At 40.2% G+C, this 123,288-nt stretch overlaps 6 protein-coding genes across 11 annotated transcripts; 1 reads left to right on the plus strand and 5 right to left on the minus strand.

Moving 5' to 3' along the window:
• Positions 1-314: 314 nt before the first annotated feature.
• Positions 315-27,618, minus strand: LOC118826332 (gastrula zinc finger protein XlCGF26.1-like). 2 transcript variants are annotated; one of them, XM_036597277.1, is made up of 4 exons: positions 27,541-27,618; positions 25,527-26,527; positions 21,225-22,233; positions 315-2,924 (listed from the first exon to the last, which is right to left on the minus strand). In XM_036597277.1, exons 2-4 carry the CDS (start codon positions 26,381-26,383, stop codon positions 2,307-2,309), a joined length of 2,484 nt encoding a protein of 827 aa, XP_036453170.1. In that variant the 5' UTR covers positions 26,384-26,527; positions 27,541-27,618; the 3' UTR covers positions 315-2,306. The 2 variants fall into 2 exon arrangements, with proteins under 2 accessions (XP_036453170.1, XP_036453169.1); XM_036597276.1 differs by lacking the exons at positions 315-2,924; positions 25,527-26,527; positions 27,541-27,618 and adding an exon at positions 23,060-23,181 and having other exon boundaries at positions 20,602-22,450.
• A 6,121-nt stretch (positions 27,619-33,739) lies between these two features.
• Positions 33,740-60,971, minus strand: LOC118826357 (zinc finger protein 239-like). 4 transcript variants are annotated; one of them, XM_036597310.1, is made up of 4 exons: positions 60,865-60,971; positions 58,822-58,902; positions 40,508-40,593; positions 33,740-36,535 (listed from the first exon to the last, which is right to left on the minus strand). In XM_036597310.1, exon 4 carries the CDS (start codon positions 36,453-36,455, stop codon positions 35,574-35,576), a length of 882 nt encoding a protein of 293 aa, XP_036453203.1. In that variant the 5' UTR covers positions 36,456-36,535; positions 40,508-40,593; positions 58,822-58,902; positions 60,865-60,971; the 3' UTR covers positions 33,740-35,573. The 4 variants fall into 4 exon arrangements, 3 of the variants coding, with proteins under 3 accessions (XP_036453203.1, XP_036453205.1, XP_036453204.1); XM_036597312.1 differs by lacking the exons at positions 33,740-36,535; positions 40,508-40,593 and adding exons at positions 47,520-49,663; positions 54,638-54,709; XR_005008739.1 differs by lacking the exons at positions 33,740-36,535; positions 40,508-40,593 and adding an exon at positions 43,824-44,031.
• A 1,857-nt stretch (positions 60,972-62,828) lies between these two features.
• Positions 62,829-65,455, minus strand: LOC118826361 (gastrula zinc finger protein XlCGF7.1-like). Its single transcript, XM_036597320.1, has 2 exons — positions 65,412-65,455; positions 62,829-63,869 (listed from the first exon to the last, which is right to left on the minus strand). Exon 2 carries the CDS (start codon positions 63,852-63,854, stop codon positions 63,003-63,005), a length of 852 nt encoding a protein of 283 aa, XP_036453213.1. The 5' UTR covers positions 63,855-63,869; positions 65,412-65,455; the 3' UTR covers positions 62,829-63,002.
• A 4,709-nt stretch (positions 65,456-70,164) lies between these two features.
• LOC118826328 (zinc finger protein 665-like) lies at positions 70,165-77,176 on the minus strand. Of its 2 annotated transcripts, XM_036597269.1 has the most exons (4): positions 77,009-77,176; positions 76,230-76,254; positions 75,506-75,635; positions 70,166-71,698 (listed from the first exon to the last, which is right to left on the minus strand). In XM_036597269.1, exons 3-4 carry the CDS (start codon positions 75,606-75,608, stop codon positions 70,500-70,502), a joined length of 1,302 nt encoding a protein of 433 aa, XP_036453162.1. In that variant the 5' UTR covers positions 75,609-75,635; positions 76,230-76,254; positions 77,009-77,176; the 3' UTR covers positions 70,166-70,499. The 2 variants fall into 2 exon arrangements, with proteins under 2 accessions (XP_036453163.1, XP_036453162.1); XM_036597270.1 differs by lacking the exon at positions 76,230-76,254 and having other exon boundaries at positions 70,165-71,698.
• Positions 77,177-78,965: 1,789 nt separating this feature from the next.
• On the plus strand, positions 78,966-87,128 carry LOC118825782 (mitochondrial ubiquitin ligase activator of nfkb 1-A). Its single transcript, XM_036596597.1, has 6 exons — positions 78,966-79,119; positions 79,252-79,371; positions 82,129-82,216; positions 83,534-83,651; positions 84,524-84,667; positions 86,218-87,128. The coding sequence occupies exons 2-6, from the start codon at positions 79,255-79,257 to the stop codon at positions 86,561-86,563; spliced, it is 813 nt and encodes a 270-aa protein (XP_036452490.1). The 5' UTR covers positions 78,966-79,119; positions 79,252-79,254; the 3' UTR covers positions 86,564-87,128.
• Positions 87,129-91,193: 4,065 nt separating this feature from the next.
• eif2b5 (eukaryotic translation initiation factor 2B, subunit 5 epsilon) lies at positions 91,194-110,392 on the minus strand. Its single transcript, XM_036597439.1, has 16 exons — positions 110,209-110,392; positions 107,588-107,712; positions 107,312-107,497; positions 105,638-105,815; positions 104,319-104,399; positions 104,155-104,232; positions 102,921-103,233; positions 102,689-102,834; positions 100,062-100,206; positions 99,834-99,935; positions 97,911-98,018; positions 95,814-95,904; positions 95,171-95,294; positions 93,709-93,834; positions 92,888-92,998; positions 91,194-91,697 (listed from the first exon to the last, which is right to left on the minus strand). Exons 1-16 carry the CDS (start codon positions 110,344-110,346, stop codon positions 91,638-91,640), a joined length of 2,112 nt encoding a protein of 703 aa, XP_036453332.1. The 5' UTR covers positions 110,347-110,392; the 3' UTR covers positions 91,194-91,637.
• Positions 110,393-123,288: the final 12,896 nt, after the last annotated feature.

A 123,288-nucleotide genomic window follows, 5' to 3' on the forward strand; every position in this document is an offset into this window, starting at 1 on the left:
ATAGTTTCAGATCAGCTGGCTGCACCAGAAAAGTCATCAGAAAGGTGTACGATGCTTAGTTTGCTTTGCTTCATTAGGAACTAGTCAGTCCTACTGAAGGTGAAGACTAAACATGGAGAAGCAGCTTTTAGGTACTATGCTGCTCGTAAATGGAAAAGTTGACCAGAAAACGTTCCAATTTGAGCAACTTTCAGTATAATAGGTGAGAAAAAAGGCTGCTTCTGCTGTTTAATCTGCTCTTCTCTGTTAATCACATGATTTTTCAGTACAGTTGTTGCACATACTGGATATGTAAAGAACACCATCTACCAAAGTAAAAAATTCTGAGACTTTTATTCAGTTTGCGTCACAAACTTTTTTAACAAGAAAACATGAATGCAAATAAAGGTCACACATCAGTCACGCTTTAATTACTCTGAATAAACAAAACAATAATAATAAAGTCCAACAAGAAAGGAAGCCTCACTCGTCTTTTATACAGGAAACACAGTAGCATACAGAGAACTCTGCTTCTAAACTGTGAAATTGATACAAATGTTACTGCTCCCAACAGGGACACGAACATAACACCTCCATCGGCAAAGTAGAGTTTTTTCATGTTTTCATGTTGTGCTTAACAGTCAACAGGTGTCCTTAGCTTATTTTCTCTGTTTCAAGTGTGAATGAGTGGGGTACCAAAATTACTTCTAAGACTTCAGGAGGAGATCTTTTCATGACATTACATACCATGACCATTAGAACACCAGCAGCGAGCTGGCATTTCGTCAGCAAGAAGGTGAACATAAAAAATATTTAAACTTTAGAAAACTGGAAAGACGTTCTATACGTTATATTTATCTGCTTATACACTCAGATTTTAGGAGAGTACCTATATGACAACCAACCTTCTAAATTTCTTGGTTTTCCTCAATTCACAAAAGCTTTTCTAACTGTTGTGGTCCATATTTGAAGCCTATGACATGTCCAAATAACCGTGAACTAACTTGCAAACATTCCATAGAGGAGGGTTGCCCGATACCACAGTTATAACTTTCCAGGCATAACTTTAGGACCGCTGCGCCGACTGGTCGTAAACTACATTTTCACTAAGACTGGTGACTTTTAAGCCTATTTGGAAGCAGCCATAATCTCAAACTGCAGACCTTTTCTAGGCCTTCTTGGCCACCTAAACAAGCTAGTTCTTTGCTTGTAAAGCGCTGCTGTACATTGTGCCAGTTGCTGCTTGAGTTATTGGCACAGCATGCAGCAGCGATTAAAAAGCTAACTTCAATAACTACTAACTTGTGTATCAACAGTACATGATTAGCTGTGCTGCCAAATGTGCAAAAATAGAGACACATTGCTTCGTTCATACTAAGTTTAGAAAGAGCTGTCAGATGTCTGCAAGTACCTTTTACCCCATTTTCTTGTGTGCGTTTGGTAGCCATCTTGTGCTAAAGTTCTCGCCTTGCACATACTACGATTAAAAGCAGATCTTCCAGAGCTTAAGTCCCGTCTCTCACGCAGAGAAATGGGAAGAGCTGTGGTGTTTCAGGGTTGTCATGGTCAAGGTGGAGGGGTTCAAAACCCCCAAAATAAGTAATAGGATGGTCGCGGTTCAAAACGATGCTGTCCTACCAAACCACCTCATGTTAATCTTTTTAACAGGATGTTTATCTATCAGCGTGATACTATAACTTGATCAACAGGCAAGTGTCATTGTTGGAGAAATTATTCCTGGTGTTGCAAGTAGCAGGTATTGGCACGCGAAAGTTTTTACTTAGTAACCTAGGTTGCTTACATATGTTTATACGTGAATTCAAACCACCAAAACCAGTCTCATTTGCACCGGTTGGTTGGTGCGATGGGCGTAAAGTTCTCTCTACAACCGACTTAGCAGTTAAGATCATCCTTATTAAGACCTGTTGGTGCAACTGGCCCCAAAAGCATCTGAATATTAGAGCCAGGTGTGCTGGATCTGAACTCTACAGGGTGGTAGATCACCAGGACCAGGAATGGGCAACCCTACTTTAGAGGAACATGGTACCAGATCTCAGCACAATGTTTTATAACATTCACTGCTTTGGGAGGTATGGTGCTATGGTTGATATGTGCTAAAACCATAGATGACATGGACCTGAAGATACCGAGCCTAAACTTGTAGATTGTAAGGCATAATAATCACACAATCACAATATCATGTAGGCATACAAATCACACAAGAGAAAGCAGGAACCTTCTCTTTTACAGCATTAACAACCGCCATCATTACAAGCTATTTAAGCATCATTAAGGCTAGCCTAAAAAACTGATAATGAAAACATTTATTAAATTGACACACAAATTTCATAGATTTCTGCCTCCTTTTTAATGCATTTGTGTCTCTGTAACGAATTTGAATGCCTGAAGTTCTTCCCGCACTCTGAGCAGTAATACGGCTTCTCCCCAGTGTGAATGCGCTGGTGTTTTTTGAGAGTACTTGTATCTCTAAAACTGTTCCCACATTCTAAGCAGTGATACGGTTTCTCTCCAGTGTGAATGCGCTGGTGTCTCTGGAGATGACCCTGTAGTGTAAAGCTCTTCCCACACTCTGAGCAGTGATACAACTTTTCCACTGTGTGAATGCGCTGATGCAGCTGGAGACTAACCTTCTGATTGAAACTCTTTCCACACTCAGAGCAATGATACGGTTTCTCTCCAGTGTGGATGCGCTGGTGTGCTTTGAGATTACTCTGTTGAGTAAAGCTCTTCCCGCACTCTGAACAGCGATACGGCTTCTCTCCCGTGTGAACGCGCTGGTGTCGCTGGAGACGTGTCTGTTGATAAAAACGCTTTCCACACTCTGAGCAGTGATGTGGTTTCACTCCTGTGTGAATACGCTGGTGTCTGTTGAGATTACTCTGTTGAGTAAAACTTTTCCCGCACTCTGAGCAGTGGTGGTTTCTCTCAATGATTTTATTTGTTTGTGTTTCACTTTGAGATGCACTGTTGCATAGATTATCAGAGGATGTTTGCTGAATACTTGAGCCATTTAATGGTTGGATGGATTCCATTTATTGAATTCAGCAGTGAGGCGTATTCCTCTTGTTGAGATCTCCTGATGCGCTTGTGGAAGCGAACTTAAACCATGTTGGAAGGTAGACGTGTTGAGCAGAAGATGACTTGCACCAGGACATCATTCATTTCTAGAGGAGAAAAAGAAAAATAATATTTAAAACTCAGTGTGAAATGCAACAGCATGACAATATTCAGCCAGTTTTGACCCAAAAAATATTTTGTAATATTAAGCTACTAGCTAAATAAAAAGAAAGATTTGTACCTTTAATAAGAAACAAAACCTTCAAAATCCTTATTCAAGTAACTGCTGACAGGTAGAGTTGTTATTAAAAAAAAAAAAACAATAATAAAAGGCTCAAGTAGGTATATAGCTACCTCACAGTTAGTCTCACTAGGCCAGACGTAAACTCATAAACTGGGGACAACTTGTTAACATTTTCGTGCTGGCACAATGTGCTGCTAACAAGAGTACACCATCACTAGAACTTACCCCTTAGTCCATGCTCTTTTAACGTCCAGAGTACAATCAATAACACAGGAAACAAGCTTGATGTAATATCTAGTAGAAAAAACAGCATAGACTGTGGGCAGCGTCCTGTGACCACTGATGAAGGACTAGAGGATGACCAACACAAACTGTGTAGCAGCAGATGAGCTATCGTCTCTGACTTTACATCTACAAGGTGGACTGACAAGGTAGGAGTGTCTAATAGAGTGGACAGTGAGTGGACACAGTGTTTAAAAACTCCAGCATATATATATATATATATATATATATATACACCTTTACTAAAGAACCTTTGAAGAACCCTCATTTAAGTGTGTAAGTTGGTTGGTTAGTTGTGACATTTCTTTGAAAAGACGCAAAAAGCGAGAATCTCACGTCAGAAGTGACAGATGACAACCCCAGACTTACCTTCAGCACACAGAAAGAAAGACAAGCCTATGGTACCAACTTGGTACAGGCTGCAAATACCTGCTGATACAGGGTGTTAAATCTCCACCAGACAGGAGCATAAAATTACAGATTCCTGGTAAACAAATCTACCAAACGAAAACACAGGCTAAATAGCCAGCATTAGCCTCAACCAGACGAGGATGAAGTCGGCTACTTGTTCGCCAGCTTTTATATTAGAATGTTTCCGTTCCACCTTAAACGGTGCAGCAGTTCCATTCTGGCGCCTCAGGCGTTATAATAATAACTGAGGCACCATTTAAGGTGGGACGGGAAAATTCCAACTTCAGCGGCTGCTCCTCTGCTAGCTGCCCCGTTTTCCTCTTTGACAACAATGTAGATTTTCCAGAGAACCTCCTCACTAATTCTCCAAAGCTGGATGATAAACATATGGAGAAATGATTAAGATCTCCTTACTTTCAGCAGTTCAGCTTGTTTTTCTCTCTCAGATAAACACGGATACGTGGAAGGCTGTTCGCATCTGCTTCTCCTCTTTACCATGGTTGGAGGACCACAGTTAAAGGGTTAGCGCCCCCTCCTGGCCTAAACACTGGAACAACATGATCTCGAAGACGGGCGGAGTCGGGAACGGTATTTTTAATTCTACCCGTATTGCGGCACAAACGCTTCCTGCGCTACGATTGGCTGGGAGCTCACACGAGCAGCCCTCTGATTGGCCAGTCTAGAAGTCGTTCACATCACCGTAGCAACCACAGAACGCAGTGGAACCTGAGCAGAGACTCCACAGCGGTTAGAAACTGACAGAAATCAGGGGCGTATCTAGAACTTACGGATAGTTTTCTGACCCAAAGGGAAGAGAAGATTACTATATCATCAGGTTGCCCAGTTAGCAGGCCACATCCTTGCTTTGTTCTGGCCCAGAATACGGCTTGGTCCCCGGCCCAGATCTGGCCCACACACTGTAAAGTGAGTAGAACTAAAGCATATGGCCCAAATCTGGTCCCAGTCTGGCCCAACTACCTTGTTGGTCCACAATATTCACGCCAGAATTGTCCCACAAATGTAGGCATGAGGCAAAACTGTGTGAAGGTGTCCAGGATGTGGCCCTATTCTGGCCCGCATGCCTGAGATCTACCCGGGTATCAACCCATCGTAGGAGTGCCAGAATCGGCCCAAAACTGTCTGCTATCTGGTTAGAGAGTCACAGATCCAGTTTTGTTTTAATGTTTTAAACCTACCCACGATCTAAAACCCACCTTATTTAACTTACATTAAACAATTCTTCTGTACATTCGTCTTTATTTACAGTCGAAGACCGTTAGCTTTCTGTTCAAACGGACTGTTTCGCTTCGGCGGTTGCTATGGTGACGCGAACGTCCAATCACGGACCGCTAGGTGACACTCCGAGCCAATCGTAGCGCAGGAGACATAAAAACGTCCTTTGTGGTTCCGCTGTGATCCATGGTCGCTATGGTGACGGTTTAACGGATGAACCGCTCACGATAGCAGATGAATAAATGATTTAATGTTTTTTTCAGTGTTTTCCTCTCTGTTTATAACCGCCGCGGAGTCTCCAAGGCTGCGGATTCCACTGCAGTCTGTGGTTGCTACGGTGATGTGAACGGCTTCTCAACTGGCCAATCAGAGGCCTGCGCATGTGACCCACCAGCCAATCGTCGCGCAGGAGGCGTTCTGGAATGACGTGATCGCGGTGTGACGCCCCTGCAGCCCGAGAGGGGGCGCTAACTCTATCAAGATCAGCCGTTAGGCCTCTTCCGCCTTGTTGGGGTGAGAGACAGAGCTTCACTGTTCACAGTAAGACGATGTTCATCTGTTTGTGTTGTTTACAGGGTGTTTTCGTTGTTGGCCCGTGGAGAAGCGTTTGGGAAGCAGTCTGCACTTCTAAAATCGTCAAAAATACTTGTGATCCAAACACAGAAGAAGCCTTCGGCCAAACCTGGCTGAGGCCAATGCTAGCTTAGCCTAGCCTAGCTCTCCCAGTGTTTATGTTTGTTTGCCAAGTTGGCTTAATATAGACACTTGGAAAAAAAATGCTTCTTTAGTGAAGGCAATGGTTTTATTTAGAATCATGAACACTCATAGAACCATCTGCATGCTTAAATGGTTCTTTTCATGGTGAACTCGTTCTTGACATTGATGGAGAGTGTTGAATTTTTTTTTATATAGCACCAACAAAAGGGTTCTGCTGTTGCTACGATGTCAAGCTTGTAACAGAAAAAATAACCCTTTTTGAGCAACACATTCTCCATCAATCTTAAGAACCTCTTTGCATGGTGAAATGGTTCTTCAGGATGGAGAATGTGTTGTATACGGATCTACATAGAACCTTTTTTGAAAATGGCTCCATATAGCACAAAAAGGGTTCTTTTATTGTTACAAGCTTGACATCGTAACAATAGCAGAACTCTTTTTGGTGCTATACAGGACCATTTTCAGCACGCTCTAAATAGAACCGTTGCCTTTACTAAAGAAAGAAATCTTGAAGAACCATAGTGTGTAGGCTAGTCCTTTTTGGGTGTTGTCAGGCTACCCTGTAAAGACTTTTCTGATACTATATGTATGACATGAAAGATCAGTCTGTCGTCTTATCACTAGTCATGAATTAACATGGAACATAATGTAGTATTTGAGAAGGGCGTTTCCAAATACTGTTTTACTGATAACATTTTCATTGTATTGCTTTCAAATGGGTTTCAACTTGAACAAAAATTGCATCACACAGGAACATGTCCAGACAGTGCTTGGGCCAGACAGTTCTGCAGAAAAACTGTCAAGAAATAGTTCTCCGTCTATAATTGCATATCAAGTAGTTACTGGCCAAGTATTTTGATATTTGTCAATTATGTTTAGCTTCCCTCATCTAAATGTTTTATAGGCTAGAATGTAAATAATCGATTCCATGTCAAATTGCGTGTAATAATAATTCTGGTAGTGAAATATAGGTTTAAACTTTTACGAAGGTAAAAGGATACAAAGAAAATATGGTGTTCATTTATCTTTAGTTAAGATTGTATTAATAATTGATTTGTTTGGGAGACTGAGATCCCATTTACACCGGGTCACTTCATGTGTCTTATGTATCAGAACCCTTAATTCAGAAATTTTATCTTACAGCATCTTATCTCAAGTTAGGAAATCTTGAACTACTTGATCGAAGTTGACAATCATCATGTCTGTTCCCTAGCAACTGACCACATGTGCACAGCTGAAACGTAAACAGTTTCAGTTTCCATTTCCCAAACGCTTCAGCCGAGCGTTCAGCTCCGTCTCTTCATTATTCACCACCATCACTGTAATATTTCATCATCAACTTTAACACACAAAGGTAATCAGAGGGGCGGTGGAGATCGAGTCTGCAGCGTCTGAGATCTTTAAAACGCAGAGTTAGAAAAGAAAATCATCTCACAGTGAAAGCAGCGTTTTACAGTAGAAATAAATGGAGCTCATTATGCTGGTAGTGAACTATGCTGCCTGACTCAGCTGCCTAAAAACCATAGAAACGGGCCTTAAACAGAAGTTAGGACCCTGTTGGGGTTCATCCTAAAGTTAGGACAGTATTTAGGAGGTTTAGTCTAGTTAGGATGTTTGCGTAATACTGTTTTCTTATCTGGAGTTAATGATGAGATTATGAAGTTAGGAACTGTTAATCTATAATAGATACTGTCCTAAATTCAGTCCCAACTGAAGTCGTCATGGAGACTAAACATATACGATTTCAGAGTTAGGATGTTTTGTTATACGGCCACCTGGATTATATCTGGATGAGGCCAAGACGCATAAAAATGTGAGTGTAAACGCACAAAAGACACATTAAAAAAAGGACACAAATCCAATCACTTAAACCACTTCAGGAGGTGGACTAAGATGCATTTGAGCCACGTTATAGCAGCGTAAACACATCTGTCTCTCCTAGACACCGAAAGTCCTCCCCATGCAGTGCATCACTGAGCTTGTGATTCATGTCTGCAAGGAAGATAATCATGGAGATCACATGGTTGAGAACCAGATGACACAAAATGCTTAATAGCAATATGGACAGACACCACTTTGCAAAACAAAATGCAGACAAAGTGGCTGAATAGATCAACAGTTGGTAATTGGTTACAACATAATTATCGGATTTGCATAGTTCCTCCTACACAGCAATCGAATTGCAGTCTGACTAACCAGAGCCACATTTGACTACCAAGTGTAAATGCATGTGGCTAAAATCTTATCAGGATACAATCCAGATACTAGACACATGGAGTGACCAAGTGTAAACACAGTTGCAGATTCAAAAGGTTAAGGTCATGTTTTTAAAAGTCTGTTGGATAAAACTTGCTATAGTTTACTCAATGTCTGTTAAACCGTTTTGTAAACCCCGCAAGCTCAGAAACTTCAGCTCTTTTCTTTTGATTACTTTGGTCTCTGACTAAACTGTAGTGCAGAAATCTTGACAGCAGGTACTGAATAAAATTCACAATTTTGATAATTCTTTCAATCTTTCATTTTCTTTTGAATCATAATATTTGTCTTTTTATTTGAACATAAGTAAATCTAATTAAGCATGCTCATTTGGTTGTAAGTTTTGTTTATTGTTTTTTTTTCTCTTCTTCAGAACTGAATGACGTCCTGGTACAAGACGACTTCTGCGTCCTGTGTGTTCCTTTATTTATCCCCACAAACATATTAGGAGCCAACAAGAGGCGTCCACCACAATGATGACATCAGGAGAGATAAAATACGAGAATACGGAGTCCATAAGAAGCTCATGTACCCAGCAAACATCCTCTGATATTTCCCACGCTAACACATCTCACAGACAAACGCAGAAAAATGAAAGCGGCGAAAGAGTTCACCACTGCTCACAGTGCGGGAAGAGTTTTAATCAGATGAGTAATCTCCAGCTGCACCTGCGCATCCATACAGGAGAGAAACCGTATCACTGCTCAGAGTGTGGCAAGAGTTTTAATCAGCACAGTAATCTCAAAGCACACCAGCGCATTCACACAGGAGAGAAGCCGTACTACTGTTCAGAATGTGGGACGAGTTTTACTCTCCTGAGTAACCTCCAGACCCACCAGCGCATCCACACAGGAGAGAAGCCGTATCAGTGCTCAGAGTGCGGGAAGAGTTTTAACCAGAAGATTAGTCTTCAAACACACCAGCGCATTCACACTGGAGAGAAACCGTTTCAGTGCTCAGAGTGTGGGATGAGTTTTAACCAACAGGGTAACCTCCAGCTACACCAGCGCATTCACACCGGAGAGAAGCCGTACTACTGCTCGGAGTGTGGGAAGAGCTTCAGGCATTCGAGTACTTTAAAGAGACACAAATGCATTAAGAGGGAACCAGAAATCTATGATATCTGTGTGTCAGTTTTATAAGCATGACTTTTATGGTCAGATATTTTAGAGTTATTTTACTTTGTTTCACCTTTTAACACATTAAAATGTATCAAATATATCGCTGTTTTCGGAAGAAAACCTTCCAAAATGGTAACTTTACAGGAGAAGGAAAAAACCTACTTTACTTTTAATGTAAGTCAATGGAACCAGACTTTTTTCTAAAGTGATTTTGGGTCATTTCTTTTAGTCCATTCATCATGAAATTTACACACAATATAAAGGCCAACAGGCATTTTCAAATTATGTCAAAAACTGAAAAAACAACCAAAAGTGGAGATACAAGGTTTTTTCAGATAGCAGCGATGTGTAGTAGCTATTGTCATGTGAACTTTTCAAAGATTTTTATGTTTGTCATTATTCAGAATACCATGTGAGAAGACTGTCCAACTGTGTGGACTTTTGCAGTTTTACTTCGCCACTGCTGAGCAAAACTGCAAAGCATTTGTAGTTCTGTAATAAATTTACTAACAAAAGTACCTGGCACAACCATTAAGAAAAAATGTATTCCTTCATTTTGAGAATTTTAGATTGAAATTGATTGTGCATGATGCCAGCCCCAGCACTCCTGGAAATATCCAGGTTTGTGTTTGGAATGGTTCACTTGTTAACTTATTCATTATTCACTACCATAGCTGATTGACTGGAGAATGACTGTTGATTTTGACCAACGCTACAAAAGGCTGACACACTATATAGTGCACTGTTTCTCAAATATGGAGTGATTTTGCATGCAGATTCTGTCAAATTGTCGAACATTTAAATTTTTAAAGTACTGCTTTGTAATTGCGACAAATGGATGTAATGGTATGACTTCAAGAAAACAATGAAAATTAAATTGTATCTGTAAATCATGTTTTAATGTAAATTTTATTTTAAACTTTTGTGAGAAAAACTACCTGTTTTGCTAAGATTGGCAATTCTGTACTTGGTACATTTGGTTGATATCTTGCATTGGTTATTGCTGTGTTTTTGTTATCAGATGTATAAACGTACCAATATTTATTACAGTTTTATTTGGCACACTTTTTTTCTGTTTCTTTTTTTCCCTGTGTTCTGACATTTTCAATTTTTTGTATAATTTCATAAAGCCAATCTATCAACTTCATAGATTTTTAAATGTATTAACCCTATTGTATTTCCTAGATGCTGCTTAATAGCAGAGAGAAAACTGCACGCCCTGAACAGTGGATTCATTCTGATACTACAGCAGAAGCTTCATAGACGAAAAGAAAGCTATTGTTTTTTTCCATTGTTACAGGGTGGATTGGATTTGGATTTATATTATGACATTTTCAAAAAGAAAATAAAAATCATGTGTATTTCATGATTTGTGATTAATTTGAATCTTACTTTTTTGAGTAGATCAAAGAAATGAAGAATATATTGAATAAATTCAGATTAGCGATTAGCGGCATTAGCATATACTAACATGTTTCACGGCCAAAATCCTGTCAGCAACATTACTGAACGACACCACATACACTGTACTTGATAAAATTATGGACAGAAATGGTTTCATGCAAGAGTGGAAATTCTCAAAAAGCAAACAAAAGAGATGTAAAATGTGTCTGTATCATGAAAGTGTTCTGATATGTGGCCATACATGCCTGAAAAACGTGCATATATGTAAGTATCAAATATTTGACATATACACAATATATGGATTGTACATATATGTGTGATATATGAGTGAACATGCACATAATCTATGGATCATACATATACTGTGTGTCTGATGCATTGATTATACATATATCTCTGATACAAACATTAAAAGACTTTTTAAAAGCAAAAAATCTGCTGAAACTGAAATGCACCAGAAGCTCAGTGAGATGAAATGTATATTGCATAAAGCTACTATATTGCATAAAGCTAGTATATATAAATGTTTCATCCATATGTAAATAATGTTTTCTATCATGTTTTTAAAGATATGTGTTACACATGTATGTTTGTAAAAGCTAATATATGGCTGAGATGTATGTCCCATATTTGAAAATAAGGTGGCATCTACACCGATCAGGCATATGACCCCCTCCTTGTTTCTGCGCTCATTGTCCATTTTATCAGCTCCGCTTACTATATAGGTGCACTTTGTAGTTCTACAGTTACAGACTGTAGTCCATCTGTTTCTCTGCATACTTTGTTAGCCCCCTTTTATCCTGTTCTTCAGTGGTCAGGATCCCCATGGACCCTCACAGAGCAGGTACTATTTGGGTGGTGGATCATTCTCAGCACTGCAGTAACACTGATGATCAACATTACATATAGGTTCACTGGTGGTTTTGAATAGTAAATAAAATGTTTATGTTTGTGTTATAGTCATGGCGACCCCTGGTTCCTATCAGAAATCTGAGTCTCTACAATCAACCATTTGTTGATCTGTGGAATTCCCCTTTAATCATCTGAAACATCCAATACAATGCCAATGTCCAGTCTTCTTACAAATATCTCCACATTGACTTGAAACACTTATGTATACACTGATAAAACAAATGGATGCATGTTTCCTTTTTTAAACTACAAAAAGTTACAGGAAAAGTTTCAATAATAATCTTAAAATCTCCAAAAGGTTTTTAACTGACTACCTCAAGCATTCCTGCAGTGCAAAGCCACTGCAGACCAGGAGGTGGCACTCATGCTGTAACTGTGGGCCTTTAACGCCAGTAAAATAGAGAAGAAGATCTGGTCACACAGTGTTGTTGGAGAGAGAAAAACAGAAGGCTGACCTGCTGAAAGTAAGATGTTCTACACTTAAATTTTGTTTTTCATTGATCTTTAGAGAAGTGGTTGGAAAGCAGAATGTTGAAAATATTCATTTTTGGAAAACGTGTGAGCCTACAAAGAAGTACACTCTTAAAAAGCCCTGAAAGATGGTGGACCTTGATCACTCATTCAATCTCCAAATGACAAGGGTTCTGTAGTAAAGACAGTGATTCTATATAGAACCATGAACACCCACAGAACAGTTTGCATGCTTAAATGGTTCTTTGCATGGTAAAATGGTTCATAGGATTGGTGGAGAATATGTTGTATACTGTTCTATAGAGAACTAAACAGGATTCTTCTGTTGTTACAAAGTCTAGCTTGTAACAATAGAAGAACCCTTTTTGGTGCTATATAGAACCATTTTAAAAAAGGTATAATAAAAGGGATAATATTGGCTCTGCCGCCTGTGTTCTTAATTTGTTTGGTAGAAATATTTCCGAGGAACCCAGTAATACATTCTCAAGTGGAGATTTAAAGTGCTGTATTGCTTCTGAGAAAATCAACACTGAGTGTGTTTACATGCACTTAATAATCTGATAACTTAAACGTAACGTAAAACTCAAACTTCATGCCGCAACTTTTTTTAAAACATTGCGCCACTTTACTTGAAAATATGAACATAGTTCATCTAGAACATTAAGAATATTTAGCTTCTTCATTTCGTCGAGAATGTTCAGGGTTGCTTAAAGTGTTTTGCTGTGTCTCGTGGCGATGCTGCTCGCTTATTTCTGGTCCCCCAGTCTATTTCTCGCATGTGCGCAGACTGAGAAATCCGAAAGAAAAAGAGTAAAAAGTAAAGAGTAAAAGTTTACATGCACTGAGAAACATGATTACTGAGCTAAAATCCAGCTCTCGGATTTCTAGATCGGAGTATGGTGTTTACATGACCATTTGAATAATCAGGTAACTGCAGAAATCTGATTATGATTGGATTATTGAGTGCATGTAAACGCACTCATTGAGTTGGCCCAAATGAGTAGTGAGAGCTGTGCAGGATGGCCTGGTGGCTCAATTGGTTCAGTCTACCCTGGAAGAGGGTTGCCCTTGATCACACTTTCACTCTCCAAATGGCATTAGTGTAAGGAGATTATGAGGGTATATGGGGTCCTTTGTGACAAGATGAGCCTTCTTACAGATTTTCTTGGTGTATATGTTTCAGTGGAAGGAGGTCCAGGCCTCACAGTGCATTTGAATACATTGGTTGCATAGTCCTATTGTCAGCGATTTAAAAATGCAGGCATACGTTGGGTCTCACCTACCCAAAATAGTCCATCACCAGTCACTTCTCACTTATCATGAGAAGGTTTAAGTAGAGAAGCTAGAGTCAAGAGAGGGCAAAGGAAGTGAGGGCGACTATGGCATGTGGGTCATGGATAGTTGTTCATGCAGCAGTTAAGGTTTAATGAACAATTCTTTTCAGTAAGACTCTACACAGGTAAACAGGGCTAAGAAATGAAATGAAAATCAAATACATTTGCTCTTAGTAGAACCAGCATGTTAACATTTCTGTTCTTCCTTTCGAGCTATCCTTTTGGCTTAAGAGATTTTAATAAATGCAGTGAGATGCTGAAGTACACAAATTGTTGCCAAGTGGATTCTAATACAGTTTTTTGAGCGCTGATAAAATCTGTACCCTCTCAGTCGTTGTACATTTTTAACAAATACTTATCTCGAGCAGTTGGTATGATAGAAAATTAAGTCTCTCTATTCCTGCCTGAACAGAGAAATGAACCTTGCTATTGTCCTGCAGAGCGACAATGTTATTCACTGTGCGTAACTGACAGCGTCTTCAAGAAACTCAATTGCACACCTAAAATGCACATAATGAGCCACATTAAGATCATGGTGTAATCTAATTTTGTCTTTTCAAAAGCAAAACAAAAAAGAAATTCTACAGTGTATCATAATATAAATACACAATATATCACCCTGCCCTACCAGGACTTATGCTACAACAGAAACCAGTTGTGTAAAATAAAGTTTCTGCTAACTATTACACAGAAATCAAAAGTCGGTACTGTTGATAAACATCGATTTTATTTTGAAGCTGTTCACCAAGACTGATTTAAGGATATAAAATCTTGAGAATTGAATCAAATTTTATCATTTATTTCCTTTCTTTTATGTTTTCAGTTTTTTCCTCTTTTCCAGAAATGAGAGGTGTCCTGGTACAAGAAGATCTCTGCTGTATGTGTCTTCCTTCACGCCCGGTTTAAGCTTACCTGGACAAACATGAGACACTAACAAAAATTAAAGACAACTCTGCTGAAATCAGGAGATATGAGTTTGTTATGAGACTATGGCATCCCGAAGACGCTCAAGTTCTCAGCAAACATCCTCTGGTACTCACCTGTCTCACAGACCGACACAGAAAAATAAAAGCAATGAGAGAATCCACCACTGCTCTGAGTGTGGAAGGAGTTTTAAACTACAGAGACATCTCCAGCGACACCAGCGCATTCACACAGGAGAGAAGCCGCACCGCTGCTCAGAATGTGGGACGAGTTTTAGAGAAAAATGCACTCTGAAAAAACACCAGCGCATTCACACAGGAGAGAAACCGTATCACTGCTCTGAGTGCGGGAAGAACTTTACTAGACAGTGTAATCTACAAACACACCAGCGCATTCACACAGGAGAGAAGCCATACCGCTGCTCAGAGTGTGGGAAGAGGTTTAATCGACATGGTCATCTCCAAAAACATCGGCGGATTCACACGGGCGAGAAACCATATCACTGCTCAGAGTGTGGGAGGAGCTTCACTGAACAGAGCAATCTCCAAAAACATCAGCGAATTCACACAGGAGAGAAGCCATACTACTGCTCAGAGTGTGAGAAGAGCTTCAGGCATTCGAGTACTTTACAGAGACACAAATGCGTTAAGAAGGAGGCACAAACTTATGACACATGTCAATTTAATAAATATGGTTTTTGTTCAGTTTATTTAGGTTAAAATGAATTATGTTATTTGTGTTTTTCATATTTCTGTTTTAATAACAACAGCAGTTGTTAATGGGTCATTCTACAGAAACGTCAATTTTTCTATCTCTCAATAGGAGTCACTGATGTTACTGATCCTTATTGGTGTTACACATAATAAAGGTAACACCAGAGACATTTTTAATGAACAATGCATTTTACAAAATGGCTGCTACAGAGCATCAAACCACATGTTGTGAATCATGGAATATCCACTAAAATATGTAATTTAATCCATTTGGATTCTATTTTTTCACAATTACCTCAGAATAAAGTCGGTCACACCAGTGACGTCAACTAAAAGCTTCATAAGAAATCAGGAGCTCAACAAGAAAATTTCTGAAAAGTGAAAAGACACAGTGGGCTTACCTTATGTCATTTAAATCATATATCTCATAGTCGTGTATAGATTATTGCAGTTAAAATAGCAGAAAAAATGTTTGTTTTTTTTTACTGCAAAATATGGCTTCACCCTTTACACATGACTGTGGGGACGAGCTCTTCTGTGGTGCTTGGAATTCTAGACAATTGATTTAAAAAACAATATTGCTAAATTGATGATTGATGAAGGTTTAATTGTTAAAATAACATTATTTTATTTTAAAATGCAAATAAATTATAACCCTAACATGTTTTTCAAGTGTAATATATGTGTAAACGCTAGGGACACAAAAATGGACATTTCTGTAGAATGACCCTAATACTGTCAGAAAAACATTCTAACTTCATCTTGTGTAGTTTGTGTGTCTTTACTGTTGTGATTATGTATATATGATTGTTATCATTATGTCTTATTGGCTGCAAGTGGTCATGGGCTATGCGACAGGTACTGTGGTAACAGCACCCAGAACCACCTGTTTAAAAAAACGTCATTTGTTGATTTATGTCATGTCCACCATAGCAAGACACTCATGTTTCTACACATGAACATGGCTGAACTGTTTAAACATGTTAAGTGATGTGATGACCTACATGAATAGCATTTTTTGTTATATGTAACGTTAATGAGATGAGCATGGCTGTTAAGCTGCACTGGTTGAACATACACAGTGCTTGAGGCAGATATCATGCCTATGCAAAAAAGTTATTTTTTAAAATAGGTTTATTACATTTTTGTGGCCAAAACAAAGATGACAAACTACAACTTGCACTGGACTGTGATATTATGCTCTTTTATTTGGCAAAGTTTAAACCTCAACAATCCTGCTTCAGAGTTAGGGACTATCTGAAATTCACTAAAAAAGTGTTGATATTATAATTATCACTATTATTATCTCTGTAATTAGGAGGATTCTGTTACCAGCAACTGCATGGCACAGGCAATTTTGATCCTATCCTTGCAAAAACAAGAGACAATGTCCAATAAACATACATATATATATATATAAATAAAATTTATTTACACACACACATATAAATAATGAACTTATATAATACGTCTGAAATAGTATTTTAAATTAATTATAAGGTGGAATTACTATCCAGGTGACCTTTGCGTGACCGTAGCAACCACAGAATACAGTGGAATTGTGCTACGAATAAAAATTTGAAACAATAATACAATTAAATTAAAACAATAATAATAAATGAAAAACAAATATATACAGAAGACAAAATAATATCAATTATATATTTGTATTCCTTATATATTGTTATTTATTAATCATTCTATAATATTTCCAAAAATTAAAAGACTAATAATCCTAATATGATAACTATAGTCATTAAATGATGCCTGCCCCTCTTAGGCGATTTAAAATAAATGATGTTTGTAGCTGAACAGTGAGCTAACTGCTAACCTGAGGAGAGAGAAACTGAGGAAAAAGAGAACGAGTGTAAAAATACAGTGAGCTAACCGCTAACCTGAGGAAGAAGAGAACGAGCTTAAAATAAACAGTGAGCTAAGCGCTAACCTGAGGAGAGAGAAGCTGAGGGGGAAAAGAGCGTGTTTTAAAACACAGCGAGCTAACTGCTAACCTGAGGAGAGACAAGCGGAGGGGAAAAGAGAACGAGTTTAAAATACACAGTAAGCTAACCGCTATCCTGAGGAGAGAGAAGCTGAGGAAAAAGAGAACGAGTGTAAAAATACAGTGAGCTAACCGCTAACCTGAGGAGAGAGAAACTGAGGAAAAAGAGAACGAGTGTAAAAATACATCGAGCTAACCGCTAACCTGAGGAGATGGAAACTGAGGAAAAAGAGAACGAGCTTAAAATAAACAGTAAGCTAACCGCTAACCTGAGGAGAGCTGAGGGAAAAAGAGAACGAGCGTAAAAATACAGCGAGCTAACCTGAGGAGAGAGAAGCTGAGGTAACGAGCGAGTGTAAAAACGCAGCAAGCTAGCCGCTAACAAAACACACCGAGCTAACCGCTAAGCTGAGGGGAAAAAGAGCGAGTTTAAAAACACAGCGAGCTAACCGCTAACCTGAGGAGACAGAAGCTGAGGGGAAAAGAGAGGGGGGTTAAAACCACTAAATATCTCACTAATGAGCTGAATTAAAGTATTATTATAAATAACTGTCGTCTGTGTGACGATTTAAATGAGAAACACCTGGAAAACACAAGGAAAACTGTGTGGTGAGTTTTTATTTATTTTGTAGCTAGCTTCGTTAGCTTTTGCTAGCTAAATTGTCCAACTGATAAGTAAAGGATTTAACTTGTTCTTTAACTGAAAGAGACAAACGTAGTTTGTAGTGATAAAAAACATGACTTTATATTTTGTATTGTACTGGCTAAAGTTAGTTTCCTATTCATCACTTAACATTACACATGTACATTTTCCATTCCACCTTAAATGGTGCAGCAGCTAACTACATTGTGTAACTACAGTGCCTGGTTGCATAAAACCCCTTAAGTTGAAGTATTGCTTAAGGTTATTGCTTAAGGTTAAAATCGTCACAATGCTAAACATTTTAACTTAACTTTTGAAATTTCTTTAAGTATTCTGTCAAAAAACGCAGGCAGCAGATTGTTCTGGGCCAATTCTGCCTTACATCTGCAGGTGTTGGTTGACTTCTGCATAGATATTAGGTATGTGGGCCAGAATTGAGCCAGATGCTGGACAGCTGTGTAAGGTTTTGAGTCATATTTATGTCGAAGGGCCAATTCAATGGCTTGAATGTTGTGGTCCAAAAGTGGGGATGAAGGAGGAGGACCACATGTTTATGCTGTGGCATATCGGTGCTCGGTTGATTTGCGCCTCAGTACTTTTGGCCCAAGTCTGGCATGTCACAAGTTACCCATTACTGATGTGACAGAAACAACCAACGCTCGTCGTTTAAGGATTAAAACCCCGAATTTTCTCACCCAAGTTCATTATTTTCAAATGAACAAGCCAGCAGCCAGGTTTGAAGAGAAGACAAATGGAAGAGGGCATTAAGAAGGTAAATAATATATTTTAAAAAGCACACTTACTTTAACGTTAACATGATTTGTGATGTGAAGTTTAGTTTAGTGAGCTTAACTATTTCAAATTATAAGGTTCCAGTACGGAAAACTAAAGTTATAACTATAGCTAACAATGCCATTACGGCATAACACATGAAAAGCACAGGCTTGATAGGTTAAAAGTGAAATGGTTGTTAGTTCAAGGTTTGGTTACGTTACCCTTAATTTGCTAATTCGTTTTCAACAATGTTAAGTTATTCCTTTTAAATGTTCAGAGTAGTTAGCCAATGTTATCTCGCGGTTAGTGCGTTAGCTCAGAGCTAACGCACTAGCTCCAAGCTAAAGTGCTAACGGTAGCTAACTACTCTGAGCATTTAAATGGAATAGCCTGTGCTTTTCAAGTATTTAACCATCATGATACAGCGCATTTAGCAGCAATGTTACAGCGCGCAGTTAGCACATTAGCTTGCTAGCGCGTTGTCTTGTGACAGCAGTGTAAAGCGGGTGCTGTGGTTGTTAAACTGAGGCAATATTTCTTGGTTCATATGAGGGTCCACTATCAGGAGTGCTTTACATTATTTAGACTTTTAAGTAGTTGCATTTTGATTATGGGTTTATTAATGTTTGTTAGAACAAAAACATTCTTGTTCTTGTACTCCTACAGATGTTGCAGTTGTGGAGTTCTTGCCTCATTATTCAGTTTCTAGAGTAAAACTCATCCATCGCAGACAAGCTGTTATTGGAGTTCTGTGACTGCTTACAGAGGAACAACTTCCAAAGTGACAGAGCTCTTTCGGTCTACAGAGGGATCTGATGGAAATGCTGATTGTGGTGTTATTCCAGATTGTCAGGTAAAGGGGTTTGTTGTACAGTTTGACACAAAAACTGAAACTGGAAATCAGTTAAAGAAATAAATTATAGCTGAATATATTTCCTCTTTCCTCAGACATCAGGAGGTGGACAAGTTTTGATTAATGTTTTGTTATTATTATTGTCACTGAATAATTGTCACTATCCAGTATTTCGGTTAGATCTTTGAAAAACAAATTACTTCAAACTATTTGAAAAGAAGTTACTACAAATTTGAAGCCCTTGCTTCTAATTTTTTGGTAAAAAAACTGCTTGTTTTAACTTGTGTAGTTACTAGGTGTTGTAGGAGATTCATCTACAGTAGACCAAAACATTATTGTTTTGTGTATTTGCTTTCGTGCAATTTTTCTAATTTTAAAATGTTAATAATTGTGGTGCACCATAAACAGTCTGATCACTAGACTACTCTGAATGTTTTCGCTTTTTGTTTTGTTCAAGGGATTCTGCACTGGTGAAAATCCATGTATGCAAAGCAAAGCTATACGATCATAATATACATACATAAGCTCATGATGGAAACAGTTAAAAGTGTCTGTATAGCTTATGTCTTACTCACACCATAGGTGGGTTTACAAACTGAGTCGGTTTACAAGCTGAAGTGGGATCCAATGCACATCCCAGCAAGGGCCCATGTTTAACATAATATAGGAAAAACCATATATTTTAAATCATTAGCAAAACAGCAGTTTATCCAGTTTTGTATTTGTTGACTGTGAAAAAAATACTTTAGTACTCATAGTAATTATCGCATACAGAATCAGAAAATGTAGCTGTTTATCAAGTAAAATTGCCAAACAGTGTATCACAGTTGGCTTGATCTCATGTATGCACGTAGACCGATTAGGCATAACATTATGACCACTTCTTTGTTTCTACGCTCATTGTCTATTTTATCAGCTCCACTTACTATATAGGTGCACTTTGTAGTTCTACAAATACAGACTGTAGTCCATCTGTTTCTCTGCATACTTTGTTAGCCCCCTTTTACCCTGTTCTTCAGTGGTCAGGACCCCCATGGACCCTCACAGAGCAGGTACTATTTGGGTGGTGGATCATTCTCAGCACTGCAGTAACACTGACGTAGTGGAGGTGTGTTAGTGTGTGTTGTGCTGGTGCGAGTGGATCAGACACAGCGTTAGCTACAATAAAGACTAGACTCAGCTCGTTATTTTAGCCACACTGTTTAGTCTGCCTCCTTGGTTTTTGGAGAGTGAAGTAAACTGTTCATGCCTGTCCCTTTTTCCCCTACAACAAAGTGATCCTACTTTTACAGCGTTGCCTCAAGATGGCTGATGAGACCACAGGGTCACTGTGCCTTGTGAAGTGTAGATGAGTGCTGTACAAGAATTCTTGGTCTTACGCTTTTCACAAAAGCTAGTTTTGCTCTTCTAGGGTATATTTAACCCATAACCTGTGTCCTGATATCCAGGAGGTATCTTAAAAGTATTCCCCACGGTCAATCCTGACTTGATACTGATTTGATTAGCCTGAATTACATCACATTTACCACCAACACTTTGACCACCTCTGTAACATGCTTTAATTTGAACTCATAAAGAGCTAAAGATACAGCAGTAAAAATGAAAACCTTAAAAATTAGGGTTGTTAACAGTTATGTATGTGTACAAATCAGGATGTTTTATCTTACAATATTAATTGGCTTCATTAGAGGTTAGAACATAAATATGAAAAATTAAATGTAACATTATACATGTTCATTTAAAAAAACACACTAAAAACTATGTTTATTAAACTGACACACAAGTGTCAGGTTTCTGCCTCCTTCTTAATGCATTTGTGTCTCCGTAAACTTGTCAAATGCTTGAAACTCTTCTCGCAGTCAGAACAGTAACACACTGTCTCTCCTGTGTGAACACGCTGGTGTTTTTGGAGATAATTCTGTAGAGTGAAACTCTTCCCACACTGTGAACAGTTAAACGGTTTCTGTCCTGTGTGAATGCGTTGATGTTTTCGGAGATAATTCTGTAGAGTGAAACTCTTCCCACACTCTGAACAGTTATATGGTTTCTCTCCTGTGTGAATGCGCTGGTGGGTTTGGAGATTACTCTGTAGAGTAAAACTCTTCCCACATTCTGAGCAGTGATATGGTTTCTCTCCTGTGTGAATGCGCTGGTGCTTTTGTAGATTAATCTTCTGATTAAAACTCTTCCCACACTCTGAGCACTGAAACGGTTTCTCTCCTGTGTGAATGCGCTGGTGCTTTTGTAGATTAATCTTCTGATTAAAACTCTTCCCGCATTCTGAGCACTGATACGGTTTCTCTCCTGTGTGAACGCGCTGGTGTTTTTGGAGAGTACTGTGTAGAGTATAACTTTTCCCACATTTAGAGCAGTAATACGGTTTCTCTCCTGTGTGAATGCGCTGGTGGTTTTGGAGATGGCTCTGTTGAGTAAAACTCTTCCCGCATTCTGAACAGTGATATGGTTTTTCTCCTGTGTGAACGTGCTGGTGTAGTTGGAGAAGCTTCTTGGCAGTAAAAGTTTTCCCACACTCTAAACAGAGATACGGCTTCTCTCCTGTGTGAACGCGCTGGTGGGTTTGGAAATGACTCCGCTGAGTGAAACTCTTCCTGCACTCTGAGCACTGATATGGCTTCTTTCCTGTGTGAATGTACTGGTGTAGTTGGAGAAGCCTCTTGACAGGAAAACGTTTCCCACACTCTGAACAGTGATACGGTTTCTCTCCCGTGTGAACGCGCTGGTGCGTTTGGAGATGACCCTGTTGAGTAAAACGTTTCCCACACTCTGAGCAGCGATAAGGCTTCTCTCCTGTGTGAATGCGCTGGTGTTGCTGGAGATTACACAGCTGATTAAAACTCTTTCCACACTCTGAGCAGATATGAGTTCTCACATTGTTTTTAGTTTTCTTTGTCTGTTTGTGAGATATGTTGGTGTGGAGAGTACTGGAGGATGTTCGCTGAGCACTGGAGCTTCTTTTGGATGCCATACTCTCCTGGTTTCAACAGTATGGTGTATTTCCTTTTGGTGGCTCCTCCTTAGATGTTTGTGAAGGTAAAGTTAAACACGTAGAGGAGAAGATCTACATTGGTAGGTCATTTATTTCTGAAGGAGTAAAAAAAGAAAACAATATTCAAAACAATGTTAAACATAGTGATCTCTTGGGCTATGATAGAAAAAAACATGATTAAAGAGAAAATGAAGAAAAGAGTAACTCAACAGTGTTCACTTCATGTGAGTATGAATCTATTTCTAGATCTAAGTCAAAAAACATATAGGTTTGTTCCATATAGGTTTAGTCAGTAATGGCAACCCTACTAGAAAAACCATCTCAGACCAGCATGGCTAGTCACCAGCAAAAACAACATGTGTTTTGTATGCTGGTCAACCATCGTGACCAGCTAAAGCAGAACCTGACCCAGACCAGTTTAGATCAGCATGAAATGCATTCTGGTCGTTGCTGGCTTTTTCAGTAGTTAAATTTATGGCCTAAATGTTTTTTATATGCAGTTAATGCAAAAAGAAAGAAAAAATCCTGCTTGTTATGAATCGTTTTCAATCCATATTAGCAAAACATTTTTACTGCATTAACCCTTACTTCTCTGCTAGTTCACACTCTTCCCTATTTTCCCTAAATGTACTGTTTGCAGCGTCTTCTCAGCTTCTTCTTTAACGAAAAAAACAATAACAACAAAGTAAAGAACGTTTCCTTACCTTCAGTAATGCAGCTTGTTTATTTCCAGCGATGCAGGACCTGGAGGGGTGGAAACGCTGCAGATCTTCTTCCTTTTGGTTAGACAATCACAGTTTACTAATCAGCGCCACCTCCTGGACTGCAGGGGCTTCGCACTACACCCACGTTATCACGGAGCATGGCAGAGAAGAGGCGTTATTTTTAATCCCACCTGTATTCGGACAAACTACGCTCTTACAAAAGGTGGTTCTTCAAGGGTTTTCCAATAAAGACAATGGTTCTGTATTGAACCATTTCTAGGATAATATAGAACACAGAACAATCAACACTCAAAGAATCATTTGAATGCTTAATTGGTTCTTTGCATGGTGAAATCGTTCTTCAGATGGAGAATGTGTTGTATGTGGTTCTATACAGCAGCACTTCTGTTGTTATAATGTCAAACTTATAATAACATCCATCTTTTTTTAAAGTGTACATCTGTACTTGCAGGGTCTCGGTCCTTCAAGCAAATTTGGGACTTAATTAAAATCTCTTCCAACAAAGTGTTAACCAAGTCAAATACTGACACCCCTTGGATGGTTAGTTTCATGACTGAACAAGATCTTATTACCCCACTTAGGGCACTGTAATTGTTGGTTGTCATTACCGATGGACTTTACTTAAACGGGTAAACATCTCTTTCTACGTTTTGCAAAACAAAAAAAAATATTTTGTTAAATTGAGAATCCCTGAGCATTAAGTGAGTAACATGAAAAATTAGATAAGAACTTCAAGAGTGTGTAACATTCTGTAAATAATCAGAAAGTTTAAACATAAACATGCACAACACAGCTGTCCTGGAAATATCCTCCATTTAATAAACCTGAAAAGTTCTATTGAAGAAATGTAGAGGAGTGGGAACAAGATGTTCCCATCTAAGACTGGAGGAGGACATTGCGTTCCATGGCCACCAGAACAGCAGGGGTGAGCTGGCATTTGGACCGTAAAGACAGATTACAATCTGAAACAGATTGCAACTTTCTGATTTTCTAATCTTGATATTACAAAAAAAGTCTTGGGTTGCGTTCAAAAAAGCATATTGTGTTTTGTATATTGCACACATGCTACTCTCCAGTATGAGTATCTCACTACAGGGCAAGGGCGAGACAAGATTGCCATCATCAAAGACTAAGACTGTCAGGCCAGTCTCAACACACCTTCCCCATTTTCCTTAGCCCTCCAGTCAGTGCTTAGCAACCACTGTTAACCATTTTCAGCTCTTTACTAGCATGTGTGGATGTATTTTGGTCCAGATATGTGCCTGAGTGACTTTTAAAAGATACTCCGTACCGCTATAGTGTGGAGGGTTTTGTTTTCTACCAGTTTCCAAACAGTGTCAGCTCTGGATTAGTCTGTGTGGTCATTTCTTTTTTTATTACGCTCATAGTTGGTCAAATGAGCTAGTTTGAATGAATAATAAGAAGCTTGACTTCACACCAGCAGAGAAATTTGGCTTCAGTCTTGCACTAAATGCAGTAGCAGGGCAAGTTATTTTCTTTCATGTCATTTACGTATCCACACTAGGCTGACACAAGGGCTACTAAATTGATTATAGATTAGTTACATCAGTAGTAACGTCCTACTGAAATTACCATGTTGCATTTTTGCATGCAGTGTATTACAGAGATAGAGAATTCTAGCTGCATACTGTCTGCATAAGTCTTGACCAGAGCAGAATGTCATCCAAGTATCTTTGACGTACTGGGGAAATTTGGAAAAATCCTGTGTGGTCACATACTGCATACTGCATAACACTTCACAGCACATTCAGTATGTGAGCAGTATGCAGTAGGCTATTTTGAACACAGGCTTGGTTTTTCACATTGGACCAAAGCTTGCCTGACTCTTCTAGGCTGTATTTGGTCTAAAATATGTAAAGAACTTGAAAGTTACAGTCATTCCTGACTTAATGCCAGATTACAACAGCCTGAATAACATCACATTTTCATTTTGGCCATTTTATTACATGACTAATCATAAATCATAAGGAATTAAAGATAAATAACTAAAACTTGTAGTCATTGAGACACATTAACAATTGAACAGGTGTACAGATCACACAAGTAAAGGCCTCAGCATACTTCTTGCGGAGACGACGTTCGCCTGGCTTCATCCTTCATGGAGCATCCGCGACAGGCAACACGAAACCGCAGAAAGTATGCGAGATCATAAGCTCGCGAAGGTGTTTTCGGCCCTGGAGAATTTGGTTTCACAAGAAGTATGCTGAGGCCTTAAGTCTTTTGTGTTAAAATATTAACTCTCTTGATTAGAAGTTAGCAAAAACAGGCAGTATCATAAATATTAACCTATAAAACTGATACTGAAAACTATACTTTTTAAACTGACACACAAATGTTATAGATTTCTGCCTCCTTCTTAATGCATCTGTGTCTCCGTAAACTACTCAAATGCTTGAAACTCTTCCCACAGTCAGAACAGTAACACAATGTATCTCTGTGATTGCGCTGGTGTTTTCGGAGATAATTCCGTAGAGTAAAGCTTTTCCCACATTCTGAGCAGTAAAACGGTTTCTCTCCTGTGTGAATGCGCTGGTGTGACAGGAGATTACCCTGTAGAGTAAAACTCTTCCCACACTCTGAGCAGCGATATGGCTTCTCTCCTGTATGAATGCGCTGGTGGGTTTGTAGATTACTTTTCTGATTAAAAGTTCTCCCACACTCTGAGCACTGATACGGTTTCTCTCCTGTGTGAATGCGCTGGTGGGTTTGTAGATTAATTTTCTGATTAAAACTCTTCCCACAAATTGAGCACTGATACGGTTTCTCTCCTGTGTGAACGCGCTGGTGTTTTTGGAGAGTACTGTGTAGAGTATAACTTTTCCCACATTCCGAGCAGTAATAAGGTTTGATTCCTGTGTGAACGCGCTGGTGTGTTTGCAGATGACTCTGTTGAGTAAAACTCTTTCCACACTCTGAGCACTGATACGGTTTCTCTCCTGTGTGAATGTGCTGGTGTAGTTGGAGAAGCCTCTTCACAGTAAAACTTTTTCCACACTCTGAGCAGAGAAATGGCTTCTCTCCTGTGTGAACGCGCTGGTGTGTTTGGAGACTACTCTTTTGAATAAAATTCTTTCCACAGTCTGAGCAGTGATGAGGCTTCTCTCCAGTGTGAATGCGCTCGTGGTGTTGGAGAGTACGCAGCTGATTAAAACTCTTTCCACACTCCAAGCAGATGTGAATTCTCTCATTGTCTTTAGTTTTCTTTGTTCGTTTGTGAGTTCTCTTAGTGTGGAGAGTACTTATGGACATTTGCCGAGTACTAGAGCCTCTTTTGGATGCCATACTCTCATATATACTGTCCTGATTTCAGCAGTATGGTGTATTCATTTTGGTGGCTCCTCCTGGGGTGTATGCTGAGGTAAATTTAAACAGTGTGTGAAGATGAACACACAGAGGAGAAGATCCACACCAGGAGGTTGTTCATTTCTGAAGGAAAAAAAATAATAATATTCAAAACTTAATGTAAAACACAATGCAGTGTGCGAAATACCCCCTGGTATTCTGGGGGGGGGGTCCTAAATTGGCTGGCTGCTAACTCACTTGCGGTGCTGACGCATGGTTCAATTGCAACAAAATGTGTGGCTCAACAATTCTTCTTCTAGAAATCCTCTTTTCTAGTTTGATTATGCGCTTTTCCAGACATTAATTGAGATCTTACATATCTCTTTTGTCTTCTATAGCAGTTGTTTCCACCAGTCTCTTGGGAAACTGGGCAAGTTTTCAGATTTACAAATAGGCAAAAAAAGATTGTTGTGGTGGTTTCCTGGGCATAGTTACAGTTACTAGGCTATGAAGCACCAACTAGGTGAACCAATTTGCTATAGCACCACCATGAGGCAGACCTTTGCTGCATCTCTAATTACTTAAAAATGCCAAAGACAGAAGGTCACTGATTGTGGGTGAAACAACTAAACAATGACCTTTCCCTAAATTTGTATTTGAGCGTCTGTTTTCCCTAACAGACAGCATAATATAATAATAATTTGATTTCCAGATATCTTTCACTAGTCAAATGATTCTGAGACATTCAGGGGGTTTAAGCGGTTAACTGGGAGGGTCCCACACCTGTATTTTGCACCTTGATACAATGTTCAGTTGATCTATGAAAAAAAATGGTTTAAAAGAAAATGAAAAAAATTAACTCAGCAGTGATCCATATAGAACTATTTTCAAAAAGGTTCTATATCCATATCAAACTATATCCAACATTCTCCATCAATCTGAAGAACCATTTTACCATGCAAAGAACCCTTTAAGCATGAAATGGTTCTACATAGAACTCATGGTTCTAAATAGAACCACTGCCTTTACTAAATAACCCTTGAAGAACCATTTTTAAAGAGTGTATTTTTCCAAAATGCACAGTGTACATTTTGCAGACATCTTCTCAGCCTTTTCACTAATGAAAAAGGAAGTTACGAATGTAAAGAACATCTTACCTGCAGTAATGCAGCTCCTGTTCCTCTTTAACAGTGCGAAGCCTGGAAGAGTCAACACGCTGATCAGATCTTCTTCTTCTTGGTTAGAGAACCACAGTTACAGAGTTTGCGCCACCTCCTGGAGTGCAGGGGCGTCACACTGCAGCCACGTGATCACGGAGCCTTGCAGCGCTCTTTTTAATCCCACCTATATTCGGACAAACCACGCCTCCATCCAAGACTCCACAGCGGTAAGAAACTGGAGGTCTATATGACAAGATACTGAAAAAGTGTTTATATTTATTTAATTTTTCACTCCTTAAACCATCTCTATCCTTCTTTCATTAGTTTGATAGTGTGATGGTCCTTCCATATATATATATATATATATATATATATATATATATATATACATATGCAAATGGTTGTTAGTGTTAACCATTATCTTTACTGAAGAACCATCTTTTTAAGCATGTAGTTCATCTTTCAAATTTAAAAAGAAGGTAATGAACTGCTTTAAACGCAATAGAATCATCTTAAAAAGAAGGAGCAGGATGTAGTAAATGTGAAATATTCCCAGCCTTTAAAAGCAGAGTTCTCACAAAAATACAAAGGTTTCTCTGCAAAGATCTTCCTGGCTGTATCTAATTTTGGATTCCATTGACAAAGGACATGTCTGAACATTTAATATTTTTTAGTATTAATAGCAAGTCTGGAAAACATAACAACACAAGACTCAGAAACATCTTAGATTAGGTGTAAATTAGCATTTACAGCTGTACCTGGATGGTGCCTATCCCTATTTTGGGCATCATTCTTTCAATAATAACAGAAAAAGAAACATGGCCAAGTTAGTACAACTATATCAATAATATACGTTATGTTACGTTATAGTAATATTCTGGATATGAGGAAATGCACTTGCACAAGAAAAGGGAAGGTCAAAGGAAAGTAAGTTGCGGAAAGGTGTTTCAAAGCTACAGAAAAAAGGGGACTCCTAACAACCACCTGGAAGACCTGGTAGACACCAAAACTGTCCCCATCAGATAAACAGCACTTAAATCTTTCATCTGTGAGAGAGGTGTGTCTGCAGATTTCTTTGAGGAACTGAAAGCGAGTCTCCTGAAAAAAAGCTTTAATAAAGGTGAAGAGTGACACACTGAACACTCAGACATCTGATATTAGATTTAGTTGTTGAGGCTTCTAGGTAAATTTTCTGTTAAATGTGTGTTTTCTGTGTTTTTGACAAAATAACTTTCACTTAACAGTAAGTTTGACTGGAAATAAATGAAAGGATAATTAGTTTCTTATCTTGCAAATATTCCTCACATGGACATGATACTACAAAACAATTACATAAATTACAGAATTCTTTGCCACCCCACTTTGGGAATATGGTGCCACCTCAGTTAAATAAACCATATGCAACTGAAGATACAGACAGAAGTTGCAGCTATTAAGGCATAATAATTACAGTCACATAATCATAATCACACATTTATAGACATACAAAAATCACACAAAAAGACATTTTATGGCAAAAATGACATTTTAGGACGTTTTATGATAAACATCTGCCTTCATTGAAAGCCATTTAAACATGAATATGAAAAAAACACACTGTCATTCATGATAAACAGATTAAATTGATTCACAGATGTCATAGCGTTCTGCCTGCTTCTTGATCCATTTGTGTCAAACTTTTCCCACAGTCTGAGCAGTAATACGGTTTCTCTTCCGTGTGGATGTGCTGGTGTTTTGTAAGAGTACTTTTTTCTCCAAAGCTTTTTCCACACTCTGAGCAGTGATATGGTTTCACTCCTGTGTGAACGCACTGATGTGCTTAGAAATTATTCAGTCTGCTGAAGCTCTTCCTGCACTCTGAGCAGTGATGTGATTTCTCTCCTGTATGAATGTGCTGGTGTAGCTGCAGACTTCTCGGTCTGGTAAAACAGAAAAACAAGTGAGATCTTGTTGCACACCAAATAAATGGATGAAGGCCGACCTCTGCACTCTTAAAACAGTTCTTTAAGACAGTGGTTCTACATAGAACCATGAACATTCAAAGAACCATTTGCATGCTTTAATGGTTCTTTGAAGGCAGAAATGGTTCTTTAGATTGATGTAGATTGTGTCGTATCAGGTTCTATATAGAACCATTTTAAATAAGGTTCTATAAAGAACCAAATACAACACTTTCTCCATCAATCTGAATAACCATTTCACCATGCAAAAAAAACATTTAAGCATGAAAGGGTTCTACACAGAACATTCCCATTACTCAAAAAACCTTGACAAACCATGTTTTAAGAATGCACTGCTGTTCTTCTGTTGACATAGTTTTCAGAAATAACACATTCTGCAGACTACTTTCTAAGCACTTCTCTACGGGTTGATGATACAGAATATAAACAATGTAAACAAGTGTATAAGATTACTTTCAGCAGAGCAGCTGCTGTTCCTCTCCCTCCAACAGCACTGTGTGAGCACAGAGGTGTGGACTGCTGATCTTCTGCTTCTCTGTTGGTTTGAGGACTACAGAATTTGCACCACCTCCTGGGCTGGGGTGTTATTTTTAATCCCACCTGTATTATGACAAACCACGCATCCTACGCTACCGTTGGTTGACAGTTCACATAAGCAGTCCTCTGGCCAGTCATGTCACTGTAGCAACCACAGAAACCAGTGGAGATTCAGCAGCATAGCGGATTGGAAGAAGGTCTTGGCTCATGTGTTTCTCCTGAATGTTCGGAATGAGTTTTACGGCAGGTGCACACTGGGTTTTGATCTTAAGCCCACTTCTTCGACATAAGTTTTAAATTAATGAGCTGCAAGCCATTTGCAAGGATTCCACTCAAAGGTTGGGTTGAAGTACCTTCAAATTCTGGATGTCTTGCTCATCAAGACACAAACTACTCGCAACACACATGAGGTGCTGAGTGTTTTATTGGCTGCAGTTATGGCAATCATGAATGCCAGGCCTTTGGTGCCAGTGTCTACTGTTCCAGACATTGCTAAAGTCCTTACACCAACAGTGCTTCTTACAGAGAAGGACAAACCTCATTACAGCCACTTCAGGGATTTGACACCACCAATCTTCATGATAAACAGCCGAAGCAAGTTACATGGCTGATGCATCCTGGAAGCAGTGAAGAGAACAATACCTGTCTACCTTACAGAGTCAAAGAAAATGGGCAGACGAGAATCCGGACATTACTTGTGAAGATGACAAGGTCTGCAAGATCCAAGTCCAGATTGCCAAAGCAGGAAATGTAAAAGTTTCCAGTAAAAGAACAACGATGCAGACCATTTGGGGGGCCCTGAGGACTGATTTGAGAACCACTGATGTGTGCATGTAGTTCTAAATTGTTGGTATTGCACATGTTAAAAAGAAAGGTCTAGAACAGTGGTTTCTGAACTGTGGTGTGCAGACCCCCGGGGGTATGTCGAATTACATAAAGCGTACATCAAAAAATTCTGACATTAATCTTTATTTAATTTAATTTAATCAGCTAATCGCACAATTAACCACTTCCCTGATGTGAGCACCACAAACAGTCTGTCTAGTTTTTAGTCTCCCCTAACAGATTTTAAATACAGTTAGCCTTTTATTTTTGAAAATAAACTAAGATAAATATTACAGACAACTGAGAGAAAAAAAATGCCAAGGTCTAATATAAAATTATTTTATAGAAAGTGTTGCTGACACTGTGCTAAGTTAAAATCCTTTACTAAACTAATTTACAAGGTATAACTAAAGAAAAGACTTAAGGAAAAATAAGTAAATTGGACTGTGAGTGGAAAATGAACGATCATAAGTGGAATTTTGTCTATTACTCTGCTTAAATACCAGTGGGCTGCCCAGAAAACGCTGAGCAAAACGCCAGTGGACAGCCAGCTTTGCTATCAGTGGGCCAACAGAGGTCCACTATCCTCTTGCTATCAGGGTAGAAGCAGCAGAAGGTCTAATGAACCCAGTGAAAACTTCAGGAAAACTATTGCATAACAGTGGTAGAAATCTTTTATAAATTTCCCCTGATTAAGCCATCTCTGTCTTTCATTTCATCAACCACAATGAGTTTGCAGCAATGGAAATTGATATGCTGATCACCACCAAAACCATCGTATGTTGTGTTTTGATGCTGGTTAATCAGCATGGCCAGGCCAGCACAGACCAGCATGAAGTGCTTGCTAATCTGCACTGTTTTTTAAAATGACATTTCATTTTCATTGTCGTAATGATCTGAATCTGACACATTTAAAAAAAGGAATAACAGTTGCCCATTTGCAATTGCATTTCCTCATTGTCATAGTCTATCCCTGCCCAGATTAACATGTATTTGCAACCCTGTTTACAGTTGGATTTTCACTGTCAGTGAGGCACTCCTGTCAACCAAATGCTGTGGGTGGAACATCAGGAGTTAGTGCCAGGCAGGTTTTAAAGAGAAAGTGATGAAAGAGTCTAAATTTTGGTGCTACTTCAGCATTAGTGACATTTTAACACTCGCCAACTAGGCCAAAACTAAATTACTGGTTAAATAAATGCAGAAATTCACCACGAAATTCATCACCACTACTGATCGACATGCTGCCCCTTAAAAAATTACACTCCCTTTCATTGCCTGACTGATTTCTTAACCTTAAAAGTAATAAACACATCATATCTTACACCATATTTTGGTTTTCAAAAAGGAGGACAGCACTGGGCAGACTGTAAAAGGAAATGAGAACATGAAAGCCAAGTCAAATTTCTGACATTTTAGACAATTCAGAAATCCTGGTCAGACGTGTTTCTTAGGTCCTGAAAGGAGAACATCCTAGAAGACAAGGACGTATGCTCACCCACTTGGTGACAGCATGACTGGTGAATGGAGTTTGGGTTGGGTAGTGTAGTGGCTTATAGGAGCCATAGATTTTTTTTTTCTAAACAAAGTTGATATCAGATTTAAAGCGCCTCATGTAATCTCATTGTGAGTTCCTTAGCTGATTAAAATCAATTAAAAACAAATGTGGAATTACTCAACAATAAACAAAATGTCGCTCATAGTTGCCAAAAACAAAAAAGGTAGCTAATGTTAGATAGTACACCAAACTATGTATTCACTCCAAAACCACATCACATCTTTGATAAAACAAGTGAATCCCTGATTTCAAATTGATTTATTCAAGAAAAGTTTTATCAGCGATTTACAAAACAGCATATTAAAATAGAAGAAAAAGTGTGGGGAAAGAAAAACATTCAGTTTAACTAAAACATTGCAAAAAGATCAATAATTATTTCAGTTCCAGCCTTTCCTCTCTACTGATTTTTTGTAGCTGTACTAAGAAATAAAGAACTCTCAGACTCTGCTAGTAGTCCCAGTCATGGTGCTCCAGCTGTGTACTTGGAGTTTGGAGATTGAAGTAATGTGTACATGTCTGGCCCTGTCCTGCAACTCAACTTTTCCAACTGCTCCAAAATGAGTAATATCTTTTATCTTTTTTATCTTACATCTTTTGTACCACCCCATTACCCAAAACGTTGAGATGGTGTGCAGAATGTAAATAAAAACAGAATGCAATGATGTGCAAATTATGTAAACGCTATATTTAATTGAGACCACTAAAAAAGACAACACATCAAATGTTGAAAGTCAGAAATGTTATTTGAAAAATAAATGCCCATTTTGAATTTGAGAAGGTGGTGGCATTTCTGGATCCTGTTTCTATATGGTTTCATCTTTGCATGGTAGAGTTTTAACTTGCATTTATGGATGCAGAGATGAATTGTGTTAACAGACAGTGGTTTTCAGAAGTGTTTCTGAGCCCATGCAGTGATTTCCTCTACAGAATCATGTCTGTTTTTAATGTAGTGTCACCTGAGGGCTCAAAGATCATGGCCAGTCAATATTGGTTTTCGGCCAATGTTGACTACATTATTGACAAACGTTATTTTTGAATTGCACTATTTGCCCATGCAGTCTTTCACAGAGTGATGAACCCCTCCCCATCTTTACTTCTGAAAGACTCTCTGGGATGATCTTTTTATACTCAATCATGTTACTGACCTGTTGCCAATTAACCTAATTAGTTATAACATGTTCCACCAGGTGTTTTTTTTTTAGCATTACACAACTTTAACAGCATTTTGTTGCCCCTGTCCCAACTTTTTTGAAACATGTTGCTTGCATCAAATTCAAAATGGGCATAATTTTTTCCAAAAACAATACAATTTCTCAGTTTCAACATTTTATATGTTAGCTTTGTACTATTTTCATATATAGGGTTTAAAGGATTTGCACATCACTACATTTGTATTTACATTTTGCATAGCAAAATCACAGCTTATTTGGAACAGGGCTGTATTATGGACTGTCCTCCAAGTACAAATTCTAAATTCTCTATAGATATCATAACCATATTAGACTGAGACAGTATGTACTTTTTTGGTCTACTTTGCTGATACCAATGTCTCTTGCGGTGAGGCCACAAGATGTTTGGTGAGATCTCAGGATCACCGTGCTTTATAAAGAATAAAACAATGTTTTTAGATACACTATATGGACAAAAGTATTGGGACACACCTCTTATTCATTGAGTTCAGGTGTTTCATTCAGTCCTGTCACAAGTGTATAAAATCAAGCACCTAGCCATGCAATCTGCCTTTACAAACATTTGTGAAAGAATGGGTCGTTCTAAAGAGCTCTACTGTAGAGTACTGTAATAGGATGCCATTGTTGTAACAAGTCAGTTCATGAAATTTCTTCCCTCCTAGATATTCCATGATCAACTGTGAGTGGTGTCATTGAAAAGTGGAAGCATTTAGGAACCACAGCCATGAAGTGTCAGACCACGTAAAGTTACAAAGCAGGGTCGCTGAGTGCTGAGGCACATAATGCATAGTGCATAAAAGAACTCTCAATGACTGCAGAGTTCTAAACCTCCTCTGGCATCAACATCAGCACAAAAACCGTGCGCCGGGAGCTTCATGGCATGCAAGCCTTACATCACCAAGCACAATGCCAAGCGTCGGATGGAGTGGTGTAAAGCGTCGCCACTGGACTCTGGAGCAGTGGAAACTAATTATGTGGAAAGAGGCAGTAGGATGGATGAGTCTGGGTTTGGCGAATGCCGGGAAAATGTTACTTACCTGACTACATTGTGCTAAGTTTGGTGGAGGAGGGATAATGCTATGGGGGTGTTTTTCAGGGGTTGGCTTAGGCCCCTTAATGCTTAATGCTTCAGCAGACCAAGACATTTTGGACAATTGTACTCTTCCAACGTTGTGGGAACAGTTTGGGGAAGAGCCATTTCTGTTCCAGCATGACTGAGCCCCAGTGCACAAAGCAAGGTCCATAAAGGCCTGGCTGGGTGAGTTTGGTTTGGGAGAACTTGACTAGCCCATTAACTCAACCCCATTAAACACCTTTGGCATGAAGTAGAATGGAGATTGCAAGCCAGGCCCTCACAAATGCTCTTCTGGGTGAATGGGCAAAAATTCCCACGGATTACAAAATCTTGTAGGAAGCATCCCAGAAGAGTGGAACATGTTAGCGCTGCAAAGGGGGGGGGCTACTCCATATTAATGCCTACGGATTTAGGATGGGATGTCATAAAAGTTCCTGTAGATGTAACGTGTATGTGTCCCAATGCTTTTGTTCATGTAGTGTATTTGGAGCCAGAAAGACATGAAGTATCCATAGCCCAGAGGTCACCAGCCCTCCTCCTGGATATCTACCTTCCTACAGAGTTTAGTTCCAAGCTACATTTAACTACATGACTTCTGAAGATAATTAGCTGGAGCAGACATAGCAGATTGTGTTTGGAACCAGACTCCGCAGCAAGGTAGCTTTCCAGGACCAGGGTTGGTGACCACTGCCATTATTTACTTTGTCTATTACTACTGTAGAAGGGTACAGAAATTCCTGAGACTGTAGGATAGTGGACACCATCCTGCATCTACGATTCTTCCCCCTTTTTCTGTAAATATTAACAACTGCCTTCATTTAAACATAAATATAAAAAAACAGTTTACATCATTCACATTAACTTAAATAAACAGATGAAACTGTTTATTAAATTGACACACAAATTTCATGGGATTCTGTCTCTGTCTTAATGCATTTGTGTCTCTGTAAAGAACTTGAATGCCTGTAGCTCTTCCCGCACTCTGAGCAGTAATGTGGTTTCTCTCCTGTGTGAATTCGCTGGTGTAGGTGGAGATGAATCTGCTGACTAAAATTCGTCCCACACTCTGAGCAGTGATACGGCTTCTCTCCTGTGTGAATGCGCTGGTGTTTCTTGAGAGTACTTGGATCTCTAAAGCTCTTTCCACACTCTGAGCAGTAATACGGTTTCACACCTGTGTGAATGCGCTGGTGTGTTTGGAGATTATTTTGACGAGTAAAACTCCTCCCACACTCCAAACAGTGATAGGGCTTCTCCCCTGTGTGAATGCGCCGGTGTATTTGGACACTACTCTGTCTAGTAAAACCTTTCCCACATTCAGAACACCGATATGGTTTCTCTCCTGTGTGAATGCGCTGGTGGGCTTGGAGATTATTGTGTGTAGTAAAACTCTTCTCACACTCAGAGCAGTCGTACAACTCCTTTTCTCTGTTCTGATGATTTTTGAGATTATTTTTTCCTCTGGAATATGGCTGGACTTCTATAATAATGCACCGGTGTTTCTGTAGGTTATGCTGTAGAATAAAACTTCTCCCACAGTCTGAGCAGTGATACGGTTTCTCTCCTCTGTGAATGCACTGGTGTCGTTGGAGATCACGCTGTTCTTTAAAACTCTTTCCACACTCAGAGCAGTGGTAAATTCTCTCATTGTTTTCATTTGTCTGTGTTTGAGATGTACCAGGTGATGTTGGCTGCGAACCGGAGCTGATTAAGGATTCCATATTCTCACATTTAATCTCTTCTGATTTTAGCTCTGAAGCATATTCCATTTTTTGGCATCTGATGTGTTTGCAGAGGTAAAAGTACTGATGTGTGCAGAAGACAACTTGCACCAGGATGTCATATGTTTCTGGAGAAAGAAAAGAAATATAATATTTAGTACAATATTCAAAACAAACAAACTAAATCAGTGGTATCCTTTTGTGAGGTACCCCGCATTACAAAGTGTAGTTAGTAATGAAAATAAACATGTAGAAAAATCTGATCTGTTTTTCTCAGTTGAGTGAAAGTGGTTTTACAGACCAAGATGAGGCCTAAGTATCGCAATATCGTATACAGTCCCCTGTGGGCTCCCTGAATCTATATCTGAGCAAAAGCAGCAACTTCTTTTGTAAAATACATGAAAATTTGTGTAACACTCTAAAACAGCTGCATCTAAAAGTGTATGGGTCTAATAACAAAATTCAGTATTCAGTTTAATAGTGTCTCGATACAGCAAAAATAAGGTGTGCCAGAACACGTGTTCATATGTTAATACTTGCGCACCATGAACACAGGACAGATGCATACACACTAGAGATGTAGTGATGCGCATATTTTAAGGTTTGATGGTTTCAGAAGACTGAATCTAGTTCTCAGTTGACGTTTTTGAAAAAGTTTGGCTGATGCACAGGCAGTAACACTGTGTGGGCTACTCCTGTACATTCACAGGACATTTGCCAGCCTGTGTTGCACTGTTATCATAGTATTTTGTCCTTCTTCACTCAGAACTTACTTCAACAATGCTGATTTCACTGTTTGCACTGACTTTTTGGCAGCACCATTGGATGCAGGGTGGTAAGCAGGCAGGAAAGTCTAATTAATATCATTATTTTGCAGAAAATTTCTGAACTTCCACACTTTCTGAATTTCTGAACATAAACTGTAGTCTGTTATCAGATACAGTCTCTTCTGGAAGTCCATAAGCAGCAAAGATTTTCCACAACAGCTTTGCTGTCTTGGCTGCCATGGTAGTGGTCATACGGATAATGTCCAGTTAGAATGGCTATCCACCAGTACTAAGAAGTACTGTCCATTTTTCTCAGCAAAATGTATGTGTATTCTCTGCCATGCACGAGTTGGCCATGGTCAGCAGTGCAGTGGTGCCAGTGCTGGCAGTTTTCTTACTGCTTGACAAGAGTTACAGTGCTGTACTGCTTTCTCAATGTCACTGTCTAGATTTAGCCACCACATAGCTAAGAACTCCATCCTACAAATGCCCAGGTGCCCTTGGTTTAGGACATTCAAAAGTCTTTGCTGCTGTGTTGGAGGTATAATGACTCTGAGCCCCCACAGAATACATCCTTGTTCTACAGATGGTTCCAAGTGTCGGTTGAAAAAGAGCTACAGAGTTTCATCTTGTAGGTAATTTGGCCACCCTCTCAAGGAAAACTCCATGACTTTGCAGATAACTGTATCCTTTCGGGTGCTCTGAGCTACACTATATGGACGAAAGTATTGAGACACACATCTTAATCACTGAATTCAGGTGTTTCATTCAGTCCCATTGCCACAGGTGTATAAAATCAACCACCTAGCCACGCAGTCTACTTTTGCAAACATTTGTGAAAAAATGGGTCATTCAAAAGAGCTAAATTCGAAAGTGGTACTGTAATACGATGCCACCGCTGCAACAAGTCAGTTCCAAAATGAGCATAGCTCAGTAACATTGGATGGCCTGGGCACATTCACAATGGCTGCAACTTGTGTCCCAGTAGGGTGAAGCCTCTCTCTTTCTATCAGATGCCCAAGGTACTACTTTATCTTGAATAAATTGGCATTTGGCTCTCTTCACCCTCACTCTACACCACTCTAACCGACTCAGCACCTTCTCTAGCTTCTTCTCTCCTCTCATTTTTGCATTCATCAGAACGTCATCCAGAAAGGAGGTTACCTTCTCAAGGCCCTGGAGTATCTGATCCATGACACTGGGAAAACAGCAGGAGCTGTGGGCACCCCATAAGAAAACTAGTAATATACATACAATCCATGATGAGTATTAATAGTCAAGTACTTTTCAGAATCTTTCTGTAGCTCAAGCTGCTGGTATGTATGCGATTAATCCAGCTTCGTAAAGAGGGCGCCACCTGTTAGTGTTGCAAACAGATTCTCCATGTTATGCATGGGGTATGTTTTGTCCTCAGCACTCTGGTTCACTGTCACCTTATAATCACCACAGATGCAACTTGATTTATCTCCCTTTGTACAACCACTGTAGGTGCAGACCATTTCGATGATTGAGATGATGCCCAGTTTGAACTCACAGCTTTGTGCCGCTGTATATCCGCATCCACTACATCACTGGCTATTAAAAAATTGCTTGTCCAGTTCAGCTTTAAGTGAGTTAACCAGTTGTCAAGTTACTGTGAGTTGGCCTAGAAAGGGAATGTTCTCAGCTGAAAAAGCAGACAGCTGCGTTTTGTTATTTTCCAGAGGCAAGTGAGAGTTCCCTTATATACCATCTCAGACACAAGGGTCACAGGTGCTCCGGTATCCAGCTGCATGCTGACAGTCATTCCCTCAATATCCACATCTTCCATGATGTCTTTTTAACCAGTGCAGGCTGACACTGAAAGTGAAAGTGAAAATGTAGGAGGCAACATCACAAAACGATGCCAACAGATAATCGCTTACAAAGCCAGTGAAAGTGGTGGGTCACTGACCAGCCTGGACCATCCAGTGTGTTTTATGGGTGTTTGCCCAGGGGCCTTATCGTTGTGCCCATATGTAAAACCTGTTTTTTCTGTCTTTTCTTATAAGAAGAAAGGGAGATCGTGGAGTCATTTTCTAGTGCACATGTGCCTACTAGCAGTCAGCTGTAAAATAAGAAAAGTATTTGGTTTCTGGCAGTTTTGATGTTGTGCAAGACAGTCAGTAAACTTTGCTGAAGAATATTCTCTTAGTCTCTCAATACCTCCAACCTGTTCCAAAAAGTGCAATAGAGGAGACTTAATCTGTTCCCTCAAAACCTGGTCAACTTTTACCACTGTGCCATCAAGGGTATTCTGACTGCATCACAGTGTGGGAAGGCAGCTGCACTGTCTTTGACTGGTGCTCCGCTTTACTTTACTTTAACACCCCACATCTTACACACTACAATGTACATATAAACTGCATGACACAATTAAGCAATTAACACCCTTTCATGCTCAAGACAAAAGCAAGCAAAAGGAAAAGATCTAAGTGATTTTGAAAGAAGGTTCATTATTGGGAGTGTCTCTACTTTAAACCCTATCAGACCATTAATAAAGATATAATAATACCTTATACTTATAAAATATAGTAATAAGGTATACAAGTAACTTATACACTTAATACCTTTTAGTATTATAAATAATAATAATATCTATGTAAAAATAAAAATACTATGGTGGTGGTCTATGGTGGTGGTCCTGTGGGGGGTCCTGACCATTGAAGAACAGGGTAACAAAGTATGCAGAGAAACAGATGGACTACAGTCTGTGACTGTAGAACTACAAAGTGCTCCTATATAGTAAGTGGAGCTGATAAAATGGACACTGAGTGTAGAAACAAGGTGGTTTTAATGTTATCGGTGTAAAACACACGAGAGAGATAATCATAATATGTTTTCTTTAATCTTAATTGCTGGAGAAACAACAATCTGTGCCCCAACTGACATGGCCACCTTCATGGTTTCACATTTTCACAGTATGATAGCATAGTCATTAAATATTACTTTCGTAGTATGTTACACGTTTTCATTTTAACACGTTACTGGCAAATACTGGCAATATCTTTGAACATTAGTTTTAGGTGCTTTATATCTTTTGAACATATTTTGTATTTTAATTTCTTGTACATCCCTGTGTATGCAGTAGACCCAAATCAAAAGGAAACAAAGATTTAATCTTACGCCACTGGAAGACAGACATCACAAAACTCATCTGTGATAAAGAAAAGGGAGACTCATCCCATCACCAACACAGAGCACCACACCCAAAGACTGGATAAAGTGATTTGTACAGCCTGTATAAGGACACAGGAGCTCTAAAGACATATTTAAAAATATGTATGGTACACTGTTAAGAGTGTGCATACTCACCAGGAGTGTCTACAGGAATCACTTTCTGGAGGACAGACGGATCCACAACAATCCCAGAAGCGTGCTGCAGGGTGACTTGATGTAACCTATAAATAAAAAAAGTATTGTTAAGTAAAAGTTCAAGAACATAATTACCAATAAGAACACATGGTAGGTAAATTCAGAAAAACGTAACATTATATAGCAAATGCTTTGGTAATGGATTAATGGTAGAAGCCAGACCCTGAGCACACGTGCAAGTTTTTTTTTCCATTCTTATTGCCGTGTGCAAAGTCTATTTGGCAGATACTGCAAGTACAGCGTGAGAAAACAGATTAGCTGCAGGGTAAACGAAGTCATCTGAAACAGTGTACTAATAAAATGTAATATAGGACAGTATATTATAATATAATATAAAGGACAGTAAATGATGTGCTTTAAAATCACCTCAACAAGCACTAGTCACCTAAACACATCCTGGTGGCATGTGCAGACATTACATGCCAAACTCACTCTCCCATGCACGTTTGGAGAGCGAGTAAGATATCAAGAACAATCATCTTCCAAGATAGAGTGAACCACCAGGCCATAAGTAGGGTGTGCTCCAAACATCAATATAGCAATATATCACAGATGAGCTTGTGGCGAGACACATATCAATACAATAACAGCTCCATAAGTATTTATAAATTTAGTTCAAGTATATCTCATTATTTATTATTATTTACATAAAAAGCTCCCGTCTGATGTCACGTTCTGGAAAAACAGAGCAAGTTTGTTCATTAGTTTGTCTGATGAGTGCATGAATAAAGTGAGAGTCGTTTACTAGCTTTTGTAAAGGCCTGTTTAATCAGTTGTATACTCGGGCTAGTTTTACTTTTGCAAACGTGGTCCAGTTTGCGGTTGTCTTCTATTTTGGCCCTGACTGAGTCGACAAGCTGCCCCTAGAAAAACTACAGACTGTTTCATGGCCTGAATTAATGATTTTCACCCCTTTGAACAAACTTCCCCTCATACTTAAAAAAAAACACACATCATATCTTATAGAGAAATTGTGGTGGATGCTGGTAGCTGATAGTGAACACTTCAGGCTTTCTAATGCCAAACCACTCAGTTAAGATTTCCATGGTAACAGTGTTAACTCCGACTGGTGAATGGATTTAGGGTAGTGTAGTGAAAACAAAGTTGAAATCAGACAGACATGCAGCTATAACATTGTATCTTGTTGCAAGTATGCATTGGCCAATTAAAATGAACTAAAAACCAAATGGAGGAGCTGCTCCTCAGTAAACAGAATGTTGTTTGTCGTTCACAGTTGCAAAAAAAAGACAAACTATTTAACTATCTAATGTTAGCTAGTTTACCGAACTATGCATTCCCTCTAAAACCCTGTCATATCTTTATTGACAAATGTCAGTCCTTGATTCCAAAATGCATCAGATTTATTCAGTGAAGTTTGATAATTACAGTAATTGATGATTTAGAAACATCAAAACAGTAGAAAAATGGGGAACAAAAATATTTCATTAACACATTTCATAACACTGCAAAAGATATATATTGGTTAAAGCTGGTTTATCTCCATTTCAACCTTTACTCTCAACCGCTTTCTGCTAGCTGTTACTCTTAAAAAGAGATGGTTCTTCAGGGGTTCTTCAGTCATGACAACGGTTCTACAAAGAACCATGAACACTCAAAGAAACATTTGCATGCCTAAATCATTCTTTGCATGCTGAAATCGTTCTTCAGACTGATGGAAATTGTGTTATATATTTTGTTGTTTTATGTATTTACACACATTTTTTGGAAAAGGGTTCTATGTGGTACCAAAAGGATTCTTCTATTGTTAAGAACCCTTTTCGAAAAAGTTCTATATAGAACCATATATAACACATCTCCATCAATCTGAATAACCATTTCATCATGCAAAGAACTGTTTAAGCATTGCAAATGGCTCTTTGAGTGTTCATGGTTTCATAAAGAACAACTATGTTTACTCAAGAACCCTCGAAGAACCCCCTTTTTTATTTTCATTTTTCTAAATGAAAAAGTCTAAGGCTCTGCTAATGGCTTTAGCCATGTTTCTCCATCTGTGTACAGATCTGATGCCCCACAGTGATGCCCCAAGATGATGCCTCAGTGACCTCAGGGTCACTGTTCTTTGAAAAGAATAAAACACAGCATTTCTAGACATTTGGCTTCATTATCTCTCAGATCTGCCAGGCCCGAAGGGAAGGGAGAAAATGGTCAAACCCAGGAAAATGGAACAAAGTGGTTTATTCATTAACACACTAAGTAGACTAACTATTAAATATTTTACACAGTCATTCCTGACTTGATACGAGATTAACAGGCTGAAATCCATCAAATTCACCCCCACCATCACTTTGGAGGTACTGCGCCTCTGTTTTATACTAAATTCAGAAATCGCACATAACTACAAATGCAGAACTAAAACGTACAGCCATTTAGGTATAATTATTACAATCACATACATGCTAAATCACACAATCACTTTCATTTAGGCATAGAAATCACAGTTTACATCACTCGCCTAAATGAACAGAAATTGTTTACTAAGTTGAAACACAAACATCTTAGGTTTCTGCCTCTGTCTTAATGCATTTGTGTCTCTGTAATGAACAAGAGTGTCTGTAGCTCTTTCCACACTCTGAGCAGTAATGTGGTTTCTCTCCTGTGTGAATGCGCTGGTGTATTTGGAGATTACTCTGTTGATTAAAACTCTTCCCACACTCTGAGCAGCGATATGGCTTCTCTCCTGTGTGAATGCGCTGGTGTGTTTTGAGAGTACTTGGATCTCTAAAGCTCTTCCCACACTCTGGGCAGTAGCATGGTTTCGCTCCTGTGTGAATGCGCTGGTGTGTTTGAAGTCTGTTTTGACGATTAAAACTCTTCCCGCACTCTGAACACTGATACGGCTTCTCTCCTGTATGAATCCGCTGATGTGCTTGGAGACTCCCTTGACGAGTAAAACTCTTCCCACACTCTGAGCACCGATAGGGTTTCTCTCCTGTATGAACGCGCCAATGGGATTTGAGATTACAGTGTTTAGTAAAACTCTTCCCACACTCAGAGCAGCAGTACAGCCGCTTCTCCCTGTTCTGGTGTTTTTTGAGATTATTTCTTACTCTGGAAAAGGGTTCGATTTCTATAATAATACAACAGTGTTTCTGTAGATTACGCTGTAGAATAAAACTTCTCCCGCAATCTGAGCAGCGAAACGGTTTCTCTCCTGTGTGAATACACTGGTGTCGTTGGAGATCACGCTGTTCATTAAACCTCTTTCCACAGTCAGAGCAGTGGTGAATTCCCTCATTGCTTTCATTTGTCTCCGTTTGAGATGTACTAAATGTTGACTGAGAACCAGAGCTGATTATAGATTCCGTATTCTCACATTTAATCTCTTCTGACAGATCTGCAGCGTACTCCATTTGTGGCATCTGATGTGTTTGTGAGGGTAAATGTAAACTGTATAGGAAGATGGACACGTAGAGCAGAAGACGACTTGCACCAGAATGTCATTTCTGGAGAAAAAAAAAAAGAAAAACAAAACTCAATGTGAAATACAAAGAACCGAACAAAAACTGTGATTCTAATTCAGTGGTTCTCAGTATGTTTTCTGAGGAATCCCTGCACTACACAGTTTAGACAATGCGTGTCCACTTTTAATTTGGCTGTGAGTTTGGAAAACTGTCTTAGACAAAACATAAAGCATAATTATCGCAAACCTTCAAACAATTCACTGCTGAAAATATCTTCTGAGTACCAGCCCCAAATACAAAAAGATCTCTCAAAAAGTAGCAACATTTTTATACTACATACACAAAAATGTGTATAACAGTGCACAGTAGCTTCAGTCAATAGCAGGGATGAGAACTGGGATTGTTGGTCAGTCAAAGTCTCCCAGTGATCCCTCAAGAAGCTGGAACATTACTCCGATAACAACCTGCCTCTCGATATCTAAAGCAGAGGTATTTAATTAAAATTGAATAAGCTTAGTTAAGGAAAATTTCCTCAAGCAAAGGTCCGGAACATCATAATGTCTAACTTGCATTATGCCTCAGTGCCATATACTGTTTACTGAAGTAGCCTATTAGGTATATCAACATCTCATACAGTCAACAACAGAATGTCAAATCAAATAAAATACAATTCAGTCATATTTCAACAACATTTATTGTCAGTTTTCTCTTTTAGAGCACAGCATGTGAAATAACTTCCCTCTGACTCACTTTCTTCTCTGACTGCTGTGTCTCGCCTCATCCCTTCCCTGTGTGTGCGTCACTCGCTCAAGTCTCAGTGCTCATCGTAATGCACAGATCTGATTGGCTGAGTAGCATCACGTGTGATATGTACACTGCATGCGATTGGTCTGCGAGTCTCCCAGGCCGCTAAAGCGGTACCATAAAGTCTAGAAAAGTTACGGTGATTAAAATAGAACCAGCCTGTCGAAATTAAATAAATCTCCATATTTTGTCAGTTATAGGTCCAGGACTCGGATCGCGGTAAACCTATTAGTGACCTCTGAGCTAGAGGTTCACTTGTTTAAACCTGATATTTAATTGTAAATAGTACAAGATAACATCACATTTTGAAACTGAGAAATTTTATTGTTTTTTGAAAAACATATGCCCATTTTGAATTGGACACCAACGTTTCAAAAAAGTTGGCATAGGGCAACAAAAAATAGTAAATTGTGTAATGAGAAAAAAAAAAAAAATATGAAATTCACAACTAATTAGGTAAATTAGCAACAGGTAACATAATTAGGCCTGAGAAAAACATCTCAGAAATACTGAGTCATTAAGAGGTTAAAATGGGGAGTGTAATAATTCAAAAGTAACGTTTTCAACATAAAACAGGGGAGTTCATTATCTACAGTACATAATATCATTAAAAGCTTAATAGAATCTGGAGAAATATTTGCATGCAGAGAACAAAACCAAAAAATAAATAAATAAATAAAACAATATTGGATGGCCATGATCTTCAGGCCCTCAGGCAGCACTGCGTTAAAAACAGACACAATTATGTAGCCGAAATCACTGCATGTGGACACAGTTTATCACTGCTTCCACAAATACAAGTTAAACACTACCATGCAAAAAAGAAACCATATTTAAACAGGTCCAGAAACGCCGCCACCTTCTCAGGGCCTGAGCTCATTTAAGATGGGAAAAGTGTCCTGTGGTCCGACAAATAAAATTTTTTAATTCTTTTTGGAAATTATGGACACTGTGTCTTTCGGGGGAAAAGAGGAGAGGGACCATCTGGCTTCTTATCAGTGCATAGCATCCGTGATGCTATCAGGGTGCATTAGTGCATATGGCATGGGTAACTTGCACATCTGTGAAGGCTCCATTAATGCTGAACAATATATAGATTTTGCTGTAAGACTTATTTGTGTATGCTTAAAAGTTTACATGATTCAAATGTGCACGTTGACATCACCACAAATTGTGTTGATGTGACATTTCAGTGCGTGGAATTGATATTCACACTTGAATAATGTAAAATCATTATTTTCAGTGAAGGAAAATGAATAAAAAGCAGACACTGTAATTATCTAAACATTCAGTATTTTTCATAGATTTGAAATATACTATGATGCTGTGGCATACCCAGGGGCCTGGGGGGGTCATTTACAAGTATTAATAACACCTAACATTTATTTACAAATATGGCATGGTTTATCTGCACCTCTGAATTTCCTTGGTTTCCTAAAGAACCATTACAGTACAAAAAAATCATGTGCAGACACAAAATGATCCCTTTCCAACCTGTTTCTCATGTCAGTTTTGCCCTTAAATACAAATACTTGGCTTTCCCATATTAAAGCATTGTTAAACACTGCTCACACTAAAGAATTATGATTTCAATATGTTTTCTGAGACTTTTTGCTCCAGAAAGTCACACTACAGCCTAACAGAGGGTCTTTTTAAAAAGCATGTTTTGTCCTCTGGCAAAGGAATAAGTGAATCATGAAAAGAAAAGAATATTTTTTTTGTACTTGGAGAAAGAAAATTGAAAGTTTAGTTGGTTCTGTTATTATATAGTCAAAAAGAAAAAGTTACCAAATAATTTCTGAATAGGCTGAAAAATACTTGGGTGTTGCGTGGGAAACACTGGCAACCTGCTCTCACAGAGTACAATAAATGCACCAACAAACACTGGTCCGAAATATTGGTTAAATCTAAACATTTGTCTGATTTTTTTTTTAAGCAAATATTGGCCAATATAATTCTGATATAGTTGGGCATCCCTATCAACATCAAGAAGACCACAGACCTCACTGCAGGTCATAGGAAATGTAAAGGCTGGCAGGAGAACACATTTAGCTTCAAATACCAAACACCTCTGATGACTTCTCTTGGTCCATCCTGGTCAAAAAAGCACAATAGAAGAAAGTTCTTATATCCTCCCTAAACCTGATCAGCTTTTACTGCTGTGCCATCAAGAGTATTCTGACCAACTCACAGTGTGGTACGACGGCTGCTCCATCTCTGACCAGAAGGCCCTGCAGTGGGCAACGAAAGCCACCCAGTGCATTATCACTGTTCAGTTTCCTGTTATCGAGGACCTCTAGTGCAAGCTCTATGAAACGGTTGAATGATCTGACCTCAATTTTGGACTTTGAAACAGAGTTCACTATTGGGAGTGTGTGCTTTAAACCTTAGCAGAATGTTCGTTAGACCAGTGATAATGTGATCACAATGTTCTGTATCACACACAGCTTCTAAGCCACTTATCCTTCTGGGTCGCGGGGATAGCTGGAGCCTATCCCAGCAGTCATTGGGTGGAAAGCAGGGCAGGCAGACAGACGAAACCTACGCAGACACGGGGAGAGCATGCAAACTCCACACAGAAAGGACCCTGTTCGCCCAGTCGGGGAATCGAACCCAGGACCTTCTTGCTGTGAGACGACAGCGCTACCCACTGCGCCACCATGCTGCCAAAACAAACAATGCCTTCTATTTTGTATACTAAATCCACAGCATGAAAATGCCGCTTACCTTGCAATTTATATTTTATTGACACTGTAGACAGACAAGCTCCTCAAGTGGCATTTATGACCATAATATTATAGCCAGCATTAAAGACTTTACACTGCAAACGCAACACGGATAAATGACACAAAAACATGAAATATTCTGAGCATTTAATTTTGACAGACAGAATATCTATCAGTAGGTTCTTTGCTTCTCACAAAACAGGTGAACTGTGACACTGTGCAGGATGCAGGATGGTCAACAATCAAGAGATGTACCACAAGTTGCAAACACTGGCAAACCCAAAAAACAGATCAGACTAGTTTGCGTGTGACCAAGGAGCAAAAATCACAAAACCCAGAGTGGAGCGATTAAAGAAATGCTTTGAATGAGAAGTGTAAATGTCTGCCACTCCACTCCACTCACATACTCTGCTCTAGATGTTTGATGGGACAGTAATTAGCTGTCCATACCCTATTTTGTCTGCTACACGTGTTGAGAAGTGGGTTACAGAAGTTCCTTCTAAGACTGTAGGACAGTAGCCACCCTTACATGCAATTAGATTAACTGCTCAAATGAAATAGAATACGTCCATGTAAACACCTCAATCAGAATAGTCTAGTGCGATTGAGGCCATTCGGAATACAATTTCTATCCAATTAAACGAGGTGAGTAATCCTGTAAATAATCTGTTAAATAGAAGAATAATTGCCATGAAAATGCCTGTATCCGATTACATTTCCAATCAGAACATGTAAGTACGTGTGCATAGCGAAATGTGCGCATTTTCGTCACGTCACAGTGAAAGTTCGTAATGTTCAACATGGCGGGAGCAGAAACTGGTCTGCAGAGGAGACAAAGTTTATGCTCAGATCTTTAAAAGACGGCGGTGGGACGGACGTCCAGCTTATGTGTCTCAGAACACGACGTCTTCCTCTTGGCCTTCTTTAATAAGGACATAATCAAGGTATATATTTTTTTAAGTAATTAAAAAACAAGCATCACCAGAAAACTCATCTCTCTCTGACTGGACCTCACGTGATGTTCGCTGTCATGGTAACATTTACTCTAAGTGGTTCTCCACGCGTGCACGTCATTTTGGATCGGATTACTTGTAGTGAGCATGTAAACAGAGATTTTCTATCAGATTGTTGAGTAGAGTGAGCATAAACACCTAAATCTTAATCTGTAAACGGAATGTATTCAATCGGATTGGCAAAAATCTTTGCATGTAAACACAGCCAGTGTTCACCAAGCCTTTAACTGGAGATTTGCATCCAGCAAAGATACAGTTTACACTATTGATGTTCACCTACATAATCAGATAATGAAAAATAATAATTAAACTGATGCAAAAATTTCATAATCTTCCGCCTCTGTTTTACTGCATTTGTGTCTCTGTAAAGAACTAGCATGCCTGTAGCTATTTCCACACTCTGGGCAGTAATGTGGTTTCTCTCCAGTGTGAATGCGCTGGTGTGTTTGGAGATTACTCTGTTGACTAAAACTCATCCCACAATCTGAGCACCGATATGGCTTCTCTCCTGTGTGAACGCGCTGGTGTTTTTTCAGAGCACTTGTATCTCTAAAACCCTTCCCACACTCTGAACAGTGATGTGGTTTTTCTCCTGTGTGAATGCGCTGGTGTTTTTTGAGATTACTTGGGTCTCTAAAACTCTTTCCACACTTGGAGCAATAATGTGGTGTCACTCCGGCGTGAATTCGCTGGTGTTTCTCAAGTCTACTTGGACGAGTAAAACTCTTCCCACATTCTGAGCAGTGATACAGTTTCTCTCCTGTCTGAATGCACTGGTGGGCTTGAAGATTACGCTGTAGAATGAAACTTCTCCCACACTCTGAGCAGTGATACGGCTTCTCTCCTGTGTGAATGCGCTGGTGTCGCTGGAGATCACACTGCTGATTTCCACATTCAGAGCAGTGGTGAATTCTCTCATTGCATTCATCTGTCTGCATTTGAAATGTACTAGATGATGTTGGCTGAGAACCAGAGCTGATTAAGGATTCCATGTTCTCACATTTAATTTCTTCTGACTTCAGCTCTGTAGTGTAATCCATTTGTGGCGTCTGATGTGTTTGCAGAAGTAAATTGTATAGGAAAATGGACACGTAGAGCAGAAGACGACTTGCACCAGGATTTCATGTATTTCTGAAGGAAAAAAAGAAAAACAAAACTCAATGTGAAATGCAAACACAAACAAACATACAAACAGTGAGTTCAGTGCTTCTCAGTTACTTTTGTGGGAGATCTCTGTACTGCTCAGTTTAGGCAATCATGAGAATAAAGAGTGAACAAACACACTTTTTTTGGCTGTGAGTACAAAGCAGCTTTACAGACAAACATGTGATGAAATTCACTGTTAAAAAGATTGCATCCCTGAATCTGCGTCGGAGCACCAGCCAAAAATAAACCTCTCAAAAGTAACAGGTTTTCATATAGCATATGTTATAAGTAAGGGATGTAAGAATAAGTAAAATTCAATACTTGATTTGATTCATGTATCTTTATATGAATGTGCACCTGAATTTGTGCTCATTTACAGGATGTGCCCATATGCCTAGTTATCACGGACAATGATTTTCATGAAATTTTCAAAGGTCTCTCATTTATGAGATGGAGAAATTTAAATTTCGATACAGTTTCATATTTACATATAACTGTACTGACAGTTGGCTGTGCTCATAGGCGGGTTTTGAGGTGGAGCAGTGAGTGCACTGCTCCCCCCAACTAACCAAACTTTACAGTGTTAAAATTATGATGACTGGAAAGAATAAAATGTGAAATAGGCCAAAACAAATATTTAATCACTTACATTTTGTACATTACACGATACATACGTTGAATATATGAACATATAATTTGAGATCTGCGGCAAGGTTCTTATTCTCCAGTTTGACACGTGATTGACAATTTGCGCAACTATTTTTGCAAGGCAGTGGGATTTTACTGTTAGTTGCGCTTTGTTACAGATCTCTCCAGGTAAAAGCCAGCGTAGTGAGTGAGCCTCTTCTGCGATCATTTGTATAGTGTGCATACTGCCATGTTGACAAACTGGTTGCAAGCATTAAATGTTGTCTAGTGTAAGCAGTACAGTGATTGAGACTGAAAGTTGTGTAGTATCCGCATGACCTTACTGTACCAAGTTATTTGTACAGCACTGCATTTACTTTCTGACATATGCACAACTATATTTCACTGTTCTAATCCAATTAATCTATAAGCTGCAGCATATATATACAGATAATAAACAATTTTGATCACCACTATTGTCGGCTATATAATTTCTTGACTATTAACACGGTCTTTGCCTTGACACTCTTCAGATTTCTGTAGTGTGGGTTATTTGTAGGGCTTCAAACCAGAACGAATGTCTCAATGGCCTGTAAAGAACCCAGTTTACAATATTTGGCACAATAAACATGTGAAGGACAATAGTATAGCTAGAAAATGTAGAAAATTGTGTGGCGTAGATTCCAAGAGTCAATTCATCGACTCCAACATGTCAGGGTTTGACACTTCGCCAGTGACTCAAATGAATCAATAAGTCAAAAAAAAGCATGACATCACTGTGATCAGCTACTCTAAACTGTGTAAACTATCAACAGCTCTGGCACCATCAGTTGAAATTAAGTGGAGTCAAAGAGTCAGTGCCAGCAGCAGAAGTCTAGAGTTGAATTTGACTCCAGAAAACCCGGAGTGCATCACTTCACAACAGAGTTGGGTTACTGGAGCAAGTTACGCTATTGTTGCCCTATACGTACAATCAAAAAACAGTCCTCAAGTTAAATGAAAAGCCAAACTAGTCAAATATCAAGTGTTTATCAGAAATAAAACTTAAGTTAAACCTTTTAACCAAAAAGCACTGGTCAAACGTGTGTGTGTGTGTCAGGAGTTAACAGTTAAATCAATAACATCCCTAGTATCATGGTATTATGCAAAAAATTAAAATCACGCAAAAAACTGGTGAAAATGAAAGGAAATGTATATTTACGAATATGAGCATTACCATTCACGCATGCTTTTACTGTAACATCTCAATCCCCTACCAAACATACACTGTTACTATAAGGGGGACGTGCACATGCACAAGCTAGTTGCCATCCTTAAATCTCCATTCCTCACTGCATTTCATAATTTCCCTAACCCAATCTGCTTGAAGGTTTTTTGAGAACATTTCAGAGAGGCTTCTTGATGACATGCAGGGCCATTTCTCACAACGCTGCACCCAAACCTAACAGAAATCATTCCACTCCCATTTTCTCATTGTTCAATTTCCTCTTTTAAGTAGCATCCTGTTACTGCCTTTCATTTATCGCCCTCTTTGTCCTCTAGGCAACTTTATAGATGAGTTAGACATTCTTTTGGAATCTCTTCCCCATCACTTGAACCCCGCTCATTCTCCTTGGTGACTTCAACCTTCCATCGGACACCACTGTTATAATCCTTTAACCTCACCCTCAACCAGTCTCCCAACACATATCATGCAGTGTTCTGGATTTGATCTTCAGCAGACCTTTGCCAGCACTGGATATCGCCGTAACTCTCATTTCTGCTCAGATCATTATGTCCTTTCACACTTTTTCTGTCCAAGTCACCCCTTCATGTTCTTTCTTCACTCAGCACAACCTGCACCCCATCCTTCTCTCATCTCTTGCTTCAACTATCCTAACTACCCTACCTGACTCATTTTCTTCTCTCTCCCTGAATACAGCTACGTCCCGTTCTTCACTCATCTCCAATGACCCTTCTGTGTCCTCTCTCCTCCAGGCCAGTAAGCTCCTCCCCATCAGCCCACTAGCTGACAGGTGTCCTGAGCAACCAAAGAGAACTAAGAAAGGCTGAGAGAAGGTGGTGGAAATCCCTTCACTTTTACCAATTTCTCCTTTCCAAGCTATTAACTGAAGTATCTGCTGCACAGTCATCTCTCTACAGAGGGAAACTGAAAGCATCAGCATCTGATCACACAAGCTATTCAGCATTTTCTCTTTTTTCTTCAAGCCTCCTTCTCCTCCACCACCCTCCTCTCTTACCTCAGAGGATTTTGACTCCTTCTTTGAGAAAGTAAATAGAATCCCATTTTTTCATCTGTCTCCATTTCCTCCATTAGGCCTTGTCCTCTTCATTCCCTACCCTGTTCTTTCTTCTCTTTCCACAGACGACATCGCACAGCTACTCAAATCAAGCAATCCAAGCACCTGCCCACTGGATCCCATCCTCTCCGCACAGCTCCAGCCAATCTCCATGAACCTGCTGTCCTTTATCACTCTTATAATAATTTGATGACAAGGAGCAGTTTATGTTCAATCAGCATCCAAGACTGCCAGGCTGGCTCCCATCTTGAAGCTCACACTTGACAACTATGATGTCAGCAGCTACTGACCAGTATCACTCCTTTTTTCCACTCTCAAAAATTCTTGAATTTGCAGTCTACAATCAGTTGTCTCTCACACTCAGGACCAGGTCCGTGACTCCAGCCAATCTGGCTTCAAACCAACAATGGCTGATCCTGCTGTGTGAAGCTTCTGAGTCAAACTGTCATCAGTTCTTATCCTTCACAACCTCTCTGCAGCCTTCGATACAGTCAACCACAAGATCCAGCTGTCTGTCCTCAACAACCTTGGAATCACATGCTTTGCATGAAGGTTGTTTGAGTCCTATCTGGTGGGGCACTCTTATCAGGTAACATGGAGAGAGGATCTATATTTGCTTCATGCAGACTTTCTACTGGTGCCACTCAAGGCTCAGTGCTGGGTCCTCTTCTCTTTTTACTCTGCACTTATTCTCTTGGTGATGTAATATTCACTAATAGCTTCTCTTACTACTGCCATGCTGATGACATCCAGCTAACCATTTCTACCTTCTGATACTGATACTGATTCTGATTTCCAGTTGCATCTCGGCATGTCTGGCCAGATAGAATGATCACCACCTGAAGCTCAGTCTTAGCAAGACTGAGCTGCTTTTGATCCCTGGAACTACAGGTAATCACCATGATCTTGCCATACCATTTGAGAACTCCATGGTCGTTCCATCTGAAGATGCAAGAAGTCTTGGTGTGATTCTGGATAACCAGTTATTGTTCTCAGCTCATACTGTTAACCTGAATCAGTCATGCAGGCTTCTCCTCTGCAACTTCTGGAAGATTCAACTCCTTCTCTCTAGGGAAACCACCCTGATCCTTGTTCAGTCTCATCATCTCAAAGCTTGACTACTACAACACGCTAGGCCGGTCTTCCTACGTGGCCATTAGGCCCTTGTAACTGATACAGAATGCAGCAGCATGGCTTGTCTTCAGTCTTCCTAAGCCTCCTTAATACTTGCCTGCAAAGCCAGAAATGGACCAGCCCCTTCCCAACTGACTGCAGTGGTCAAAATTCAGTTTGTACTTTGAGCCCTTCGAGCTTCAAGTACAGCTTGGCTTGACCTGCCAAGATGCATGGAAGATAAGCATCAAGACTCTTCTCTGTCCTGGCACCCAGGTGGTGGAACGAACTTCCTCTGGCTGTCCCAACAGCAGACTCCCTTGCGGTCTTCAAATGTAAACTGAAGACTCATCTCTTTGTGAAGCACTTATCTAAGCACTTACTGAAATGCACTGTACTGCCCTCACACTACATTCTACATCTTTCTTTCTCGGTATTGGCACTGGCTTTTGTTTCTGGCAGTGTCTGAACTCAAGGGTAGTTTTGCATTCTCTGAGAGGACAACAAAGCACTTTTGAAAGTCGTTTTGGATAAGAGCATCTAAGAGCAAGAATACATGTATATGTACAAATGTAGAAATACCAAATCACTCTGCTCAACTACATATAAACAAGGAAAAGGGCAAGATGGCCACAAACACTACTAGTCCCACAGACAATTCAAGAAGTATCAGACAAAACTGTTACTATACTAGAGAAAAAACTCAATCAAGCAGTCAACTCAGTCGACAGCCTCAATTAGCTGCAGGTAGCTAATTTCTCTAAAAAAAAGTTTGAGAAACTGAGGCTTGGATAAGCTCAATCGAAGATCAGGAAGTGGTACAGAAGTGATGGCTGCAAAGCCATGCTTGAACTCCAAGAAAAATTTGACAACTTGGAAAACAGAGGCAGACAGAAAAACATCAAAATTATTAGCCTACCTGAAAAGTGTGAGGGGAGATCACCCGTCGACTTCCTCCAGAAACGGATTCCAAAAGTGTTTGCCATCTGGGCTGAAGAAGGCACCATCAAGATTGAATAAGTCCATTGCACACCAGGAGAGCATGGCCGTAACTAGCTATAGGACATTGATGTCCGGATCTCTGTAGTTTCAAAAGGCTTTTTGTCAATCTCCATTCCTAAGATTAAATGTAGAAAAAGTGCCAATCTGATAATGTGTTGGCCTTCTCAGGGGCACGGCCATGGGTATCACAGAACCACCTAAACAAATCCATTTACTGCCCACCATGTTTACCTCTGTATGAGACGCTACGCTGCCCAGAGTATCAGAATAACTTTGACTTCTTGAGATGTACAGGTATGCAGCACACAAAAACTCTTAAAAAGATGGTTCTTCAAGAGTTCTTTAATAAAAGGAACTGCTCTATTTAGAACCATGAATTTTATATAGAACCATTTCGTGCTTAATTGTGTTTTTGCATGGTGAAATGGTTCTTTAGATTGGTGAAAAATGTGTTTTATAAGGTTCTATATCCAAGTCCATTTCCAAAAGCTGGCACACCATGCCATATACACACACACACACACACACACACACACACACACACACACACACACTATAAGCAAGGCCTTCTCTGAAAAAGGTGTTGCCTGAAAGGCAGCATATCTTGCTCCAAAACCTGTAAATATCATTCAGCATTAATGGTGCCTTCACTGATGTGCAGGTCATTCATGCTATGTGCAATAATGCACCCCCAGACCATCATGGATGCTGGCCTTTTAACTGTGTGCTGATAACAAGCCAAATGGTCCCTTTGCTCTCTAGCCCAGAGGACGCAGTGTCCATGATTTCCAAAAATAATTAAAAATATTGATTTGTCAGACCACAGGGCACTTATCAACTACACCTCAGTCCGTCTTAAATGAGCTCAGAGAAGTCGGCAGCGTTTCTGGATCCTATTTATATGGTGTGTTCTCTTTGCATGGTGAAATTTTAACTTACATTTGTGGATGCACTCTTAAACTGTGTCCACAGGCAGTGGTTTTTGCAAGTGTTCCTGAGCCAATAAAGTGATTTCCACTACAGAATCGTGTCTGTTTCTAATACAGTGCCACCTCAAGGCCTGAAGATCACAACGAGCCAATATTGGCTCTCTGAATCTTATAAAGATATTATGTACCACAGATGAACCCAGATGAACAGACAAACCCCCAATTTTTTAAAAAACATTTTTGTGCTTTGTTGTAATAAGCTCACTCAATTAAACTCTGTCTAATTAACTCATGCCTCGTTGGCTTGGTCAGGTGTGTGGAGTAGGGAAACCACAAAAATGGACTAGGCTAGGGAATCCCGGCTTTAACACACCGAAAAAAGCATGAGCATTCCTTGATGCACCAAACTCATCTACAGAGACTGAGCATGGACGAAACGTGGGATACACAGCTCTGGGACTTGGCATTTCTGCAGGTGACAAAAGGTAAATTATAACAAAACAGTGTTAAAAAAAGTCTTATCCACAGAGGGCTGGTGTGGCTGCAGGTTTTCACGCCAACAAAGCAGGTCACCTGATGAAATCTTTGAAGACTAAGACCGACTGATTAAACAAGTAGAATCAGGTTTGCTTCAGCATGTTTGGAGTGAAAACCTGCAGTCACACCGGCTCTTTGTGGATAAGATTGGACACCCCTGCTGTAGAGCAACTTTCTCATGATCATGCGGGAGCTGTTTGAGACTGTTTGGTGTTTGTTATTGCAAAGTAAAATACTCCACTTTATTTCCACTCTAATTACAAATACCAGTAGTACAAAGTGATTCTACACAGTTAAGGGATATTTCACTCTACCTGAGCAATTAAGACTTACTTTCTCGGTTTTAGTAATATTTTCAGTTCAGAATTGTGATGGAACCCCTTCCGGAAGCAATAAGAAGTGATCCAGCCATTTACGGTGTTTAGGCAGGTGTCATCTAACCATTACAACTGATCGCTGACACTTCAATTTATTTAACTCGGCTACTAGTTGTTTTCTGTGGGCAGACAGGAGATCGAGACTGAAACTGAAAAAAAGATGCAACTTCCAGACAGCTTATAAGGGCTGTCAGTTTGTTTTTTGAAATTTCATAATTAAGCTGCCTACTTGATACGTATTGCCACTTTTGCATCATGATGAGATACCTTTTGATACAGATGTAGAAAAGAATGCTAACATACACTAATTAGCCAAAACATTAAAACTACCTCCTTGTATCGACACTCATTGTCCATTTTATCAGTTCTACAACTATAGACTCTAGTCCATCTGTTTCTTTGCATACTTTGTTAGCCTGTTCTTCAGTGGTCAGGACCCCCCACAGAGCAGGTATTATTTGGGTTGTGGGTCATTCTCAGCACTGCAGTGACACTGACATGGTGGTGTGTTAATGCGTGTTGCGCTGGTACGAGTGGTGCCTTCTCACATTGTAACAAGAACAAACAGGCAGAATGTCTTCAGGTGACAAAGATCTCCTTTGTTCCTTGCAAAATGGGCAAACAATGACAAAGTGAGCATTTTCCCTTTTTGTAAAAAGTTTCACCACCTCGTTCAGAAGCCGGAACTTTGTGAGCTTCTGATACAGCTTGGATATTTGTAACTCAGTTTGAATCCTGCTTGAGTTGCTTTAGGAGATGGTAAAACCATCCGTAAAAAAAACGGACAAATGAACCCAGTTGAAAGTGAACTGGTGAAAAGTGAAGTGAACCAGTTGAACTGGTGAAAGTTTGCAAATATCAAGCAAAATAATGTCTCATTTTCACCAATCGAAAAAACATGTCTGGTGTGCAGAATATTACCTGTCATACACGTGACTGAATTATTTACTGTCGCCCCTCATCATGTATTAGAACAGAAAGTGATCAACTGCCGCCCTGTACTGCACGCTCAGTAACTTCTTTTAAATAAAGAAGCCAAACAAAATACGCCATCAGCATCTAATCCTACTGAACTGAGCCAGACTCCGCTCAAACTTTTATTTCTTCAGCATGTCATCCAGCACTTTGTGGTTCCTAAACACACTGTTCTTCAAGAAGATCACATCAGCTAACTCATTAGGTAAGTAAGAAAATGTTTGGGTATGTTTTAGTGTTTCTTGTGTTCTGTTGAATTACAAAATCAAGCCAAACTGACTGGCTATTATTTCATTTCATTATTGTATTACATTTGTTTGCACTTTGACTGATCTCATTAGTTCAACTGTGTGGGCCGCGGGTTTGGAAATGTTGGGAACCTCTGCTCAAGAGTATTTCAGGGTCGGTCGAGAGGAAGGGGAAAGATAATCTGCCTACTCGTCACGCAAAAACAGCAACTTATGGTTAGCCCTCTTTTTCATGTCTGTTCCCTGTCAAAGCCATGTTGAGTAGTCGGGCGTCAGGCTGTCAAGACTCTGTTACTAACTGTTTGCATTAGAGCTCTAATTTGAGGAGATAATATCTTCCAGGTAAAACCAGGTTTTAGTCACCTGATTCAGTCCAAATGCTTTTCCTAATGCTCTGTATTACTGGCTAAAATGTATTCCACTCCATTTATTTTCAAGTAAGATCAATATCATGCTGGTTACCTGCTGGAGCTACCTGTCTGAAGCAGAAGGAAATATCTCTAAGATTTTACAGCGATAAGAAAAAAAACTGGCAATAGGACAGACACTGCTGACTTTAGCATGAATTGGGGTATAAAGTGGTTTTGAGCAGCTTAAAAACTCAAAGAACCTGAAGCACGGTTACCCCCCCATTCACCGACAACATGTCTTATCAAGACTTTGTGGTTAAAAATCAGCCTGGTGCTACTTGTTGTGACTATTTATTAGTGATGTTTTTCCACTACTTTGTAGTATATCTACATTACTAACAGGTTATTTAAAATACTATATAGCAGCAATCAAAGAAAAAAGCTAAACAAACAATAATCATAAAAAAGAATAATAACGATAAGAATACAGAAATTGCTCTGATTCAATCATGAAAGTCAAATACACATGGAGCTTTTCTTAGTCTTATAAAAATATTCAAATACTCAAGACAACACCATACAGAACATTCAAAACTATTCTAGACTGCTTTTAAAACACAGAAGCTCCAAGAACATTGCTTTTTAAAAATATATACAGTAAACTGAAAACTGTGTGTACACTCACCAGTCGTGTCCACAGGAATCACCTTGTAGGGGCTGGATGGATCCACTACGATCCTGAGAGGGGGCGCAGGGTTGATGTAACCTGTAAAGAAAAGAAATACTGTCAATTTAAAGAATATACTTAGTTATAAGAAAGGATGATACAACTCTGATTCATGTCCAGATTTTTTTTAAAAACTGTATAGCAAATACATTGGTAATAGTGTAATGTTATGGCCAGACCCTGGCGGAGCACATAGGCTACGTTCACATTACCAGGCTGAAGTGTCACAAATCCGATTTTTTGCCCTAATGTGACTAGATCTGATGTTTTCAGGGCTGTGTGGACACAAATCTGATCTTTTCAAATCTGACCTGAGCCACTTTCAAATGTGGTCCTAGATCGGATACATATCCGATTCGTGGCCATGTGACCTTAATGTGACACTCAGATCGGAATTCATGTGCTTTTTTTTCCGCTGCGCGTGCGCCATCATTCAGCGTTACCATGGCAGCAGCGCCGAACAGAAGTTAAAGCCTGTAAACGGTGGAAAAGCAGCTCATCTCACCTTTTTCTCCTTTGTCTCACTCTAATAATGAAGCTGAGAGCTGATCAGAGTTAATTATCTTCTCAGCGAAGCTCGTTCTGCTCGTTAGTTTGTGCTGATGATGCATGTGATTCACGTGACGTTACTGAGTAAGATGTGCGCATGCGGGTCATTTCAGGATGCCGGTTCGTTCACATCACGGATTTGAGCAAAAAAAAAACTAGGCTTTGGGGGTCTCCTTTACCTTCCAATGACATGGACAAGGAAGCAAACACAGTGAAACCTTGTGAATTGAATCTCAATCTTTGAGAAAAAAATAATAATAGCAATGTTCAGTGATATTGGGGGTTGTAGTCTACTGCCATTTTTGACTTGGCCACAAAAGTGTATTTAATTAAAGTATGAAAATCTAAATTGCCAATATCACTCACGATTTACTGTCTGCAAATTTGGGGTCACTTAGCCCGATGACTTTTAACAGATTTTCAATGATTTCCTGAGTCACAAAGTCATTCTTTCTGACAATGGGGATGTGATGTGTCCTGCATCCTGATATCACTTTTCTGAGATTAAATAAGTTGTAACAGACAAAACAGGACCTGTAGTGCCACACATACACATCACTGCTGTCGGAAGAAAACCTTGTATCTCCAAAATGGTAACTTTACAGGAGAAGGAGAAAACCTACTTTACCAGTGGAACCAGACTCTCTCCCCCCCGAGTCATTCTGGGTCATTTCTTTGGGTCCATTTATCATAAAATGTACATACAATGTAAATGGTAATGGGTATTTTCAAATTATGTCAAAAAACTGAAAAACGACATATACATAGGCTGAGGTAACTTGGCTGACTGTAAACTAAGATTAACAACTCAATATTATACATACTGTGCTAATCCATTGTTTAATAATCCCAAAAGTGTTGAACATGATGGTCACACACTTTAACTGGCTGTGAAAGTTTCCCACCCCGTTCACTCCCCTGTGTTTACATTCCCATGTCGGTTCTGTTTACACGGATTTGATGTACTAACTCAGATGGTCAGATGGTCCTGCGGTCATACATCCCTGTTTCCATCAAAACAATGTCTCAGATATACAGCTGCTAAATGACAAAGTAGTGGCTTTGGTTATATAAATGGGAAAAGTGTGCGTTTAACCCACAAAATAACAAGACTTTAGATTTTCGTTTGGCAAAAATGTGTTCCAAAACCACACAGCGCGTTAAACCTGCAACAGATTAGACCAGATTACCAATCGGACACAGAGCCACCGTTACTATTCGCCAGCTCCCGTTCCACCTTAAATGGACCAGCATTTACATTCTGGCGCCTCTAACTGCGGCACCGTTTAAGGTGGAACGAGCAAATCCGAACAAGAGGCTGACCTCAGCCTCACAGCCCGGCTTGGACTGTTTCCGATTAGCTCACACCTTTAACTGCTGTTCAGACATGCACATTCAGCATTCTGCACAAAATAAACATCAAAAACATTAAAAAGCGACAGAAGCGCTCACCTGTGACAGTGCAGCTCCTGTCCACCTTCAACAACGCTGTGGTCAGATCTTCTTCTCCGCTTTGTGCAGTCACAGAAGCTCAGTTATAGAATTAGCGCCGCCTGCTGGACTCCAGAGGCTATTGGAACCAGTGATCACAAAGAAGATAGACAGGTAGGTAATTTTACAAGTGCTCAGTATGAACCTCCTCCAGCTGTGCGGACAACATCAACGCCATAGTCAAATTCATCCCATACTCGATTGAGCATGACGGGTGTCCCTGTACTCATGGCTCTGGGGTCGCCATCTCCTCGCAGACTGAAGGGAGCGCCATCTTGCGGTGACAGAAACTCTATGACGCCTTCTTTCAATTGGATTGTGATTGGCTCCAATATTTGTCCTGTACAAAAGTGTGAACCCTCCCTTTCAAATTACGTGTTGTTGATTTTCTAAGTGAATATAAGTTAACACGTTTGTTTTTGAATCATGTATATTAATTTCAGCATGGCCAAGGTTTGATGTTAAAACAACTTTGATGGCTGTTAATACTTTGATGACTGTACAGACAAATGTAAAAAAAAGCCTGCATTTCTAAAAAAAGTTAGAAATTGGTCTAAAATGATTCATTATGGAAGGATCCATGCTACTCATTTTGAGCAGAAGCTTCACCAAGGCAGTTTTAAAGGCAACTGTTGACAGAAAACAATGTATAGATGTTCACATCTGTCCTGGAATTCAGTGTCTTTTGGACCCCCAAACTTCAAAAAATACAATACTATTTTCCAAACTTTTCAGATTTTTGCACACATTTTTTCACATTTTAACACATATAATGAGAAGAACCAATTAATTGGCAAACAACACAATAATGCTTGGAACAGTTGAAGGCAAAAGAAGAAGAGGATGGTCATCAATGGACGAAGGTAAGCAGAGGAATCATGAAACAGCCATTAAAAGGTTTAAACATCCAAACAGAAGATAGGATACACTCGAGAAGCACTAACCAATATGGGCACCAGGAGTCAGAACCAACTTAACAGCACTACAATAGCTAAATATGATATTATAATAATAACATTATTATGCAGTGTTCAGTTTTTGTCAATTCTTACTTGTTCTGAAGTACATCAGGTTTAGCAGCTGTACAATTCAGGTAGTTGCACTTGTTATGATTAAGCAGTCGGGGTTTATTTAAATGCTCAGCTGTGTGTCAAGCCCCTGAATTTACCAGTTTAGCCAAATCCGTATTAAACTGAGACAAAACCACAGCTACGCTAATGACAGCACAACAATGTTTTTAGAGCAGTAACCTTGATCGACCAAGAAACCTTCTAACCTTGAATTTACATAAAAGGTCTTGGTCTTGCACAGTTCACAAAAAGCCTGTCTGACAGTTCTAGACTACATTTAAAATCCACAGCATGTTCTGATAACTGTGTGTTATCTTACAAATATATAAATGCCTTTGTTATGTGCCTAAATCATAAAGTACAGATACAGAACTAAAAATTTGAGCTGTTGAAGCATAATATTTACTATTAAATATATAGGGTGATTCAAAAAGATTCATCCGATTTCAAAGTGCCATATTTTGACAACCGTGAAGGAGCCTAGGAACCAATCACAATCCAATTGAAAGAGGGGGTCATAGAGTTTCTGTCAGTGGAAGATGGCTCCCTTCAGTCTGAGAGGAGATGAGACCCCTGAGCAGAAAGCGTTCTGCATTCTCCACTTCAATAAGAGTGAATCCGTCATACAATGCTGGATGATCTCCGAAATCGCACTGAAAGAGTCATGAGTGCAGCGACACCCGACATGCTCAATCGAGTATGGGATGAATTTGACTATGGCGTTGATGTTGTCCATACAGCTGGAGGAGGTTCATACTGAGCACTTGTGAAATTACGTAATAAACTTTGATCATTTAGACCATTTACAGTTTATTGCATTGATCTGTAATGATTTACAAGTGAAATAAATCATTTTTAAATCGGATGAATCTTTTTCAATCACCCTGTACATAACACAGAAAAGGTCTTAACCTTAACTCTTATAACATAAACAAGTGTGATATTTAGAAGACAAACGTCAACATGAAAAATACAGGTTTCAATTCTGTGTAAAAATATCACTAATGACAATCATGCTTATTAAACTTGCTAACAGATATCATAGGTTTCGACCTCTGTTTTAATGCACTTGTGTGTCATTAAAGCATTTGCACGCCTGTAGCTCTTCCCACAGTCTGAGCAGTGATGCGGTCTCTCTCCTGTGTGAATGCGCTGGTGTCTCTGCAGGTTACTCTGTATGGTAAAACGCTTCCCACATTCGGAGCAGTGATAAGGCTTCTCTCCCGTGTGAACGCGCTCGTGTCTCTGGAGGTTACTCTGCAGAGTGAAGCTCCTTCCGCACTCAGAGCAGTAATACGGTTTCTCTCCTGTGTGAATGCGCTGGTGTTTTTGGAGATTACCCTTCAGGGTAAAACTCTTGCCACAGTCTGAGCAGTGATACCGTTTCTCTCCTGTGTGGATGCGCCGGTGCAGTGTGAGAGTGATCTGTTGATTAAAGCTCTTCCCGCAGTCTGAGCACTGATACGGTTTCTCTCCTGTGTGAACGAGAAGGTGTTTTTTCAGAGAACCCGAATCTCTAAAACTCTTCCCGCACTCAGAGCACTGGTGCGGTTTCTCTCCTGTGTGAATGTACTGGTGTCTCTGAAAATTACTGCGGCGAGAAAAGCTCTTCCCACACTCTGAGCAATAGAACGGCTTCTCTCCTGTGTGAACGCGCTGGTGTCGCTGGAGACGTCGCTGCTGACTAAAACTCTTTCCGCACTCTGAGCAGCCACTGCTTACGTTTTTCTTTTTTCCTTCATGACATGCGTTCGTGTGGAGAGGACCAAAGGACTTGGCTGCCTGAGAATTTGAGCTTCTTCTGGATGCCATATTGTCATATTTAATCTCTCCTGATTTCAGCAGGCTGGCGTATTCCTCATGTTGGAAGATGCCTTGCATCAGAATGTCTCTTTTCTAGAAGAGAAAAAGAAAAACAAAATTCAAAAACGGTGAACGGCAACAAAGGCTTTGTTCACACAGCAGATAAAAGTGGCGCAAATCTGATTTTCTCACCAAATCTAATTTCTTTATTAGGTTGTTCACAGTATTTTTTTTTTTTTTACTGTGACCTAAATCTGACATTTGTCTGAACAAATCATGTTCCTAAACTGAGGATTAGGAACATGGGGTTGGAATCCAAAGCTCTCCTCAGAGCAAGACAATTTGTTTTTTATTTGACTTTGAGCCTTGGATACCAGAGTGTCCTGCTTAAATATAAGAATATCTGCAAACTTTAGCTACTGAACTTCTCTGCCTAGCCCATTTATTTCTAGGTGTATCATGGCCTAGGAAAACACCCAAGGTGTGGCAGATTACTAGTCTGGTTACATCATAAACTACAAAAATACTAATTTTAAGAATACACAAGCAGTGACATAAACCGGATCCCACAAATAAATACAAAAAACTGTGAATTACAATCCTTTCACGTAATCAACTGCCACGGCCATGGCACCTAGTGACAGTTTAAGCTTTGTGTGCTCTTATAACAAGCTCTTATAAAAATATTTATATACCACACACATAACGGAAAAAAATGACATCTCTTGTTCATCAGAGCTGCTTATAAATCACCATAAATTAAGCTATTAACATTAAATATCTAAAAATCTCAAAATGTGCAGTTTTAAAAACGATAGTTCTTTAGGGGTTCTTTAATAAAGACAATGGTTATATAAAACCATGAACACTCAAAGAACCCTTTGCGTGCTTAAATGATTCATGGGTCGTCAGTGGAACAGACTAGCTGGCTGTACTGCTCAAGTGCCAGGACTGTGTAAGTCCCAGGAGAGGGTGTTCTTTTAGGCAGGAGAAGTTGTTTCAAAGTGGCGGAACAGACTTGGCCCCAAAACAGTAAAACAACCTTTATTCCTGAATAAAATAAGCAATAAAGACCTTCCCATCCATATCCCCACACTCAGTTACACAGGCACTGCCAATCTAAAGTCACATAAGCATTTTCAACTGTTCTCCAACACACATTCTTATTCTCCCAATCTTTCTCCTGTGTACTGATTGCTTAATTATCACATCCTCTTGCACCGTACCAGTCAACTGTGGCTGATTCTGTCGTGGCAAATCACAAACAGTTAAATGCTGTTAAATCACCTTGACTAATATATTGATTCATACAGCCGTTTAGTGTCTCTCTTCGATAAGTGAATGAAATGAACAGTTTTGTGAGATCTGTATTTGTGCACATCGAGCCGCCAGCCTGCGTTAATGATGTGTGTTGGGTCTTTATCCAGTGATCTTATGCTTGCTATAATATATGTTAACCACAAGATGTCGCTGTTTTCATCGCTCCGAGGCGTCAGAGCATTTGCCAGCACAATCAGGGGAAAGTCTTAAAGCTTCACGAGGCTCCAATCAGCCATCGCGACTTTCTTCTTCACACCCAGGTCTTAAAGGATGGATGAAAAATAGAAAACAACGTGAAAAACCAGAACATCTCACCTGCAGCAGTGCAGCTCCTGATCTTTCTCCTCCAACACTGGAGACCTTCTTCTCTGGTTTATGGAGCTGCTGAAGCAGTTATAGAGTTAGCGCCACCTGCTGGACTGCAGAGGCTACTGGAGCCACATGATCCAGACCCAGGTGGAGCTGGGGGGCCTTATTTGTAATCTCATCTGTGTTACAAAGAGAACATCTCATAAAACATCTCTCTTGGTCTTTCATCCCTGCCAAAAAAAAACATAGAACCCATTCAAAGGTTCTCTTGGTTGCTGGTGGTGTCCAATAGTCAGTAATGGTATTCTGTGTTTTCCTAATGGGTTGATATCGCAGTGTAAAGGACTCTAATGGTTTAACAGGTGGTTTTCGACTGATTCCAGATGCAGTTGATGGTTTATTAATGTTATCTACACTAAACTAGTGGTCTCTAATGGTAAGAGTTCTATTGGTCGCCAGGGGCCGTATTACAGAATCCTCCTCTCTTCTTGTCTTAACTTTAGATCTGACAGGTCAAGATTTTTCACAAATTCATATTACAGAAGCAAATCTGGTCTTAATTTAAGAGTCTTAGCTTACCTGATGACTAGAGGATAGTGATGTCAAAGCTGGCTGTCCACTGGCATCTTGCTCAGCGTTTTCTGGCCGGTCCACCAGTGTTTAAACAGAGTATTATACAAAATTCCTCTCATCACTGTTCATTTTCCACTCACAGTCCAGTTTACTGATTTTCCTTCCTTCATTTCTTTCGTTATACTTAGTTAAGTAAATAATTTGAATCCAGCTCAGTATCAGCAAAGACATTTTCTATAAAATCATTTTATATCAGGCCTAGTCATTATTTTTCACCTCTCCGTTGTTTGTAATATTTGTCTTAGTTTATTTTCTAGAATAAAAGTCTCTGTTCATTCAAATTTGTTTACTAGTTAGAGCTTGTGCACAGGACAGTAATCGGGGCGGTCAGTGGTTGGAAAAGCAGTGGCAAACAGTCAGTGGGGTGCCGACCTTATCAAGCCAGCAGACCGATATGCTCGCTATGTGGGCTTTTACTGATGCACAAAAAAGGTCAAACAAAACTAAAGTGTGATAAACTGTAAGTTGTGAATACTGTGACAGCGCTGTCACTGCACAACAGTAGAAACAGACAGTTAAACAGAAGTGGGGACCCTGTTGGGGTTCATCCTAAAGTTAGGACAGTATTTAGGAGGTTTAGTCTAGTTAGGATGTTTGTGTGATGCTGTTTTCTTATCTGGAGTTAATGATGAGATTATGAAGTTAGGAACTGATATTCTGGAATAGATACTGAACTCAATTCAGTCCGTACTGAGTCATCAGATCAGATTCCAGACTTAAGATGTTTCTGTAATACGGCCCCAGGTTTCAATCCTAATGGTTCTAATGGTCATCGGGTTTTAATTCTAATGTCATAATGGTCATCAAGTCATCATCATATTTGTTTCTGAACATCCACATCCTTAACAAGCTTCAAAATAAGTTCTTATGGCATATTTTACATCATCTACAGACTAATTTTACACATACCTCTATATTCATATTATACTTACTTCTATTTTTCTATACATAATGATTATGATTTTGAATTAAAAAAGGTTTATTCATCAGAAAATAAAAAAATAACTGGTGAAATAATTGCATTTTTGTTTTTACTTTACTGAAATATTATTTTAATTAAGCAGTTGTTCCTGTATTATCACAGCCGTAAATTATAAAATGATGGAGTAATAAAATTGTAATTTTGTAAAAAGGGCTTCATTAGAAAAGCAGTAGAATGGACCACATGATCCACATTCAGATAGCAAAGAAACACTGAAACAACGCAGAGCTGTTGAATCAATGTTGATTTGTGGTTGATTTTTGGTCATGAACCAAAAAAGACGCGATATCAACGTTGATTCACCGTTACTTTGCTATCTGTGTTAGTCTTCAGCTTTATGGGACATCAACATAAATCCTAGCAATGCCTTCACTTTCAAATTTTAATTTAATTGCTCCATTAAAGTTTGAGACATTTTACGAAATAATGTATTGTCCCCACCTCCCTGGTGCTCGCCTCTGTTTTATAACTTTGTTAGCAGAAGCTTGTGCCAGGGAGGACAGTAGACTTCGAGAACAAAGTCGTAATATTTGGAGGATAAAGTGGGCTAACTATAGGGGGGCTGCCATAACGCGTTGGGGTCTCGGTTGCTGTACTGGCGCCGGAGCTCCACTCACTCCTGTCTCTCTGTGGATCATTTTGATCATCATTCTCACTGCCTGTGAAACTTCATGCCCTCTTTGAATGGGGGGAGATGGAGCCCCGATAGCCGTGTAGACGACCCTGCCTGAGATTCTCCTTCAACAACACAGACAGACAGTTTCCTCCGAGTCCGTCTGGCTCTTTATTCTAGATAAACAGTTTCCTGCTCAGCGGTTTCAGCCGGTTCTTATACTAATAACAGGCTGGTGCTGATGTGCAGGAGAGACAGGGAGACTGAGTGTTTCTTTATGGGTGTCTCGATATGAAAGTATAACTCCACCAACTCACCGCCCCTCATTTAACACGAGGAGGTGCTGCCCTCCCTCTGCAAAGCCTTTGGCCACAATACTGCGACCTTTCCTGGTATTAATGCCACTTTAATATCATAATTCTATGACTTTTTTTCTCAAATAGTACAACTTATTTCTTGAAATATTACTTTTTTGTCTAAATATTACAACTTTATTCTCGAAGTCTACTATTTTCATTTTTATTAACAGTGGCCCTAAAACGCTGGCGCAGGTGGGGGCCAATACATTATAGCTTTTTTATATTTGTGGCTTATTTTGTGAAGTGCTCTGGCCTGCAATGACTGACCGCTTCGAAAGGCGCCAACTGTATTTACAAAGGTGACCTGTATGGCGTCAAATCCAAATCAAAATCAAAATTCGCAAGCGAGTAAGACTCCAGTTCAAAGTTCTTGCGCGAGGAAAACTACCATACTTCACTGTGGTGATGAGGAACTTTTCTGCATGGCTGTCTTTGTGTTCATACCAAACTCACCCATGGTGTTTGTTGCCAAAACCTCTCTTTTGGTCTCATCTGACCACAGAACACGGTCCACTGAAAGTTACAGTAACATCTGGCAAACTGCAGATGCTCGAGTTTGTTGGTCACTTGCGACACAATTTTTCATAAAGAATGATGATGAACTTTGAACTAATATATTTGGACCATTCCTGGTATTCAGTGCCTTCTGGACCCCCAAAACTTTTAACAATCAATACTTTTCAAATCATAAAGGTCATGTGGAACAAGCTGAATCATACAAACCTGATCACTTATCAAACATTTTCACCCATTGAGGACGTACGCATTACAGTTTGAAACAGTTATAATTTAAACCTTTGTACAACACAGACTCATTTGCAATTGTTTATAGCTTATAATTTATTTTAAATTAGCAGATATTACATGCATTGAATTCATGTATCTTTGTGAGGTCTGCAAAAAACCCCCCCCCCAAGAAGTAACATCCCACCAGCAACTACATCCTCAGCCTCAGCAATTGCAGCCAAAGATGCTGGTGGGAATTTAAACTCAACAACTGTTCAATGCTATTCAGTCAAACTTGGAAACATCCTTCTAAAAATACTGTAGACTCCAGCCTTCCTCCCAACATCGCCAACCAATTTAACCACATGAAGTGAAGGAAATTATCTGCAACCAAATAGTTCCAACAACAGCAGGCTGAACTATATTATAATTAAACTTAGCAAGTATAAATTAAATAATTAAAGTTTTAGTCAATTCTGACTCATTTTGAAACACATCTGGTTTAGCAGCTGTACAGTTCAGGTAGAGTTGCACTTTTTATGATTAAGCAGTCGGGGTTCATTTAAATGCTCAGCTGCGTGTCAAACGCCTGAAGTTACCGGTTTAACCAAACCTCTACTAAACTGAGACTAAACCACCTACGCTAACGACAGCACAACAGCCCCACTATGTTTTTAGGAAAGTAGCCCTGTGCCACGAAGAAACCTTCTAACCTTGGGCTACATTGAAAGCCCACAGCATGTTTTCATAACTGTGTATTTGTAAGATAACATACAAACGCCTGTTACATGCTTAAGGCCCAGTCCCATTTCACCCCTACCACTGAGCCCTTAGCCCTCTGTTTTGTGCGTTCACGTCTAGGGGTAGGCTGTCCCGATTCTTGTTGAGATAGAGGGGTAGGGCGAAGTGTTTGGGCTACATGACCCTCCAAATGGAGGTTTTTCAGAGACTCCAAACAGAGAGATATGAGGAAACAAGAAAAAACGGAAAGATAGCTGAACAAGAGACCAAAGAAACCCACAAGTGTGAGAATTAAACATTACGATAACCAATGTATTATCTTAATGTCGTTTCAGTGTATTATGGTCGTTTACTTCATAACAAACATAAAACTTGCTAATAGTATGCTAATGTCTCGGTAGCTAGCTAGCTAACTTTGCCATTCCACCTTAAATAGTCCAGCAGTTCTGACGCCTGAAGCGCCAGAATGTAACTGCTGCACCATTTAAGGTGGAACGGGAAAATTAGAACACGAAGCTGATGAATATCTGACTTCAGCTTCATATCACTGAAGAATTAGGGGTGGGCGATAATAAATAATTGCCCCCCCTCTTTGAAGGAATATGATGCCCTAAATGTAACTAAAGCCCAGCAGTGAGGAGCTGAACTTTACCCTCCTCTGCTATCACTGAAGACAGGCAGGGTCGCCTATACAGTAGCCTGTTAATGAAAATGTTTTTTTTGTCTCATTTCATAGGGGAAGATTTCAACCACTACCCCTTGTAACTCAGCTCCAAGGGGTTAGGGTGACACTCAAAAACAAGGGGTAAAGGTAAAAAGAAGAAATGGGTACAGATACAGAACTAAAACTTAAAAACAGAACACTTGAAGCTGTAAAGTATAATAATTAATGTTACATAAACTATGTAACAAAGACTTAACCTTTACTCTGATAACATTAACTGCCTTCTTTAGAAGACCATCAAACATCAACATGAAAAAATAGCTTTCAATTATGTGAAAAAAATATCACTAAACGAAAATCACGCTTATTAAACTCGCTAATCGGAGGTTTCAGCCTCTCTTTTAACGCACTTGTGTGTCATTAAAGTACTCGCACGCCCAAAACTCTTCCCACACGCTGAGCAGTGATGCGGTCTCTCTCCCGTGTGAATGCGCTCGTGTCTCAGGAAATTACTCTGAACGGTGAAGGTCTTGCCGCACTCGGAGCAGCGATACGGCTTCTCTCCAGTGTGGAGACGCTGGTGCAGTCGGAGAGCGATCCTCTGATTGAAACCCTTCCCACACTCGGAGCACTTGTGCGGTCTCTCTCCCGTGTGAATGAGGTGGTGTGTTTTGAGAGCACATGAATCTCTGAATCTCTTTCCGCACTCTAAGCAGAGGTACGGTTTCACTCCTTTATGCATGCGCAGATGGATGTGGAGATTCCTCTTTCTACCAAAAGTCTTCCCACACTCTGAGCACTGATGTGTTTTCTCTCCTTTTTGAACGGGATGGCGTGTTTTGCGAGGGCTTGAATCTCCAGGACTCTTCCCTCGGCCAGAGCACTGATCCGGTTTCGCTCCAGTGTGAGTGCGCTGGTGATTTTGGAGACTGCTCTGTCTAGTAAAACTCCTTCCACACTCTGAGCACCGATACGGTTTCTCTCCTGTGTGAACGCGCTGGTGTGTCAGGAGGTTACTCTGGACGCTGAAGCTCCTCCCACAATCGGAGCAGCGATACGGCTTCTCTCCGGTGTGAGTGCGCTGGTGCAGTCGGAGACCGATCCTCTGATTGAAACTCTTCCCACACTCGGAGCACTTGTGTGGTCTTTCTCCCGTATGAATGAGATGGTGTGTTTTGAGAGCACATGAATCTCTGAATCTCTTTCCGCACTCTAAGCAGAGATGCGGTTTCACTCCTGTGTGAACGCGCAGGTGGATGTAGAGATTCCTCTTTCTACCAAAAGTCTTCCCACACTCCGAGCACTGAAACGGTTTCTCTCCTGTGTGAGTCAGATGGTGTGTTTTGAGAGCACTTAAATATTTAAAACTCTTCCCACACTCTGAGCAGCTGTGAATTTCGGTCTTCTTTTTCCGTTTGCGACGTGTCTTGGTGTGGACGGGACCGAAGGACTTGGTACCCCGAGAATTTGAGCTTCTTCTGGATGTCATACTGTCATAGTTAATCTCTCCTGAGTTCAGCAGACTGTCGTATTTCTCATGCTCAAAGATGTCTTGCACCAGAAGGTCCATCTTTTCTGGAGAAGAAAAGGAAAAACAACATTCAAAACTTGAAACGTTCGAAACATTCACTCAACTGTTCATTGTTGAGTAAAGCCCTATTCAAGCTGGATTAGTCCGTCAGGTCTGTAGTTTTTAGTCTGAAAGGTAATAATTTCAGAGTGAATTACCTTCTATAATTTGTCAAAATCAGAGCTCCCTCAATAATAGTAGTCCTGCTTCAATCAACACCTCAGTAATGTAAGAACAAAACCAGGACACAGAGAACGATGCCTACATTTATCTTCTATTTTTGTGACCTGAACACAAGGCTAAGAGGTAAAATGGAGCTTGATTTGAACCTTAACCCTCAAATGCATGACGAGACTGAAATTCACAACACTTTTGACGATGGCCGAATTACAAGGAGAACAAAAGCATCTCTTACGGTTTGTAAGTTGAATGAACCCACTTTACTAACCTAATGCTAGTCTATATGGCAGTTCACCACACACTGTGTTGTTGGCGTTCCGAAATGTGGCATCTGTCGCATTATACTGACGTAAAGGTCTGCACAATTTTGTTTTGACCCAGGTAATTTGGTGAAATTACAGAGATCTTTTATCCCAAAAGAAGCAGCCAATCAAATCATGCACAGATTACATTACCGACCTCCTCTGGTAAAACTAATCCAGCTCAAACAAGGCTTAGGACTGTAAGGCTACGTTCACACAGCAGGTAAAAGTGGCCCAAATCTGATTTTATCTTTTAAATGTGACCTGTATGCGACATCAGTCTGAACAGATCAGCTCCTATACTGACCCTCATGTGCAAAAAACCGTGTCACGTGGCTCATCCAGAGGTAAACAATCATGACAGCCAATGAACGCCAGTCGCTCCCGGAGGGTTCAGCTTCATCTTCACCAACATCACAGGAGCCATTATGAAGTTCCAATGACTGACAGCTGGGCTCATCACCCACAGTGTGTTCGAGTTCGCTTTAAACTGTTCTTTGACGCTGCAGCCTCTGTCTCCTCCGGCCGCATTCGGCCGTTTCGTTCAAAATCTCTTCAAACAGGGAGGGTTTTGGATGAGTCTCTAATTTTTGTACAGAAACATAAGCCTAAATGTTTATGAGTCTCAGCAGCGGGAAATTATGACAAATGTCAAGTTGGGCGTAAAAGTCGCATGAATTCCTGTCTGGCTGTTCAGAGTGAGTTGCCTTGCCGCAGATCGGATACGTATCGGAATTTAAAATGTCAGATTCAGTGTATTTACCTGTTCACACTGGCATACAGACACACATCTGTGCCACATACGGAGAAAAAGATCAGATTTGGGCCACTTTTACCTGCTGTGTAAACATAGTGAGTCTCTGTTTCTGTTGCCGAGTGTCATTATTGATGTAGCTTACGGCCACATATCGTCTCTCTGCACTTCAGTTTTTACACTTTAACATATTTGCTCCATTGGCTGTAGTATTTCTGGCCACAATGCTAAGATGAATCAAAATCAGAATTAGAATATTTACATGCCAAGTACCAGAGTCAACATAAAACAGAATCTAATAAATACAGAAAAATATCAGAATCATATCAATATTACCCGAATCCTCATCAAACCAGTGCTTAGATTTAGCCGATATTTAAAATCGATATTTGACAACACATTTAATGTATGCTGGAATAACACTGCTAATGTTTAGGCGATGCTGGCTGCTACAGCCCCAGTAACCGTTACAGCAAAGCTGATGGATTTATTGCTCTGGATGATCAGCCTTCCTGTGTCGTGGGGGGTGCTGGGTTTCGACGGCTGCTCAAACATCTTGAGCCACGTTGCTCCAAACCCAGTCGTCGTTATTCTTCCGAAGTAGCTCTATCAGAGCTACACAACATGGTAGCGACCAGATATTTGGACATCTGATGTGAGTCCTGTGAGTAATCCGAATATCAAATCTTCCTGCCTTGTAATAAAACTCTGCTACTCTGCACTTCGTCATATTCTTCATAACTTTCATATTTCATAAGCTTCATTCAAAAGGTGGGGGTCATATGAGAGCTGTAACTGTCTTCTTTCCAGTCAAATAGATGGGTGATGTAATTTTAAACCCTTATAATAAAAGAAGCTGAACTCACAATTTTTTTTTTCTACTGAAAGTCGACCCATTCACAAATCTGAGCTATAAACTATAAACAGATGGCGTCTCTTCAGTGATCTGCTCTGTGAAAATTATTTTTATAAAATAATACAAAGAGCGTCTAAGATTTTTGGCTTTCAGCAGTAAATTGTAAGCATATAGCAATATGTGTATGATCATAAAACTCATGTTCTGTTCATTTAAGGGGAGCTTTTACAAAAAAATAAATAAAATAAAAATTTACATTTATTTCATGCAGTTACTGAGTAATTTGCCTTAAGATTTGGTCATGTAAATTCAGACAAACCAAAATATACCCTGGAGCATAAGAGGTTAAGCAAAGTTTGAGGCTGTATTTTTTTAGTCTTGCCACTAGAGGGTGCTATAGTTACGCAGGAGTTGGGGGTTTTTTCCCTCAGAAGGTGAACAGCCAGCCTGCATGAAAGACAACAACTGTCTCCTGTATTTTTCCATGTTTTATACAGGGTCATGTTAATGGGAACCTCACCATTCAGGAATCCGTAACACATGAAAATCTGTTGTGTGAGCTTACCTAGCGCTGTGTAGCGTGAGAAGCTGTGGCTTTTAGCTTACCTAGCGCTGTGTAGCGCGAGAAGCTGTGGCTTTTAGCTTACCTAGCGCTGTGTAGCGCGAGAAGCTGTGGCTTTTAGCTTACCTAGCGCTGTGTAGCGCGGGAAGCTGTGGCTTTTAGCTTACCTAGCGCTGTGTAGCGCGAGAAGCTGTGGCTTTTAGCTTACCTAGCGCTGTGTAGTATGAGCAGCTACGATGTTTAGCTTATCTAACGCCCTATTCCTATGCATTTTTTGCCATTTTTACATTCCAAATGAAGTTTTTAAAAAAGTGTTCTACTCTATCTTACTCCAGTAAAATGTTGTATAATTTTTGAAAGGCTCTGCATGTTTTTTATTGTTCATTTAAGTTTGGCCTTTTTTAAAACTCAGATTGATTAATCCATTAAAGGAAACATAGCATGAGCCTGAGAAAATTATATTTTAAAAGCTGTTTATCTGGTTGGTAAGCACTAATTTGTTCAGAGAAACACTAATATTCAAATTAACACAAATGGTATCAACGGTTTTATTAATGGTATTTTAATTTGATTTTAATTAGATTGAAATATCTGATTTATCTAATCAGTCCCTTGTTAAATAAATCAGGTGCTGATGATAGAATTCAATACATTCATGTGATGTTTGGAGGAGTCCAGGAGAAATACGGAACCAAGCTCATAACATATTAACTTGTTTTTTCAAAATACAAATTTTGGCTATTTTTACTGTATTCATGTTTGAATTTAAATGTCATTTTTGGATCATTTTTGTTGTTCCATTCATTCATTAATCATGACATGTTCACACAACGTAAAGGACTGCAATTGTTTTCAAATTATAAATAAAAATACTACTAATAATAATAATGATAATAATAAACAACTACGTATGTTGTGTAAATCCAATCAAACTGAAATGTGGTGAAATTTGAAACTTTGCATGATTCACCGAACTGTTTCCTGATGAATCGTTACTAAAACGGAATTATTATCCGGTCTGAGATTTAGACTTCAGAGTGATGGAAAGCTGGGCCAGTCAATAAGAATTGAACGACACAGGTATGCAGTGAATAAGAGAAACAGTCTGCAGTGCCTCATGCTGGCGGCACTGATATAAGATGCCGTGAAGGGTCTTACTCTGGAAGTAGGGGCGGTTCTGAGGCCGAATGAGCTCTGCTGTGCTGCAGCCTTTAGCAGAGCGAGTGCGATCACGATCTTCAGCAGCGGCCTGACTCTCCATCTCCTTACACAGCTTCACCACCTCGTCCTGAGGGAACACAACACACACGAGACGTTCATCCTGAGCTCAAAATATACACACAAAACCATACAGAGTCATAATACATTCTAGTGAGTCATAATAGGTCTGTTTTTCTTAATTGTTATTGGGTGACTGTGACCGTTTGGGGTAGAGCAGGTGAAGCAAAGAATATATATATATATCTCCATTATCTCCTCTCATCTCCATTTTGGTCATTTTTCAGTTTCTTTACATTATTTGAAAATGCTTGTTGCCCTTTACATTGTGTATAAAATGTCGTGATGAATGGACCAAAAGAAGAATATATATAATCTCACTGCTGTTGGAAGAGAACCTTGTATCCCCAAAATGGTATCTTTACAGGAAAAGCAAAAAACTGACTTTACTTTCAATGAAAGTCAATGGAACCAGAATTTTTTCCAAAGCCTTTTTGGCCGTTTCTTTTGGTCCATTCATCATGACATTTATACACAATGATACATGAGGTTTTGTTCTGACAGCAGCCATATATATAGTCCCTCTGGAGCTCAGTCTGGTGGGCCTTAGAGCAGGAAAACCATCAACTTGTGCAGGAGCAACCAAAACAGAAGAGAGATTTACCTGGGCTTGAATTCCCCAAGGAGGACTGTGAAAGGAGACAAAAGCAAGAAGAGCAAACGACAAAGTCAGACCATTTGTTTCTAATCTTAAGGAATTTAGTCATTTAAAGAGTTGAGCTGCTGGGCTGCATGTAGTGATCATTCATTTTAATGTACTGGACCACATTTTAGCTTCTAACTCACTGAGCTAAAACACAAAAACCACCAAAAACCTCTGCAAATAAAACTGCGCCGATCTGAAGCCGGGACTGATCTGATCAGGACGGAGAGCGATCGGGAGAGAAAACAGCAGCTTATTGATCCAAACAGCCCCGCATTACAGTAACCGAGTCCAGCCTCAGCCCGAGCTCTGAACTCTGAGTTGGGCTTCAGCTTAAATTAGCTTAAAGACTAATTCACCATCAAACAGCGTCTCCCGCACGAAGCTTTAGTCGGCTTCTTTTCCGAATCTCCCCGTCCCACCTTAAATGGTGGAGCCTTTATTATTATAACGCCTGCGGGGCCGGGATGGAACTGCTGCTCCATTTAAGGTGGACCGGGGAAATTCGAACAAGAAGCTGGAAAATAGGAAGCGACTTCAGCTCCGAGTCTCCCGCAAAGCCTCACACTACCGGATAAAACCACAGCCCGGCCCCGGACCCGCACCGCGGTCTGATCTGCGGCTGAGGGCGGATTTTAATGTTAGCGCCGTTTAATCCGGAGAGAAGCCCGCTAACAGGCTAACAGGCTAACAGGCTAACGGCTAATAAGTTTGCAGGGAAGGAAATTTGTTAAACTCACCAAGTTTTAATGCGGAAAAAACGATCCCATCTGATCAGCGCTATCGGAGATCTGTCCGCTCCTCATCTGCTCCGGTACGCGAACCGGCGGAGAGTCGCCCGGAGTAAAAACCGACACTTTTACGGTTTGTTTTCGGGTAAAATCAGGAGAGTTTCCGTCCTTCCTCCGCCATATTCCGCCGCTGCATACGGGGCACTGAGGGGGCGGGGCCGTGAAAAGGTCCGGATGTAGCAGAGCTAGCAGGCTAACACTGCTAAAGCTGATCACAAGCTTTCATTATAAACACGACGATAAAGTGTTTTAAAGAGCACAAACAGCCTAATAGCCCCTCTAATATCAGTAATAATGTTTAATATGGAAAAATAGATCATTTCTAATATGAAAATAGAGGAAGCGCACCAGAAATGCCTTGACCTTGAAAAAATCTCAAATATTTTCATAAAAAGATTACATAGAACAGAGTATAACTTATATACAACAGAAAGGTATAATTTAACAGTGTGCAGTTAATGTGATCAACATTAGTAAACACAAAATATTTAACTATATACATATATATATATATATATATATATATATATATATATATATATATATATATAATTCATATATGCATACATACACACACTAGTGTATACTGTGTATATGTGTATATTCAGAGTTGGTATATATATATATATATATATATATATATATATATATATATATATATATATATATATATATATATATATTTCTTTTTCTTCTTAGATATTTCTATATTTTTTATATTTAAATTCTATAAGGGGGTCATGCACCTAAGATTTTCACTCACTTTCCACCTGTGTAAATGTGATGTGACAATAAACATGATTTGATTTGATTTGACACACACACTGTTGGATCAAAACAAATAAAGGAGACAGTAGCAGAACACTACTTCATATATCTACCTATCTATCTATATAGCTATATAGCTATCTATCTATCTATCTATTTTTATTTTTATTGTGTAACTGGCTTTAATCCACACAGAAAATAAATAATGCAAATGTAAAAATGGTAAATGGTATAAAAATGTATTTTTGCTTAATGCACTTTAGTGTTTGAAATGAAGTAATGATGTAGAACAAATACTGCATATTCATGCATTTATTTTCCATAGGGAAAAAAATTCATATTCAACAGTATTCTTTTCTTCTTATTCTCCTACAATAAAAGATAATGATAAAAAAATCATCCCTATTGCTAACATTGATTAAAAAATGTGGAATGTCTACATTTGTGGTTATGGAAATCTGATATATGGCCATATATGCACATGTATTATAAAGGGTCCAAGGCATATTTCTAATTAAGTGATTTAAGTGTGTGTGTGTGTGTGTGTGTGTGTATATATATATATATATATATATATATATATATATATATATATATATATATATATATATATATAATGCAGTATAGAAGAATAAAGAATAATAAAGGGCTTTGTCTGTACATGCTGTACATGCAGGTCTGAGTAGACTTACAGTATAAAAACTATTGTATATTATATGACAGAATGAAATGAACCTTTGTGAAAAAGCCTCTAATGAGCAGATTTGATCTGAGATTTGTCCTCCTGAGCTTTCTTTGTGTTACTTGTTTTCAGAATTCTCAAATTTTCTCTTATTTCCAAATCTGAGATTTATTTTTATTTCTCTGTGTAGACAACTACTCATATGTTTTGGATGCTGGCATGCTTACCAGCTTGACCATACTGGGTGACCAGCTAAACCAGCATCAGACCAGAATAAACCATCTTAGCCACTAAACCCAGTTAAACTGGACTATTTATACGCTATTGGTAATCAAACGTAGTTGGACAGGCACTGATGAGATCCACCACTCAGAAAGACAAACTGTGACGTAACTCATAAGGACAATGATAAACAGTGCCATACTGAGACTCTGCTGTGGCCATACTGTCCAGCCCCAACCTTTACATCCACCCTCCAGTCCAGTAGGTGGCAGTAATGCACCTTACAGTTGGCTGCCTCACTCAAAGAATAACAAGAACTCAAACTGGACTGTGCACTTTCGCTTTCCTGTGCCGGTGAGACTGAAGAGAAACTCAGAGATTCTGGACGGTAAGTGGTTTAAATCCGCTGTTCCTGACTCTGTAATGGCTCAGTGAGACTGAGTGGGGTGAGGGAGGAGCTGCTGGCCTCCTGGCTGAGCTCTGAAGGGGTTCTGATACCAGTCTGTTCTTCTCTACCCAGAAAATGAGCGACTCTTTCGTCAGTCCCCTGACCCTCATCGGTGTCGGGGCCAGTTTCGCCTTCTCTTCCATCTTCTACAGCCACTACCAGCAGAAGAAACTGGAAATACAGAAGCTGAAGGTGAGAGAACTCCACTAGCATCAACTTCATCACAGCAGAACCCTCAGAACCACACAGCCAGGTGGCCTACACTGACCTCCAGCAGTGAGGATAGGGGAGTGCTCCTGCTTCCTGTATACACCAATCAGGCATAACATGATGACCACCTCCTTGTTTCTGTGCTCATTGTCCATTTTATCAGCTCCACTTACTACATAGGTGCACTTTGTAGTTCTACAGTTACAGACTGCAGTCCATCTGTTTCTCTGATACTTTGTTAGCCCCCTTTTACCCTGTTCTTCAGTGCTCAGGACCCCCATGGACCCTCACAGAGCAGGTACTATTTGGGTGGTGGATCATTCTCAGCACTGCAGTAACACTGACGTGGTGGTGTTGTTAGTGTGTGTTGCGCTGGTCTGAGTGGATCAGACACAGCAGTGCTGCTGGAGTTCTTAAACACCTCAGTGTCACTGCTGCTAACAAGGAGGTGGTCATAATGTTATGCCTGATCGGTGTACATGTTCACATATACTTTAAGGGCTGAAGTCTCAGGCTGTCTGAGAAAGACAAGTTTGCTTACACAGCACTTTTCGTACACTGTGGTCGTTCAAAGTGCTTTACTGATGATGAAATACAAAGATAATTCTAATTAAAAAGAAACAAAGTAAAGGAGAAAAAGAAATTAAATACATGGTTAAAATGATAGACATTAAAAGACAAGAATCAGTAAATTTAAAACAAGTAAAAATGATATTGCACTCTTAACAAAGGTTCTTTAATGTTTCCTTTGTAAAGAAAATGGTTCTATGTTAAACCCTGAACCCTCAGAAAACTAATCTGCATGATTAAAGGGTTCTTTGCATTGTGAATGTGTTCTTCAGACTGATGGAGAACGTGCTGTGTATGGTTCTGTATAGAACCTTTTTTTTAAAAGGGTTTTATATAGCACAAAAACGGTTCCACTGTTGTTACAAGACAAAGAACCCATTTTCGGTACTGTACAGAACCATGTTTGCTAAGAGTGTAGAATAATAAAGTGCCGTTACAGGAGAGAAGTAGCAGTAGAGGTAACAGAAAATAGCAGGTGAGGTTTTTTATCAGAGCCCAGTTTCCCAAAAGCATCTCAGTGTTAAGATCGTCTTAACTGGAGGAGCGAGAGTGTTCAGCGTTACTACAGTCAACCAAAACTAAGACTAAAATAAGGAAGTGTGCTTGTTAACCGTAACACAGTAAACAAAACCAAAACAAAAACTAAATCGAAACTATAATCTGTACTGCAAACCTAACAAACTGAACAGAACTGAGAAAAAGTCTTTAGTTTAAGTTTTTCGGGGTGTGAATGAGAGTTTAGGAACTCTTCTAAATCAAGTCAAGGTTTGTTTATATAGCGGTTTTCACAACAGGTGTTGTCACAAAGCAGCTTTACAGAAAAATCTGGGTACATGAGCGTCGCCAGTGGCGACATTGGTAAGAAAAACCACCTAAGAGCAAGAGGAACACTGAGAGGAACCAAGACTCAAAAGGGGAACCCATCCTCCTCTGGTCAACACCAAACGATAACATGAGCAAAATGAACAGGATAAGATTACAGAATACAGAAATGGGGAAAAACAGGTGAAGCAATGGTCATGAAATAGTTTGAGTCTGTGCAGCAGCATCAGGAGGGTCAGTTCAGGCAGGTGAGGTTTGCACAGCTTTGTACAGCAAGAAGCTCCCTGGTGGTCAAACCGGTTCCAGCAGGCTGGCGAGCAGTGGGCACCCGATCAAGGCAGAAGAAGCGTCAGATGCACAGGATGGGCAGTTTCACCACAGTTCCATCACAGCTTTCATCATAATACTAAAAACTAAAACAAACTAAATAAAAACAAAACTAAAACTATTACTTTTTAACTATTAATTATTAATGCACCCTTAAAACTAACTGGAACTGAATAAAATATAAACTAATGAACATTTTAAAACTGTAATACATCTGGATCAGAGTGATGCTCACTCTACTGTATAGGAATCATCTTTGTGCTGAGATGCTTTTGGGGAAACCCAGTAATGCGTTCTGTATTTACTGTGTTAGTTTAACTGTTTCTGAACTTCTCCTGGAGGAAGTCCAGTAATTATACTTACCAGCCAAAACCTGCTTTATCTAAACAATAAAATAATAATAAATCAGCTGAAGGAACTGAACAAATCCACATGGTGGCTGGAGCTCAGTGAGAAATCAGAACCAAACCTGTGATCTTCTCACTGTATTAATCTAACCCACATATTCATAGCTTTACTGAATCTTACACACTTTACTGGGAAGAAAACACTCACTGCCCACATTTTGAACACCTTTCACTGTTTTAGTTTTGAATATTTTTCATAGTTTCCTACGACCTGCTTGTAATTGCTTGTAAATAATTAAAATTTCTGTTCAGTTTATAATTATTTGTTGAGTTTAACACATTGGAAAAATACTAAAACATAATATATAAAATATCAGTCCTGTTTCATATTGATTAACACACCTGATTCAGCTCATCAGCTAATTTCCAAACCACTCATTCGGGTATAAACGGAGATAAAACTATCTGGAATCAAGTTACCCAACACAGAGAAGAGAAGGAGCCCATGCAAAAGCAGCTATACACCTCAAACTGCTTGTTTTCTTTGTTGTTATTTTCTGATAATTCCTCTTTTCTACGGGCTAAAATGAGAAGCTTTATTCTTTTCACAGTTTTGTCTGTTCAGTCTTGTTCATTTGTTCAAGTTCAAACTGCTGTTTCTGTCTTTTTCTAGGAAATCCCGAGCTTTCAGGCCGATCAGCACCTGCTAAAAATACTCAACGCCTCTCAGGACAGGCGGCTGCATTATGTAGCTGTGGAAGGTATCATATCATCAGCGCTTTCAGTCATACACTTTAAAGGAGAATCCCACTGATTTTTCAAAACTTCTGCATAGTTTAATCCTTGAGATGTAAACAAAGTCATCCAGAGTGGTTTGGCGTGAAATGCTGTGTTGTAGAGAAACTTAGTCGAGTCATAATTGCTCACAGCAGTTCTGATAGGAATCAAATATCTTTAGAGTTTACTGCCTGTAAAAGTTGTTACAAGAAATGGTTGTTGTAGCGTCTGCATAAAGTAGACACAGTGGAGGCCATAATTTCCACCACAAGAAGTGCTCCAGTCAGAAAGGTACATGCAGAGCGCTGAACAACACCAACAACACAATGGCGCACACCTCCCGTGATCCACCCAGCGCAGCCAGCAGCACGGCTATGCCTCAGGAGGTTCTAGATGCCAGCGCCAGCCAGTAGCAGGTCACACTATGAATATACTGCTAATGTCTGAGACATTGTTTTATGATAGTTTTTGACCATTTTTGGCTTAATATATATATGGTTCCCAATGAAGCTCATGTTTTTTCCAAATTTACATATTTACCATCATATTTTACCATCATCATTGTTACATTTCAATAATCAGAAGACATGTGTAGGTTCAGTTCACTGGAGGTTTCGGAGAGTTACTAACATAATTATATTTGCACTGTAAAAATATCAACTCCTGGTTCCTGTCACCACCTGGAAAGACATCCATATCACTAAGTTCATCTACAATGAAGCACTTCAAGCCAAACCACTCAGAATGACTGTTTAGATCTTGATGACTGAACTATGCAGAGGTTTTGAAAAATTGGGGGAATTTCCCTTTAAGCAGGGAGTCGACCAGGCAAAGACATGTTTGATATCTAAAGTTTGCTTTTTTTTTTTTTTTACACTGGAGCTACAATGCTAATGTAGCTATCAAGTAATGGAAGCTTACACCCCATCAATTAGCATGTTGCTAACTGTAAACTTTGATCATCTCATATTTCTCCTTAAGCTGTGTGGAGGTGTTCAGTATCTCTAATAGAGTTTATTATGTGATTTCTCACTGTTATGACATTATCACTGTGGTGACTCACTGTTATCTATAAACATGGACTAAAGAACATTAGCATAGATAACACAGTAGAAAAAAACAGCAGCTGGTTTATGCTGGACACCCAGCATGGTCAGGCTCATGCATTAGCTTCGAAGCTCTACCACAAAAGCTAAATTGGCAAACTTCAAACACCAAACACGTCTTAAATGTGTAGATTTGCTGATCTGTTGTTATAAAAGTGTCCGAGGGTCAGAACAAATGTTGTGTCCTGTGTGCAGGTGTGGTCCAGCCGGTCGGCGAACCGCTGGCTAGTCGATACGTTCCACGGTGCTACGGGGTCGTACAGAAGGTCACCACCCAGGAGCACTGGAAGGTGCGGAACGCGTCCGGAACATGGTTAGTGCTTTAGTTTATTTCAGTCCATAAACCTTCAGGTCTGGACCAGGAGTCGAATTACAGAGACATCCTGAGTCTGAAATCTGTTTAGTCTCCATGGCAACTTCAGTTTGGACTGAATTCAGGACAGTAACTATTACAGAATAACAGTTCCTGCCTTCATAATCTCATCATGAACTCCAGATAAGAAAACAACATCACACAAACATCTAACTAGACTAAACCTCCTAAATCCTGTCCTAACTTTAGGATGAACCCCAACAGGGTCCTCACTTCTGTTTAAGGCCCGTTTCTATGGTTTTTAGGCAGCTGAGTCAGGCAGCATAGTTCACTACCAGCATAATGAGCTCCATTTATTTCTACTGTAAAACGCTGTAGTTCATGCTTTAATTTTTAATTAGATTTTTAATTTAATGTTTAATTTCTCTCTTTTAAATCTATTGTTTTAATCATGTTTTAATTTTATTTTTAATTTATTTGCCTTCACATTTTCTAATTTGTATTTGAATTATATTACATAACAACATAATGTTTCATTTGTTTTAGTTGAGAAATTTCATTTTAATTTTTCAGTCCTGTTTAACTTGCTCGCCTACACTGTAAATGTAGATCACCCTCAGTGTCCTTCTGAGTCAAAATAAAGGTTGACCGATTGATGAATTGATATTTCTTCGTTTGTAAAGCATTTTGAATGACCACAGTGTACGAGACTTGCTTTAATGTTCATGAAAACTCAAATCAGATTGAAATATGACAGCGATGGTGCTAAATACCTGTATAAGTTACTTGAATGATGAGAACCTGATCTTAAATCAGTGTTTTTACTCTGAAATCTTTGATAAGCACATGTTTTAACCTGTTTTCTCGTACAGGGTCTCCAAAAAGATGAACGCGAAGGAGACGAAGAGCAGCGTGCCGTTCCGCCTGTTCCAGCCAGGCTCGTACCTCAGCGAGATCTCCGTGAAGGTGGAGTCCCCGCTGGAGGCGAAAGGGGATTACCTGGAGGAGGTGCACAGGTGAGTGAGCTGAGGAGCTAATGTAGCTCATAACCCACCAGCAAGAGAACACAGCATAGCTAACACTGCTTACACTACACCCTTAAAAAGATGGTTCTTTAAGGGTTTTTTAGTAATGAAAATGGTTCTACATAGAACCATGAACATTTAAAGAGCACTTTACATGATTAAAAGGTTCCTTGCATCGTGCTAATTGGTTGGGTGTAAGCTTCTATTACTTGTTCAACATATTAGCCAAACCAACGTCAGACACCAAACGTCTTTGCTGGGGGTGGACGATGCGGTGATATTTTATCGTTATTGTGATATTTTTTATTGTGTGAAACAAGCGTATCATCAGTACTTAAAGAACACTGGAAAACTGCGTGTTTCACTACAGAGAGTGAAATGAGGCCAGTTTACTTCATTTTCAGTGCAGCTGAATAATAATCACTGTATTCATAGTTTTTGGTAGCAGTTTTTAAATGTGATATTACTGGCATATTTGCATCTGTGTGTCGAAGTATGGTGATGTGTATTGTGTAGTTTTCCCATATCACCCAACCTTAGCTTTGGCTGAGCGACTGCATTTGGGGTATGTTGGTTGATGGATGGGTGTGTGGATGGGTGGGCTGGATGATTGATAGGCATTTGGGGGATGTAGTAACAGAAACACATTGGAAATTAAATGCATAATAAATACATAATTGTACGTAGCCCTGCTGGTGACATACTGTATAAATAATAATACTGCATGGTCATGGCTTAGTAAGGCATGGAGACAACATCCTAATGTGTGGCCATGACGTAGTAAGGCATGGGAATGAGATAATGAAGCCTTGGCCACAGCTTAATAAGGCATTATCTTGTTCCCATGCCTTACTAAATCGTGGCCACAACTTAGTAAGGTGTGGAAACGAGATAATTAAGTCGTGGCCACGCATTAGGATCTCATTCCCACTCGTTCATACAGCTTGGCCATGCATTATTTTTATTTATACAGGATGTCACCAGCAGGGCTCCTTACAGTTACACATGCTTGTTGTCGCTGTCAGTCAGGACAAAACCTCATATATCCAGGTCTGGTTTTTTTTTCTTTTTTAATTTTTCATTTCTTGACATAATTTGAAACCCCCAGATGATCTATTATATTATACTGTGTCAACAGTTTCATGATGAACAGACCAACAGAAATGGTCCAGAACTGCTGGGAATAAATCACTTCTTCATTCATTTTCATTAAAAGTTCATAAAAGTACATTTTTCCTTCTCCTGTAAATTTACCTTTTTGGAGATGTTTAATTCCCGCAGCGACGTTATGCAGCCCAGTATATCCAACATATTATTTGCTGATAAATTGAAAAAATGACGTAATATCTACAAAACATAATATAAAACTTGAAAACATTAACCGAGATAATTTATGGTAACTGATATCTGTATCGGCCAAAATAAGATCTTAATTATTGATCGTACTGACCCAGAAATTCTGTATCAGTGCACCCCTAATGTAGAGCCATCAGACTGCAGACATATAACATATAACATATAAGACGTATAACTGTGTACAGGGGTGTCCGGAGGGCTGAGGATGGGCTGCTGGACGTGGTGGTTCAGGGTGTGACTGGAGAGAAGCTGACCGCGTGGGAGGAGAGGGAGGAGGTCCTCCGTGTGGGGACGGTTCTGACGGGTTTCGGGGAGGTGGTCCTAGAGCACGGGGGAGTGATGAGGCTCCAGCCGCCGCGGGACGGACGCGCCTACATCCTCCTCCCCGGAGACCACCGGAGCTTCATCCAGAGACACGAGAACACGGCCGGAATGTGGAAGGGGCTGACGGCGCTGTTCGGGATCACTGGGTCCACACTGCTTGCCGCGTTCATCTACAGCACGCTTAGTAAGGACAGTCAGAAAAGATAGCAGCTTTCTATATAACTGAGGAATGTTCTGGAATTAGTGCTGTGGGGGGACGTTGGGGTGGGCGATATGACGATATTATCATGATAAATATTACAATACGCAACTCTACTGAGTATATGATGGGTATGGTCCCGATCCTGGTCTGAGTTATTTAATATAGAGTACTAATACAGAGTCTGATCAATTAATTTTATTTTAGTAGATCATACAGCTGCACCAGTGCACATCAGTTATATAATAAAACCTGTCCAATTTAGGCAAATAATCATTTGTGTTCTCATATATTAAACAAAAATATATCTATATGAAATATTTGGGTGGTATTTTAAATTAAATCTGGATATCCTCCTGGGGTCGTATTACAGAAACTTCTTAACTCTGAAATCTGTTTAGAATGAGTGATTAGTGTTTAGTCTCCATGTGAAATGTGTTTAGTCTTTATGACGACTTCAGTACAGACTGAATTTCGGACAGTAGCTGTTACAGAATAACAGTTCCTACCTTCATAATCTCATCATCAACTCCAGATAAGAAAACAGTATCACACAAACATCCTAACTAGACTAAACCTCCTAAATCCTGTCCTAACTTTAGGATGAACCCCAACAGGGTCCTCACTTCTGTTTAAGGTCCGTTTCTATGGTTTTTAGGCAGCTGTGTCAGCAGCATAGTTCACTACCAGCATAATGAGCTCCATTTATTTCTACTGTAAAACGCTGCTTTCACTGTGAGATGATTTTCTTTTCTAACTCTGCGTTTTAAAGATCTCAGACGCTGCAGACTCGATCTCCACCGCCCCTCTGATCACCTTCGTGTGTTAATGTTGATGATGAAATATTACAGTGATGGTGGTGAATAATGAGGAGACAGAGCTGAACGTGTGTCTGTTTATTAGGAGGAGTAACGTTAACGCGCTTGGCTAAAGCGTTTGGGAAATGGAAACTGAAACTGATAAAAAGCAGGGGGGCTGAAAGATGCTGTAAGATTCCTAAATTTAGATCAGTTTTGCTTCTGTAATATGAATTTGAAATATGAAAAATCTTATCTTGACCTGTCAGATCTTAAGTTAAGACAAAAAGAGAGGAATTTCTGTAATACGGCCCCTTGATGCATGTAGACTTGATAACTGAATGCTTCACATGCCCTACAACCAGAAAGCGCCCCTGAGCGAGTCCAAAATGAATGGGTTAAGATTAGAACAATGACCTCCTTCACTCGCCAACCAATCAGCACTCAGTAGCAGTAATGCCAATCAAGCAGCACTCAGTAGCAGTAATGCCAATCAAGCAGCACTCAGTAGTAGTAATGCTAACCATTTAGTGCTCAGTAGCAGTAATGCTAACACAGTAGCATTCAGTAGCAGTAATGCCAACCAATCAGCACTCAGTAGCAGTAATGTTAGTGTCCTGCTGCCCAAAACCCGTTTGCTGTAGAAAAAAACACATACAGGTAGTTTTCTTTGATTTTTTTTAGTGAAACTCGTCCTTCTACTCTCTAAAATTAAAGGAAAGTTCTGGGCGAGTGATTAGAAACTATTTCAACATTTCGTTTTTAGCCATTAAGCTCCATTTACCCCCATTCATTGAGGACTCGCTCGTGGGCGCCCTCTGGCGTTTAGCAGTCATGTTTGTGACATAACGAGGGAAATAGGAAGTGGCCAGACCTCATGAACCGGCTCTGCTACAATCCTTCTTATGTTAGCAAGTGCATCTGTGATACTGCAGTCAGCTGAAGTGTTCACATCCGTCGCTGACCAGACCAATATAAACGGAGCCTGGATGAGTTGTGTATTCACAGACCTCAGAAAACTAAACATCATGATGCGCATCATAAATGACTCAGTACTGCAGCGTCATATCGCCCACCTTAACGCACTGGGTTCACTTCCATTCCAGTTAAACTGTGAGCTCCCTGATTGGAGCTCAGTCACTCAGCCTGCTGGGAGGCAGATGATCAAGCTAAAATCATCTGATAGATATTTAATCATGAATCAACAAAGGAATTTAAAAGGCTGTCGTTTTCCATCGAAATGGGACGTCTGTTTCGTGCTGGTGGGTAAGTACAGCCGCTGTAGGGTAAATATTGATCTAAAAAGGGTTGATGGCAAATATATTTGATTTATCATAAAGGGATTTTAATCATTAATTGTATTACCTCATTTTTGTATGTATGCTGACATAAAATAAAACTGGATTTATTCACAGTTTTCTTGTCTGTTTTGTAACATTAGAAGCTTTTTATCCCTTTTTCCTGTGTTATAATTAAGCAATAGAACCTGAGAGGGAGTGTTATCGCGAAATAATGATGTTATTGGTGATAACACACTCCTCGAGTGTTCTATTGCTTTTATACAACAGTTAAATAAATAAAGTAATAAATTAATAAACTGGGCCGTGAACGCGGCGTTTCATATGTTTTAATGTTCGCAGTTCCTTCACCAAATTATAGTTCCTTAACAAGCAGCTTGTTGCTACGTCAGAGTAACGAGCTCCGCCCACTCGCTGCACAGCCAGCAGTTTGTTCTCCAGCTCCACACAGACCAACTGACAGTTTGGGAATGTAGCGTAGTCTGATCTACAGAGTCTGACCAAATCGGACTGAGCCATAAAACTGCCGCAATATCAAGTTCAGCTCAGTTTTGTCAGTTTTTGCCAGATCAGTATTAATGTTGTTTTGTTCCAGCCAGTCTGTAAAGCATCTTACAGCCCATTTAGTTTGGCGAATGGTATTGGGTTCATTTCTGGCTGATTCCAGGCTGTTTAGCTGCTCTTCTGTCACAGCTGCCGACTGAAAAACTGCTCAGTGGTGATGACAGTTTGGGAATTTAGTGTAGCCTCATCTTCAGAGTCTGACCAAATCAACTGTCAGTCAAATGTGATCTTAAAAGTGTCCATTTTCTGTTTGTGGCAAAGTAAGAAGTAAAAACATTCAAATGTCTTGAGCGTCTCCAACAGCTGTCAAAGTCGTTGCTTAGCAACGGCATCTCAGCGGAGTTATACAATGTTTGCGAAAAAACCTGTGATGTTATGGTGAAATAACAGCACAGTTAGAACGCTTCTCAACCAATCAGCTTGCATGGCCGGAACTGTTATATAATTTTCAGTCAAATTTACATAATAAGCTGGAACGAATGATAGGGATCTGCACAGGTACTGGAGTACTGAGTAAACCAACCACTCAGTATTCAAGTATTAAAATTACCATTCAGTGAAGAAAATAAACAGACTGACGGTTCAGTGAAACGCTGATTTTTGTTTAAAAATGCATCCTTGGCAACCATCACATCCAGGTATGTGTGTTTAGCAACAAAAAACTGTAATATACTCAGAAAAGTAACAAACCTCGAATTTTCTTGCTTTTGCTTGTTTTCTTGGCTGTAAAAATTTGGGAGCGTCGATGGTGCTGCATTGTCACCTCACAGCAAGAAGGGTCTGGGTTCGATTCTCCTGCCGGGTGACCAGAGTCCTCTCTGTGTGGAGTCTGCATGTTCTCCCCGTGTCTGTGTGGGTTTCCTCCCACAGTCTGAAGACACGCGGTCAGGCCGACTGGAGATGCTGAACTGCCCCTAGGTGTGTGTGTGTGTGTGCGTGTCTGTCCTGGACTAGCGACCTGTCCAGGATGTATCCTGCCTTCCACCCAATGACTGCTGGGATAGGCTCCAGCACCCCCCCACGACCAAGAAAGATAAGCAGCTTAGTTAATGTGTGTTTGTGTGTTTAAATTTGAGTTTTTATCCTTTTCTGAGTGAGTTTATTACACTTTACTACTACTACTAAACACGTACCTCATCGTGATGGTTGCCAAGGACACGTTTTTGAAGATGTGACTGAAAAGACAGATATTTATCACTTTATCACACTAACTAGTTTAACTACTCTAGCTAGTTTTAGCTCAGTCCAGAAACAAAATATAGTTCTCTGACCTCAAGTAGAAAATGTGTCTCACTCAGTGTGAGCTCTTTAGCTCATCAGCTCATTGAAAGGGCAGTTTCTGCTACTCATCCAACACAAAACTTCAGCTATTTTTGAATAATAAAATGTTTTTAAATTTTTCACCTCCACCTGCTATCACTGAAAAATTAAGCTCTACACTACACTCCTAAAAAATATGGTTCTTCAAGGGGTCTGCATGATTTGCATGATTAAAGGGTTCTCTGCATGGTGAAATGGTTCTTCAGATTGATGGAGAATGTGCTGTATACGGTACTATGTAGAACTTTTTTTGAAAAGGGTTCTATGTAGCACAAAAAATGTTTCTTCTATTGTATATAAGCTTGACATTGTAACAGTAATCATGCAAAGGCTTTAATCATGCAAAGAGTTCTTTGAGTGTTCATGGTTCTATATAGAACCATTTTTCACTAGTGTACTTTTGGCCCTTGTGGCCCCTTTTTATTGTTAATTTTTCCTCTTTTTGTTCATTTTTTTTCTTCCCTATGATTACCTGGATATCTCTTCATCAACTCCCACAGATACCTGAATATGAAAATTGGTCATAATGCACACTCTTACTGCATAAACGCCGAGTCGGTATAGAAAAAGCGAATTAATGACTGTAGCGCTGTAGCTTTTAGAGCAGTGCTGAAAGCACATGACCTGCCGGTGACCTCAGAAACAACAAACAGGGTCTCTCAGTGTTTCATTTCAGCCTTTAAATATGTTTTACAGCCATCGAGCAAAAATGCATGACCAACCAATCCTTTTTCACACAGCAGAAACTCAGCAAAGCCGAGTCGCTCCACAGCGCGACTCTCAAATGGAGCCTGAAAAACAAAATAAAAAAAATGTCCAAACAGGTCCATCACCGTAAGGTCAGAGGGTCAGTGGCGTCTCCCAAGGGAAGATGACCAGCAGACAGACACAGCAGAGTCACACTCACTGCTACAGTGTTTAAACATAACCATCTGAAGATGATCCGTGTTGTGATGATGTGAAAGAACCAGCCAGGTCTGAGCTGTGGGCTGGAACGGGCTCGGCTGGTGCAGCGGTGGTCCGACGAGATGGGCAGGTCTGCTGTGTTTAGTGTAGCTGTGTCTGAAAGCATAAAGCCCTGGTGACCACGTCCCTGCTGACCTTCACTCGTCTCCACCTGAAGACTCCTCAGCCTCCTGCAGCCACTGGATGAACTTCAGCAGCTGCGAACAGCAGAAAACAAATGACACTCAGAAAATCATTAACTATAAAAACGGTTAACGAGCCATCATGAAGCTTCACTGACTGACAGCTGGGCTCATCACCCAGAATGTGTTGGAGCCGTAAAAAGGGCACGGTCACTTCTTTGGTTCGCGTCCTCAGATTCTTTAAGCTTCGCTTTCAGACTTTTAACTGTTCTTTGATGCTGCAGCCTCGTTCTCCTGCGGCCGCGATCGGACATTTCTTTAGAAATCTCTTTAAACACGGAGGGTTTTAGATGAGTCTGGACTGCATGGATTCCAGTCTGGCTGTTCAGACTGAGTTGCATTGCCGCAGATCGGATACGTATCAGAATTGAAAATGTCAGATTCAGTGTGTTTATCTGTTCACACTGACACACAGACACATCTGTGCCACATACGGAGAAAAAGATCAGATTTGGGCCACTTTTACCTGCTGTGTAAACAAAGCCAAGGGTAAGTAAGTGAACACATTCTCAACAGTGAACACACGTCTGCACATTTCAATACACAATTTCTATTTATTTGTTTAACATATTGGAAAAAATAATACATTAAACATACAATGTGGCCGGAGCGAAGGTTATGGCACATTTTATGTTTATTTTTTCCAGGAAATATGTAAAATTCAGCATATAAACAGTAACTGTAAAGCATGCTCTCTGTAGAGGATGTGTTCACTTATTCAGTCTTAGAAAATCAACAACATGGAATTTGACAGGGCGCACAAACTTTCGCACACTACTGTATAAGAACTGTAAACTTTTTTTTGCTAGATGCAAAGAAACTAGGATATAATATGTAGAAAAAAAACTTATGTAAGCACCATATCAAGTAAATACAATTTCCTCCACAATTCTTGGCACTCTTTACTCATCTATCTATAACACACACACACACACACACACACACACATATACATTATATATATATATATATACATACACACACATTTCTGATATAGGCCTATTCTTGCACTTTCCGTAGTCTTTTAGGATATGAGAGATTATATCTGATAGAATATTCAAAACTGAAAATATATAGTTGTATAGTTATTATAGATACATAGGGTCACGGTAGTGATACATGACTATCTGGATTAAGCGGTTAATGATGATGATGATGATGAGTTATATATCACATTTGAGCCTTGACCCCCACCCGTACTCACCCCCTTGGTTCTTGCGCAGCTGCCGGCTCTTTTCTGTGGTGACCTTCTGAGAGAACCAGCGCATGATTGTGTCCTCCTCCAGGATGTCCAGCTCGTACACGGTCATCAGCACCTGTCACCAAACACATTAGCTGCATTTCAGCTGCAGTTCAGCCAACATAAACATGAAAAACACTCAGGCAACGATCAGGCATAACATTATGACCACTGAAGAACAGGGTAAAAGGGGGCTAACAAAGTATCAGAGAAACAGATGGACTACAGTCTGTAACTGTAGAACTACAAAGTGCACCTATATAGTAAGTGGAGCTGATAAAATGGACAATGAGCGTAGAAACAAGGAGGTGGTCAGAATGTTATGCCTGATCGGTGTATATACACACATACACACATCAAGGTTTACTCCTAGTGCATTTATTTTATATATTAAGTATAGTGTAGTTGGTAACACCTCTGCCTTCTACACTGTAGACTGGGGTTCAATCCCCCATCTAGTAAGCACCCTATACTTATAAGAGTCCTTGGGCAAGACTCCTAACACTGCCTTCACCTACCTGTGTAAAGTGATCTAACTGTGAGTCACTCTGAATAAGACCGTCTCCCAAATGACATAAATGTAAATGTAAACTTTGATGATGTTTTGGCGACTTTTCGGCTTTTAGCAAAACGTTATTTAAAAATAAAAGATCTTCTGACCCACGGATTTGTTGAGATTTTTTTAATGTGGCCCTTTTAGTGGTTCAGTTTGACACATCTGCTCTAACTTTCTGGCAGGCCAGCTCTGCCTCATTTAGAGCAGCCCTGGTTTAGAGTAGAACTGACCTTGACCAGCGCAGGCCACTGCGAGTCGTGCTCCAGGAACACCTCCTCCAGAGAGGCGAGGCAGTCCATGTGGTCCTGCTCACGCTTCACGTAGTTCTTAAAGACAGGAGCCCACTTCTTCAGCAGCTGCACAGAGAACACAGAGAAACTCGGTCATTAGAGGCTCAAACTGGACGGTGGACAGTGGACAGAGTGGGAGGCCAACATGAAACCTGTCAACAGAGCTGAGACTGAAATTCTCTCAGATACGTGTTATTTAATATTCAGACATTAAACACTACAGTAGTTTTAGTTAAACTGACCGATATGGCTGTCAGCTGGCAACTGTCCAACTTCTTAACCTCAAACTTACCAAGTTTTCAGTAATACAAGTATAATAGTGCCAGACGTGGTGCTTTACAAAATTCTTAGTGGTTGGTTGGTATTTTTTTTTAGTTTGGACAGAATTTTGTTGGACTCTGGTTCGAGACTGCGTTTGTTTCTGGACTAAAATTTAAGATGAGATCCTTTATTAGTACCATAACGGGGGAATTCACAGTGCTACAGCAGCAAGGCACTCGTAACAGATTATAAAAGAGTGGGCGTCTCACACAGTCAGACTGGCTTTTGCAGATTTTTTTGGGTGACTGAAATATTGGGGATCCACACTAAACGATTAAGGATCACACACTACTCAACTTTTCAGCTGTTGCTGAACCGAACATACTGAATTCATGAGAACTCACGAGAGCTCTCGCGTTCTCCTGTTACTCGGAGATGCAAATAAACAAATGTGAGCTGCTGCAGCTGTTTTGCGCTGAAACAGTAAAGAAGCCGCAGGAAAACGTTTAAATGACAATCATGGATTTAAAAATGTGATCAGTGAGGTATTTATTAGAGTTTTAAATCTACATAAACTCGATTGTGCCTCAAATTCAGCTCCACATGCGAGAGACTTTCCACCATTTTTCTTTGTTTACTTGCTGTATTTTCTTCTTTCACGCTCTCAGTTTTCATTGGCTGTTGCAGGAATCTGTCAGATTGAGTCGTTGACCAGTTTACACTAGATTTTGCTCAGATGACTCCACATTCGTCCCAAAGCAGAGTTCTTTCTTCAGCATTAACAGCAGCAAAGAAAACTATATTGTGTTTATGTTTTTCTCCCAAAACCCTCTCTGTATACCTGAGGTCACCCTATTTCACAGACATCACCACCGCTTTAATTTCATGACATAACTGAATGCTATTTCAAATTTAACAACATAATTGATCCACAACATCAACCAACATAGAGACAGAATTGATGTATTGTGTAACTACACATTCTACAAAATAGGTTCAAAGTCAGACTCATATTCTGGACTTTTAACTCACTTGGACTTCAGACTAAAACAAAAACTAATGAAAATTTAACTATAACAGCAGTTCAATTAACTACCAGTGAACAAAAAGAGTGATTCAGCAGCAGAAGCCATGCACTCACAGGCAGCAGCAGGGTGGAGTACTGCGCCGGGCTGATCTGAGCTCCTTGCTGCTGGAAGGGAAACTCCAGCACCACTCTGGTGAGCACCTGCATGACCTCCTTCAGCGAGATGTTGTAGGCGTACCTGCCAGCAAAGAGCCCACATTACACCACTGCTACTGTTGCGGCTGCTCAGAGCACAGACAGGATCACCCCTGCTAACCCTTAGACGTCTACGGCTATTTATACTGCTATATGTTCACATTTATACCGTTATTTATATGTAATATATTTACATAATAAACAATATCGTTATAAAGTAAACTGCATTTATATTTACTTTATATTCCGTATGGGCATGTTAGAGTCTAGACTTTTTCTGCTTGTTTTGAAGTCAAAATGGGACAAAAGCAGCAAAAATGTGAAAGATGTTTTTACAATAGCTGTTCATCCAGTTAAAATCTTCAAAATATCTACTTTTCTACTTGTAAACACGAATGAAAGTTTAAAAGCTATACTTTTTCTCGTTTTTCTCGTGAGCTAAGAGTGAGAAACGCTTTGCTGAGTGTGATTTTTAAGGGTTAATACCCGATTTAGTTTAAGTGAACGCAGGTACAGTCTGTATATGTGTAGCAGTGATGTGAGAGGTGGAGCTCTGACGTACTTCAGTGAGTTAATCTCCAGGACCAGATTATCACAGCCGATGTTTTCCTCCAGGCCCCTCTGCAAAGTGCCCAGCACCTCGTTCTGAAACACTGAGGCGGTGGAGATCAGAAGGTTAGAGCTCAGCCTGCGGTCTCACTGTGACACACAGTGAAGATCTGCCCATTTTTACCCTTTAAAGGTGAGGGAAAGCCCTACTGGAGCTGGATTAGTGTTCCTAACCATAACGCAGCACCTCCGGTGTTCTACTGCTTTAACACAACAGCTTCACACAGACAAGAAGAAGTACAGTAAAGAAACCCTGAGATACTGTTTCAATTATATTTGTATTACCAGAAATTTAATCTGCCAAAGTAGATCTGGCAGCTTATCTATATCATCTGCTTATTATTTATTATTATTCTTACTATTTATGATATTAATATTTCTCATAGGTGTTTTTATTTATAAGATACATTCCCGTTGATGGGAATATTCCAGAGCAGGTTAAGAATTATTTCACAGCTTTTCACAGAGGTTCATCCATATTCAACTCGTCAATCTTCATCCTCCTAAATTTCTTACTTAGAAGTCAATTTTCAAGATTTAGTGGCAATGAATACAGAACAGGCTTCACATGTGGCAAAAAAGGGTTCTTTAAAATCTCTGATAGCATGAGGATAGTGGGCCACTGTCGGCAAAGCTGTTTAAGCAGAGTATTAGACAAAATTCACTCATTTTCCCCTCACAGTCCAATTTACTGATTTTTCCTTCCTTCTTTTATTTAGTTATACTTAGTATAATTTAGGTACATCAGTATTAGTTTAGTAAATAATTTTAATCCAGCTCAGCGTCAGCAACGTTTTCTATAAAATCATTTTATATCCAGCCTTTTTTTCTCTTGGTTGTTTGTAATATTTATATTAAAAGTCTGTGTAAATTTAAAATCTGTTTGAGGAGATTAAAAACTGGTTAGAGCTTGTATGCAGGACAGTAATCTGGGTGGTTTTAAGATGGACCAGCAGGGGCAAACAGTCAGTCCTTATCAACCTTATCAAGCCAGTGGACGAGAAATGTACAAAAGATGTATAAAATACCCTTTAATATCTGTACTATAGTTGTTTTCCTTGTGTGTTGGTGTCTATATATCTGTGTTTTCTTTGTTTCACTTACTATAATTTTTATTGCTCAGACGTTAACATTAGTGTATAAATGTTCATCATTTCACAAATATAGTATCTATTAATTTCCTATATAGTCACTGTCCAAAGAAAAATACGCATCCCCATTTTTGTTGATTTTTAGTTTTTTGTGATTGTGATTTTTCCCGACTAATATTGAGAACGATATTTAAAATATGATTTATAAATTGAGATTCAGCCCTGATTTATTTTGGCCAAGAATACCAGAATATCCGCATTCTCTGGCTTGAGGCTCGACTCCTAATCATGGTACATAGTACATAGTACCCATGATACATAGTACCTGATTACTAGACTCAATTTCCACACTTAAAGCTTAAAACAGTGTTTTTGCTACTGCACATACTTAAAAAAGATGGTTCTTCAAAGGTTCTTTAGTAAAGACGGTGATTCTGTATAGAACCATAAACACACAACGACCCATTTGCATGCATAAGTTTTCTACATGGTGAAATGGTTCTTCAGATTGATGGAGAACGTGTTGTATATGGTTCTATATAGAACCTTTTTGCAAAAAAAGTTCTCTAAAGGACCAAAATGGTCTTCCATTGTAACAAGCTTTTGGCTCTGTATAGAACCATAATCAACACATTCTCCAATCTGAAGAACCGGTTTACCAAGCAAAGAACCCTTCAAGCATGTAAATGGGTCTGAGTATTCATTGTTCTATGTAGAAAGGCCGCAGATTGTTACTAAAGAACCATTTTTTTAAAGAACCTTGAAGAACTATATTTTTTAAGAGGCTATAATTTAAAAAAAACGGCAGCTCTTGCGATTTGAAAATTGTGATTTCGATATAAATCGATTAACCTTTCACTCCTACACAAGACTACACACATCAGTCTTGGTGATAGTGACCTAAACACCAGGACCTTCTAACTAATCTAGCTACAACGGGACTTCAGACGTTTCTGTACCTCGGACGTCGTCCAGTTCGGGCGACACCGGGCGGCTCCCGGCATCTTGTGACCCTTCGCTGGCCTCGCTCTCGGTCTCACTGTCAGTGTCAGGTTTCAGCACCAGACCTGAAAACACAGCAGCAACAAAACAAGCTTAACAATTAACTCAAGGCCTTAAACAGGTATGTATGTGTTGGGTGTTCATCCAGTATGAATCTGATAAATATCTGAATCAGTTATGAATCAAGAGTGGGGCCTGATTTTCTCCTCTCTCTCAAAGATGAGAGCTTTAAGTGCTGTTTTATCTGATGGGGGCAGTTTTGTTGTCTACCAGCTCTTCCAGGTGGTTGTTAGGAGCCACATTTTTCTCTGTAGCTTTTAAGGAGTTTTTTCACCTATTTTGCTTAAATCTTTCTCCTTCATTATAAGTGTAATATCTTATATCTAATCTCCTCACTAATATCTCCTTTAGTCCCTTTAGACACTCATGAGAAAGAGATGTGAGGCAGCTCAGGTGAGTTTGGGTTGTTTGTGTGAATGTTAGGCTACGCTCACATTACCAGGTTGAAGTGGTACAAATCTGATTTTTTGCCCTGATGTGACTCAGATCTGATGTTTTCAGAGCTGTGTGGACACAAATCTAATCTTTTCATATCCGAACTGAGTCACTTTCATATGTGGCCCTAGATCGGATTCGTATCCAATTTGTGGCCATGTGACCTTAATCTGACGCTCAGATCGGCATTCATGTGTTTTTTTCCACTGTGCATGCGCCATCATTCAGCGTTACCATGGCAGCAGCGCCGAACAGAAGTTAAAGCCTGTAAACGGTGGAAAAGCATATACATTTGATTTTGTTGTTGAGGCTTTTGCATAATTTTCCATTAAACAGATGTTTTGTGTTGATTTCAGACACTGAAAAATTAATAACTTGTCCTTCATGGCCTTAACTGATTCGTCACTGATCCATAATGGATACACACCTGATTCATAAACGATTCATATCAGATATATGCCTGATTCATACTGGATACATACCCAATTGATAACTGATTCATACACCACAGGTAACTGATTCATAACTAATATATAGTGGATATACACCTGATTCGTACCGAACATATACCTGATTAATACGGGATATATTCCTAATTAATAACTGACTCATTGTAAACTGATTCACAAAGGATACACACTTGATTCATTAACGATTCATACCAGATATATGACTGATTTATACTGGATACACACCAAATTAATAACTGATTCATACCTCATAGATACGCAATTCATAACTGATTCATAGTGGATATACACCTGATTCATACCGAATACCCGGTTAATACTGGATACGTTCCTAATTAATAACTGATTCACGTTTCATAGACAACTGATTTATAACAGATATACAGTGAATACACACCTGATTCATAACTGATTCACACCTCATAGATAACTGATTCATAGCATTCATAGTGGATAGACACTTGATTCATATTGAATCTATAGCAGATCAATACTGGATACCTTCCTAATTAATAGCTGATTCATGCTTTATAGATAACTGATTCATAACTCATCCATAAAGGATACACATCTGATTAATAAATGATTCATACCAGATATATACCAGACTAATACTGGATACATACCAAATTAATAACTGATTTATACACCACAGGTAGCCGATATATAGCTGAATTATACCGGATACATATCCATTTAACAACTGACTGATACTGAATTCATACCTAATTCATAACTGATTCAAATTGGATACATACCTGTTTAAGGTCATGACTTAATTATTAAGCCCTTCCTAATTAAGCTGACCCAGGTGTGACAGGTGAATTAAAACACTGTCCTGATGTTTGTATATGTGCTTCAACCTTGTTTAAACTTGTACAGCTGAGACAACCAGCCCCAGTGTACGTGTCTTACCCCAGATGCACTGTGCTAACACATCATCCTCTGTGTCATCCAGACTGCTGGTTTTCCACAGGTAGCCCCGCCCCTCAGAGCCCACCTCCGCCGGGCTGAACGCTAAATGAAATACCAAAATATCAAGATATATCAATATATATATATGTTTTTACTGATGATTTATCAATTTTTTCATGTCTATTAAAGGCTGCAGTGAGTGCTCTGGTTCAGCGGTGGTGTGATTACCTTTCTGTTTGGTCTTGTCTTTATTCAGCGAAACATCGTTATCGTCACTCAAAAACTCATCGTCATCCGCCTCGTCTTCCTCGTCCGGGTGGTGCATGGACACCACGGTGCCCTCCGGGAGAGAAATATTGGGTCCCACCACAACCTGCAGACGAGGTGGAGTCAGGATTAGACCACCTGGACTTACTAACACATTCTAAAGGATCATTTCCTGTATTTGTTATTGTATCTCCTCTGAAGTCAATGTCTGTGTAGTTTTGGGTCACCATTGATATTTACATGGTCATTTTCCAGCCTCTCTCTCTCCCTCACAGGCTGTTCTGTTACTCTACAATGAATCATTTCACACCAAAACACTGATTAATTCTGTTTATATTTCACTACTGAATCGATCACTATTGTAAATATGTTTTAGTTTAGGTTTAGGCTTAATCTTACGCTTAAACCTGTACATGACCCGCATTGATGGTTCTCAAAAACAGAACCGAAGCCAAAACAGTCACCAAATCATAACTACTAGTTGTTTGCTTTGCATCCACACTTGAAGAATAAGTACAGTGGTATGCAAAAGTTTGGGCAATACACAATAATTCAAATAGTATTTGTTATTTTTAATATTTTACCACATAAAAACACTACTGGCCACCTGAACCTTGTGGCCATATTTAAGAATCTGTGGCCACAGTATCAAACATATTTACTGTATAAACAGTTGCATGCAAACAGTTGTATAAACAGCTGCATGGTCAAGTTCCATGTTGTTGATTTAATAAATGTAAAATAAGCTGATATCTCCTCTACAGCGAACACATTGTTTATTCTTAATTCATTTTAATGCACTATTTCTGTTTAACTGAATTTAACACATTAAGGAAAAAAACGTTGCAGCACATTTTATGTATTTTTCTCAAAATATGTCACGTTACTGCTGGACTGAGAATAGTCCACCAACCAAAAACATCCAGCCAAAAGCGTCCTGTGGGCAGCGTCCTGTGACCACTGATGAAGGACTCGAGGATGACCAACACAAACTGTGCAGCAGCAGATGAGCTATCGTCTCTGACTTTACATCTACAAGGTGGACTGATAAGGTAGGAGTGTCTAATAGAGTGGACAGTGAGTGGACACAGTGTTTAAAAACTCCAGCAGCACTGCTGTGTCTGATCCACTCAGACCAGCACAACACACACTAACACCACCACCACGTCAGTGTTACTGCAGTGCTGAGAATGACCCACCACCCAAACAGTACCTGCTCTGTGAGGGTCCATGGGGGTCCAGACCACTGAAGAAGAGGGTAAAAGGGGGCTAACAAAGTATCAGAGAAACAGATGGACTACAGTCTGTAACTGTAGAACTACAAAGTGCACCTATACAGTAAGTGGAGCTGATAAAATGGACAATGAGCGTAGAAACAAGGAGGTGGTCATGATGTTATGCCTGATCGGTGTATTTTCTCTGAGAGGACAACAAAGTAGCTCTGGATAAGAGCGTCTGCTAAATGCTGTAAATTTAAATGTAAATCGTTATAAAATACTCCATAAACACATCGGGCTTCCCACATAAACTATATTCTGTGTTAACATGCCGAGGTTCTCTGTTCTGTGAATCAGTGAGACACATGAGGCTGTTACAGGGATTTCACCTGCTCTGCATCGTAACCGCGGTAACGGAGGGAGTTTCGTAATATCACAAGACATAAACAAATCCAACAAGCCCAGACAGAATAGAAAACAATGTGATTCACACAGTTCAGTGGACATTAACACAGTTACTGTACGTCATTAAATCTGCCCAGTCAGTCGAACTGTTACTGATCTCTGTTTGGTCTGATGTTAAATATGTTGGTGTGAACTCTGAGTGAACCAGGACTAAAACCCAACAACATTATTTTCTGCTTTGATCCAGACCGACAGAACCGAACTACAAGTATCAACACCCATAACTGTTTTCCTGTTCAAAGGTTCTCACACTGAAAGGTTCTTACAGTGAAAGGGTCTCACACTGAAAGGTTCTTACAGTGAAAGGGTCTCACACTGAAAGGTTCTTACAGTGAAAGGGTCTCACACTGAAAGGTTCTTACAGTGAAAGGGTCTCACACTGAAAGGTTCTTACAGTGAAAGAGTCTCACAGTGAAATGTTCTTACAATGAAAGGGTCTCACACTGAAAGGGTATTACAGTGAAAAGGTCTCACACTGAAAGTGTATTACAGTGAAAGGGTCTCACACTGAAAGGGTACTACAGTGAAAGGGTCTCACACTGAAAGGTTCTTACAGTAAAAGGATATTACAGTGAAAGAGTCTCACACTGAAAGGTTCTTACAGTGAAAGGGTCTCACACTGAAAGGTTCTTACACTGAAAGGTTCTTACAGTGAAAGGGTCTCACACTGAAAGGTTCTTACAGTGAAAGAGTCTCACACTGAAAGGTTCTTACAGTGAAAGGTTCTTACAGTGAAAGGGTCTCACACTGAAAGGTTCTTACAGTGAAAGGATATTACAGTGAAAGAGTCTCACACTGAAAGGTTCTTACACTGAAAGGTTCTTACAGTGAAAGAGTCTCACACTGAAAGGTTCTTACAGTGAAAGGGTCTCACACTGCAAGGGTCTCACACTGAAAGGTTCTTACATCGTAAGCGAGCACACACTGTTCGTTCAGCGTGACGCCGTCTTTCACCTCCACACCATCACAGATCAGCGACTGACAGACCGTCACGCCGTTGCCGATGCGGACGTTGTTCCATATATACGCCCGGTCCAACACCACTCCGTCCCCTAGGAAACGGAGAGAGAAGAGCCAATCAGAGTGAGCGCCAAGAAAAAGACAGTATATTACAGTGTAATTCAGAAGGAGGTGGTACCGATGACACAGTTGGCCCCGATGACGGTGTTGGATATGCTGCAGTTGGCCCCGATCACGGTGTTTCGGCCAATCAGCACATTCTCCTCCATCAGGCTGCCGTGTCCCAGGCTGACGCCCGGCTCACGGTACACGTTGTGGCGGGAGTGCGTGCAGCTCCGCCCCTTGGCGTCTGAGAAGTTGGCCTCCGGCGTGATGGGGTAGACCCAGCGGCGGATGAGGTCTGATGACACCGAGTCGTACATCAGCAGGTTGGAGACGCGCGCCCCGTAGCCGTCCTTACTCACGTACATGTGGATCTGATTCCCCAAAATCTGGCAGGAAGACAAGGAACAGTTACAGCGGGACGGCTTTTGAAGCCTATCGCTTGGAAAAAAATCAAAATCAAATTCACACAATTACCTACAGCTTCAACTGTCAAATATATATGCCAATATTTTAAATATTCTACCAAATATTGTCTCAGATATTCTATAAGAATAATGAAAGCTGTGTGTTTCGCTGTAATGGTTAAATGAAAAAGAAATTTTATTTGTTATTAAATTTTTTTTTAGCAATTTTATTGTAGGTTAATTAGTAAATATATTATGCTTAAAATTAAAAAATAAAATTGCTAAAAAAAATCACTGATGTATAATTACTGTCATAGAAAGTAGCAAATGTTATTTTGGGGGATCTTGCCCAACCTGACAACCCTGAGCAAGTTGCTGAGGCCGTTTGAACATTGCTGAGTCGTGCTGAAGAGCAAATACTGTCTTGATAACTTTACTGTCTTAAAAATAGCTGCAAACCTGTCAGTGGTGGGGGGGGGGAACGGGACCATGTTTTAGATTCTATATAACCAGGTTTTTTGAGTCGCTCAAAAACCACTTTACATCTGAGCTTGTTTTATACTCTGTATAAGTGTATAAGGTGCAGTTTAAATACGTTCCTCTCTGCTCTGTGTGGCCTGGTCGTCCAATTATTATACGTCCAATTACTGGGTGTTTCAATTATCCTCAGAAGTGTGGAGAGCAGCTGGCTGATATTCCAGAGCAGCAAGAAAAGCTTTTGGACTGAACCGGACGATTAAACCCAACATCATCGAACAAAAGTCCTTACACGAATTTTTGAATTTTCTGTTCCACCTTAAACGGTGCAGGTGCAATAATGTAAGGACTGCACCATTTAAGGTGGAACAGAAGCTCTGAGGTGAAACCAGGAGAGCGTAACAGGACGGGTGTTGACGTGCTGACCTCCTCGTTGACGAGAATGCCCCGAACAAAGTCGTTCCTCGTCTGGTAGTCGAAGTTGTCAGTGAACAGCTGAGCCACCTGAAAAACAACCGTCAACACGGTCACTTCACTCCTGACGTGACTCTGTAGCAGCTCAGACACAAAGCTCATCACTGAACACTCACCTGCGGAGAACAGATGCTGATGTGACAGTCCAGCAGATCGTGATGGATTTCGAACTCGTCACTGCCGCTGTGGAAGATGTTCTGAAACGGTAAGGGTTAGTTTACGGTGTTATCATTTCAGTACAGCAACGATACAACGATACGCATCACAGCCAAACAGAACCAAACAGAATTTATATACAATTACCTAAACATTACTTATTGTTTTAGGTGAAACATACGACATTTTAAAGACTAATATAGCAGCAAACAACTATTTCCTGTAAAGACATAGTGCAGTAATGGCATCCTGAGCAGAGAATAGCCACGCCCCTCTGTGTGTGTGTAATCTGAGCTTCTGTGTGTTTTGTTTTCATAGCCGGTCTGGATGAGCGTGCATGTTAGGTCCCGCCCTGTGAAAAAGTCGCCCGTCCTACGTTTTGTTTTGCCTCCTGCAGACAGTGACCACTCACATAACATGCGTGCACCGCTTAAGGTGGAACGGGACAATTCAAACAAGAAGCTGGGGCGCCACAACGTAGTCTTATCTGCTACATAATTTTAAGGTGGAACGGGAAAATTCAAACAAGCAGCTGAGGCACCTGATTGTAGTCCAGTTCCTGCACCTTTTAAAGTGGAACGGGAAAATTTGAACAAGAAGCTGGCGAAAAAGAAGCTGACTTCAGCTTCACTGAGAGCTGCCATGAAAACGGATGAGGAAGCTGCTCCTGCTTGACAGATGGGTTACATATTTTTGCTGTTTCACAGAATCAACAGGTCAGTATTGTTTTGTCCTGTTTGCGAATGTTTGCGACAGCAACTGGTCAGACTCACAGCAGCAACGTCAGCTACATTACTTACTGTGTTGTTCACTCTGATGTTATGTGATCCTAAACTTCAGTAAGAACTTTAATAGGTTTATTCAATATATAAAATAACTTCTGGGTGTACATTTTGTTAGAACTTCATCCTGATATTAATTTTATTAGACCTTCATTCTGGAGGTTAATTTTATGAGGTTCCACTGCTTTCTCAGTCATTGTATAATCTTCTACAGCTCTGAAATTTTTTTTATATTTTTTAGAAAGCTCAGTAGAAGTCAAAGACCAGTAGTATAAAAAGATTTTATATGTTTATTTGGAAAATAATGTTTTACATTAATTAATTATTAATAATTGATTGACTGCAGTAATTTTAGACTTTTCAACACTTGTGTATATAAGTGCAACTCATTCTGCCCCCTGTACGGTGTTCAGTCTGTGCAGTTCAGTGCGGAGTTCAGGTTGTACAAGTTTATGTTCAGTTATCTGTAAGTTCAGTAGTGGATCAGTGTTGGATACCATGGGAAACTGGAGCTTCTTCAGGCCCTGAGTCCTCTGGTAGTGAAGCACACGTTTGCTCTTGCTGTCCACGGCAACGATGATGTCGTCCTCATCACAGCGCGTCCTGTGGCCGGGCGAGGACTCCTTGAAGATCATGGTCATCACCGAGATGTTCTTCTCCAGCTTGCGGCGGAGTCTGAAAAGAGGGCAGCAGACAAGACGGAGAGAAGGAGAAGATTTAAGATGTTTGTGTTATTGGATCACTTACAGTGTTCATACAAAAACAATTGTTATTCCATAGGAATACAACAAGGAATGTTCTAATCTCTACCTCAGGGGTGGAGAACCGCAGGCCTGGAGGGAAAGTGCAGGACTCTCCAGGACTGGAGTTCGCCACCCCTGCTCTACCTTTCAATCCACCACAGTCAGTTCACTCTGTAGACCAATGCTTTTAGACACTGTTCTTGTCACCATCTTACTAGATGCCTAACAACACCTTAGCAACCACCTGGGATACCACAGCAATGGCCTAACAACGCCTTAGCAACCAAATGGGATACCACAGCAATAGCCTAACAACATCTTAGCAACCAAATGGGATACCACAGCAATGGCCTAACAACGCCTTAGCAACCAAATGCGATAACACAGCAATGGCCTAACAACGCCTTAGCAACCACCTGGGATAGCACAGGAACAGCCAGCAACACCTGGAATAGTAAAGCAATTGCCTAGCAAAAGCTTAGCAACCGACTGGGATACCATAGCCACCTACAAACACCTTAATAACCACCTAAGAACCACCAAGCAACGCCCTAACTGCAAACCAGAAGGCCACAGTAACCTCACAGCAACACTACAGTAACTACTTGGAATTACTGTATAAACCCAATTAAGTTATTAGAGATAATCAGCAGTGCTTTAGTGCACCACTTTAACTTTTAACTTTATTAACATTATTAGATGGTTTTGTCAAACCACCTTCAAACTAATGCACCAACTTTCCACTTCTAGCTTTATAATAATATTTCAGTGTGTGCAACAAAGGAGGCTGACTTTGAACCATCAACATTTCACAGTGTAAGAACATTTAAACAAAACATTTATCAACAAAAAAAAAACTACAAGTTATGGTGTTCGTAAGAGTACATGGTCAAAACTCGAACACTACCAGGAGGCTTTATACTAGGGGTGAGTCACACAGCCATCAAAAGGTAAAAAAAAATTGTCTATAAATTAAGAATTTTTGATGAGCCAATTTGGGTCCCCACAAAATTGTACGTTCTCATATTCAAGAATCATGCGATGTGTGCAGCGCAGAGCAGCGTCTTACGTCCAGTAAAGGAAGCAGAAAGACTTCTGCTGCATCTAAAGGCAGACAGTTCAGAGTCGTCCATCAACATAATTTTACTCTCAGCTCACACAGACTCTGTGAGGCACTGCACATCATCCTATGTGGATCATTTCTTTGGTTTTGTTTTTGGGGGGTGAGTGGTTTTCAAGAATTCTTTTGAATAATGTCTCACAAATTTAAATATCAAATTTGACTGAAACAACTATTCCTTCCAGAAAAAGTAGCAAACTATTTCACATAGATAAGTAGCTAAAACTTCATACATAGAATATGAAAGAAAATGACCCCTTTTCCCCCAAACAACGACTCAAAACCCTCTGGGCCCCGAATTCCCTCACTTGTGCTCCTGAAGGGCCTGGGACAGGTCGATGTTGGACACCACGTCCCCGTAGACCAGCACGAAATCCGAACGGACCAAACACTTGGCGTCCACGTCCCTCAGGACGTCCCCGAGGGAGCGGTAGAGGTCAGAGGTGATGATGTGGACCGTGTTCGGAGACGTGGGGCGGCACCATTTGGACTTTCTGCAAAAAACACAACGACAGCACTGAATCATGGGAGTCCGCGGTAACAGAAGCGACACTGATGAACGCTGATAAATCACGGGGTCTCACAGCAGGTGGTCTTTTATCTTGTTGGACATCCAGCAGCAGAAGATGAACGTCTCCTGCACCCCTGTGGAGGTCAGGAACTCTAACGTGTAGTCGATCATGCAGACGTTGGCCAGCGGCAGCAGAGCCTGAGGAGGAGAGACAAACGCGGCTGAAACAGTGATGGACGCCACCTGGCGGAGCTCTAAACAGTCTCACTGAACTGCTACCTCAGCCTGGATCTGGACAAATCAATACAAATGTTTAATTGAAAATAGTACAAAGACAACACATCAAATATTGAAACTGAGAAACTTCATTGTTTGCCCATTTTGAATTTGATGCCAACAACACGTTTCAAGAAACTTGGGATGGGGACAACAAAAGGCGGGTAAAGTCATGTAATGCTTAGACACCTGGTGGTTGATTGACAACAGGTCAGTAACATGACTGGGTATAAAGAGCATCTCAGAGAGGCTGAGTCTTTCAGAAGTAAGGATGAGGAGGGGTTCACCACTCTGTGAAAGACTGCACGATCAAATAGTGCAACAATTCAAGAAAAACGTTTCTCAACATGAAATAGCAAAGAACTTCTGCTTTTCATCATCTCTGCTACATAATAACATTAAAAGATTCAGAGAATCTGGAGAAATCTCTGTTTGTAAGGGACAAGGCCAAAAACCAGTATTTGCTGGCTGTGATCTTTGGGCCCTCAGGCAGCACTGCATTATAAACAGACATGATTCTGTAGTGGAAATCACTGCATGGGCTCAGAAACACTTCTGAAAACACTGTCTGTGAACACAGTTCATCACTGCATCCACAAATGCAAGTTAAACTCTAAAACGCAAAGAAGAAACCAAATATAAACAGGATGCAGAAACGCTGCCACCTTCTCTGGGCCTGAGCTCATTTAAAATGGACTGAGGGGAAGTGACAAATCAACATGTGAAATTCTTTTTGGAAATCATGGACACTGTGTCCTCCGGGCTAAAGACCTCTCAGCTTGTTATCAGTGCACAGTCCAAAAGCCAGTATTCATGACGGTATAGGGGGGTGCATTAGTGCACATGGCATGGGTGACATGCACATCTGTGAAGGCACCATTAATGCTGAACGATATATACATGTTTTGGCAACATATGCTGCCATCCAGACGACGTCTTTTTCAGGGAAGGCCTGATTATTTCAGCAAGACAACGTAAAACCACATTCTGCATATGTTACAACAGCACTGCTCCGTATTAAAAGAGTCCAGGTGCTAAACTGACCTGTCTGCAGTCCAGATCTGTCACCACTGAAAACATTTGGCGCATTATTAAATGAAAAATATGACAAAGGAGACCCTGAACTGTTGAGCAGCTGAAATCCTGTATCAAACAAAAATGGGAAAACATTTCACTTTCTAAACTACAGCAGCGTCTCCTCAGTTCCCAAACACTTACAGGGTGTTGTTAATAGAAGAGGTGACGAAACACAGTGGTAAACAGACCCCCGTCCTAACTTTTTTGGAACATGTTGTTGCCATCAAATTCAAAATGGGCATATATTTTTTCAAAAACAATAAAATTTCTCAGTTTCAACATTTGATATGTTGCCTTTGTAGTATTTTCCTTTAAAAATATGATTTACATGATTTGCACATCACTGCATGATATTTTTATTTACATTCTGGACAGCGTCCTAACTTTTTTGGAAATAAGGTTGTAATATGGAGGCCACTAATTAATATACTGAAGCCACAAATAGATATATTTAGGTTACAAATTAATACATTGAAGCCATAAACTAATATACTGAGGCCAGAAATTCATATATTTAAGCCACAAATATATAAATATATTGGGGCCAGAAATATATAAAATATACTGAGGCCACTAATTAATCTATTGAAGCCACTAATTAAATTAATGTATGGAGGCCACAAATTAATTTAATATATGAAGGCAACAAATTAATAATTTCGGGCCACGAATTACTACATGGATGCCACGAGTTAAACTTAACTCGTGTCCACACTTTATGGAAAATAAGCCCCACCTCCGGGGCTCAGTAGTTGTTTACTCCACTGAGTTGGTGTGTTTAGTTCATGGTGTTGGTCACTGGGTGAAAATAAGCCTCAGAAATTCAAATTAAACTGAATTTATTCCGCACAGAGACCCGCGTGCAGCAGAGCAGGTCAGATAACCGCTCCTCACGGGTTTGGCTCCCGTGGTCATTCAGAGAGACACGCACACATACTGGACCATTAGGGTCACCATCAGTCACTATAACAGAATAATAAACAGTAATACAGTAATAAAGACACCACAGTAATACCGCGGAGTATTAAACCTGCCCCTCTTTCTGTCTTCACTCTCTGAGAGACTGAGCTTCAGAAGGAGCTGTTAAACTGAAATATCAGGTTTAGCACTTCTGCAGAATCAATAAACTCTCGGAAAAGCCTGGAGAGACGTTTCTACCCATCAGCGGCCCGAATCCGAGCCTCTCAGAGCCCGAATCCCTCAGAGAGTGAAGTTAGTGAGGGTACAGCGCTGTTGTGCTAGTTAGCGTTAGCAGCTCTCCGCACTCATACGGCAGCCCACGGCTAGGCTAGGCTAGGCTAAGCTAGGCAGTTAGCAGCGCGGTGTTCGGGTCTGTCTCACCCTCGGCTGGTCCTTGGAGATGGGGAAGAACCTGCGGTTGAAGCTGTCCGCGATGAGGACCGCCTGCAGCGGCTGCTGCTCATCGTCCTGCGGCTGCTCCGCTCCGCTGCGGCGCTGCTTGCCTGCTTTACCCGCCATGATCACCAGCCAGGTCGCGGCTAGAGCGGACTGAGACACGCTGCTGTAACCGGCAGCAACATCGGGGGCGCGTCTCATTCAGAGGCGCTCTGAGCCCTACTCCCTACACCCTACACCCTACCATCTACATCCTGCTCCCTACACCCTATTATGTCGATCCTACTCCTTAGTCTTTACCATTTACTCCCTACATTCTACATCTTACTCGCTACATCCTACCTTCTACTCTCCACACCCTACTACTTCATATACCCTACACCCTATTATGTCCATCCTATTCCTTAGTCCTTACCGTCTACTCTCTACATCCTACTCCCTACACCATACCCCTACACCCTACATTCTACTCCCTCCCTACAACCTGCTCCCTGCACCCTACATCCTGCTCCCTATGCCCTACATTCTACTCCATCCCTACACCATACATTCTACTCCCTCCCTACAACCTGCTCCCTACACCCTACATTCTACTCCCTCCCTACAACCTGCTCCCTACACCCTACATTCTACTCCCTCCCTACAACCTGCTCCCTACACCCTACATTCTACTCCCTCCCTACAACCTGCTCCCTACACCCTACATTCTACTCCATCCCTACACCCTACATTCTTCTCCCTCCCTACAACCTGCTCCCTACACCCTACATTCTACTCCCTCCCTACAACCTGCTCCCTACACCCTACAAACTGCTCCTTACACCCTACATTCTACTCCCTCCCTACAACCTGCTCCCTATGCCCTACATTCTACTCCATCCCTACACCCTACATTCTACACCCTATATTCTACTCCCTCCCTACAACCTGCTCCCTGCACCCTACAACCTGCTCCCTACACCCTACATGCTACTCCCTCCCTACGACCTGCTCCCTACACCCTACAAACTGCTCCTTACACCCTACATTCTACTCCCTCCCTACAACCTGCTCCCTATGCCCTACATTCTACTCCATCCCTACACCCTACATTCTACACCCTATATTCTACTCCCTCCATACAACCTGCTCCCTGCACCCTACATCCTGCTCTCTATGCCCTACATTCTACTCCATCCCTACACCCTACATTCTACACCCTATATTCTACTCCCTCCCTACAACCTGCTCCCTGCACCCTACATCCTACTCCCTCCATACAACCTGCTCCCTACACCCTATATTCTACTCCCTCCCTACAACCTGCTCCCTGCACCCTACATTCTACTCCCTCCCTACAACATGCTCCCTACACCCTACATTCTACTCCCTCCCTACAACCTGCTCCCTGCACCCTACATCCTGCTCCCTACATTCTACTCCATCCCTACACTCTACATTCTACTTCATCCCTACATCCTGCTCCCTACACCCTATTATGTCAATCCTACTCCTTAGCCTTTACCATCTACTCCCTACACCATACCCCTCATATCATACTCCATACACTACACCCTACATCCTACTCCCTGTACCATACTCAACATATCATACTCCCTACATCATACATCCTACTTCCTACATCCTATTATGTCAATCCTACTCCTTAGTCTTTATCATCTACTCCCTACACCATACACCATATCCCTCACATCATACTCCATTCAACCTACACCCTACATCCTACTCCCTATATCATACTCTTTACATCATACATCCTACTCCCTACACCTTGGTTCCTACATCCTACTCCCTACACCCTACACCATAGGTCCACTTATAACATTTGTGTGTTTACACACCAAAACGTGACCATAATTCATTTCTACATGACCATTTCCCAACCTTTCTTTATCCCCTTAAATTACCTACTGTTTTTGTTACTGCACCTTTAGGAGTGATATATATATATGTAAACAAACTCTGTTCTGATTGGTTACCTTGCATTGTGCCTCATCCAAAAACAAAGTCCAGAGCTGAAACAATCCCTATAACTTCAGTGTGAGTGGGCGTGTCTGAACTGCTGTAGACTAAATAGGTGGATAACTGTAAATGTGCTGGTTCTTGTGAATCAGAGAAACACATCACAGTTTTTAGAGCATATTTTCAATATATGGATCTTATGGACAGGAGTGTCACTGTTTACACAACAATTCATTCTCTTTTATTTAAGGAAATTGAGCACCCCATAACATCATGGGTGCTGGCTTTTGAACTGTGCACTGATAACAAGCGGGATGGTCAGTTTCCTCTTTAGCCTGGAGGACACAGTGTCCATGATTTCCAAAAAGAATTTCAAATGTTGATTCATCAGGCCACAGGACACTTTTCCACTTCACCTTAGTCCAGCTTAAATGAACTCAGGCCCAGAGAAGGTGGCAGCGTTTCTGCATCCTGTTTATTTATGGTTTCTTCTTTGCATGGTGCAGTTTTAACTTGAAATAGTGGATGTATCGCCGAGCTGTGCTCACAGACAATGTTTTTCAGAAATGTTCACAATCATGTCTGTTTTTAATGAAGTGCTGCCTGAGCAGCCGAAAATGACGGCCAGCAAATACTGGTTTTTGGTCTTGTCCCTTACATACAGAGATTTCTCCAGATTCTCTGACTCTCCTAATAATATTATGTACCGTAGATGATGAGAAGCAGAAGTTCTTTGCCATTTTATGTTGAGAAACATTATTCTTGAATTGTTGCACTATTTGATGGTGCAGTCTTTCACAGAGTGGTGAACCCCTCCTCATCTTTACTTCTGAAAGACTCCGCCTCTCTGAGATGCTCTTTTATACCCAGTCATGTTACTGACCTGTTGCCAATCAGCCTAATTAGTTGTGAGGTGTTCCAGCAGGTGTTTTTGGCATTACACAACTTTACCAGTCTTTTGTTGCCCGTCTCTCTCTTTTTTTTAAGTGTATTGTTGGCATCAAATTCAAAATGGGCATATATTTCTCAAAAAAACAATAAAATGTCCCAGTTTCAACATTTCTCAAAATGTTGACTTAATACATAACAATAATGGGTTATGTAGAAATTTAAAGAAAGTAAGTTATATATTTTTCCAGACAGTAAGTTAACATTCCAGAAAATATTCTAGATGAGGGGAGAGGACCTGCCCCAGGTGGAGGAGTTATGTATTTCGGGGTCTTGTTCACGAGTGATGGGAAGAGGGATGGTGAGATCGGCTGCAGGCTGGGACAGACGGCAGCAGTAATGCGGTCACTGTACCGGACTGTAGTGGTGAAGAGGTCATGAGATGTGGGTAATGACCGAAAGAATGAGATCGAGAATACGAGTGGCCGCTACACTCTACTGACAGGGTGAGGAGCTCCGGGAAGAGCTCGGAGTAGAGCCGCTACTTCTCCACATTGAGAGGAGCCAGCTGAGGTGGTCTGATGCCCCCTGGACGCCTCCCGGTGGAGATTTACCAGGCACAGCCTACTGGGATGACCGAGGTCATCCTAGGACCTGCTGGAGGGATTGTATATCCAAGTTGGCCTGGGAGCGGCTCGGGGTCCTCCGGAATGAGCTGGAGAAAGTTCCGGGGGACGGAGTCGTCTGGGATTCTCTGCTCTCCCAACTGCTACTGATGATGATGATGACGATGATGATGAGTAATTATCTTGTGATACTAAGTCAATATTTCAAGATTGAATTGATTCAACAAACTGCTGCCACAAACACAGAAGGAGAAATAAAGCAGGCGATTTTTTTCTCCTTTATTTGGCAGAAACAGGCTTCCAGAGTTTCCTGTGATTTGGACAGACACCAACTACAAGATGACACCATGGTCTCTGATTTCTGTTGCCTCCAGACGTGGACACAGCTGTGTAATTTCCCTAGAAAACCATGGGCAGCAGAATGGCCTCAGTTCCTACACTGATAGATGCTGGATGTTCAGTGCAGTGACAGTACTTTTACTGGAGGACGGGTTCAGGTCAGTCTACACAGCTCTGTTTATTAACAACACCTCTGATTTTGGAAACGCTGGACAGCGAGATGAAGAACTTCTTGCAGGCTAGATCTGACCTGACTATGAGAACCAGAAGGGTAGATAAGACACAGAACAGAGACAGAGGAGAAAGGAAGAGGACACGGTCAGTTTATTAACAACCAAAGATGTATTTTAAAGTGCAGATTGACAGAAGAAAAAACTGGAGAAAATGAAAAAGGCACAAGCTGTGGAGATTCAGGTGGACACACTCCAGACATCATCAGCACCACGGTGGTAGGTCTTCAGCGCGTTAGCACCAGAGCTTGGCCCCGTTCCAATAACTCAGAGTTAACCCTCAGAAGAGGCAGTTATTGCTGCAGATAATAAAAATGTGCTGTGATTTTATATGAATTACTTCTGACTCGTAGTTTTACTGAAACGAGCGGAGAAACTGTGTGGAAAGTGCAGATTTCAACATCTGACCACATTAGAGCAGAAGAGGAGGTATTTTATTATGATTTAAACCTGATGAAATGTTACTGTTGTGTACAGAACAATAATAAAAACATCCTTTACATTTTTGCAATTGTTTGTCTTTGTTTTTGAGAGAAAGTAGGAAAGCGCAGATTCAAACTTTAATTAAATGCAAACGTATTTTATAACGTAATTAATTATGTAAATATCCCATTTGGGATAATTCTATAATTACAATTACCTAACTGTTCATTTGTGATGAGGTGGAAATGGGGAAGTACTAGCATACATGCTAACAATGTTAGCGAAAAAAAGTCAGAAGTGCAGAAGGGAACTATATTTAATTAATGTACCTGTGCTTTATTACATAACTGTGTAAATAATTGAGCCCTTGCAGCGAAAAAAACAGTATATGTGACAATTTTTATAAAAAAATTAGTTTGGCTTTTTAATGTAAAAGGTTTACAAAATAAAACAGAAAACAAAATGTACTAGCATATGTACTAATAATGTTAGCGCTAACTGTTGAAACCATATATACACACCTAGATGCCGCATTGGGTCCAGCCAGGCACGTCAACGGCGCAGCCATTTTGGGGAGGTCAACATCGCTGCTGGACTGCATTCAGTACCATTACAGAGCGGCAGTTTAAGAAAGATACTGTCCAAAATTACACTATTTCAAGAATATTACTCTCAGAAAGAGGGACAGGATTATATAACGGAGGGAACGTAGTGACCACACTCATGTCTGTGTGATGTGTATTGTTTGTGTGGTGTTTATGTAGATATGGTCGTGTGGTTAATGAGGCACAGAGAACCTGTTGATGTGATTGTTTTTCCTCTGGTTTTATATTAAGCTTATTTCATTTAATAGTCTATTCAGGATCTTAACTCTATGTAGTAGTTATTTATTTACAGTGATGGTTAAAGCTTTGTAGCTCTGTAAGTTATAGCATTCCTTAATCCGTGTAGATATTCATAATAGATTAATGTTCGCACCTTCTTACACGAACCCGAAGTCAGCTTCTTATTGAGAGCTTCTTGTTCGAATTTTCCCGTTCCACCTTAAGTGGTGCATCAACTAGTTTCTTGTTCAAATGTTCCCGTTCCACCTTAAATGGTGCATCAGCCAGCTTCTTGTTCGAATTTTCCCGTTCCACCTTAAATGGTGCAGCTTCAAACACCAGAATGTAACTGCTGCACCATTTAAGGTGGAACGGGAAAATTCGAACAAGAAACTAGCTGATGCACCATTTAAGGTGGAACAGTAAAACTTGAACCAGAAGCTGGCAAATATTAAGCCGACTTCAGGTTCGTCTTTCTTACTGTGTTTTGGGGGTTTATTTTATGTTTATGTGTATTAAGATTAGAAGTGATCCATACATTGATGGATTTGCTGATGTGTGTCTGATTATGTTTCTCGCGCTAAACTTGGTTTTTAACATCAGCATCAGACTGAATACTTTCCTGCTGGTCTGGACGGCTAATTATCACGATCTGTTATTAAAGTAATAAAGGCTACCGAGAGCAGATCCGTGCAGCCTAGACTAATCTGCATCTGAGGATTATAACTAAACAGATGTGGTGAAAATCAGTTGAGTAATAAGGAAGTTGTGGCTGATTTAATCCTGAGACTCATCGTCTCTCAATACAAGTGAATCTGTTCACAAGCGGATCTTGACCTCTCCAACATGGCGGACGCTCAGATGTATTGCCTCACACAGAGAACAACAGGCAATGCGGCATCTAGATATGTGTATCTATGGTTGAAACAAACAGAAGTAAGTCAGAAGCGCAGACTGGAACACCTCCACTCAGAACAGAACCATAATGTAAACGTAATTCATTACGTAATTACGCTACGAACAGCAAAGCAGATAATAACTGCACCCTTCTGAGGGCTCTGCTGCATTCTGTGGGGCTAAGACTCCAGATTTACCCATCTGTACCCTTTTGGTCTTTGCTGAAGGAAAACAGTTCCTGAAAATGCAGACAGAGGCTCCATGCGGAGGGTTATTGGAATGGGACCGCAGCCATTTCCTTCACTGAACACGGCTTCACTCCACACTCTCAGCAGACCAGCTCTATTAGATTCATATAACAACAAAACATGAATGAAATAAAAACACAGCTTTCTCAAAGATCTTCTACACAGTCCGAAACTGAAACTGAGCTCTCGATGCTGAACTGTACAAACTTTAACACACATTATCCCGTAGCCGCCCCCTCAGCTCTGCCGTGAAGGGAAACTAACCGGGCCTGCTGCAGGAACAGTTCGGCTGAAAGTGCCCCAGAAATTAAAAAATACATTTAAATTAATCTAAAACGTCCCTTGTTTTCCACCTCTCAGCTGAAATGTAGTCGATCGGTATCTAAAGTTTAATTTTTTAGTTTCAGCACTGGAGCTACGAAGCTAGTGTAGCTAACAAGCAACTATTAGCTTACTTGCATTAGCATGGTGCTAACTGCATGCTAAGTCAGAGCACACCAGCCTCAAACTGTGTTGAGTGCCTCTAACAGACCTGCTTATGTATAACGTGGCCAATTAGGCTGATTTGATCAGTACTGGGGAAAATATCAGCAGTAATGCAGCAGTAATTATCATCAAAGTAATTAGCAATTACAAAGTAATTCAGTGGTTTTGCTGACAGTTAAGCGTTCGTTCAGGACGCAGCATTGATGGGCTTTGATGTCTGTCCATCTCGCCCGGCTCTCTCACTGCCCAGTGGTCAGAGGATAAACTTGCTGGTGGACGAAGACTCCCTCACTGACCTCTGACCCTTTCGTTAGCTTTCAGGTGTGATGTAGCTGCTAACTCCCCCTTAACTCTCATGTGAAAGGTGGTGATATTTGATATTCATATTTATCAGTAAATATTATTTTAACATTATTATTTTTACCATTATTTGTTATCTTTATTAGAACTTCATTATCTGTTCATTATCTTCATTTAGGTACGCAGTCACCACTGCGCTAAGTGGTGGGATACAAGCATCCAATGCTTGTTAGCTACATTAGCCTCATAGCACCAGTTAAGTATGTAGTTAGCCACCATGCTAATTGGTGGGATGTAAGCATTCGTTAGTTTTTAGCTACATTAGCCTTGTAGCTCCGGTTAAGTAGCCACCATGCTAATTGGTGAGGTAAACTTTCATTGCTTGTTAGCTACATTTGCCTCATAAGTCAGGTTAGTTACACAGTTAGCCACTATACTACTTGGTGGGATATAAGCTTTCATTAGTTTTTAGCTACATTAGCATTTTAGCTCCAGTTAAGCAGCCACCATGCCTATTGGTGAGGTAAACTTCCATTGCCTGTTAGCGACATTAGCCTCATAGCTCCAGTTAGGAATGTAGTTAGCTAATATAGCTAACTGCCAATTGGTGGGATGTAAGTAACTAGTGTTTGTTAGCTATGTTAGCCTCAGCACCAGTTAGGTATGCAGTTAGCCACCATGCTACTTGGTGGGATATAAGTTTTTGTAAGTTTCTAGCTACATTAGCTTTAATTGTAGCTCTAGTTAGGTAGCCTCCATGCTAAATGTTGGAGTAAGCTTCCATTGCTTTTGAACTATATTAGCCTCGTAGCTCCAGTGCTAAAAATAAAGAAGCAAACTTTATTCCCAAAAACAGGTTTCGGCTGATCAACTACATTTGGAGAAAAGAGGGGAACTGTAAATCTCTTGGCTGAACTATCCCTCTAGAAGAGACACTGATATTCAGAGCACTACAGCGTGATTCCCTAAAAGACTGGACCAAAAGAAGGAGGCGGTTTTCCATACAGCGGGAATAAGAGTCCATTCTTCCCTCACACATATTCACAGTTAAATACGGGAAGATAAAGCAGATCTACAGCAAAGACAGTTTTGTAAATAATCAAATTTACACAGTTTCACTCTCAAAACAAATTCAGTCCATCAGATGTGTTTGGTGTCTGAACTTTGCTTCTTAGTTTTAGCGCAGGAGCTACGAGGCTAATGTAGCTAACATTATGGAAGCTCGTTAGCGTTAGCGTGGTGCTAACTGCACGTCTAAAATACTACTTGCCTCAAACCGTGTGGAGTAAAATAATCTCACATAGACTTGATTATGTTGGACGCTTGTTTATTGGCAATTTTACATGTTAGCATCCATAGTTTTTTAGCCATTATTTACCAACCCTGCTGAAAAAACCTACAGAAACCATTAAGTGTTTCTTCTGGCTCCTAATGGTTTGTAATGGCCTTTTTCAGCAGGGAACTTACATATACAATACACTGATCAGCTATCGCTTTAAATCCACCTCCTTGTATCTACACTCATTGTCCATTTTATCAGCTCCACTGACAATATTTCTAAACACCTCAGTGTCGCTGCTGGGTGGACCAATAAGTTAGGAGTGTCTAATAGAGTGGACAGTGAGTGGACACAGTGTTTAAAAACTCCAGCAGCACTGCTGTGTCTGATCCACTCGCACCAACGCAACACACACTAACACACCTCCACCACGTCAGTGTTACTGCAGTGCTGAGAATGACCCACCACCCAAATAGTACCTGCTCTGTGAGGGTCCATGGGGGTCCTGACCACTGAAGAACAGGGTAAAAGGGGGCTAACAAAGTATCAGAGAAACAGATGGACTACAGTCTACAAAGTGCACCTATATAGTAAGTGGAGCTGATAAAAATGGACAATGAGCGTAGAAACAAGGAGGTGGTTTTCAAGTTAAGACTATTAGAAATTATTTGACCACTAGATACGGTTTAAGGCTAGTACGTAATAATTCAGACATGCTGCTAACACCATGCTAATGCTAATAAGCTAATAACTGCATATTAGCTGCTTTAGCCTCATAGCTCCAGTGCTAAAACTAAAGAAGCAAAGTTCAGACACCAAACATGCCTTGAATGATCGACCACATTTGCCGTCAGGGGAGGAATTATGTAAATCTGATGTGTCAAATGTGGAGTACAGAGTTCCATATTTCTCATAAATGGCTTTGGAGCGTCAGCCCCAAAGCAGCATATCAGGCTATGCAGGAAAAACACTGTAACATCAATATAAACGACAAATAAGTCATCATGGAATGATACTGACAGGGGGAGGAGCATGTGAGTAAACAAGGCGGGGCTGTATGTTGGGGGCGGAACCTCCAAGACTGGGAGGCGTGGCTCAGATTCATGCAACCCTTCCAAGCGATGTTACAACAGCATTTAAATACATACAGTAGCATTAAAGGGTAAAAAAGACCCATGAGTGCATCTGATTGAAGGTGCAGAAAAGTGGAGACCCTGATTCCAGGACCAGCAATAAAAAGGTTTCCAAACATCTGAGTTCTTCAGACGAATAAGCAGAACAGTCAAGAACAAACGTCGTCTACGCTAAAAGGTTTGATACGCAGGCCTTTACGAATGGCAGAGCGTGACTTTATCTTGTGGACTTTGCTGGTTAAGATGTTGACAGGTTAAGATACAGTGCGATATTAGCATGAATACACACAGCAAATCACAGCTTATGGTGTTATAATACATACAGTGGTTTTCTTTTATCGTATGCCGAGTGTTTCCACTCTTCACCTTAGCAGTCCCATGAGTACAGTTCCAAAAATCAGCACATGCAGGTTGACAGGAGTAGTTATACAACGCACCGTTCGTGTTATCACTAGTTTAACACATGTCTGTAATGTGAACCTGATAAGAAATGGAATGAACTGATAATAAACTGAATTGAATTACATGAAAATATTGCTAGTTGTGGTAAAAGGTGGAAACATTTATGTGTTAAAAAAACAACACAGTGCTGTATTGAGTGTTCAGTAAAAAGTCACCAGGCCTTTGCACAAAAATCTGAATAAAAAATGTCCCTAAGGCCCCCCGTTCACAGCTGATATTAATATACATTGTGGCCAAAAGTATGTGGACACTAATTATCGCTAACAAGTGTATAAAATTAAGCACATAGCCGTGCAGTCTCCATAGACAAGCACTGGCAGTAGAGGGTCGTACTGAAGAGCTCAGTGACTTTAAACGTGACACTGTCATAGAATGTCACCTTTGTCACAAGCCAGTTTGTGAGATGTCTGCTCTGCTAGATCTGCCCCAGACAACTGTAAGTGACACAGTTGTGAAAGCGGTAGACGATGCAAACTCACAGAGTGGGGCCGCAGAGGACCACATAGTGTGTAAAAATCTCCTATTCTCTGTTGTATCTTTCACTACAGAGTTCCAAACTGCCTCTGGAAGCAACTTCAGCACAAGAACGGGAGCTTTATGAACTGGGTTTCCATGCACACAAGCCTAAGATCACTATGCACAATGCCAAGTGTCGGCTGGAGTGGAGTAAAGCGTCGCCGCTGGACTCTGCAGCAGTGGAAACGTATTCTCTGGAGCAACATCGTCCAACATCAGTGTCTGACCTCACAAATGCTCGTCTGGATGAATGGGCGGAGATTCCCACACGCTTCACTATCTGCCAGTCTGATGTCCTTATACGGGCATAACCACAACTACAGAGTCCTACACAGTGCGTTTCGTGGTTAACCTGTTAATATCAGCTGTGAATGGGGTCTGTTACATTGACTTCAAGATGGAAAATGTTTTTAAGCTTTAATGTTATGAACTTGAGGTAGTTTCATAAAAATTATGCCTCAGATTTTCAATAAAATAAACATAAACAAGTTCCACGCTTCAGAAACTGAACAGATTTGTTTGTATGTGCAAAGGCCGAAGCCAAGGGGTGTCTGAAACTCTGGCAGCACGTGCAGGAGAGTGTGTGAGTGTGTTCGGGTCACACACTCGGTCTGCGTGCACAGTGCTGAGGTGACCTGTGTCACTGCACCACGAGTGAAAGGCAAGAGCGATTCAGGAAGACTAAAGAACTGCACGTTAGGGCTGCACAATACAGACAAAATATCAGCATCGTGATTATATTGCTACATACTGCAACTGTGCTATTTGATATGTTCCTGGTTTAACTGTTTATTGCAGTTATTTTCTACACAGTCACCCCAACAGGAGGATTCTGTTACCAGCACAGGCCTAATTTTGACAAAAACAGTTGACTATTATTGGATGAATAACATGAACATCTTGATGAATGAGAAACTCATCTGGAGCTGTGATTGGTTGGGATTAATACCGCATGTTACAAGTGGTGAGAGGACTCATTTGCATATTCATATCAGTGTCGCAAAAGAACAATACAGCATTAACGATAAAAAACGATCCTTGTTTCTACACTCATTGTCCATTTTATCAGCTCCACTTACTATATGGGTGCACTTTGTAGTTCTACAGTTACAGACTGTAGTCCATCTGTTTCTCTGTTAGCCCCCTTTTACCCTGTTCTTCAGTGGTCAGGACCCCCACGGACTGAGAATACTCCACCAACCAAAAAATATCCAGCCAACAGCGTCCTGTGTCTTTACATCTACAAGGTAGGAGTGTCTAATAGAGTGGACAGTGAGTGGACACAGTGTTTAAAAACTCCAGCAGCAATGCTGTGTCTGATCCACTCGCACCAGCACAACACACACTAACACACTACCACCACCACGTCAGTGTTACTGCAGTGCTGAGAATGATCCACCACCCAAATAGTACCTGCTCTGTGAGGGTCCATGGGGGTCCTGACCACTGAAGAACAGGGTAAAAGGGGCTAACAAAGTAGGCAGAGAAACAGATGGACTACAGTCTGTAACTGTAGAGCTACAAAGTGCACCTATATAGTAAGTGGAGCTGATAAAATGGACAATGAGCGTAGAAACAAGGAGGTGGTCATAATGTTATGTATCTTGCAGCCCTACTGCATGAAATATTATTAAACACCAAAGTCAGGCCCACCTCGCCTGGCAGGCTCTGATGTGAATCTGCCTCTGGAGGATAAAGTCTGAGTGGCTGTACGCGTTTAGTCACGAACGAGCACCTTTAAGGATGAAGTATTTTTAAAAATCCACAGGACACAACACTCACATTTAAGGGTAAATATAAACTGCTAGCGCACACGGAGGCTGAACAGTCTGCTTGTGCTGGCTAGACTGGTTCTGTTGGCGAAAACGAGGTTCTGCACAAAACATGGGGAAGAATCTATGGCTTGTGTGCTGTGTTCACGCACAACGTAAGACAAAGTGAGGGGGGGGTCACACTGTACTTTTCTGGAGACGGAAAAACGTGAGATGCACTGCACTGGAAAGCTGTTTCTGGTGGGGCTCGAACCCAGCACCATAATAGTCGACCAACTGAGATTTACTGTCCAGGAGGCTCGCACAGGTCAACACTGTCTAGCACAGCTAGGTTATTACCATTTTGATACGTACAGACAGAACATTCTGGTATGCACCCTTTCAGATCCTAGTCATCTACTACTGACTCGCAGGCATGGTTCCACTAGCATAAGATTAGCTGCTATCCGGTGTTGACCAGAGGAGGATGGGTTCCCCTTTTGAGTCTTGGTTCCTCTCAAGGTTTCTTGCTCTTGCACAGTTTTTCATTGCCACTGTCACAACTGGCGACGCTCATGGGGGCTCGGACCCGGATTGTTCTGTAAAGCTGCTCTGTAACAACACCTGTTGTAAATAAACTTGGAAAAGATTAGCGAAGCATAGCAAGTGAGGCTTCCAAGTGGCGCACCCATCTAAGTGTT

Source organism: Colossoma macropomum, unplaced genomic scaffold (assembly GCF_904425465.1).
Source record: "Colossoma macropomum unplaced genomic scaffold, Colossoma_macropomum, whole genome shotgun sequence".
Classification (NCBI taxonomy): domain Eukaryota; kingdom Metazoa; phylum Chordata; class Actinopteri; order Characiformes; family Serrasalmidae; genus Colossoma; species Colossoma macropomum.

Excerpts from the sequence above, each read along its gene's own strand:
- LOC118826332 (XM_036597277.1), bottom strand. The coding sequence starts at position 26,383 with ATGGCATCCAAAAGAGGCTCTAGTACTCGGCAAATGTCCATAAGTACT. Across the intron at positions 22,234-25,526 it reads CGCAATCACAGAGATACATT|AACTCATATCTGCTCAGAGT; the intron begins GTGTTACTGTTC and ends AAACAATGTGAG. Across the intron at positions 2,925-21,224 it reads GTGTTCACACAGGAGAGACA|AGAAACCACCACTGCTCAGA; the intron begins GTGTGTTACTGT and ends AAAATCATTGAG.
- LOC118826357 (XM_036597310.1), bottom strand. The coding sequence starts at position 36,455 with ATGGAATATGCTTCAGAGCTAAAATCAGAAGAGATTAAATGTGAGAAT.
- LOC118826361 (XM_036597320.1), bottom strand. The coding sequence starts at position 63,854 with ATGCAAGGCATCTTCCAACATGAGGAATACGCCAGCCTGCTGAAATCA.
- LOC118826328 (XM_036597270.1), bottom strand. The coding sequence starts at position 75,608 with ATGGAGAGTCAGGCCGCTGCTGAAGATCGTGATCGCACTCGCTCTGCT. Across the intron at positions 71,699-75,505 it reads GAACCGCCCCTACTTCCAGA|AAAAGATGGACCTTCTGGTG; the intron begins GTAAGACCCTTC and ends TTTCTTCTCCAG.
- LOC118825782 (XM_036596597.1), top strand. The coding sequence starts at position 79,255 with ATGAGCGACTCTTTCGTCAGTCCCCTGACCCTCATCGGTGTCGGGGCC. Across the intron at positions 82,217-83,533 it reads GCATTATGTAGCTGTGGAAG|GTGTGGTCCAGCCGGTCGGC; the intron begins GTATCATATCAT and ends TCCTGTGTGCAG. Across the intron at positions 83,652-84,523 it reads CGGAACGCGTCCGGAACATG|GGTCTCCAAAAAGATGAACG; the intron begins GTTAGTGCTTTA and ends TTTCTCGTACAG.
- eif2b5 (XM_036597439.1), bottom strand. The coding sequence starts at position 110,346 with ATGGCGGGTAAAGCAGGCAAGCAGCGCCGCAGCGGAGCGGAGCAGCCG. Across the intron at positions 98,019-99,833 it reads GTTAGCACAGTGCATCTGGG|GTCTGGTGCTGAAACCTGAC; the intron begins GTAAGACACGTA and ends CTGTGTTTTCAG. Across the intron at positions 93,835-95,170 it reads ACTCCACCCTGCTGCTGCCT|CTGCTGAAGAAGTGGGCTCC; the intron begins GTGAGTGCATGG and ends TTCTCTGTGCAG.